At 38.7% G+C, this 144,179-nt stretch overlaps 1 protein-coding gene across 1 annotated transcript; it reads left to right on the forward strand.

The window, feature by feature from the left end:
- The first annotated feature begins 40,915 nt into the window (after nt 1–40,915).
- On the forward strand, nt 40,916–99,509 carry AEBP2 (AE binding protein 2). Its single transcript, XM_068561479.1, has 9 exons — nt 40,916–41,594; nt 63,198–63,405; nt 68,907–69,014; nt 84,769–84,955; nt 87,593–87,717; nt 92,874–92,941; nt 95,012–95,125; nt 97,467–97,493; nt 98,074–99,509. The coding sequence occupies exons 1-9, from the start codon at nt 40,927–40,929 to the stop codon at nt 98,117–98,119; spliced, it is 1,551 nt and encodes a 516-aa protein (XP_068417580.1). The 5' UTR covers nt 40,916–40,926; the 3' UTR covers nt 98,120–99,509.
- The last annotated feature ends 44,670 nt before the right edge of the window (nt 99,510–144,179 follow it).

Here is a 144,179-nt window from a genome sequence, read left to right on the forward strand (position 1 = left end):
AATGAAAAGAGAGGTGAAAATGGGAGAAGAACGTTTAGCTCCTTACATCCATACGAACATGTTTACACATATTACCTTTTTCTAAAGATGACACACAGAAGTCTTCTCAGGGGAAATAGTCGACAGATTATGATTTCCCTTTAAGTCATGGCACAATGATTGTTACCAATCATTGAGGGAAGAGGGAAGAGTTGATGTTGAGGGAAGAGTTGATGTTATTCTTTGGGATTTGTTTGGGGTTTTATGTGGGGCTTTTGTCTTTATGTTTGGGGCGTGTGTGTGTGTGTGGTGCGTTACTCTGGTTTTACTTGAAGCACACCTTTTTATAAATTTATTTATTTATTTTTATTTTTGGCTGCTTTGGGTCTTCGTGGCTGCACGCGGCTTTCTCTAGATGCAGCGAGCGGGGGCTACTCTTCATTGCAGTGTGCGGACTTACGGCGGTGGCTTTTTTTGTTGTGGAGCACGGGCTCTAGGCACGTGGGCTTCAGTAATTGTGGCACGCGGGCTCTAGAGCGCAGGCTCAGTAGTTGTGGCACACGGGCTTAGTTGCTCCACGACGTATGGGATCTTCCCGGACCAGGGCTCGAACCCGTGTCCCCTGCATTGGCAGGCGGATTCTTAACCACTGCACCACCAGGGAAGCCCTGCTGGGCCCCATTCTTAAAATTTCTGATTCTGTCAGTCCAGAGTGTGGCCCAGAAATTTGAATTCTAATTCTAACAGGTTTCCAGGTGATTCTAATGCCAATGCTCCAGGTACCACACCTTGAGAACCACTGGCACATAATAAGGCTCTGTGTTATTTTCTGAATGTTTGTTTTATTTACATGTGGTAGTAAAAAATTAGGATAAATTCAGTTTTTATTTACAAAGGTGTGCACAGAGTGTAGAAAAACTAAAAAAATAATGCAACAACTCAAGAGATGTTCTACCCCTAGGCCCAAAGGGGTAAGGGGAGAAGTAAGTGGAACCCATAGAAGAGAGTCACTTGAAAGAAGCCTTAATCTTTTTTCAAGAGACCAAGCCAGCCTCAGTGTATGGAACCCTGCAGGGACGGGGCCAGGGCAAGAAGTATTCCCATGGCACTGTCTTATTGCCAGGGCTCCCAATGGCTGAACCCAGTGGGATGCAGAGGTCACAGGAGTTGTGTTGAGTGTGGCTGGGAACTGACGGGGGTTTCCCAGACCTTCTCAGAAGATCCTTGAAGTCAAAACTATTTTCATTATAACACTAATCTGGTATTTGCCTGTTTCACTTTCATTCCTTCAGTAGTGAATAGTGGCGTTTCCCAAAGGCTATCTGACCTGTGATACATCAACAGACTGAGTGCAGAAGCAGATGTGAAAATCCAGCTGTCTTCTGTTAATCCCGATAGAAAAGAGCGTTACAACAATGGAAATCAATTTTTTTTTTTATTAAAAAGCATGTTATTTATGTTAACACATAGTGGGTTTATTACTGTTATTTTCGATGAATGAGAATATTTTAAATGTTTCTCAGCTTTAATTTCTATTGCCGTAAATGCCAATAGATATAACCCACAAAACAAGCTATTTAGAGTCCTCAATAGTTGTTAAGTTGTGAGAATCCTGAGACTCAAAAGTTTGAGAATCTCTCATATAGTCCTTAGAGGTTAGCCTCCCGTTGCAGGGCACAGTTGAAAACTTTGAGGGGCGAAGGAGATACCGGCCCACCTTCCTAAGGACAATGCTACTTGCAGTCACTACTTGCAGCTCACCACCAGTCTGCTCCTTGAACTGAAAGCCCCAGTGTCTGTGAGTGACATCCAGAGCCTGTGGGTCCCTCTTGGGTCCTGCAGGCTGCAAATCGTTCATGAAAAATGACTCAGAAAGGCGGCGTCCAGACATGCAGAAATGTAGAAAGGCTGAGGCTCCCTGGAATATCTGTTCTCTTTTTCTCTGTGCGCTTCAACACACACTTTTGGCCTTGCCTCGGTCCCCAGCTGTATTTGAATTTTTACTCTAGCCCTCGTACCCAATTCATACTTCCTTATTCATAGCCTTGGGTGATTACAAAAACATCAGTTCAAAATGGGTAAATGAAGACGTGTCATTCCACGTCAACATGAAGGAGCACCCCTGAAAAAATCCATTACGTTATTCACCCAAATGATGTTATTTGTTATACGGTACGTGATTTATACGGAGACATTCGTGTCACCTGTAAGAAACTGCTATTCTCTGACTTCCGGGCTGTCTGGTTCCACCCAACGTAAGAAAATGAATGATTGAACCCTTTGTATTTGAAGTAGCAACTTGTTCAGCATATACCTTAAAATAGCAGATGCTCAAAGATCCCTAGCTTTTTTTTTCCTTTGAGACATAACATATCTCACCAAGATCCTTCCCAAGTGTGTTGGGCTTGTGGAGACATCTGGAAACTGCCAAAGAGCAGGCCTGAAACAGAGCTCATGTCTGTAATATCCTACTGGAAAGTGACAGGGATGTAATGGAGTTGCTGGAATTTGAAACAAATTGGCCGCTAGCCATATCCCCCAACATTGCCCACAGCCAAAGACGAGGGAAGCAGCTGCTTCCAGTAAGTTCCCTGGTCTAACTCACAATTTACAAAAGAAGGAATAGAAGCATTCACTAAATGTATGAATTATCAGTGGTAATCAAGAGACAAATTAAAATGAGACAAATTACAATGAGAGATCTTTTTTACCCATCAGTTTGGAAATGGTGCAAAAAAAGTGATAATGCAGTCCACAGTCCATGTTGTGCACTTCAAAATTTGTTAATTAGTAAACTTATACGATGTTATATGTCAATTATAGCTCAATAAAGCTGGAAAACAATTTTAAGATGGCAGATCTCACGTTAACTGAGATTCTTACTTAGGCAGTTCTTACTGCGTGCACGCACACAAAAACACGATGGGACACAGGGACACCCTGGGAAGGGTTAGATGTGTATATTCCCTGGATTGTTGTGATAGTATTACAGGTCTTTGAATACGTCTGCGTTCATCAAATTGTGCAGTTCTTTGTATATCAATTATACCGCTATAAAGCTGTTTTGTTTTCTATAATATAAAAATAATAATGAGTGATAATATCCTGAGTTGGCAGCGTGTAGAGAAAGTTGTAAATTTATACAGAGATAGCCTGGGACCTGGGACCCACTACCAGAGCGCTTGCACCATGCAATAGCTTGGGACCTGGGACCCTTTACTGGAGTGCAGGGTGTAAACGCCTCCTCAAGCAACGGAATACAAAGAAACTATAAAGGACTAAAAATAACTGCATGCATGCTACAGTCCCAGCAGTTATGAACGACAAGCTACAAAAAGGCCACAAACCTACTGCCACGTCTGAGGTGCCGGGAGCAAAAGCAGGATACTGCGCGACCCCTGCGCACAGCACCACCGAGGGGGTGGGCAGACCACCTAAGCCGCGCCTCTGGTCCCACCCACCAATCCGCCTCACCCGCACGCCATTTGAGGAACCAGCCAGCCATCCGCGGAAAGCGAGCAAGGTCACCTGTTTCTTGTTTTCGTTCCCTGGTGCTGCAGCACGAGCACCAAGAAAGCCTTGCGTGAAGTTCTCGTCTGTCCTCTTATCAATTTCTATTGATTAAAGAGGCCAAGGACGCAGGTCAGTAATAATACAGCGCTGGTGGGAGTGTCAATTGATAAAACGTTTCAAAAGTGTTTAAAAACGCATACTCTGATCCAACAATTCTACTTCTGGGACTTTTTCTTGGAAATAACCTAGTGAGTACCCAGGGGCATTTTGTAGTTTTGTTTTGTTAGTGGTTTAAGTAAGGTGTCTATCTCATGCCATTAGAAGTCCAACAGAGGGGCATCCAGGGCTGTGGAGACTGAGGGCTGCAGTGAGGGAACCAGACTGCCCTATTCCTGCTCTGCTCTAGGCAGTGACTGCTGCACCTGGGGCCCCCAGGTGCAGGCCCCCTGGGGAGCAGGAAGCCCAGGAGGCAGTATTGGCTGCTTCCATTTCTGTCTCTTTGGCCAGACCCAGATGACATGGCCACCGGACCTGCAGGGGTATCTGAGAAAGCAAGTGTTTATCTTTCCAGCTTTTAGAATTGAACAGGGCAGTGAGAAGGGAGTTGAAGTGGGTGTTGAGTAGGCCAAGCTGCAAAAAGTACCCCACAACCTACATGTCCATCTTTGGGGAACTGTTCAAATAAATGAGAGAATACCCATCATAAACAGTCACTTCTTGTGGTGTGGTTAATCTATGAAAAGCGGTTCACTGCATATTTAGTGAAAAGAGTAGTTGATAAAATAGTATGTTTCATAGGACTCCATGTTGTTAAAAATATATGTGTATACTCTACATTTGCAGAAAAACCTGATATATATGATAATGTTAATTCTGGATCTTTAAAGATTTCTACATTCCCTGAATTTTTTTGGCAAGCAGTCATGTCTTAGTTTTAGAATAAGGAACAGAAAATAAATTTCCATTTTTAAGTTCTCACTGGACCTGAAACAGGAGGTAAACTAGTCAGTCAGTTAAAATCAACCTGATGAGGCCTTCTGCCCCCACTTGACCTCCAAATCTTAGCCCTACCATCCCAGCTTTCTGATTCACTAAGTCTGGAGTGTATCCAAGGAAGCCGCATTTTTTTTTCTTAACCATTTCATTTTTTAGATGAACTGTTAGTAAGCTGTAATTTACATAAAATATACCCATTTAAAGTGTACAGTTAGGTGATTTTTTTTTTTTTTTTGGCAAATATGTATGCCCCATTTAACCTCTACCACAATCAAGGTATAGATTATTTCCATCTGATGGGGCCTTCTTCCCCTAAGTGACCTCCAAATCTTAGCCATGAGACTTTCTAGAATGATTCAAAACCGAGTATAACGAGAAAACCATAACACCCAAAATGTTCCCTTGTACCTTGGCAAATCATATCCCCGACCCACCCCTGGCAACCTCCACCCCAGGCAACCACTGATGTACTTCCTGACCCTGTGGATTGGTTTTGCTTTATCTAGAGTTTTGTATAAATAGACTCATATAGTGTACCCTTTTCAGCCTGGCTTCTTTCACCCAGCATAATGTTTTTGAAATTCATTCATGTTGCATATGTAAATAGTTTATTCCATTGAATAAATATTCCATTGAATGGATATGCCAAAATTTGTATATCCATTCATCTGTTGATGGACATTTGGGTTATTTCTAGTTTTTTGCTATTATGAATAAATCTGCATGTACATTGATATATAAAAGAAGTCTTTGTGTGGACATACGTTTTCATTTTGTTGGACTAAATACATAGAAGTGGAATTGATAGGTCCTATGGTTAGGTGTAAGTCTAACTTTTTAAGAAACTGCCAAATAGTTTTCCATTGTGGTTGGACCACTTTACATTACTACCTGCAACCTATGAGAGTTGCATTTGCTCCATATCCTTGCCAACACCTGGTGTTATCAGTCATTAATTTTATCCATTCTAAATTTAGCCATTCTATTTAGGGGATTGCGGTATCTCACTACTTTTAAATTGCTTTTCCTGATAAATGTTGAGCGTGTTTTCATGTGCTATGGGCGAGTCCTATGTCTTTTTTCATGAGGCATCTATTCTAATTTTTTGCCAAGTTATTACTGGGTTGTTTTCTTATTTTTGTTTTAAGATACATATATTCTGGATATAAGATTAAATATGTGTGTTACAAATATTTTCTTTGATTTTGTGGCTTGTCTTTTAGTTTTCTTAACAATGTCAACAAAGAACAAGGTTTCAATGTTGATAAAGTACAATTTACCAAGTTTTTCTTCTATAATTGGTGATTAGATTATCTCATCTGAGAAATTTTTGCCTATACCAAGGTTGCAGTGATTTTCTCCAATACTTTTTCCCTAGAACTTACATATTATTAGCTTTTACTTTTATGTATATGGTCCATTTTGAGTTTAATATTTGTTTATATTGTGAGATAGAGATCAATGTTCACTTTTTTTCATGTAGATATCCGGTGGTTCACCATTTGTTGAAAAGACTTTCCTTTCCCCAGTGAATTGCCTTCACAGAGTCAAAAATCAATTGAAAAAAGAATTTTATATATATAAAACATATATTTTATATAATATATGTTACATATTATGTTATAAATTATATATAATAAATATGTAGTATATAATAAAAATTATGTACACATTTTATATATAATTATATATATGTAATATAATTATATATATATGTGTGTGTTTCTGGACTCTCCATTCTGTTCCGTTGGTCTATATGTCTGGTCTTTCCCCAATGTGACATTGTCTGGATTACTGTAATATGTCTTGAAATCGGATAGTGTAAGTTCTCCATCTTTGTTCTTCATTTTTAAGATTGTTTTGGCGAGTCTAGGTCCTTTGCATTTCTATTTCAGGACTCAATTTGCTAATGCTTTGTTGAGGATTTTTTGTGTTTATCCTTCACAAGCAATATTACTCTGCAGCTTTCGTTTCTTATAATGACATTGTCTGGTTTTGGTGTTGTCAGATAATGACCTCATACATAGAAGGGTTTCCTCTATTTTCTGAAAGAGTTTGTGTGTTATTTCTTCCTTAAATGTTTAATGGAATTCACCAGTGAAGCCATATGAGCATGGAGTTTTCTTTGTAGAAAGGTATTTAACTGTAAATTTTATTTAATTATTAGATATAGGACTGTACCAATTTTTTTATTTTTTCTTAAAATAGTTTTAAGTAATTTATGTCTCCAGTGAATTGGCCCATTTCATTGATTGGCATAAAGTTGTTCATGCTACTCCCTTATTAACGCTTAAATATCTTCAGAGATGTCCCCTCTTTTATTCCTGATATTGATAATTTGTATATTCCCTTTCTTTTTTCTTAATCACTCTAGCTAGAGTTTATCCATTTTATTGATTGTGTTTCCTTTCAAATATTTTCTAATTTCCTTTGCAACTTCTCTGACCAATGAGTTACAAGGAAATTTGTTGTTTAATTTCCAGATATCTGGGCAGCTTTCCAGATAGCTTCTGTAATTAATTTCCAATTTAATTCTATTGTACTAAAAAGGAACATTCTGTAGTTTTTCAATCATTTTACATTTATTGGGATTTAATTTATGTCTCCAAATGTTCTCTATCTCAGTAAATGTTTCATGTGTACTTGAAAAGGTAAAGTTGTTCACATCTTTTGTGTCCTTCGAGATATTCTATTTTCTTCTATCAGTTGCTGAGAGCAGTATTGGAAGCTTCAACTAAAATTGTGATTGTGGATTTGTCTATCTCTCCTTTTGGTTCTGTCAGGTTTCACCTAGCATGTCTTGAAATTTTGATATTAGGTACATGCATATTTAGGATTGCTATGTCTTCTGAATGAATTGACTTTTTTTGTCATTATGAAATGTATTGCTCTTTAACTCTGGTGAAATTCCTTGTCCTTATGTCTGTTACCCAAAAACTGGGTTAACCTCTTGGTGGGTATCAAGCCAAAAGACACAACCAAGCCAAAGATCTGCATAAGGAAGGAATAATTATTACTTGCAGCAAGTAGGGAGAACACCAGGGATCCTTCCCAAAGCAGTGTCTTCCTGGACAGCAAAATTGGGTAAGTTTTAAGCTAAGCGTTCATGCATGTTCATGAAGGGGCTTGGGTGGTCCAGTCCAAGCTTTAGTTGACTGAAGTCACTGAGGATCAGAAAAAGTCAACATCATCATCCCTTAGATTCCAGTTGATCTGGTGGTTGAGCAACGGAGGGGAATTTAAATTCTGCAAGACAGCACAAGACAATGCTTTAGGCTAGTCTTTACCATTGAAGTAGAACTGGGTGTCTTTACAAATGATTTGTTATCTTTGCATTTGTTACTTCACTTGCCTGATAACAGTCCTTTGTTTCTGCATTTTTAGTTCCCTTAAGGTCATTAATTACCTGTTCAAGGGCAAGCATTGTGGCCAGGCTTGGATCACAAAATGCCTTAGGACAAAAATGGCTTCTCTTATGTCAAGAAAACCCTGCCTGGTTCTCTATCTCCAGCGACCCCTTGCCTTCTCTGCTTGCATGTCTACTTTGTCTGGTATTAATATAGGAAAATCACCTTTTTTATGATTAGTGTTTGCATCATATATCTTTTTCTACTTTTTACTTTCACCCTATATGTGTCTTTATATTTAAAGTGCATTTCTTTTTTTAAAAAATTTATTTATTTATTTATTTATTTTTGGCTGCATTGGGTCTTCGTTGCTGCACGCGGACTTTCTCTAGTTGCGGCAAGTGGGGCTACTCTTCGTTGCAGTGCGTGGGTTTCTCATTGCGGTGGCTTCTCTTGTTGCAGAGCATGGGCTCTAGGCTCGCAGACTTCAGTAGCTGTGGCACGCGGGCTCAGTAGTTGTGGCTCGTGGGCTCTAGAGCGCAGGCTCAGTAGTTGTGGCGCACAGGCTTAGCTGGTCTGTGGCATGTGCGATCTTCCCCGACCAGGGCTTGAACCCGTGTCCCCTGCATTATCAGGCGGATTCTTAATCACTGCGCCACCAGGGAAGCCCAATGTGGTTGAGTTTTTTGTTTGTTTATTTGTTTTGTTTTGTCGCTGAGCCGTGAGGCTTGCAGGATGCTAGTTCCCCAACCAGGGATTGAAGCCGGGCCATGGCAGTGAAAGCTCCAAGTCCTAAACACTGGACCACCAGGGAATTCCCTCAGGATGGTTGAGTTTAAATCGACCATCTTGCTATTTGTTTGCTATTAGCTCATCTGTTCTTTAGTCTTTTTTTCTTTTTTTCTTCTTTTGAATTGAGTGCTATCTCTGCTTGGGATCTCCCTCCCTGCACCATTGTCCTCAAAATGCCTCTGGAGCAAAGTAGGGCTCATCTCATGGCTTCCCTTCTCTCAGCTTTGTTCACAGTCCCGCACTCTTGTTGTCCACTGTCTGAAAAGAGTAGTTTCATATATTTTGTCCAGTTTTCTAGTTGTTTACAGAGGGAGGGTGTATGCAGTCCCAGCCACCCAATCAGGGTTTGAAATTAAATTCTAGAATAAGTGGTATTAAAATATCTAAAATAGGCCCAGGATGGAGTTGCTCACGCTAAGCCCCACATCAGCAAACCAAAACTTAACTAACTTTCTCTCCTCAGCTCTCCCAGAAAAGGAAGACCTAGGTCAACCAGTCAGCACTTGCCAGCTCAGCACAAGTTACCTGACCCAGCTAGAGTTCCCCTTTGCCCCATATAAGGAAGGTAGTCCTGCTGTAACCAATCAGGGAATGCCTAGTATAATTCCTTGTTCCTTCTGACTTTTGTCTATAAAATCTCTAGCCTTGCACAGCTCTTTGGAGTGCCTTTCAATCTGCTAGATTGGATGCTACCTGATTCATGAATTGCTGAATAAAAGCTTACTGGATCAGTACATTGTCTGTGGGTTTAATAGTATTTAACAAGTTTAAATTAAGCAGAATTAATTAGAAGTATGTATCTACTAGGCAGGAAAATATTTCTAATACTTATTTCTGTTCTCGTTCATTCAGCCACGTTTTATTGAATGCCTACTAAGTGCCAAGCACTTGGTATGGCTCTTGGAGATGCAATGTGAGCAAAAATAGATATGGCCTCTGCAGACTTTTAGTTTGGGTAAGGAGGTACTAACAGGAATTCAACCATGTGGTTATTTGTTCTAGAAAATTCTTATGAAAGCATGTAAAGGAAGCAATCTAGCAGGTGTGGTAGAGATGGTGGGGAAAGCTTTCTCACGGAAGTAAATTTGAGCTGAGATCTGAAGAGTGAGTAGGAGTTAATTAGTAGAAGGGGAACAAGCCAGGGGCTTAGGACAGGCTTTGGTGATAGAAGGAGCCTGAAATCAAGCCAGACGTGATTGCAGTCCTCAGCAGAAAACCAGCAGTTTTCTACTGCTTGAGGTATCTTGAGCAGGAGATTGACATGATCGGATCTGCCTTTTGAATAGATAAGTGTTTCATTCTTGTATATGCATACAATGAAGAGATTCCACTGCATTGAAAATAAATGGACCAGCACAACATGTTTCAGCATGAACGCTTCACACTAACAGGAGCTTTAATTGAGGTGCGGGTGGAGAGCAGGGGCAGAACGACACATGCAATGTGACTTCATCTCTATGAGGCATTAAAATATTCAAGAAAATATACAAATACACGAAGGGACACATACTAATGTTGTAAAACTATACAGATATGTGAGGAAATGATAGAGGTACCTACCACGCTGATTTGGGTGTTTATCTGCAATATTTAAATACAGGTAGACTGAGGAGAGGAGAATATGATTGGAGAGGGTTACAAGAGGGACACAACCAGATGTATTTTTATTTTATTAATTTATTTACTTAGGCCACGCCACACGGCTTGTGGGTTCTTAGTTCCCTGACCAGGGATTGAACCCAGGCCCTCAGCAGTGAAAGCACAGAGTCCTAACCACTGGACCGCCAGGGAATTCCCTATTTTTATTTTCTTAACGTGTGAGTTGGATACATGAATATACATTATTCCTTATTCCTTTCTGTATGTCTGAAATACTTTATTAACATGACTTTGCAATACGGAGACGAGATTAGAAAAGATTGAGAATGGATATGGAATAAAAATAATAATTGAGATGGAAAAGCTCTAGGAGATCATTATCAGTCTACTTGAGAGATGAGGATAGCTTAGACAGGTGAAGCGAAAACAAGATGGAGAATCTAGCTGTATTTGAGTAACATTTATATTTAAGAGGTAAAATCAACAAGATCAGCATATGCTTACATCTGATCCATATACCTTTCTGTCCATTTTATTTTCTAAGGCTCTCTTGATTATATCTACTTAGATCTGATGCCGAAAGCTCTGTGTACCAGTGCCAAATTGAATCTCGGAGACAAGAGTTTGGGGTGAAGTAGAAAAGAATAGTTTTATTTCTTTGCCAGGCAAAGGGGGACACAGTGGGTTCCTGCCCCAAAAAACTATGTGTCCCAACCCAGGAGGATTTGATGAGGAGTTTTATAGCAGCGGTTCAAGGGTGGGGTTGCTGATAAGATTAGGGTGTGTGCAGGGCCTGCAATCCTCTGATCTGGTCTCAGGTAATCTTGATGAGCTTCTCTGGTTCCTGGCCTCAGGTGGTTTCTTGGCTACTCCTCCCTTGATTAGCAACTGTTTGAATCTGCCCTTTGGAACTCAGGAAAGGTCATGGAGGTTGGATTCTGTTTCCTACAAGCAAGAAAACAGGGGCCAGAAAGGCTTGTGTGCCCAGGAGCCTCACAGGATCCTGCTCAGTTTCAGTTCCACCCTCAGTGCCACTATGATTTCCACCTGGATTACTACACCAGCCTCTAAACCAAACGCAGAGTTACCTCTTACTTTCAATCTATTTTCTTCTTTTTTTGGCCACACCGCAGGGCCTGTGGGATTTTAGTTCCCTGACCAGGGATCAAACCTGTGCCCCCTTCAGTGGAAGCATGGAGTCCTAACCACTGGACTGCCAGAAAAGTCCCTCAATCTATTTTCTTTCCTTTTCTTAAAAAAAATATGTATTTATTTATCTGGCTGCGCCGGATCTTCGTTGCCACGTGTGGGGTATTCATTTGCAACGTGCAGGATCTTTACTTGTGGCATGCAGGATCTTTAGTTGCGGCATGCAGACTCTTAGTTGCCGTGTGTATGTGGGATGTGGCTCCCTGACCAGGGATGGAACCCAGGTCCCCTGCATTGGGAGCACAGAGACTTAACCACTGGACCACCAGTGAAGTCCCTGGGATTTCCATTTGGGGTGATGAAAAAGTTTTGTAACTAGATAGTGGTGACGTTTTTACACAAGATAGTTGTGAATGTACTTAATGCCACTGAATTGCACGCTTTAAAATGGTTAAAATGGTAAATTTTATCTTACGTGTATTTTACCATAATTGTTTGAAAAAGACAGAGGGCTTGAGAGTCTGTGCACTTAATCCTCTCGCTACCCTGTCCCCTCAAATCTGACTGCTGGCACATGCTTCACGGAATGTAGAGATGCAAACACTCACTCACGCACACTCTGCCCTTGTCTAAGAAATGCCTACTTACCCTTGAGTCAGCTTAGACCTCACTCTTCTAGAAGCCTTTCTGGACTGTGTCACCCCTCTCAGGATGAAACTCTCCTCTTTCGTGTCCCTCACAGCTTTAACTTCTCCCCTATCACAGCACTTAGTAACCACTGAGGCCAGCAACTACGTGTGTATCATCACTGTATCCCTGCCACTTAGCAGAGTGCTTTGCACATAGTAAATCTTCACTGAATGCATAAGTATGTCATAAATGTTTGTTGTTTTCTAATATGGGCAAACTTGTTCTATTGAGCTTCGCTTTATTGCGCTTCGCAGATTTGTGTTTTTTACGAATTGAAGGTTTGGGGCAACCCCACGTTGAGCAAGTCTATTGGCACCGTTTTTCCAACAGCATTTGCCCACTTTGCTTTTCTGTGTCACATTTTGGTAGTTCTTGGCAGTATTTCAAATGTTTTCATTATTATTATATCTGTGATGGTGATCTGTGATCAGTGACCTTTGATGTTACTGCTACGCAACTTGCTGAAGGTTCAGATGATGGTTAGTGTTTTTTAGAAAATGGACTCAAATGATGACCAAAATCTGTTCCCAGCAGTGATGACAACTGACATTAAACGTATGTTTTTTGTTTTGGGGTTTTTTTTTGCTTTTTTTTTGTTGTTGTTTTGGCTACACCGCGAGGCATGCGGAACTTCCCCAACCAGGGATCGAACCCATGCACCTTGCAGTGGAAGCGCAGAGTTTTAACCACTGGACCACCAGGGATGTCCTAAACATATGTTTTAAAGGATGATAATGGAATTAATTCTAAAAACCTCCTTTGGGCTTCCCTGGTGGCACAGTGGTTAAGAATCCGCCTGCCAATGCAGGGGACACGGGTTCGAGCCCTGGTCCGGGAAGATCCCACATGCCGCAGAGCAACTAAGCCCGTGCGCCGCAGCTGCTGAGCCTGCGCTCTAGAGCCCGCGTGCCACAACTGCTGAGCCCGTGTGCCACAACTACTGAAGCCCGCGCGCCTAGAGCCCGTGCTCTGCAACAAGAGAAGCCACTGCAATGAGAAGCCCGCGCACCTCAAAGAACCAAAGCCATAAATAAATAAATAAATAAAAATTAGTATAGGCTGTACAAGACATAGTTATGGCACAGAGGGACACTCTGTTAGCGCTGCCCAAACAAAGAGGACACCCACAACTTCATTGCGTTTCCATTCTACTTGCTCTAGTTGAATGACAGTGAACCCTGCCTTTCTCCCTTCCTACCAGGGATCACTTCTTCAGCAAGGTACTGGGGATGGTGGCATGAACCAGACTGTGGTCACTTCTTACGGTTTACCCAACCATCTGCCCATCCTCAGACATCATAACTTCCCCCAAAGTTTCCTCTTCTGTATGTAAAAGAAGTTGGGAAATTCCCCAGTCCTGTACTTGGCTCTAAGGAGAAGCTCAAAAAAATATTAGTTCCCTTTGCCCCCTCTCCATCCTCCCAAGGGCTGTGAAAGAAGGGCTGTGTGTTCTGGAAGCCCGGCTCCAAGTTCAACCATTTGATAGACTAAAATGTTTCTTAATAAAAGAGAAACTAGAAACTTACGAAAAGAATGCCTGCCTTTTTGTAGAAATATGGCTTTTAAGTTGTTTGTTAATGATATCTAGGTTCAATGGAACTATAATGATTAGAGAATCAAATCTCTGTCAGAGCAGAAGTCGATGGGATTTTTCTAGAGAGAAGGCCATCAAAAGACACTTTCTCTACCAAATTCTTATTTTACCTCCTAAGATTTCTTCCCAACTAAGATATCCTATCTTTGCTAGCTGTTTCTCCAGCCTGTTGCATCTTGCCTACAAAGATAACAAACAAATTAACATTAATAAAGCTCAGTCTTGCTGGCAGGTTGGATGAGAAGGCTTTCAATATGAGAAATTGCTCTGGAAGTATGGTGGAAGGTAACATGGGTTATAACGTGAACTGGTTTGCAGGGCAGAAATTGAGACACAGGTGTAGAGAACAAATGTATGGACACCAAGGGGGGGAAGTGGCGGGGTGGGGGCAGTGGTGGTGGGATGAACTGGGAGATTGGGATTGACATGTTTACACTAATATGTATAAAATGGGTAACTAATAACCTGGTGTATAAAAAAATAAAATCCAAAAATTCAAAAAAAAATTAAAAAAAAGAAAACTCTGTGAATGTTATATATATACGTATATGTTATATGTATATATCAAATCAATCAATCAGTCAGTCAATCACTGTGAATGTTCAGCAGTTCCTAGTGGTGACCTCTTGTTATAGCAAGGAAATAAACTCATTAATGTGTAGACAGATTCAGAAATGAGGGGAGAAACACAAGGGTTATTTTTCTATCCCTAGCATCTCACTTAAAACATTCAGGTACGAGGGACTTCCCCAGCGGTCCAGTGGTTATGACTCCGCCTTTCAATGCAGGAGGCGTGGGTTTGATCCCTGTTCGGGGAACTAAGATCCCACATGCCTTGAGGTGCAGCCAAAAAATTAAAAAATAAATAAATCAAAATAAATAAGTTGCACATATCTTAAAAAAATTTTCAGATGTGAAATAATTGTGTTTAAATGAAGAATCTAGGCCAACTCACTCAGCTTGTTGAACTCTGGTGCCAAGGAGACCAAAGGCTTCCCCCCAGGGGACCAAGGGATTCAAACACAGGCACATTTTCTTCCATCATCACCAACTCTAATCCTGCTTTGTCACCTCAAAAATAATGCTGTAAATTCCCAAGGGATTTAAGAAAGCAGTGTAGACAGAACATTTTCAACACTCCTGGGGAAAGTATGTCTTTATATTTTCTTTAATATATCAGTAGCATCCTCTTCTCATTCAAGGGCCTGCCTGATCTTAAAAAATAAACTTAAGAAACTTATATTAAGTGAATAATGTTGAAGTTCATGTTCAAGGGCAGCATGCCTCTTGACAAAGGAGACTTGGGCGTAAGAGCCTCACATTTGTAAGTGCTTTAGATCCTGATTTCCTTTTAGGTCACAGGTCTCTTTTCCCTTGCCAACCTCATACATAATGCAGTGGTATCCACTTTCAGTGAAAGCTTGATTGATTTCTTCTCTTTCAAAAGCAATCACGAGAATGAAGCAATTAAACTTAATAACACACAGTAGAAGGAAAACAGCTCTGTTTGTGTTTCAGTCTTACCTCAGGAAGATCATATGGCTTTTGCATAATTTTAAAGAATTTTATAACAATAGTTACATGGATTTTTTTGGGGGGGGTGGTATGCTCTTAATTGAATCAACCTGTCCAAACAGCTCACAATTTATGAAGTTGAAGTGTTCTTAAGTAATTGGATAGGAGGTTTCTTAGTAGGATATTAAAGGGCATTTCGAGTGAATAAGGACAGCATTGTAGATGTAACTTATGACTTGGGTTTATCTTACAAATAGGCAAATATTAACGACCTAATGTCCTATCTCTTCCAAAATGGTATAGAGCAACAAATTATTGTCATTTATTTTAATCAGCAAAGATTTTAAAACTTCCTGAAGTGTTTCTTTAAATTTTTAATTAACTTCTTCATTTAGATTTCCCTCCTAATCAACATGCAGGTACACTCGGTAACTACTTCTTTCTTTTTCTTATTTATCTGCCAATGTTATGCTTTTTATAAAAATATAGAGAATACTTTTTATAAACTAATTGGAACCAAATAAATTAAATCTACATTTTATTTCTTTTTTTTAAAAATAAATTTATTTATTTTATTTATTTATTTTTGGCTCTGTTGGGTCTTCGTTGCTGCAGGAGGGCTTTCTCTAGTTGCGTCGAGCAGGGGCTGCTCTTCGTTCCAGTGTGCGGGCTTCTCACTGCGGTGGCTTCTCTTGTTGTGGAGCACGGGCTCTAGGCGTGTGGGCTTCAGTAGTTGTGACTCACGGGCTCTGGAGCGCAGGCTCAGTAGTTGTGGCGCACGGGCTTAGTTGCTCCGCGGCACGTAGGATCTTCCTGGACCAGGGCTTGAACCCGTGTCCCCTGCATTGGCAGGCAGATTCTTAACCACTGCACCACCAGGGAAGCCCCTACATTTTAGTTCTAATCTAATTTTCACAAAGTTTTAGAAGTTTGCGTTTGGGGCTTTCCTAAAAGGGAAACCCCGGAGTAATTCTTAGCTCTGAGGTTTTTCACAGCACCTAACCAATAAATATAATCTATCCATTTAGGTAGAAAATTTAAAAACTTTTTAAAGATATTTTGGCTGTTCTAATAGGTGTGTAGTGGTGCTACAGCAACTCTCATTCATTTCTGATGGGAATGCAAAATTGTACAACCACTTTGGCAGTGGCTTGGCTTTGCCAGATAGCTTGGCAGTTTCTTAGAAAACTAAACATACTCTTAGTGTACAATCCAGCAATCACACTCTTTGGTATTTACCCAAATGAACTGAAAATTTGTGTTCACACAAAAAACATGAACACAAGTTTATCTCAGCTTTATTCATAATTGCCGAAACTTGGAAGCAACCAAGATGTCCTTCAGGAGGTGAATGGATAAATAAATTGTGGTACCTCCAGACAATGGAATATTATTCAGCACTAAAAAGTAATGAGCAATCAAGCCCTGAAAAGAGAAGGAAGAACCTTAAATGCATACTACTTCATGAAAGAAGCCATTTTGGAAAGCCTCCATACTGTATGATTTCAACTATATGACATTCTGGAAAAGGCAAGACTATGGAGACAGTAAAAAAAATTAGTGGTTTCCAGGGGTTAGAGGGCGGAAGGGAAGAATAGGCGGAGCACAGAGGATTTTTAGGGCAGGAAACTATTCTGTGTGATACTATAATGATGGATGTCATTATACATTTGGCCAAACCATAGAATGTACACCAAAAGTGAACCCTAACATGCACTATGGACTTTGGGTGATTCTGATGTGTCAGTATAGGTTCATCAATTGGAACAAATGTACCACTCTGGTGCTGATAGTGGGAGAAGGTATGTGTGTGTAGGGATAGAGGTATATGAGAACTCTGTACTCTCGGCTTCATTTTGCTGTGAGCCTAAAACAGCACTAAAAAGTAAAGTTTTGATTTTAAAAATGTATTGAGCACTTCCTACTTGGAGCTAAGCAATGTGCTAGAGATACAAAGATGGATTCTGACAACATATCTGCCTTGAAAGAGCTCACAGTCTTGCAGGGAGACAGAAACAAAGAAACACTTGATGCTCTAATGGAATGATGGGTGTTGCTACCGTGAAAGTATATCTTCCATATAGGGAGATCCAAAGACGGGATTTTCTTCTATGGGATGGGGAGCACGAGGAAAGGATGTCCAGAGGCAATGGCAGCGAGGTTTGGTGAGAGGGTGGTGGTTGGGGTTCTTTTCTACTGTGCTACAACCAGACACCAAAGAAATGATTCTTAGTGTTGTCTCCTTTCCACTCCCTAAAAAATGTGTAACTGAGAGGGAACTAGGGAGGGAGACATACCAACCGATGTTTCACTTGCTCTTATGAGCAGCCCAGGATGAGGTCCAAATAACCATTGAAAATATTAAAAGATTCTATTCTTCAAACATTTGTTCAGTACCTATTAGGAACCAAATGATGAGTGGAAGAGAATTTGGTCAAGTTCATGAACTACATAATCAAGCCATGCTTCAGCCTCCAGCTTTTCTCACTTTATATTCTGTACCCCGTGATCTCGGGACTAGCCCTAGACAGAAATATCTGGAAGCACATCATTGTCTCAGGTGAATATCTCCAGCTGCATGTTTGACATCTCCACTTGCATGTCTCAGAAGCACCTTTAATACAACGTGCCGAAAACGGAGTTCACACACTTTCGCTCTAAACCTAGCCCTCCTCCAGTTCTTAGCTCACGATTGGCATCACTCTCTGTCCAGCTGCACAGACGGACCCCAAGGAGCTTTCGCAGTCATGGCTCTTCCTGCCTTACCCCCGACATCTGCCTCCCGGTCCTGCTGCTGGATCCTCGTATTCCTCAAGTGTATGCTCTTCTCTTCATCTCTTCCTCCGTCTCCCAGATCAAACTACCATCAACACTCACTTTTTATCTCCCCCCAATCCATTTTCCCCCTGCGCAAAAATGGAAACTTGAGCACATCCTTCCACTTAAAATCTGTAGTATCATAAATAATAAAGATTTAGGGAATTCCCTCGTGGTCCAGTGGTTAGGACTCTGCGATTCCACTGCAGGGAACACAATCCCTGGTAGGGGAGCTAAGATCCCGCAAGCCGCATGGCCAAAAATAATAATAATAAATAAAGATTTAGTCTCTGTCCCTGGTTCCTGGCATATAGCTCCTAAAACCCTTGGAATCTCTGGAGTGATAAGAATGTCTTTTGTATGCTATTGAGATGACCGGTGGCTGGGGACACCTAGATAGCTCTAGGCTAGGGGCTGTTCACCAGGAAAGACCAAACCATGTGATTAGAGGGTTGGAACTTTCAGCCCCCATCCCTGACCTCTGGAGAGGGGAGAGGGGCTGGAGGTTGAGCCCAATCACCAAGTCCAATCAACAATGACCAATGACTTAACGATTTGTGCCTATATAATGAAACCTCCATAAAATCCTCTAAATAGTGGAGTTTGGAGAGCTCCTAGTTGGTGAACACATCAAGGTACTGGGAGGATGGCCCACCCACCCAGAAAGGTCATGGAAGCTTCGAGCCTCTTCCCCCATACCCTGCCCTACGCATCTTTTCCACTGGCTGTTCTTGAGTTCTATCTTTTATAATAAACCAGTAACAGCAAGTAAAGCAATTTCCTCAGCTCTGTGAGTCATTCTAGCCAATTCCTAAATCTGAGGAGATGGTTCTGGGAACCCCCAAATTATAGTCGGTCATTCAGAAGTAAGAGTGTTCTGGACATGCAGTTGGCATCTGAGGTGGGAGCAGTCTTGTGGGACTGAGCCCTTTAACCTGTGGGGTCTGACGCTAACTCCGGATAGGTAGTATCAGAATTGAGTTGAATTGTTGCACATCTAGTTGGCATCAAAGAGTTGGAGTCATGGTGTTGGAAAAGACAGAAGTGGTGTCAGAAGTGGTATAAGTAAAAACAGCCCAAAACCCTTCAAAGGGTTTCCATTGTTTATGGACCAAAGAGCAAAATCCCTTAAGGTCCCACAAAGTGCCGCACGCTCTCTGGCTCACGCCTGCTCCTCTTTCAGCCTAACTGTGAGCTGTTCTCCTCGGTCACCGGTGCTCCAGGCACCCCGGAGTCCTCTCAGTCGCTTGAATATGCCTTCTCTCTCACCCCTTTCTGCAGATCTTGGCTCAAATGTTACTTCCTGAGGGATTTTTTTTTTTTTTTTGATGTGGACCGTTTTTAAAGTCTTTATTGAACTTGTTATAATATTGCTTCTGTTTTATGTTTTGTTTTGTTTTGTTTTTCGGCCCTGAGGCATGTGGGATCTTAGCTCCCCAACCAGGGATCGAACCCTCTGCATCAGAAGGCGAAGTCTTAACCACTGGACCATCAGGGAAGTCCCGCTTCCTGAGGGATTTTTGTCTTCAACACCCTCCCCTCAACACACACCAAAACTAGACCCGCTGCCCTGTTATGTGCTTTCAGAGCAATGTACTTTCCCATCAGAGCAATTATCACAGTTCATCAATATAAATTTGGATGATTATTTATTGTCTGTCTCCCCATTAGAATGGAAGTTCCCCTAAGTGTAGGGACCATGGCTGTTTTGTTCATCATTGTAACCCAGCTCTTAGGATAGTGCCTGTTCTATAACAAACGATAATAAATATTAAATTAATCGTGTTTTATAGTAGAGTGAGGAGAAAGGGCTGCTAAGCACTTTTCATGAGAGGAGAGACCTTTAAGATGCTGGAATGAAAAAGGGCCACTAGGCCATTTTCTAAAAGTTCAAGGAAAATAATAAATTTCTCTGCAAAAGGGCTTCATGGGTTAACTATAAGGTCAAGTTATTTGCTTTGAGTGAAAGGAGATGTGTCAGTATGGTATCTCTGATGACCCAACCTCACCAGAAGCTCTGATTGCAAGATTTATTTACCTTTGACTAAAGATCAAATTAATGGATACATGTATGTATGTATGTAAATAAAGCAGTGCAGTTTTGTAGACAATATGAGATGCAGCAAAGGAGTAATAGAAAGCTGGTCAGCTTTGGAATACCAGTAACTCCAAGATGGTATATAACCTTGGGCATGTTACTTGATATCTTTTAGTCTACACTTCCCCATGTGTAAAATGGGTTTAATAGTTCTAAATCAGATAGGGCTGTAAGGATTAAAAATGAAACAATACATTTAAAATACAGTCTTTGGCAACTAGTAGTGAATATAGCCTCGTGGTTAAGAGGAAGGCCTCTGAAGCCAAATTGCTTATAATTTCTAGCTCCACTACTCTTGCTGTGTGACTTTGAGCAGGTTACTTAACTTCTCTGTGACTTAGTCTATACATCTGTGAAATAAAGATAATATAGGGACTTCTCTGACAGTCCAGTGGTTAAGACTCCGTGCTTCCAGTGCATGGGGCGTGGGTTCGATCCCTGGTCGGGGAAGTAAGATCCCACATGCCACGCAGTGAGGCCAAAAAAAAAAAAGATAATATAAGCTCCCTCACAGGATTGTTAGAAGGAATTAGAAGTATGTAAAACACTTAGAATAGTGGCTGACATATAGTTGTGCTAAATAAGTGTTAGATATTGTCAAGGGGCGTGTGAGTGCTGCTTCTAACGTGACAGGTTGTCACGTGGAAGCTATGGACTTCCTCAGTGGACACCTCTAGACCTGCCTTTCCCATCAATGCTGGGACCCATGGGACAGATAAAAGTCACATGCCCGACATATTCCCGTGGCAGATCCTCATTTTTGGACACCACCCCCTCCCTCAATTCTTACAGCAGGAAAGTAAAGAACTTACAATAACTTGTCATTGTCACAACAATCGAAGTCTGTTCGTTGTGGTGACTTGTCGGCCTCCAGCAGGAGTCTAGTGGTCAAGAAAATGTCTCAGCTTCTCTTCCTGCTTCCTTATTCCCCAGGAAAGAGTGTGTTCAACAGACCATCAGGTCTGAGGGTGCTGACGGGGGCATCCTACTAGGGGTAGAGCCTGATTGGGATGGAGAATAAATAAATCTGTGGTGTGCAAAACAAAAACAAAACAAAAAAAGCGTTAGGTATTGTTAGTAGCAGTGGGGATTTAGCAAACAGCAGTTCTCCTTGCCTAATAAATATTAGGTTTCATGACCTGTTCAAAACTTTGTGTCAATTCAGGAAAAATAATATGAATCATTTTGAAAGAGTCACCAGGTGTAAGATTAACCTCATTAAAAAAAAAAAAAAAAGTTTGTGTATCCGTTCACCTGCTGAAGAACATCTTGGTTGTTTCCAAGTTTTGGTAACTATGAAATAACCCTGCTATAAACATGTGTATGCAAGTTTTTGTGTAGACATAACTCTTCAGCACACTTGGGTAAATACCATGAAACACAATTGCTGGATTGCATGGTAAGAGTATGTTCAGTTTTGTAAGAAACTGCCAAACTGTCTTCCAAAGTGGCATTTTGCATTACGGCCAGCGAAGAGTGAGAGTTCCTGTGGTTTCTGTGGCTCCTCGCCAGCATTTGGTATTACCAGTGTTTTGGATTTTCACCATTCTAATAGGTGTGTAGTGATATCTTATTGTTTTAATTTGTAATTCCCTAATAATATATAATGTTGAGCATCTTTTCATATACTTACTTGCCATCTGTATATCTTCTCTGTTCAAGTCCAGTGCATTTAAAAAAACTTGTTTTGGGGGGGACCTTGCCACACGACTTGCAGGATCTTGTTTCCCCAACCAGGGATTGAACCCAGGCCCCGGCAGTGAAAGCGCTGAGTCCTAACCGCTGGACCACCAGGGAATTCCCGTCCAGTGCATTTTTAATCAGGTTGTTTGTTCATTTTCTTATTGCGAGGCTTTTCCCCCCCAGACACCAAATATATGGTGTCTTTTCCAACACCATCAATTCTCCAATTCTCTGACACCGGCGTGGTGCCCAACAATTCCATTCATCTGGCAATGTCTACCTGGAGTTAACATCAGATCCCACAAGTTAAAGGGCTCAGGCTCAAAAGAGTGTCCCACTTCAGATGCCACCTGCAAATGACGTACCCAGGCTACATACAATTTTGCCTGACCAACGACAAATTCAGGGGTTCTCATGAACCACTCTCATGTTCCATAATTTGCTACAATGGCTCACAAAACTCAGGAAAGCATTTTAATTATATTTAGGATAAAGGATACCACTCATGAAGAGTCAAATGGAAAGAGTCACAGGGCACAAAGTATGGGGGTAGGAGGAGTCAAGGAGCTTCCACACCCACTCTGTATATACCACCCTCCTAGTACTTGAATGGGTTCACCAACTCTCTTAGAGCTCAATGTCCAGCCTCCCTTTCCCTCCTGAGGTTGGTGGGTGGAGCTGAGAGCTCTGACACTCTAATCATTAGGTCTAGGTTATCTCAGGGCCCCACCATGAGCCACCTCATTAGCATAAACCCATTGTGGTGGAAAGGGCTGGTTATGAATAAAAAGATACTCCTATTACTCAGAAAATTCCTAGGGTTTTAGGAGTTCTGTGTTAGGAACTGGGGGCAAAGACCAAATATATTTTCACAATACCCAATTATTGTTGAGTTTTAAGAGATCTTTGTATATTTTGGATAACAGTCCATCATCAGATATGTCTTTTGCAAATATTTTCTCCCAGTCTGTGGCTTGTCTTTTCATTCTTTTGGCAACGTCCTTCATTGAGCAGAAGTTTTTAATTTTAATGAAAAATAGCTCATCAGTTATTTCTTTTATGGATCATGCTTCTGGTGTTGCCTTTTTTTTCCTTCCTTCCTTTCTTTTATTTTTTTGGCCCTGATGCACAGCTTGTGGGATCTTAGTTCCCTGACCACGGATTGAACCCGTGCCCTTGGCAGTGAAAGTGCAGAGTCCTAACCACTGGACCACCAGGGAATTCCTCTGGTGTTATATTTAAAGAGGCATCCACCATACTCATGGTTATCTAGGTTTTCTCCAAATCTATCTTCTAGGAGTTTTATACTTTTTACATTTTACATTTAGGTCTATGATCCATTTTGAGTTGACTTTTGTGAAGGATGTGTCTAGATTCATTTTTTTTTTTTTTTTTTTGGAGGTGGATATCCAGTTGTTACAGATTTTGCTCCTTTGTCAAATATGTATTTTGAGTTAAAAAAAGGTATGGCACAGATTAATATTTTGCTACGCTACCCTTTGTATAAAAATAAAGATTAGGACTTAGAGAATACGTATATGTAGTTACCTAAATATTCATAAAATGTCTCAGAAAGAGTTACACTCCTTACTGCAACAAAAACAAAATCAAAGCAAACTTAACAATATAAGTTGTTTTGGAAAGGAAAAATTGGGCAGCTAGGGGTTAGGGATAGAAAGACTTTTCCTGCATATCCTTTCTCAGCTTGGATTAACGTGAATGAATTACCTATACTAGTCAAAGGACAAAACTAGAACAATTTAGTAGCAAGTTTGATGTCCTTTGTATATTCATTTATTTATGGCCGTGTTGAGTCTTCGTTTCTGTGCCAGGGCTTTCTCCAGTTGCGGCAAGCGGGGGCCACTCCTCATCACGGTGCGCGGGCCTCTCACTGTCGCGGCCTCTCTTGTTGCGGAGCACAGGCTCCAGACGCGCAGGGCTCAGTAGTTGTGGCTCACGGGCCCAGTTGCTCCGCGGCATGTGGGATCTTCCCAGGCCAGGGCTCGAACCCGTGTCCCCTGCATTGGCCGGCAGATTCTCAAGCACTGCGCCACCAGGGAAGCCCTGATGTCCCTTATTTAAGGGAAATGGTCCATGGATTGGGGGAGTCCAGTGCCTCAGGAGCAGTGGAGCAAGACCATCCTATTTTTCTACGCTCAGGTAAGCTAGTGAAAGCTGAGTTAGAGGATTTTGATTGTTCAGCTTCAGTTTCTTGACAGGTGTTTCCCATAAACACAGGCTGATTTCGGTTGAAATTTGTGATGTGGGCCAGGCCACGGAGGCTGGCTTCATTTTGTGAGTCCCAGTGCACAAGTTGTCTTGGTCGATACAGAAAAAGAAATATAAAATATGCAAAAATTACAAAGTTCTTTGTGTGTGTGTGTTTCTCTTCTGGAAGATGTATTTTATGCATATATAAGCAAATATGTATTTACCTTTTCTACCTGGAATAGAGTTTGGCTTAGGATAGGTGATAAACTACACAAGGGAAGAATGACGCTCCAGAAAGAATCCAACTTGACTACAAAAGCTAGCAGTCTTCAACTGAAGATTTTTTTTTTTTAATTTTATTGAAGTATAGTTGATTTACAATGTTGTATTTAATTTCTGCTGTACTACAGCAAAATGACTCAGTTATACATACATATATTCTTTTTCATATTATTTTCCATTATGGTTTATCACAGGATATTGAATATAGTTCCCTGTGCTGTACAGTAGGACCTTGTTGTTTATCCATTCTGTATATAATAGTTTGCATCTGCTAATCCCGAACTCCCAATCCGTCCCTCCCCCACACTCCCTCCCCTTTGGCAACCACAAGTCTGTTCTCTATATTTGTGAGTCTGTTTTTGTTTCATAGATATGTTCATTTGTATCATATTTTAGATTCCACATATAAGTGATGTCATATGGCCATTGTCTCTCTTTCTGACTTACTTCGTTTAGTATAATTTCTAGGTCCATCCATGTTGCTGCAAATGGCATTATTTCATTCTTTTAAATGGCTAATATTCCATTGTATGTATGTACCACATCTTCTTTATCCATTCATCTGTCGAAGGACATTTAGGTTGCTTCCATGCCTTGGCTATTGTAAATAGTGCTGCAATGAACGTTGGGGTGCCTGTATCTTTTCGAATTATGGTTTTCTCTGGATATATGCCCAGGAGTGGGATTACAGGATCATATGGAAACTCTATTTTTAGTTTTTTGAGGAACCTGCATATTGTCTTCCATAATGGCTCCATCAACTGGTGTTTTTAATTAGCTTATTTAATTTTGTAATACCAAAGCAAAAAAAAAAAAGTTTTCTGTATCATTTGATCTACCTGCATTGGTATTTCCCTGGCAGGTGGCTGCAAATTCACATTAGTTCAGTTACAGAATTTTGCACTATATTAGGCACAACTATTTCCCTTGGGTCCTCATTAAATAAGGTTGAATCAACTTTCTGCCTATAGCATTTGTGCTAAAAAAAACCCAAAAAAACCCAAAAAAACCAACCAAACAAAAACTCCATTGCATTATTCTACATACCCTTAGAGAAATATAAAAAGCGAATGAATATCTTCTCTCAAAGGGTTAAATTCAGAATTTTTTTTTTTTTAAACCCACTGGAAAATGGCTTCCACATTCCAAAGGATAAGGAAGGAAAACTATGAAATCATTTTGAATGGATTTGTTCAGCAGGGGAAGAGCTGGCTCATTTTCCACGTGGGCTGCCAAGTTCACCAGGCATAGGGGGAAATGATTTTATTCTTTCTTACTTCACATACATTTTTAAACTGCAGTCTTATGGAAATGAAAATCCCATTTGGAGATCAAATTCTTCAGATGGATTTAATTTATATACCATTTGACCAAGTCAATCAGGCCAGGCTTAGTAGATGGCTTTTTTCATTACAATGTTGTGGGCTTTGCTGAGGAATCTTTTTTTTCTAGGTTAGAGAAAGTCGATTTAGCAAGTACTGCATCTTAATTTAGGTTTTGTAGCTAATTATCTGTGGGCTGCATGAAAATTTTCTTCTGAGCAATAATTAAGTTGCCTCTCCTTAAAAGCAAACTTTCTGAATTATTGTCTGATTTAACCTTCTAAAATCTAGAGTTTTCCACAGATTCACTGGTAGCTAAATATGATCAAGGGAACTGAGTTCAGCCTGTAGCTTGTTTGTGTAGTTGTCAGAAATGTGCAAGGATCGAGCAGACCAGGGCAAGAAAACAGTACAAGCAAAGCTTCTCCTCTAAGAGATCAGACTCTGTCTCATTCTAAGAAAGGGCCCAGTGTCCAAACTTCGCTGCTACGCCTCCTTTTTCTTATTGTTTGAAAATACCAGTGAGTTAATTTTCTGTACCTTACAGAGCTGAAGCCTGTTGGATTTAACAGATAATTGCATACCAGCAAGTGCACCCACACGAAAATGTGTGCCCTGGGATTAACGGAAGAAACTTTAGCCACTATTCTCCCTTCAAGGGAAGCTGGAGTAAAGCATGCCTCCTGCCACTTCATTATGTCAGAGGTTTGTGTCTCCCGTTAGTAAATCCACAGAGAGCAGGGACTTCCTGCCAGCCAAATGGTGTAGATGGAATAGATTCAAATATTTGAGACAGAACCTGCATTGTGTCTGGCCTTTTCACAGACGTTTTCTCTAGCTGAGGGAGTCTGTGCGAACGCCCCGCTCTCACCACAGCCTCCCTGTGCCTCTAGGAATTGCTTCTCTCCTTTTTCTAGGCTTTCTCCATCCCCTTCTCCAACCGGGAGAAGATTTCTGAATTCTCTGCCAGAGACTCTACAAATCCTGGCACATAGTAGGTGTTCAGTCAATATTTTCTGAATAAATAAAAATACCAAATTATGACATACGTGATCTGTTTGCCGGAAGGCTGGAAATGATCCGAACTGTTTCTGCCCATGTGGATCTTGATAGCCAAGAATTCAGGGGCTGGAAGCATTTTGAAGACCTTTCATTGCTGTGAGCTTGAAGAGATCTGTCATTGATATGCCAGCAACGTAAAGAGCTGCATGGGAGGCAGTGGAGAGACGACATGACATGCTTTACAAGTGCTAAAATGCATAATTTGTTTTGGGTAAACTAACTTTTGTTACTTAAGGTTAACTTCCATATCAATGGCCTGGAGAACCTGATGACAGAAGTGACTCGGTTCACTGAAAGTTCTCAGACATGCTAACAGACGTGAAACGCACACCATTCGTGAAACACACAACCATTTTTTTTGGCTTTTTTTTTTTTTTGGCTGCGTTGGGTCTTCGTTGCTGCACACGGGCTTTCTCTAGTTGCGGTGAGCGGGGGCTACTCTTCGTTGCGGTGCGTGGGCTTCTCATTGCGGTGGCTTCTCTTATTGCGGAGCACGGGCTCTAGGCGCGCGGGCTTCAGTAGTTGTGGCACGTGGGCTCTAGAGCGCAGGCTCAGTAGTTGTGGCGCACGAGCTTAGTTGCTCCGCGGCATGTGGGATCTTCCCAGACCAGGGCTCGAACCCGTGTCCCCTGCGTTGGCCAGCGGATTCTTAACCACTGCGCCACCAGCAAAGTCCCCACACAATCGTTTTGCTGACCGATAAACAAAAGGACTGGCAAAGCTTTTGGCAAATGATTGAAAGTCAGCATGTGGGAACTTGGACTACGATTTGGGAATGGATCTTCTGAAACCATTTAACTCCACCAAACAAACCAACAAACCTACTCTCATATTTTATAAAACACAAAGGAAATCATCTTAGGATCTAGTGTTCATCATTAGCTCTAGTGTTACACGAGCAGCACAGCTTATTTGATAGTTCGCAGTATTAGAAACTGGTCAGAGGAGAGGACGTTCCTCGTCTGAGCATGGTACCCCCCGGGCAGGCCGTGTGTGCCCTGACTGCTATGCCACAGGCCAGGTAGGGAGACGCAGCCTGGCCAGTTACCCACGTGGACTAGAGAGAAAAAGCGACGAGAAGTTCCTCTTCTGCCTTAGCTCACTGAGCCAGAGGAGCCTCAGGACTCTGGAGGGGGCCGTTTTGCATCTCTGCGCTGGGATTTTACAAATTACTACCTCATAGGGTTGGGACGATTAAATGAGTTAATCCACATATAATTCTTAGAACAATGTCTGGCAGAAGTAAAGGCAATAAATTCTCCTTCTCCTGGAACTTCCCTGGTGGCGCAGTGGTTAAGAATCCACCTGCCAGTGCAGGGGACACGGGTTCGAGCCCTGGTCCGGGAAGATCCCACATGCCGCGGAGCAACTAAGCCCGTGCGCCACAACTACTGAGCCTGCGCTCTAGAGCCCGCAAGCCACAACTACTGAAGCCCGCACACCTAGAGTCCGTGCTCCGCAAGAAGAGAAGCCACCGCCATGAGAAGCCCACGTACCGCAATGAAGAGTAGCCCCCGCTCACCGCAACTAGAGAAAGCCTGAGCACAGCAACGAAGACCCAACGCAGCCAAAAATAAATAAATAAAATTAAAAATAATAGTAATAAATAAATTCTCCTTCTCCTCTCCTTCTTCCTCTCCCTCACCCTTTCCCTCCTCTTCCCCTCCTCCTCCCTTTCACCATCCCTTCCCCCCTCCTCCTTATTATTATTTTTACCATCATCTCAGGTCTTGGCAGGTCCAAAACCTCCACCACTGCTGGAACATTTCCTGAAGGAAACAGATGTATTAAGTCTCTATTAAGCTCTTCTAGAGAAACTAGCACTTAAGGAGCACCAACTGTGTTACAGGCAGAAAAGCTTTACTTATGGCTCTTTCACTCCTCACAATAATGCTAAAAAAGTAATGATGATTACTCACATTTTAGAGATGAGGAAACAGGCACGACTCAGGTGAAGCCCAAAGTTTCCTGGCAAATGGTTGGCTTGGATTTGGAAAGGTCTATTCAGTACCCATTTCTCATCACCCACATATGAGGTAGAGATGATAGATCCCTGCCATTTGGGTGGAGCAGACTTTGCACTTTCCCAGGCCACTGCCTGCCCAGCGTGTACCCTCTGCAGGGCTGTCTTGTCCTGACAAAAGCACCTTTCAGAAGTCACATGTAGGCTTTGTCTGGATTCTCAGAGGCCCTAGGAATCTCAAATCTTCAGGTACCAAAATTCAGGTAACCTATGAACCGTTACCAAGAATGCGTGCTTTGATTTCCAAAGTTTTTGTAAGAGGAAATCCTAAACTCCGTGTGTGATGTGCTGAAATTGTTTGTGCAGGTGAGATGTCTGAGATCTCAGGGTGGGGACAGGGCAAGGTGAGGGAGGTGCCCAGGACACAAAATTTAAGACGCCTTCATGCAAGCACAGGCGTGGCGTTCTCCTGTCCCAGGTGTCTCTCCTCGCCCTAGTCCCTGCCTGACTAGTCAGCAAACATTGAATAGCTCCGGGTACCTATGTGGGGACAGAAGGCAGTAGAAAAGTGGTTTGAGGCCAAATCCTAGGGAGCCTTCAGAGCCATACCTGAGAGTCTGCATATTACCCCACTGGCCAGCGTTTCTCCAAGCGTGGTGTTGGAATCATCTGTTCTTTTAACTTCAGAATTCTCAAATTGACTAGAAAGGTCTTTTCTACAGAGAATACATGTCAGCTTGGCTGAATCCTTTGGAAACCTTCTTCCTTTCTGGGAAAGAGATAAATGAGATGATGTTGGTAAAAGTATCTAGTAAAGTCATTATGAGTTCTATAATTTTCTTTAACATATTTTAGCCTATATATTGGGATATTACATGTGTACCACTTAGATTAGGCTGTAATTCAGATGCTACCAGCATTCTAATCTGGAAGGTACAAGCCAGTAACAGCCAAATGAAAGGCAAGATCCTCATTGGGTCTGGTTTTTAAAAATCAACTGTAAAAGACCTTTTGGGGACAAATGTGAAAATCTGAGTACAGGCTGGGCATGAGAGGATATTAGGGATTACTGTTAATTTTATTCAGTGTGATGGTGGTATTGTGATCATGGGGAAATGTATTAGGTTGTTAGAAATGCATCATAAAGTATTTAAGGGTGAAATATCATGATTTCTATAATTAACTATGTAATACTTGAGCAAATATGATAAAATGTTAAGAATATTAGGACTAGGTGATGAGTATATGGGTGTTCATTACACTATTCTCTCCACTTTTCTGTATGTATAAAAAAATGTTTATAATGAAAAGCTAAAGAAAAAAAAATAACACGCAGTCCAGGGGTGATGGTTTTCTTGCTTTCAGAGGCAGCTTTTGCAAATGCTTCTGTTACCAGTAGCTTGACCAACCATGACACTTTATAATTTGCCAACCAAACATGAGAAATGGGATTTACTGGTAAAAACAATGGCCTATGGAACAACAGGATTAATGTTGGAAATTAGATTTTTTTCTTCTGGCCAAATGAAAGATATTCAAGATATGTGATTTTTTTTTTTTTTTTTTTCGCCTCACCGCGCAGCTTGAGGGATCTTAGTTCCCTGACCAGGGATTGAACCCAGACCCTCGAAAGTGAAAGCGTGAAGTCCTAACCATTGGACCACCAGGGAATGCCCAAGATATGTGATTTTTCTAAAAGTATTCCCTCCCATTGTGTGAGTAGGGTGTACATATCCCAAGAGGTCTGTAGCCTGTACCTTTAGCAATGATGCCCTAGGCTAAATCCTTCAAGGGGGTCTCTCACCAGGAACACTGGAGGATTCTGGGTGCCTGACCCAATTCTCCCTTTGGATTCTTGGCTTTTACTTGAAGTAAAATTTTTTGGCTGCTTGTGTCTAATAAAAAGGACCTAAAAGTTGCACATGCCCAAATTGACTCAGGTCAGTTTGCAAGAATACGACTTGCACATAATAGCTTTTCAATATTTGCTCATTACTTCCATTTCACAGTTTTGAACTTTTTGCTGTTATAAATAATCTGGGATACACGTTGTCTCTTTAGCTGTCTTTACAAAACAACAATGGTCCACGACTCTCTTTTACTTACCATACACTCCACCTATTCTGATTATTCAACTACTAGCTAGATCTTCTAAAAACGACTTTCCTTTCTTTGAAATGAAATGGACATAATGTAAACACCGATGAACACCATGGTGTCCTTGAAAATCCAATCTCCCCATATTCTTCAGAAGTTGATGTCAAGGACGCATTTCATTTACCCTGTTATTGGTTTGTTTTTTTCTTTTTTTCTTTGTGGCCACGCCATGCAGCTTGTGGGATCTTAGTTCCCCGACCAGGGATCAAACCTGTGACCCCTGCAGTGGACGTGTGGAGTCCTAACCACTGGACTGCCAGGGAATTCCACCCTGTTAAGTGTCTAAGAAAATCACACTGTGTTTTCCTTTACTCTCACACCCACAATACTTCTGACTCTATCTACCTGTAGGGTGTCCTACAATTTAGTTCAGTTCTGACACAATCACCTGGAGTTAGCTTACAAGTTAAGGACTCAATCCCACGAGACTGCCTCACTTCAGACTCCAATTGAAAGTCCCAAGTTGTCACCTGTGCTTCTGAGCCACTCGCTATAAATCAGGACTCCCATGACCCCCTCCTCAGGTTTAATAATTTGCTAGAATAGCTCACAGAAATCAAGAAGACGTTTACATTTACCAGTTTAATATATAATAAAGGATATAATAACAGATACAGAAGAACATCAGATGAAGAGATACACAGTGCAAACCAGAAGCGTCCCGATCCCAGGAGCTTCTCTCCTCACGGTTCACGAACCTGGAAGCTTCTGAACCCCATAATTCAGGGATTTTTATGGAGGCCTCATCACATATGCATGATAGATTATTAACTCAAGCTCTAGCCCCTCTCCCCTCCCTGGAAGAGGGGAATGGGGCTGAAAGTTCCAAGCTTCTAATCAGGGCTTGGTCTTTTGGTGACCAGCCCCCATCCTGAATTTATCCAGGGGTCCACCAAGAGTTGCCTCGTTGGAACAAAAGATGCTACTATTATCCAGGAAATTCCAAATGGTCTAGGAACTCTGAGTCAGGAACTGAGGTCAGAGACTATATATTAAAACAGAAGATGTTCCTAGCATGTATATTGCTTAGGAAATTACAAAGACTTCAGGAGCACTGGCCAGGAGCAGGGCACAGCGACCAAAATGTATATGTTTCTTGTTAAATCACAACATCACAATAAGATATGGAAAATATTATAGCTTCAAAGTAGCAGTTATTAACACTCTCAGGTCATCTGTGGAACTATATATATGTGTGTGTGTGTGTGTGTGTGTGTGTGTGTGTGTATATATATATATATATATTTTTTTTTTGGCTGCACCTAGTGACTTGTGGAATCTCGACCAGGGACTGAACCCTCACCCTCGACAGTGAAAGCTCAGACTCCTAACCACTGGAGTGCCAGGGAATTCCCTACATATATGTATTTATATACATGGACCAGAATCTATAGCATTTCGAGTGTACATTGATAGCTCTTTCTGATATAAATAAAATTCAATATTTTATTGATATAAAATTAAAATACTGTAAATGATCTAATAAAGTCCCGTTTTTATTTCCCTTTCTATCCACTTACATTCCATTATCCATTCTCCTGCTTACATCTTCAACTCTTTTGGATTTTTGCCCTTTTGACTTACCCTCCTGGCAGAGCCCTGACACTGGAGCAATCCAGTATACCTGTCTTGGATTCCTACACAAAATCTGCAAACAACCCCATCATCCCACCCAATGAGAGTGTAAAGGTCCTATGGTCTGGCCAATCTCAATCAGTTTGGGCGTGAATCCCAGGACCAACTGGGAAGATTATAATTCCTTCCCCAAGGTATTTGGGGTTGAGATTCAGAGAGTCTTGTCAGTTTCTTCATGGCTAAAGATTTGAGCAAGAGTGCTATTTAAGATATTCAGTGATTGGAATGATATGGGTACTCGCCATTCAGAATGGATAGAAACCATGTGACAGTAGGAGGGGCCTGGGGGGGTCCTGATGTCTTTTGTTGTCCCTGTAGTTTGCTGGATCTTGGGAAGGATCTGGGAGTCCTAGGGAGGTAGTGTGCGTCAGGATTTTAAAATCTCTATGTGGGGAATTCCCTGGCATTCCAGTGGTTAGGACTCTGTGCTTTCAGTGCCGTGGGCCCAGGTTCAATCCCTGGTCGGGGAACTAAGATCCTGCAACCCTTGCGGCACAGCCGAAAAAAACAATAAAGATCTCTATGTGAAACTTGGGAGTTCTGAGCAACCATACTTCCTGCCATGTTGTCATATTGCCTCTGTAATAATTTATTTTAAAATACTTCCTTATAAACAGTGTAATGTACTTGTGTGTAAATTAACTTTAATCTACACTCTAGGGGAGGTTAGTTATCATTAGAGTTACCCTATTAGGAATTCACGCTCCAGAGGTGGTGAGTTACCATCTGAAGTGCCCTAATCAGGAATCCATACTCCCCAGGTAGCTACTTAAGCATTTCAAGGATCTTTATTGAAATTTATACCAGAAGGTTCATTAATTAGCATAAGGGATGTTAGGAATACATTTTCATTGGTGAAATAAATGATGTCCCAGATATATGGCTGGCTAGAAAGACTTCACAGCCCTGTCGCTCTGTGAGAATGAGGTACAAGAACACCTAACCAGAGAGTAAGCTCTATGAAAGTAGGAATTTTTCTTGACTTTACCCACCATAGGTCTATATCCAGTGCTGAGAACAGCGCTTGACACATAGGAGACATTCAATAGATCCAATATATGGTGAATAAGTTGCTAGAAAGCCCAGCAACCTACTACCTTCTCAGTCTAAATTCTATATGGTTCTGTGTTATCTACCTCTCCCCAGTGTCTTCTATTCAATTTTTTAAAATAGTGTCTATTGTTTTCTTTATTCTTTTGTTTTTTATTTAATTTTGTTTTTTATTTATTTATAGTTGATTTACAGTGTTGTGTTAGTTTCTGGTGTACAGCAAAGTGATTCAGTTACATATATATGTATTTTATATATATATATATATATATATATATACACACACACACACACACACACACACACACACACACACACAGGTATATATATATATACATTCTTTTTCAGATTCTTTTCCATTATAGTTTATTACAAGATACTGAACACAGTTCCCTGTGCTGTACAGTAAACACTGTTGTTTATCTATTTTATATATAGTAGTTTATATCTGCTAATCCCAAACTTCTAACTTATCCCCCCCCCACCCCCCTTTCCTCTTTGGTAACCGTAAGTTTGTTTTTTATGTCTGTCAGTCTGTTTCTGTTTTATAAATCAGTTCATTTGTATCTTTTTTTTTTAAGATTCCACATATTAGTGATATCATATGATACTTGTCTTTCTCTGTCTGGCTTACTTCACTTAGTGTGATAATCTCTAGGTCCATCTTCTATTCAATTCTTGGAGGCATCTACTGACAGACCCGAATAGAAGGTGGAGTGATTCTGCTGTTTGGATATTGCTGCACCCACCTCAGAGTGAGCCTCTCCTACAAGATGCTTTCGGCATGCTTCAGGACAGAGAGTGAGGATTTCCTTAACCTTACATGAGCAGGTTATAACTTTTTTTGCCCACTTGCAGATAAAAATTTACACATTTGGAAGAATTTCGATGAAGGCTTGCTTTCCTTGTAAGCTACCACCTGACTTCAATGTTGGGTGGGAGAGGGAGCATGCTTAACTTCTGCCTAGTCCAATCAATGGACTTTGAGTAAATTGATATTTACTCAAAGTACCTGACAGTTGCTGAAGGACCCAAAAGGCTGAAGTCAATTGGCAATACATGGGAAAACTGGGGGACAGACACACATACAAGTTTTTACATTGGTTCTGTATAAATGAAGGATCCTCTATTGTAGGGAGGCATTGGTGCTCTCCAGCCATGCGGAGGATGAATCTGGGAGGCTCTCAAGATTCATCATCAAGGGGTCAGAATCGGGCGACTGGATGTTATTTACCAGGAAGACTCTGTAGAACAAGAAGAGAGTTGGCCAAGTATATAGACTTGGGAACCAACATTTAAAGAACAGGAGATCAAGAAGAAACGATGAAAGGTATTGGCAATCTATTATAGATAAGTGTGGCATCGTAGAAATCAAGAGAGAAGAGGAGAATATGCCACAAAGTGCACAATGCAGAATTTGACCTGAGACTTACTTTCATCGTAGTGTGATAGCAAAGTTGTAAGGTAAGAACTGAAGAGTATCCCCTAGGTTTGGCAATTAATGATTTTACTGAGAGTAGTTTTCAAAAATGTGGGGTTGGATATCATTTTGCAGTAGAGAGACAGTATATGGGAGGTAAGAGAGTGCAACAAGCAACTCTTGTTCATATTTTTAGAAGTTTAGATGAAAACGGAATCAATACTTACAAGGATGGAAAGACCTGATCGTGTTCATGAACTGAAAAGAAAGAGCCAGTAGAGAGGGTGGGATTGAAGACACAGAGAAGGAAATGGACACTGATGGGTCAAGATGTAAAGGTTCGTTCATCTGAGTGAAAACTAAGTTGTCATTAAAAAAAAAACAAACCATGGTATTTATGTTCTTCACTTCTCACATTTTGCTTATCCTTTCATTGCTAGTTTATAGAAAAAGCACTTTACTAAATTCAAAATGAGAAACTATTCAAAATACCAGACATACTTATGATCTCCTTGTTGTGGAAAGTTACCAGCCAAAGCAGTTATGTCTTAAAATGGTCCTACTGACTGACAGAAACTTTAACTCAGAAACTGTAATCATGAAGAAGATGATGCTGATAGTGATGATAATGATGGTAACTAACATGTGCTCTTCTGAGCCCCTTAGGGATACTCAGCTTTTGACCTTTACAACAACCCTGAGGGAGATACTATTATCAACCTCCTTTTACAGATCAGAGAACAGAAGTAAGTTGCCCAAGGTCACAAGGGTAAAGGGAAGAAACAGGACTTGAACCCAGGCAATTTGGCCCCAGAGCTCATGCTTTTTTTTTTTTTTTTTAAATAAATTTATTTTATTTTTATTTATTTTTGGCTGTTTTGGTTCTTTGTTGCCGTGCGTGGGCTTCTCATTGCGGTGGCTTCTCTTGCTGCAGAGCATGGGCTCTAGAGCGCAGGCTCAGTGGTTGTGGCCCACGGGATTAGTTGTCCCGCGGCATGTGAGATCTTCCCAGACCAGGGCTGGCACCCGTGTCCCCTGCATTGGCAGGCGGATTCTTAACCACTGCGCTACCAGGGAAGCCCCCAGAGCTCATGCTTTTAACACCGCACCACACAGCCTCTCTAGTTTGATGAGATGAGGCATGCTACAATGCTTTAGAAACCAGAAAGTGCTACAGTAAATGTAAGTTACTTCTTCTATTTAAAAAACAAACAAACTAACGTAATAATTAGTTGGTTGTATTTTTGTTGGATGACAATCTGCAGATTGGGGAAGCTTTCATCAGATTTCTAGTTCTTTTCCAGCTTTAAGATCCTATCATTCCATCTTTCAGTAAGACGTTCTCTCTTCTCACACGTACTTTCTTTAGATGTCAAGTCAATCAGAGAATGAGGTTATTACACTGCTGTTGACTCTGCTCGCTATGGCAGTGTCAACAAGCAGAATGAGGAACCTCAAATAAAGGTGCAAAACCTGCTACGGCTGCATATTTTAGAGAATTTTTCAGAAGTATCTTACATGTAGTATAGCAGGAATCTCAGCCTGAATCTAAGCTGGGTCTGATGCTGGGGTTCAAGCATGTCTCGGCATGTCTGGCAAACTGGTGAGGCAGGGCTGAAAGAAACCTGCTGACCTGGGGGCTGAGACTGCTCTCTTGAACAGGACTCATGTTCGTGGAAAAGAAAATTAGACAGAGAAGCCCTATGAGAAAGACTTAGTCATTGGATGGGGAGTAATAAATACAGCTTGGGGTAGCTGTTACTCAAATCCATCGCCAGTCTAGGCCCATGAAAGCATGTCTGGGTCCCTAGGAGAGACAGAGCTCTGAGTAAAACCATAAAGAGCTGTTTCATTGAAAACCATATATGATATTGAGCCAAGCAGTCTGCTCCGGGGTTCCCCTGAAAGAGGTCAACACAGTGACCTCCATTTCTTCAGGCTACACTATGGCTTTGGCTGTTTTGTCTGTATCACAGGTCCCGGTAGGAGGAGCCTGCAGTGTCTGGTAGGAGCAGAGCAGGGGAAGGGGCCACTGGGTGAGCAGGGTGTGAGCAGAGATCCCCCCCACCCCAGGGGCTCCCCGAAAACTGGCAATGACCTGCCTGTGTTAGCAGGCTTGGTAGGTAGAAGCGCCAGTAGAATTCCAGTTATTGTTGCTAATTTGACCCATTGGTACTGTGGTTGATGAGTTTGAATACTATTCCTAATCAAATAGCTCTTATGCAATGGTGTATTATTGGGTAACTTATAATTATGCATAGAATCACAGGCTCTCCAAGCAGGCAGGAGGGAAATAGAACAGTGATTCTCAACTGAAGGACCAGTTTTTTACTTTCCAGTGGACTGAGGCTTTTGAAAAATACGATAAAAGTGAATTACCAGATGGGACTTCCCTGGTGGTGCAGTGGTTAAGACTCCCGCTCCCAATGCAGGGGGCCTGGGTTTGATCCCTGGTCAGGGAACTAGATCCCACATGCATGCTGCAACTAAGGAGCCCGCCTGCCGCAACTAAGGAGCCCGTGAGCGGCAACTAAGACCCGGCACAACCAAATAAATAAATAAGATAATAAATTTAAAAAAAGAGTGAATTACCAGAATTATAAGATTAAAAAATAAACTGATGACATAAAAAAAATAAGCCTCCCTTTTTTATTATTAGGTTCAGCAGATGTAAAATTACTCTACCATGTTGTTATAAAAGTTTCCTGAAGCTAATTTCAGCATGTCTCTAGCTGCAGGCTGGTAACGAACAGGGGGTGGATGGGCACTGGTCTGCAGACCACACTGCTTGCATTTCATCCAACCTCTCACCTGATGCCACCTGAAAAAATTCTATCACCCAGAGGTCCTGCCTTTAGTCAGACACTTCACTGAATGCGATAATGACATTGTGACACTGTGGTTATGTACGAGAGTGGCCTTGTTCTAAGGAGATGCATGCAGAGTAATGATGTCTGCAACTAAACCAAGAGGGAGAGCGAGAAAGGGAGAGGGGGGAGGGAGAGGGAGGGGACATAGAGAAAGAAACAGAGACAGAGGGACACAGACTGTGCAAATGTGGCAAAATGTTAGTAATTGATGAATCTAGGCGGGTGTACAAGTGTTTATTATCCAATTCTTTCAAATTTTCAGAAAATTTGCAATTAAAAACAAAACAACAAGAAACCTCTCCATTGATGGGAAACACACTTTTCTCCAAAAAGCCAGTTCTAAGATAGCTCGTTTTCATCTTCAAGTATAAATACTGCAGTCGGAGCATTCATCTGTGGCTTTGATACCTGCCATTTCCACGTGTCTAATCTCCATTCACCTTTCAGTCTTTTCACACTTTTCTCCATGTCATCTATAACATTAGATACCCTTATAACTTTAATCATAGCACACCTTTAAAAAATATTTTTTCTAAATATATATACACACAGACACACACACACACACATACTGTGGTATATATACCTGTCATCTTTCAAAGTCAATCTTTTTATTCAAGATTTTCTGTAATCTCATCTTGAACTCTTTTTCAGCTTTTTAGCTTCGTTTTCTCATGGTTAATTAACAGTCACAAATTAAATTGTTATGCTTTTCCAGTGTTATTGCTTCTCAGTCCTAGAATTCCCCCTCACACAGAATTCTAGTCTATTCACTCTTCAAGATCCAGCTCAAATGACTTAAACTTAAATGTAGTATATCTTACATACACAACTGTTCAAATCCTACATTCTTCATTAAGTTTTCCTTAAATAACTCAGCCAAACTCAGCCAAAATCTCTAGGGCTTCATACAGTGCTTGGCACATACACTTAATATACACTTTTCAGCTAAACTCTCTCATAGTTCTTTTTTTTTTCTTTTTGGCCTCACTTCGCGGCATGTGGGATCTTGGTTCCCAGACCAGGGATCAAACCTGTGCCCCCTGCAGTGGAAGCGTGGAGTCCTAAACAGTGGACTGCCAGGGAAGTCCCTCTAATAGTTCTTAATTGACAACACAGAAAGATAATACCTTCCTAGTCTATCTCAAATAGTGGCTATGAGGTTAACATATTTGCGGTTAGCATTTTGCATTGTATGTGTGTGTGAAGGTATCTGTAAGCCATAATGCCCCATACTATTATTTCTTATTTTTATTTTTGCTTTCCCTTGAGGCAACATATGGAACGTATAACAGCTGTCCAAAGGCCTAAGGCAATAGACATAATACTGGGGTATTCATGGTGTATGAAGACTTTCTAAGATGTGTATGAGCGCCGAGCCTGTTTTAAGGCAATCCATCCGTTCTCTGATTCTCACTTCCCTTTTACCTAAAAGGATCTGCCTGAAAATGTGCCCTGGGGTCAGAGGGTAATGTGGGCTCCTTTCCAGCTTCCCTTATCCCAATTGCCCCTCCCCTATTTTACAAAAGAAAGGCATAATTCTGCCCCACCTCACATCTTCCTAAGGTGCTGTACCCCGGGTATGCAGAAACCTCCAGGACACCAAAAAAGGAACAATTGACTGGTGAATGAGAATGAGTAACACATCCTTTTACAAGTCAGGTGGTTTTCAGTTACTTGCTTTCAACAAAGTTGAAAGAGAGTCTAGTCTGTGTTGTCAGCAGATAGACCATTAAAAGTATTTTTTTCTTGTTAGATCTTTGTGTGACTTTTTGGGCATATAATTTGGAAAGAGTTCAAAGAATTGAGTTGCATTGCTGTAACAAAACTCCATTCATTCTCATGTACTTATTTATGTGAACAAGTTTTCTCAGTGCTTACATCCATGGAATTGAAAGCTTGGAATAGAATTGAAGCAGCTCGTTCTCATTCTAGAAATACTCATCCACTGATAATCTAGTTAAAAAAAGTATTCAATTCCATCTTTGTGAGGTGCATTGCCAACAAAATTTTACTTTTGTGTTTAATATTTATTTATAAATGTTTTGAAATATATTTGATCAGTTGAAATAATAAGACAAGAGTGTTATGATCACAGATTTAAAAACAACCGTTAAATTTCAATTTCTGTACACATTTTTGTTACAAGGAAATATAAGATGATCAATAAAACAGTTCGAATATAAAATATATTATTAAGATAAAATTCTGGACAGGATGTAAAATGTAAATGAGTCCCAGAAGATAAAGGATGGAAATTGCCCAAGCATAAAAGAGATCGGATTCTAAAAGGTGGATATTGGTGGGTGTTAAATCCCTATGGTGTTAAGGGTTCATTGGCTACGTTTAAAAAAGTGTGACAGTTATAAAATATAAGAAGCTGGAAAAAATGTGGATGTCACTTTAAACCGTATAAGGATGTACAAAATCGTTTTAGAGGGCTCAGGAGCTAAAAAGTTTGAAGATCTTGAACACACGTTTGCTCTGAGACTGTGATTTAACCATTCCTCGGGTTATTCGAACGCAGGTTAGATGATAACCTGTGGCTCTATGTCGCGCGTATGGACTCAGTACCTCGCACTGTATTATTCATTTTTACTCATTTTAATCGCCTCTCCTCGTAGACTGTCAGCTCTCAGAAGCCCAGGGACTTGTTCGATTCTTGGCTTAGCGCCTGTGCACCGGGGACGCTCCCCAAACACCCCCCGCAATGAATGACTTTATCTTGAGACCTCGGAGGGCTGTTAGAATCGCCGGCTAGCGCTCAGGTTTTCGTTCCGCGTGTCCCGCCCGCCGCGCGAGCAGGGAAGGCGTGGGAAGGCCCCGCGGAAACTCTGAGTCCTCGGCGGGTCGGAGCGGAGGCCGGGCGGGGACCAGCAGGGGCGCCGGCGGGGGTGCGGAATCCGCGGCCGGGGTGGGGGGTGGAGGCGCCACCGCGTGCCGCCGCGCAGGCGCGCAGCCGTCTCCGCGTGAGTGCGCGCAGTCGCGCCCCTGTCCCCGCGCGGGCTCCGTAGCGCGTGTGCAGGCTGACGCAGCTCGCGGGCCCTCCTCCTGCTCTGCAGCGGCGTCGGCGGAGTTTTGGGCGTTCGGGAGGGGGCACGGGAGCGAGAGTCCAGAGAGGGAGGCGGCGGCGGCGGCGGGGAGGAGGAGGAGGAGGAGGAGGAGGAGGAGCAGGCGCCGCCATGGCCGCCGCTATCACCGACATGGCCGACCTGGAGGAGCTCTCCCGCCTGAGCCCTCTGCCCCCCGGCAGCCCCGGCCCGGCGGCGCGGGGTCGGGCTGAGCCGCCGGAGGAGGAGGAGGAGGAAGAGGAGGAGGAAGAAGAGGCGGAGGCCGAGGCGGTGGCGGCGCTGCTGCTGAACGGCGGCGGCGGCGGTGGGGGCGGTGGAGGCGGCGGCGGAGTGGGGGGCGGCGAGGCGGAGACGATGTCGGAGCCGAGCCCCGAGAGCGCCAGCCAGGCCGGGGAGGATGAGGACGAGGAGGAGGACGAGGAGGAGGAGGACGAGAGCAGCAGCAGCGGCGGGGGCGAGGAGGAGAGCAGCGCCGAGAGCCTGGTGGGCAGCAGCGGCGGGAGCAGCAGCGACGAGACGCGCTCGCTGAGCCCCGGTGCCGCCAGCAGCAGCAGCGGGGATGGGGACGGCAAGGAGGGCCTGGAGGAGCCCAAGGGACCGCGGGGCAGCCAGGGCGGCGGCGGGGGCGGCAGCAGCAGCAGCAGCGTCGTTTCCAGCGGCGGAGATGAGGGCTACGGGACCGGGGGAGGCGGAAGCAGCGCGACCTCCGGGGGCCGGCGAGGCAGCTTGGAGATGTCGTCGGATGGGGAACCCCTGAGCCGCATGGACTCGGAGGACAGGTCAGTGCACTGAAGCGTTTCCCCTTCCCTTCCTCCTCTTGCGCTCCTGGGCCCCTCCGAGGGGCCCGAGGGGACTTTTTGCTGAGATCCCCCTGCTCCCCGAATCCTCGGCCCCTCCCCCCGGCTCTCAACTCGGAAACCTCTGCCGGCCGCCGCGCCCCTCTCGCTGCGGATAGCGGCTTCCAACTCTCAAACCCTTTTCCCCCCAACTCTCCTTTCCCCGCCCTCTTTCCCCTCGGCTCTGCACTCCGTACGGACCGAAGGACGGCTCCAACTCGGAAACAATCCCCAAAGTAGGCCCAGATCCTGTGGCGGAGCCGAAGAGGGCCTTGATGTACGCACCTCGGTACACAAGGTTAGCTTCATCCAGCCGTGTTCGCGAATACTTGTCAAAACCGTAATTGACAAGTGTTTTCCAACATGGCTGGTCTCGCCTGGATGTAACAGAACTTCCTTGTTCAGGGAGGAGACCCCCAACCATCACTTTCCTTTATTTAGAAAAGTAAAGACTATTCTTTTATATTTAATCCGCGCTTCCAGAATTCCTCATGTGTGGTCATTAACATGGTCTCCAAAGTGATTTTAGTAACTTCGATTTCGTTGGTGATCAAATTGGGGAGAAAGTTTTAAAAACGTATAAATCGTTGTGTAAAAGAATAATGAATTGGTGTCCTCTAAAATAACTTTGCGGAATCGAAGAGAGTAGGAATTGTAACAAAATGCAGTCATAAGGTACAGCATGTTAGTATGCGTCTTAAAATCTTTATACAGTAATGCTTCAACGTGAGAGTCGTGATTTTAGATGATAATATTTAAAGTCATGTTTTGGCGAGATCTCTGAAGGGATTAGTAGCATTTTTCTAAAGCTTCTTAGAAAGAATGTGGAGACTGACAAAAATGCGCTTCATTTTTTCGGGACATTAAGTTTATTGTTATGGTATGTTTCAGTTGTTACTATCATTACTTTTGATCTCTGGAAAACTTCGTATTTTAACTAATTGGTCTTTAATGTACTTTTTTAAACAGAGAGAACCGTGTCATGCGTATTATAATGCATCTAAAGTATATTAGTTATTTTGACCATCTGCTAATGTTTTGATGAGCAGTAGAATTTTTAACCATCTTTATTGACTTGGATTTAAAAGTTAAAGTATTCTAAAGTTCTAGGAATTCGATTGTTAACATAAAAATGAACACAATGGCTTATATTTAGTGTTATGAGGAATTCACAGCTCTAAATATTTTGAAAATATAGCATCAAATTCTGTTTGACATTTACTTTAATGTCTAGTTAAGGAAACATCTTGAGTGGGATAAAGTAGAGAGTGCAAACCTTGGAAAAATTGTCCTGAACTATTCAGGCATGGCAGGAATGAGAATGTCTTCAAGAAAATTAAAAATTGATGTGAACCGCACAATGAAGCATGTGTCATTTATCATTTTACTGTATACGCCTTCTTTGGTACCAGTAGATATTTGAAAGTTGGCATTAATTTATACAGTCAGCATCTACCACAGTTGTTCCATTTACCTAGTATACACATACACCCATAAAACACACTTCCCTAGCACTGCACGATTTAAATGCCTTAATCATTTCATTTTCACAACTCTGGCGCAAGATAGGTATTATTTTGACTTCCATTTAACAGATGAAGAAGCAAGTTGAGTGTCTTACTCAAAACAGTAAGTATAGAATGGAAGTGGTGGAGCTGGATCTGAACAAAGGTTCTCTGCTATTCCCACTTCACAGGAGTTAGAATAATTCACTTTAAATAGCTACAAGCAGTATGTGCCAGGTATTTGGGGGTTTTTTTCGTTTTTTTTTTTTTAGTTAATATCTGTCTACTAGTCCTTTTAGGAGATAGTAATTGACCAAGCAGTATTTCAGGAAGTGAAGTTTTGACTTCATTTTTATTAGATATTCACTTGAATATGTAATTTTTACATCATATTTCAGAGTAAGGAGTAAAATAAGGTTAAACCCTGATAACCAAATGTACTTGCTTTTCTTGTTGCTTAAACATTAGAGACTACAAAACACTGCAATCATTTTACCATTACTGGGTAATAAATTTATCACGTGTATGAAAAAACCTTATATTACTAGTGAAACTGGTTGTGGTCTTGATAATCTTAATTTTGAAACTCCCCTTTTTTTGCCTTTGAGTTTTTTTTAAGAGTTATTTTAAATTTGCAGAGGAGTCATAATTCTTATAAACTGTCCTACAGATTACATCAATCTACGGATTTTATAGATTTCACGGTAGGAAGTCTTTATATTTGTAACTGATGGGAGGATATCGTGGTTTTAAAGTGCTTTTTAGAAACATGAGGCATCCTGTTGCAAGGATTTTATTATCATTAGAATTTACTCTATTAGAATGCCAATTGAGTTTTTCTTTCACTTTGAAATTAGTTTATACTTTTCAGTTTATCTAACATACTTTATAAGTTGTTGAAATTATCTTAAATATTTTTAACTGTAAGTGCTCCGTTTTAAGAAAGAACTAACTTTAAAGATTTGGATATTAAAGCTTGTGATCCAAGGAGTCAGTTTAAAACATGTATTCGAAGTGTTGTGAAAGTGATTAATTTATAAAATGATTAAATCACACTTGGTACCAAAAACATTGTTTTTCCCAGGAGAAGGTTATTCAGAACCAGCCTAAGTGTATTGGTGTGTTTATTGTGGTAAATTTAGAAAACCTTAAAGTTAATATGTAGTTTACTTTTAGTTTGGTTATAAAGATAATGGAATTTTCTTTGAGGGGAATATTTAGCTGTGTGAGGCCACTAAAAACTAGCTTTTATTTTATTCTACTTTGAATCTAAGCTTCAGTACCTTTTAAAAAGTTACCACCTTTTAAGTTAATTTCAGAGGCTAAGTTGACTTTTAAATAGAATTTTAGAATGCCTCTGAAATAATTTTAGTGTAAAAATTAGTTCTAGCTGTTGAATCAGATTATACATGAAAATACTCTTCAGTTGCTTATCTGTATAAGCAAATTGATAATAACAGTCTCTGTTTTGTGGTTATTCGTCTCTATTACGGTTCCCCCCTCCCATCTAGAATATAAGATACGACTTATTTTGAAAATGCCACTTTTGGGCTTCCCTGGTGGCGCAGTGGTTGAGAATCTGCCTGCTAATGCAGGGGACACGGGTTCGAGCCCTGGTCTGGGAAGATCCCACATGCCGCGGAGCAGCTGGGCCCGTGAGCCACAACTACTGAGCCTGCGCGTCTGGAGCCTGTGCTCCGCAACAAGAGAGGCCGCGATAGTGAGAGGCCCGCGCACCGCGATGAAGAGTGGCCCCCGCTTGCCACAACTAGAGAAAGCCCTCGCACAGAAACGAAGACCCAACACAGCCAAAAATAAATAAATAAATAAATATTAAAAAAAAAAAAAAAAGGGTAGTTAACCACTTTAAAAAAAAAAAAGCCACTTTTATCAGCCTTTCTGGGTAAATCCAGGTGTCAGGTGAAGAGTGCATGCATAAGGTTGGGGTGATAGGGAAGGGCATTTAGTATGAAACTTAATGATCAGCAAACACTACAGGCCCTTACTGTTCTGTGGATTAAAATTTGGATTACCAACCTAATGGGTTGCAATCTTTGAGGTATAATTAAGATTGTTTTGACACCGGGAAAACAGGGTTATGTTGCTCACTTTCCCAGGAATATGATTAGGAAGATCTTTTTCTAGTATGGAGGCTAAATTTTTAAATCAGATTAATATTAGAAGGCTGCATGTTGAGGTTATCATCAGGATCTATTAAGGCTCTGTAGGGTTGAGGCAATAAAATACTTTTATAAGAGGTAAGATTTTGCTCATACTTCATGATGGAACTGCTTTTCACCATTCACTTTTCAACTCTGAAGCAGCTGTTCATAGTCTCTCCAGAATCCCTGTTTTAAGCTACCTTTTAATTATGACTAAAATTAGGGAAGAGCTTCTAACAGGTCTCAGTTTTCATTGATTACGGATTGTAATTCTCAGTTAAGGAAGGTATGGCTCTGCTAAAAAGTAAACAACAATAAAACTACAACTTTCAGGATTGAGTTTATATGGAGAGATTCTAAGGGGTCATTTTACTTTTAAGAAACATTGAGACTATTGCATTGGATCAGTTAGGAAATCTTGTGTGTAAGCTAGTTTGTTACCAAGCGTAGGTATTTACTGTGTGCAGGAAGGGCTCTACTGGATATTGTGGGATACAGGAAGACAAAATGCTTCCCACTTCATCCATCTTGCATATTGCTCTGAAACTTAATTCCAAAGTGTGGTTTTGCCATAATTCCTAGCACAAAACTTTATTGACTCTAGACAAAGTTAGAGACGTCACACCTTGCCTGTTGTATTAGCTATTTATTGCTGTGTAACAGATATCCCCCAAATTTAGCAACTTAAAACAAACATTTGGTATCACATGTGGTTTCTGAAAGTCAAGAATGGAGAGGCTTAGCTCGGTGGTTCTGGCTCAGAGTCTGCTGTTGCAGCGAAAGTGTTGGCCAGCCCTGCAGTCATCTGAAGGCTGGACTGGGGCTGGAAATCGGCTCACTTAATGTAGCTTTTGGCAGGAGGCCTCAGTTACTCACCAGGTCAGTATCTCCATAAGGCTGTTTTTGTGTTCTTATGACATAGCAACTAGTTTCCCCCAGAGCAAGTCATCTGAGAGAAAGAGAGCCAAGGATTTTATGACCTAAATATACCTGCTCACATATTCTTCATACATCTTCACTTAGCAGATACATTTTTCCTATTTTTCTTTTTATTCATACTGTGATACACAATAATTGCTTCAGATTTTTGTTGACTGAGACAACCTTTCAAAACCCATCAAAATGCCACAACAAATTCTTTCCTGGTCTTATTAAACTTGATTTTAATTTTTTTCTTTTTAATTACTGTATTTGTATTTCTTCTTTATTTTTTCATCTCAGTTTCTGGCTTTGTTATGTAAGGATGTAGAATATTGCAGTATAAAGAGCCTGTAATTAAGAGTCAAAGGACACAATTCAGATTTTAGCATTGCTACTTATATTATGATTTTAAGTAATATCTTTGACCCTTAGTTCAACTGCAAGACGACAGGGTTAGGTTTAACCATAACAGTGTTCTAAGGTCCACGTGAACTTCTGTTAAGGAGCCCTGTGGACCGTTTGGAAGAATCCATGCTGTTCAAAGCACTTGAATGCTTGCTTCATCCTTTTTGTTGTAGCATGGTAGTTTTGAGAGCAGGGATAGTTTAGCTCATTTAGATCTTTGTAGCATCTAGCACAGTACCCGCGTATGGTGAGTACTCAATTATTAGAATTAAATTGAAATACCTACAGTAGAATTTGTATAAAGAAGACTATAAAGTGAGGGCCAGGAATTGGTGCCTTTGGCTGGATCATTGTATTTAGTATAGTGAGTTTAAGGCCAGCTTTTCTCTGGGGGTGTACTCTAGTAAGGCCTTTGAGGTCATATGCAAAATTTTATGTGGGCGTTTCTCTGAGAAGATGTCAGCAGTTTTTCTCAGAGTCTTAAAAGGGTTTGGTCTAAGTTAAGAACTACCAATTTAGAGGCGATCCAGAGGTGCATAATAAATACTTTTTAAAAGATTGGACAACTTTGAAATTGTAAATTTCTGTAAAAAGCTTATTTTAAAAGTAAGTATAAGGATGGAAAATCTGAAGTGGATAGTCACCCGAGGGTTTTTTTTTTTAAACCACTGTTTAGAAGCATTTATTGTAGAAAAATGCCCAACATTTTATCAAAGGTACATGGAAAATTTGAAGTTAAGGAGAGAAGTATAGGGAGAAAAGTGGTTAAGAGTACAAGATGAGTCAGAATGTTTGGATTTGAATTCTGGCTCTCACTGAAGCTGGTTGACCATGGGACAGTCATTTAAGTTATTTAACGTCTTTCTACTACTTCAGGTTTCTTATCTGCAGAAGGGGGACAGTAATAGTTCCTATCCTGTAAGATAGCTATGGGGATTACATGCACAGTATTTGGCACACAATTTACTAAGCATGTATTATGTGATAGGTATTTATTCCACAGATGTACATAGAACCCCCATTATGTGCCAGGTACTATTCTAGGTGTTGGGTACACAGCAGTGACTAAAACAAAGCACCTGACCTCATGGGTGGGGGAGACAGACTGTGCACAAGAGCTGAGAATAGTAAAGCTAGCATTGGTCTTTTGTTGAAGAAGTTTAAGATCTGAAGTGCCAGAAGTACTGTACCAGCTGTTAAATGTGTGGCAAGTATCTGTAAATGAGTGCTGCAGAACCTTGCAAAAGGATACGCTATACCAAAATATTTCATCACAAAATCTACATTTTAATCATTTTCTTTAACATACATGGTTGACCTAAAAGGCCTCTTAATACCTTTTATTTTTAATAGTTTTTAATATGTAAGTAATGCTGCTGATCTATTACTAAAAGGTTTTGGGATATGTTTTCTAGTAATGGTAATGGAGTTGCAGTTATCTAACCGCATATTGAGTTCATTTTTATGACTGATAGTATACATTAGTGAAAGTAATAGTGATATTGACCTTAGAACTAAATGGACAATTTTGGGCATGGATAGGAGATCAAGTAGATGTTTAGATGTTTAAAAAATCATTTTTGGGCTTCCCTGGTGGCGCAGTAGTTAAGAATCCGCCTGCCAATGCAGGGCACACGGGTTCAATTCCTGTTCCGGGAAGATCCCACATGCCGCGGAGCAACTAAGCCCATGCGCCACAACTACTGAGCCTGCGAGCCACAACTATTGAGCCTGCGTGCCACAGCCCTGAATCCCGCGCGCCTAGAGCCCGTGCTCCGCGACAAGAGAGGCCACCGTGATGAAAAGCCCGCACACCACAACGAAGAGTAGCCCCTGCTCGCCGCAACTAGAGAAAACCTGTGCACAGCAACGAAGACCCAATGCAGCCAAAAATAAATAAATAAATAAATTTTTTTTTTAAAAAGTCATTTTTGAGGATTTACTGATGGTTAGCATTTAACCCTGTTTAGTGATAAGAAAGAAATGTGCATCCCCAGGTAGTTTTTAAAGAGAAGACTAAAAAGATGATTCCATTGTTCTCTAGTTTTCCTGTAAATTTGTTTGTGACACAGTACATTAAAATTAAAACTGTGGAGTATTATAGTCGATGACTAAAGTTTTGATGGGAGAGGGTTTTTATGGATTTTAGGGTTAGTTGAGTGATGAAAAGAAATTTCTAGGAAGCCTAAATGAAACATAGGAAGGAAAGAGCCTAGCATATTCAGAAAACTTTCTGCCTAGATTAGAGGATTCACATTGGAACTGGGAAATAAGAATTCATGACTAAAGTGTGACCTTTCATGCCAACACAAATGTGCCCATCTTTCTGTCTATAGGCTTGTGAATTGGATTCTTTGCCTCTCCCCAACTTCTGTCTTTGTAACTCAGAGTCGTGATCAGGTCTTACCTTGAACATTTTCTCAGGCAAACTATCCCTGATTCTTTGTCGGACACATTGCTAGCCCTTCAGGTTCTGCATTGCCTTTATCACAATTTGAGTAATTATTTACTGTTCGTCTCTCTTCCTAGAATGTGAGCTCCTTGAGAATAGGAACTGCGTCTGTTTTGAACATTACACTATCTGCAGTACCTGGCACAGTGCTTGACGATCATTTTAGGTATTTTAAAATACATTTTGAATGAATGATGAAACTTGTGTTACCGGAAAATTAATCACATGTGGCAAAGGTAGAGAAGGAAAGCTGGGGAGCTGGGAGACCAATTAGGAGGTAGTAGGAGTAGTACAGGTGTGAAATAAAGGGACTTGAGCTGGGATAGAAGTTGGGGAAAAAGTCATGCTTGGGAAACTGAATTAAAGGAAAGAAAAGCGAATTTCCTGAGTGATCAATAAGAGAAATAGTGTTAGTATTCCTGAGTAAAATGTTTTTTTCTTGAGGATATAACTGGAACAATACCTTACCATATTTTTCTAGACACATCTATCACTAAAACAGCTAAAGGAACATTGGGTAGTGAAAGAGCATGAACCTCTAAGTCAGAAAGACTTGGCGTTATAATTTAACTTATCAGAAGTTGTTTCCTTACCTTTAAAATAGAAGAAGTATCTGTCTGTCTATTTATGGCTGCATTGGGTCTTTGTTGCTGCACGTGGGCTTTCTTGAGTTGCGTCGAGTGGGGGCTGCTCTTCGTTGCGACGCGCGGGCTTCTCATTGTGGTGGCTTCTCTTGTGGAGCACGGGCTCTAGGCGTGCGGGCTTCAGTAGTTGTGGCACGTGGGCTCTAGAGCGCAGGCTCAGTAGTTGTGGCACACGGGCTTAGTTGCTCTGCAGCATGTGGGATCTTCCCGGACCAGGGCTCGAACCCGTGTCCCCTGCATTGGCAGACAGATTCTTACCCACTGTGCTACCAGGGAAGCCCTAGAAGAAGTATCTTAGTGTTATGATTAAATGAGACGGAATATGTAAAGGACCTAGGGCTGTAATTAATTCAGTGTCATTTATTTTCCCATTTCTCATGTGTAAAATGTGGAAAGAGTACTTTATTGAGAATAATCAGTATTGTAGTACTGGCATTACTAGAGACTGCCTGCAGGATATTTGGCAAATCGTTTCATTTCTCTGAACTGTAGATTGACTCTTTTTCTTTAAAGTGAGGGTTTTGGACTAAACAGTATAAAGAAACTTGGAGCTCAGATGTGATAAATCTGCTGTAGATTTGGCAAGTGCTCTAATGGAAGTCAGAAGATAAATATATGTATCATATTGTGAATCACATTCTTTTCCCTTCGCCAGCTTCTGTTTTTGTAACTACTAGTCACGATCAGGTCTTACCTTGAACATTTTCTCAGGCAGACTGTCCCCAATTCTTTGTTAGGCTCATTGCCGCACTCAAGTTCTGCATTGGCCCTATCACAATTTGAGCAAGTATTTACTGTTCATCTCTCTTGCTGGAATGTGTGCTCCCTGAGAATAGGAACCTATTCTGTATACATGCTGTGTGTGTGTGTGTTTCCTATCCTTTAGACAAACCCAGAATATTGCAGGTGTGTCTTTGCTCCATCCAGGACCTCAAAGATACTTCAGGTTCTTCTGAGTTCAAAAATCACCATAATTCTAATTCATACTTATGGCATTGCATTGAAATATCCATTTGTGTTTGTGTTTGTCTTCTCCAGGCTATAACATTTTTAAGATTAAAATCAGGTCCTATTTATCTTTATACTTCCAGCACGTACCTGTAGTGCACTCACCTGTTACACTCTGTATATTCAGTAACTCTATAATTGGTTGAATTCAGCTGAATGTGGATGTACCTGATACGTATTTCTTCTGGATGTACCTGATACGTACTTCTTTCTCACTGTTACTGGTGTGGCTGCATGAAACAAGGAGTTGAACCATTCTATGCCTTATTTCTTCCCCCAATTCTTTGAAGCAGCATATGTGAAAACAGTATTTGAAAAAAGTTGTGGTTATTTGAATAATTTAAAAAAAGCAGGATTCCCCAACTTATATTTTGTTTCCCAAGAAAAAAATATATTTACACACTGTTTTAGAAGAAAACCCACTATTGATTGTCTAGTTTGCTTAAGAATCTGAGACTTGAGCTTATTGAAAGGATTTGATGAAGTTCATCCACAGAACCAGTGAGGCGAGGAAGCACGCACAGACTATCTCGTCTACAGTCACACAGCTCCTGGAGAATGTTGGCAGTCCTGGCTCTAGACGTGGTCTTAGCTACTATACTTATACTGCCTGTAGGACTGTTGTAACAGGGAAGTCTTGACCAGGGAAGTTTAATTAAAATATCAGTAGTTTACATTAGCGGCTGTTTTAATTTTCATCCTGTCTCTTTTGCAAAGAATAACTTACGCGCTTGAGTTCATTTACATTTCTGGGCTTTATTCTCATTTGTAATTATATAGTTAGACTTTGTAACCTAGATTCCTCTTAAGACTATGAAATACAGAAGTTAATTTTTTTAAGTATTATAGGTATTCAGTCTTTAGGGGAATAGAGAGAGTCTTTATTGACATTTTATTTCTTTAATTTTAACACTTTTCAAAGCCCTTGACTTGTTTTCTGGTTTTCATTTATATTTTGAGTTTCTAGAAAGATAAAGTGTTACCAATTAGAGAAAACACAGATTTCAGAAGGGTATTAGTATTTCTTAGTAAATACACTTACTAGTTCATTTCTAAATTATAAAATTTTTGTCATTACAAAATTATGAATATATAAATACTTGTTAACAAGTACTGAGGGTGGGATGAATGAGCAGTAGCCTTTCTAGTGATTTACGTTCCTGTTGGCAGTCATTTGAACATGTCTTCTGAGGTGTTGAACTCTACTGTAGTTATTCTTGTCAGATATGGGCACACTGAAATGATCTGATAAAATCATTTTTATGATTTAACACTACCTTAAAAAAACACGAAATGAATATGTGATTGCTTCTGTATAAAATGGGTATGTTTTTCATAGCAGATTTTTTAATATACCATCATTGTGTATAGACATTTTTCTGGAAACCTTTTTAAGACTGTAAAAGATGACTCCTTATAGTGTAGTTTTATTGAAGTAGAATGTTTCTAGTATTAAAATCTTTTTGAAGATAATTGCTTGCTGATCTCTTAAGCTGGATGAAAAATGTGGGTGGAGTAATCTTAAAGGGCATAGACTAGAGGTGAGAAACAAATTGAAAATAATGTGCACAGCGCATAGTGGTGATGGAAGAATGTAACGTACTTGTTTTCCATGAACTATATTTCATCATTGTTGCATAAGGTCCCTTTTGGCCAATTTGGTGAATACTGCTGGGTCTTGGGGAAAAATCTTTTGTCTTTATTCAGTGAAATAATTGTAGGGATAGAGAGTAGTCTTTTTCTTGATTAGAAAAATCCATTTAGCTTTTTAAATTACAGTGATAATAGCTTATAATTACAGTAACAATAGTAATAATAATATCTTGGTGTTGGCTAATGATTTTTAGTGTGCCTCCAATTAATTTTAATGAATATCTCAGTGTGACAAAGCCATATATTTTACTTGCCTTAAAAAGCCTACTTAAATTTGTCACTGAAAACTATATGAGCAGTTACTGTGTGCAAGGCACTAGCTAGGTTTAGGAGTTTACTCTGAATAAGAGGTTTATAGGTGACTCATAGTGCAGATCAACCAGATCATAAAGAAGCAGAATTCCTTCCGCCTTAGGTGGGTAGGAAAGAGCTTAGGGAAGTTTGACCTGAGCATATATATAGCACATACAATAAACTAGGCACTTATCTTTCCTTTTTTTCCCCTGTTTCTGAGTTTAAAGCTCTGAAAGCCTATAAGCACCACAGCAGTTTGAAAGACCAAACCAGGCAGCCTTACAGAAATCAGATGTGGTCTAAATTCCTTAATCCCAGTTAAGACCAATCTCATAACTTACTCGTTGTTTTTGATAAATAAAAACTGAAGTGTCCCCTCGTTGTTCCTGGAGTATTTTGGAGTTGGACTTTACGCTGACATTGTTTGGCTCATAATCTGGTTCAGTGGCCTAAGTTCTAAATTTGGAGCAAGTTCTACCTGAGAATAGTGTTGCTTTGTCTGACTGACCTTGAATTAATTTTTTTCCTGGCGCTAATTGACTTGTAGAGATCAAATTTAATAGTTCATTCTTGTAAAACCATCTGTTCAAATGAGTCAGATTACATGTGATGCTAAGTATCTTTGTGTGTGTGTCTGTGTGCTGTAGATGTACAAAAGCAAAGGAACAGCTTCTTGTGTGTGCACACCAGATGAAACTGTCACGTTATCTTGATATGTAATATAGGTGGCATTTCGGTATTTCTTAAATCGGTAATTTACTCATTTTTCTTTTGTATAAATGTGGCAAATAGATTGTTTGGCATTAATGTTTTGTACTTGTGTGACTGGGCAAGTCACATAATTTTTGTGTTTTCGTCCCTTTTATCTGCTCAGTCTCTTTTATCTGTAAGATGAGGCTACTAATACTTGAGTATTAGTAAATAATGAGTAATTACCTCATTTGGTTGCTGTAAGCATTACATGAGTTAATACACATCAGGCATTGTTCCCGTTACTATGACTGCATGGCAATCAACTCGCAGCATTTAGTAGTTTAAAACATTATTTTGCTTACAAATCTACAGTCCGAGCAGGGCTTGGCATGGTTAGATCTTCCTGCTCCACTTGGTGTCAGCTTGGAGCAGTATAAAGTCTGGGGACTGCAGTCACCAGAAAGCTTGCTTGCTCACGAAGCTGTCACGTGTGTGGTGCCTGGGCTGAGAAGACTCAAACAGCTGGGAGCTAGAACAGCTGGGGCTCCTGGCATCTCTCTAGCTCTGTGTACTTTCTTCACAGGATCTTTTTAGCACAGTGGCTTCAGGGGAGCCAGATTTCTTTATAGGGTAAGTAAGTAGTTCAGGGCTCCCAAGCTGTATGTCCCAAGAGAGCCAGGCCGAGCTGTATTGCCTTTGATGACCCAGCTGTGGAATTTCTGGCAGTGTCGCTTCTGCAAGAGTTTTAGGACTGCTCAGATTCAAGGGGAGGTAGTATAGATCTCTCACTTTTTTTTTTTTTTTTAATTAATTTATGGCTGCGTTGGGTCTTCGTTGCTGCACGCGCGGGCTTTCTCTAGTGGCGAGGGGGGGGCTACTCTTCGTTGTGGTGTGCGGCCTTCTCACTGTCGTGGCTTCTCTTGTTGCAGAGCACGGGCTCTAGGCATGCGGGCTCAGTAGTTGTGGCTGGCGGGCTCTAGAGCACAGGCTCAGTAGTCGTGGCGCACGGGCTTAGTTGCTCCGCGGCATGTGGAATCTTCCCGGATCAGGGCTCGAACCTGTGTCCCCTGCATTGGCAGGCGGATGCTTAACCACCGCGCCACCAGGGAAGTCCGATCTCTCACTTCTTGATGCCAAGCTGTAAGAAGATGATGTGGGAAGGTATGTGTATGGGGGTGGCTGTCTTTGGAAAATACAGTCTGACACAAGCGCAAAGAACAATGCAGGGCATATAGCAAATAGTACTTGTTAGCTGTTGTGATAAAGAATGGGAAGTCAGATTTTAAAACAGCACCTTACTTTTGTGATACAAATTTTGATATAGTAAGTTACATAATCCCTTTTTTCCTTAGGATAAAGTCATAAGATGTAACAGGCAGGCAGTTCATAGTTTTCTTGAAGTGTCTGTTTCTTTTAACTGGTTCAGTTTTAGCTTTTAATTCCTTTGTTAATGCCTAGAATAAGGAGCAGGGCACAAAATCATGGTCTCTTCCAACAAAAGGAGGCGAGGACTGGTATGGATAATTGAAGTAGAGAGTTCACTCAAAGTTGTATCATATCAGGCATACAACTTCAGACTTCTCAAAAATATAGGATTGTCACTGGTTGACCAGCAACTGGCACAATTTGACATCAATAAGGACTTAACATCTCCTCCACAAAATGCCTTAGTCTGCCTATGATAGAATATGGTCTTTGTTTTAATTAATTGAATTGATTAGATTCAGTTTTTTGAATGAAAAAATATAGGATTGTCTGACATGTTTTGTACTGTTCTGAATTTTAATAATTTTGATTACAGGTATGGGAGAGACACAGACTAATCTTTGTAGTATTGAGTGGCTATTTTATTATAGATGAAAGGAACATCACCTTTTAACCAAATAATAGCTTACCTTGTTATATGATTAGATAAGGAATCCCCTGTGTGTGGTTATGTTTACCTACAATTTGGTAAGTACTTTGAAAACTATATAGTATACTTATTTCTATCCAAAGTTTATTACCAGTTACAAAATTAAGCTAAGTTTATAATGCTTGACCCTGTTAAGTGTTCCTTACTTAGACCAGTAGAATTTTTGTCTCCCTGTAGCTCGTTGCACTTTTCTTCAGTCCACATGGGGAACCATGTTCCATTCTTAAAAAGTTAGAATTAGAGAATGTTTATTTTATAATAATTCAGATACAGTCTATGAACTGAAGGCTTCCTAAAGATTATGTGTTTTTCACTGATAGAACAAAAATAAAACAGCCTTGGGGAATTCCCTGGCGGTCCAGTGGTTAGAGTTCCGTGCTTCCATTGCAGGGGGCACGGGTTCGATCCCTGGTTGGGGAACTAAGATCCCGCATGCCGCGCGGCGCAGCCAAAACAAAAGAAAACAAAACAGAAACAGCCTCGATCCTTTAGAGATTAAGGGGGTTCTTTTGTGGAACTTCAATCAGTAACTTCCAGATCCTGAAGAGAGTGGCTAGATGCCTTGATCATTCTGTTTTCCTACTGCATTTTTAAAGTTTATGGCACTTAATCTGTATATAATAGAGCTCAGTGGTTTCTAACCTTTTAATATAAAAGTTAGTAGTTTGACAATTTTGAGGTCTGTTGTTATGAATTTTTATGTGGAACCCCAATGCATAAGATATATTAAAATGATATTTTATGAGTATTTTTTTTGTAAGTTCAAAAATTTAACAATTTATCACGTCAATCAGAATAGGAAATTTTTTTGAGATGAACTTAAATTTGATGTGAGGTTTGTGGATGATACAAGTTTATGTCAGTATTAGCATACAGTTGTTTTCTTACTCTATTTTGGCTGCTTAATCTTGAAGATGTGACTTGTGGACACGGGCAGCTTGTCTTTAGTCTCCATATACACTTTAATTCTCCTGGCCGAGAACTATGAAAAGGGATTACCAGTATGGAAACCTTGTTTGGAAGACGCCATTACTTAATGGTTGGTCCTAATTGTCTTTACTTCATATCACAAATGCAACAGTGACCAGAATCTTTTTTTTTTTTTTTTTTTTATGCAGCAGGTTCTTATTAGTTATCTATTTTATAAATATTAGTGTGTGTATATATGTCAATCCCAAAGTGACTAGAATCTTAAAGTTACGCAATAAAACTCTTAATATTGTTTCACGCCAGCTCTTTGATTTGTTGCCAGCCACCTGGCTAGTCCCCTAGCAGAAGAGAGCATTCAGCAAGTAACTGTGAGTCTTTTTGGAAGGCATTTAATTGGATAAAGCATAAGATATGGGATTTGCAGACCTAATTTTTATATGAATGGGCAAGTGGAGGCCTAAGTTAGGGTTGGAGAAACACCAGTGCAGAGCTGCAGCTTTGCTAATTAATGACGTACTTATAGGAAATTCTGAAATTCTTATATTTTAGTTTTTTGATGACAAGAGTAAATTATATTTGATTTCACATTATACGCTTGTATCCCCTTCAGGTCCCTGTCCTCAACCCTCCTTTAAAGTTACACATTCAGTAGCCTAGAAAGAGAAGGACTCAAAGTTACCAAGGAAAATTCATACTCCAAATGAGTTTCCTCACAGATAACTGAAAAGTAGATTGCAGATAAGGCTGCCTCTACCCATTTGACCACAAACTGAATTTCAAATTCAGCAGTTAACCTTAGAATAAAATAAAAATATTCCAGGTCAGAAACATACTCTTCCCAATCTATTTCAGAGAGACCTTTAAGCCTTGCTTTAAATATAGTCTAGATCAGTGGTTCTCAAACATTTTGCTTGTAAGGACACCTTTGCTTTCTTTCTTTTTGTTTTTTTAAATTAATTAATTTATTTTTTATGGCTGTGTTGGGTCTTCGTTTCTGTGCGAGGGCTTTCTCCAGTTGCGGCGAGCGGGGGCCACTCCTCATCGCGGTGCGCGGGCCTCTCAGTGTCACGGCCTCTCTTGTTGCGGAGCACAGGCTCCAGACGCGCAAGCTCAGTAGCTGTGGCTCACGGGGCTAGTTGCTCCGCGGCATGTAGGATCCTCCCAGACCAGGGCTCGAACCCGTGTCCCCTGCATTGGCAGGCAGACTCTCAACCACTGCGCCACCAGGGAAGCCCCACCTTTGCTTTCTTAAGTATCGAGGAATATGAACTATATCTCAGTAAAGCTGTTAAAAAAGTTACTGAAGAAACCATAGAGCTTGTTTATGGACGTTACATTTATCACTATTACAGGACCAAAAATCAAAACTGAGAACATTAAAAACATTTATTTAATCTAAAAAATAAACCAATTATATGTAACAGGAAGTTTGGTTTTCTATTTTTTTTTTTTAGCTGCGTTGTGTCTTCGTTGCTGCACACTGGCTTTCTAGTTGCGGCAAGCGGGGGCTACTCTTCATTGTGGTGTGTGGGCTTCAGTAGTTATGGCATGCGGGCTCAGCAGTTGTGGCTCGTGAGCTTTAGAACTCAGGCTCAGTAGTTGTGGCACATGGGCTTAGTTGCTCCATGGCATGTGGGATCTTCCAGGACCAGGGATCAAACCCATGTCCCCTGCGTTGGCAGGCAGATTCTTTTTTTTTTTTTTTTTTTAACATCTTTATTGGAGTATAATTGCTTTACAATGGTGTGTTAGTTTCTGCTTTATAACAAAGTGAATCAGTTATACATATACATATGTTCCCATATCTCTTCCCTCTTGCATCTCCCTCTCTCTCACCCTCCCTATCCCACCCCTCTAGGTAGTCACAAAGCACCGAGCTGATCTCCCTGTGCTATGCGGCTGCTTCCCACTAGCTATCTATTTTACATTTGGTAGTGTATGTATGTCCATGCCACTCTCTCACTTTGTCACAGCTTACCCTTCCCCCTCCCCATATCCTCAAGTCCATTCTCTAGTAGGTCTGTGTCTTTATTCCCGTCTTGCCCCTAGGTTCTTCATGACCTTTTTTTTTTTTTTTTCCTTAGATTCCATATATATGTGTTAGCATACTGTATTTGTTTTTCTCTTTCTGACTTATTTCACTCTGTATGACAGACTCTAACTCCATCCACCTCACTACAAATAACTCAATTTCGTTTCTTTTTATGGCTGAGTAATATTCCATTGTATATATGTGCCACATCTTCTTTATCCATTCATCCGATGATGGACACTTAGGTTGCTTCCATGTCCTGGCTATTGTAAATAGAGCTGCAGTGAACATTGTGGTACATGACTTTTTTTTTTTAAACATCTTTATTGGAGTACAATTGCTTTACAATGGTGTGTTAGTTTCTGCTTTATAACAAAGTGAATCAGTTATACATATACATATGTTCACATATCTCTTCCCTCTTGCATCTCCCTCCCTCCCTCCCACCCTCCCCATCCCACCCCTCTAGGTGGTCACAAAGCACCGAGCTGATCTGATCTCCCTGTGCTATGTGGCTGCTTCCCACTAGCTATCTATTTTACATTTGGTAGTGTATATATGTCCATGACACTCTCTCACCCTGTCACATCTCACCCCTCCCCCTCCCCATATCCTCAAGTCCATTCTCTAGTAGGTTTGTGTCTTTATTCCCGTCTTGCCACTAGGTCCTTCATGACCTTTTTTTTTTTTTTTTCCTTAGATTCCATATGTATGTGTTAGCATACTGTATTTGTTTTTCTCTTTCTGACTTACTTCACTCTGTATGACAGACTCTAATTCCATCCACCTCATTACAAATACCTCCATTTCATTTCTTTTTATGGCTGAGTAATATTCCATTGTATATATGTGGCAGGCGGATTCTTAACCACTGTGCCACCAGGGAAGTCCCAGGAAGTTTTTTTAAATGCAAAATAACTTTTCCAGTTAAAAAGAATAGAAGAGTGACATTGTTTTATATTTAATGTTTGGCTTAACAACTGGTTTCTCATATCTGCTTCTGCATTCAGCCTGGTGCAATGAATTGATTTGGTTGAGCCATATGAAGAAAATCTGGCCTCGTGCAGATATTTAGTTGGAAAAGGAAAGAGTATTTTAATATACTTTTTAAGGTAATTGTGTGGCTATTTGATAATATACCAAAACTTGACAAGTGATAGTTTATTTGCAATGTGGAATCTGAAACCATGTCAACGAACTTTTCTTACTCTGTTACATTAGACCATGGTCTCTTCCTTCTCCATCATAACATAGCATCCATGTATTGCTTCCTCTGCTCCTGTATCTTGTCATTTAGCAAGCTGATCTTGTCAATGTTGATAGCCCTATTGACAGTGGTCACGTCCACCAAACATATGTTTTGCCTGGAAGTAATTTGAGTTATCAGAGAGGGGGCTATTCTTGCATGTATGCGTGAACTGGCCTTTGAATCCTCGAGGGAAACCATTTTCATAAAATCCATGTAGTCAGTTACTCTAGACGTTAGGGTCTGGTCTGCCAGATAGTTTCTTAACAAGGCCCATGGAAAAGAGGAAAAAGGGCATGTTGTTATGTTAAAAATGTCTTACATCCTTCCCTAAATATTGCATAGGAATCTCTAACAATGTATGTGTGGTGTTTTTTTTTTTTTTTAAACTTACTGATTTTCTGTCATCGTGTGTGTGTGTGTGTGTGTACGCGCACACACACGGTTGCTTTAGCTTACTATTCTACAATAGGAGACAGTTCCTTAGATAGTCTGCTCAGTTTCAGTTGGGCAATAATAATGAAAGAGATCTTTTAGAGTCTTGCTACTTAAGATGTTATGGCAGCATCATCAACAAGGCGGCTCTTGCTAAAAAAACACAGTATGTCAAGTCTTACCGCAAACCCACCGGATCAGAATCTGCAATTAATAAGATCACAGATGTTCATATACATATTAGTTTGAACAGCACTGCTTTAAATTATTGAAACTATCTGAATAGAGTGAGGGCTTTTTCTGGCTTAGGTTTTCTTAAAAATACCAGGCTGCTTTTGTTCAGATTTTACAGAATCAGTAAGTTCATTGGGAAGGAGAACTAACTGAATGAGAGATCTTAGTATATGCTTGAACCTAGACACAAGGTCAGGTGGAATGCCATCTTTTAGTTCTGAGCGTCTTGTTATCCTACTATTATAGGAAGAAGGACACTGCTTTCTGTGAAATCTTTATCTATCTCAGGGTCCTGTCAAAATCAGAAATTGCTTGTAACTCATCTCCTGGGCTCTCCTGCATCAGGACTGTTGTTGCCTTTATCAGTCTTAAGACTGGAGAGAACCACTGATTGCGGCATGGATCTGGGGCCAAGAGGTAGCCTGGAGGTTTAGGATTAGACACTTTCTAGAAGTTGGAGGAGCCAAGAAGGGATCGTGAGGCAGGACTCCAGTGTGCCCTGCTGGGCTCTGGGAGGCTCTGTGGGGATGCTGCCCAATTGTGGAGTACCTCTTGAGTCTTCCAGGGTAGGGTACCTGCCCTTTACCTCCTCTGCCATTGCATTTGCAGCTCGTTGCCAATGGTAGACAAAGTGCATGTCCTTTAACACCTGCATTATGTTCTCCTTTTATGAGGATCCATATCCACATGACGTACTGTTTTTCAAGTGAATAATACTGCATGTAGACAATATTGCACTTAAAATTGTTAATATTTTGTTTGCCTTCGGAGTTAATTAGTATGGTTTACCAAAGTATGAACTTGACAGTGAAAATGTTTTAGACTATATGAAGCAAGTGATCAGGAAAATAGGTAACCATTTGGCAGTTAAGGGCCTCATGAGACTTGAAATTTCTGATGCTCAAGTAAAAACTTGTATTTCAGTATATACCGTACTTACAGTTTATTCCTGCAAAAACAAACAGTATATAAGTAGATTTTCAGATATTTAAGAATTGATTCACATTGGAGAGTTTTCTTGAGATTCCAGAGTTTTAGAATGAAGTTTTAAAGTTGCAATTTAGAATCTATGTGTCGGCGGGTAGATAGTTAGCCAGATGGACTTAAATACGTGAATATCCTTCAAAGGGAAATCTGAGACGTTTTTCACCTCTGAAGCATCTTACAAAAACATTTTCGTTATCTTTGTAAAATGGGTGCATTTGATGTTAGACACAAGTCATTAGTAAGCTTATTTAAAAAGTTCAGTTTAATTCTTGGGTGTGAACAAATAAGGTTGTAGTGGTTACAGGTGAATGTTCTTATTTTTAGAAGGCATGTACTGAAATAATTGTGGTTGAAGTATTATGTTTACAACCTGCAGATGATTGAGAAAAACAAATTATAGCAATATAGCAAACAGGACAGGGACTTCCCTGGTGGTCCAGTGGTTAACACTCTGCACTTCCAATGCAGGGGGTGAGGGTTCGATCCCTGGTTGGGGAACTAAGATCTCGCATGCCACGCAGCATGGCCAAGAAAACCCCCAAAAACGAAAAAACAAAAAACAGGACAGAGTGTTAATTGTTAAGTTCAGATTTAATTATTTTTATTAAGATATAGTTGATGATACAGTATTATATACATTTTCAGGTGTACAGCATAGTGATTCACAACTTCTAAAGGTTATATTCCATTTACTAGCTATTATAAAATATTGGCAATATTCTCTGTGCTGTACAATATATCCTTGTTTATCCTAGCTTATTTATTTTATGTATAGTAGTTTGCACCTCTTAATCCCCTACCCCTGTCTTGCTCCTCTCCACTTCCTTCTCCCTACTGGTAACCACTAGTTTGTTGTCTATATCTGAGTTCAGATTTAGATATATTTTTCTGTGTTTTTGAAATTTTTTATAATAAAAGCTTGGGGGTAGGGAAGCATATCCCTTAAAAGTTAATATCAATTTTTATAATTTACTGCTACTTAAATTACAAGCAGTTATATAGCTTTTAATGGATTTAGTCTGAAGCATTCTTACTGTTGGTCCTTCTGTGATTGATGCCATGTCCATTTAATTTCTCTGTGGAGAAGATACTGAAAAAAGAGAATTAGAAAGTGAATTGCTTTTAAGATGAAGGCAAAGTATATTACATTTTATTATGATGTGAACATTCAAAATTACTCCATTACTTTTACTTATTACTTTTATTACTAATGTAATAATTTTTTAGTAAACAAGAATTACTAACACGTAATACTTTGTTTAGTAAATAAAAAGTAAAAGGGATTGATTGGCATTTTCAGTCTTTTTGGTGCATAGGAGTTTAAAAAAAAAATGAGGGCCAGGAAAGTACTTCTTATTTAGACTTTGGTAAAATCAGAGAAACTCTTATTGCACTCAGATTTCTCTCTTCTGCCTATTATTAAGAAGGGAAAATACAGCAAAATTTCCCAACTTCTTTGAGGTGGAAAGAGGTAGGATGTGATAGCAGTTGTATTCTCAGATTAGTGAATAGGAGAAAAGATTTCAGATCAACAAGTGATTTGCAGAACTGTAAAGATTAATCTTTTGATTCTGAATTATTTGCAGTTGGAATCTATATTACTTTATCATGCTTCTTAGAACTGTGGAAGGGATGAAATGCGATGAGCTGTGTGTGTGTGTGTGTGTGTGTGTGTGTGTGGGTGTGTGTGTGTGTGGTTTGGTTTGGTTTGGTTTATTTTCTGTAAGGTATGGTGTTGGGGACTTCATGTCTGCCAAAAGTTGCTCAGATTATCCCGTACCTGGTTTTGAGGAACTAGCTTTTCTTGCCTTGATTTGCACTTTATTGCAAATAATATTTATTTGAAATTTAGTTTCAGAGAATAATTATTTGAAACTAAATAATTTTAAAGCAATGTTGTTTTCTAATGGAAAATATGGTTAGTATGCTTTATGGGGCAGAATGTCAAGTGGTAATCTTAATTATTTATAAGATCATATTCATGTTAGTGAATTTCTAGGAATAACACAGCCTTTTTTCTTCTTTTGTAGCATAAGCAGTACTATAATGGATGTAGACAGCACAATTTCCAGTGGGCGTTCAACTCCAGCAATGATGAATGGACAAGGAAGCACTACTTCTTCAAGCAAAAATATTGCCTATAATTGTTGTTGGGACCAGTGCCAGGCTTCCTTCAACTCTAGTCCAGATCTGGCAGATCACATCCGTTCCATACATGTAGATGGTCAGCGAGGAGGGGTTGGTTTTGTCATTTCTTTTTTTCACTCCCTGTTTTCATTAGTTTTATTAATTTATAATTGCTAGTTAGGCTTTTTTTTTTTTTTTTCAAAGTAATTTGGGATTGCTTTTACACAGGCTTTATTTTTTTCAAATTTTTTTTCCCCTTTTATTTACTTCCCACATATTTGATGGAGTCAAATTAAATAGAACATATTATGTGTTGGATTTTAATTTGCTCTTAGGTGTATTACTTTGAAGAAATTAGACTTTCTACAATACAGTGGGAGTATTGTAAATGAATACTATGTATTTCAAGCTTCTGATGTTTTGAGTTGAGGACATTTAGGAATTGGCACTGTTTGGGATTTCTGTTGTTAGAGTGGTCTTAAGTTATCCCTGATGCTGAAATTAACTAGAGAAACTATTGGTACCAGGATTAGTATAAACAGTCCTGTTAAATGGCAGTCTGTACTCATTATTTGTGATCATTGATCATCTTTCCCAGGTCTTGTCGGAGCTGGCTGAGTTAGTATTGACCTGTATTCTTTCAGGAATCCATTTAGTTGTGTCAGTTCGTATACTTTTTATTGAATAGTAAATAAAGAGCTAAAGCACATTAGGTGAGTCACAGTGTAATGGACCAAAATATTTATAAAACTGATAATATTATAATTTTGTTTCAACTTTATCTAGGTTTATGTCTTGAATAGTTAACCATACTTAGTATGTTTTCCAGAAATTAATGTCACATTGTAAGTACAGATAATTTATTAGGCCACACATTGCCTGTCAGTGTGCCATCACTTTTGAGATATACTGATACTAAAATGGTTAAAATCTTCTTGGTTTAAGTAAGTGGGTAACTGTTTCCATGGTGGTATTGATATTTAGATTGTATTACTGATCTTTTTTTTTTTAAACACGCAACCGTAACAGGCACTCCTAATGTTTTTACCAGTGGTGTTGCATTTGAAATTTCTTTTAAGAAATATTTGCTGTTATCACAATATGTTATAATGTTTCATCAGTCTTTTAGTTACTTGATAAGTAAACATTTGTCATATTATTAGATTTAACGTATATGGGGTCTGGGTAGACACCAAAGCGTGTATTAATGAACTGTGCCCATCATATGGTATTTTCACTGCATAACCCAACTCAGTGGTTAAGCTCCGTTGGTAACAGTCTTTATTTCCCCTATATATATATATATATATATATATATATATATATATATATATATATATATATCAGATTTCTAGTGAAACTATCTTAGCCAAGTTGGTTTCTTGGTCATTACAGAGTTGCCTTTTGTGAGCCATTGCTTGTTGTCACTTGGTATATATCACTAAGGTAGTCTTTTGAACCATGGCATGATGCTTTTTAGTCACTTGACTTAGCAACTGCATATAGGATCCCAAGCTATGTAGGCGATCTCTTAGGAGGTATAGGAGAATTTCACATTTCTAAGTCTTGATCCTGCAAGTTGAGTTGGCACACAGCCTTTATGAGAATGTTTTCTGCCTTTTACAGATTTCAAGAAAAAATGGAGTTACAGTCTGAATGTATCATGTAATCACTGCACCTGCACGTATCTTACTGATATTACAGAGCTAGGCATGAAGTTTTGGTATTTCTGCAGTAACTATAAACTTGTTGAAATGGAAACCCCCTCCCCCATGTCATTTCTTGAATGCTTATTCATAAAATTACTTTATTACAAATAATAAGATTTTCTGGCTAATTTTAAGAGTAATGCTATTTTGACTTCAGAAAGGAGTCCTGATCTTTGAAGGACATTAGTTGCTAAACTACAAACGTAAAGGATCAGCTAAATGAAGAAAATAGATTCCAGTTATTTCTACGTATCAGTCTTTGATATCTAGACTTAAGCTTTCAGAATGAAAGTGTGAATGAGAATTTGAAAACTTGATACTGCTAGATAAGACAGGAAATCTTGATCTAGTTTGTGCTTTAAAATAGAATAGTTGTGTCTACGGCCGTACCGCCCTGAACGCGCCCGATCTCATCTACAATAAAGTAGTTGTTGGTTGGAACATTTTTTTTAAAAACGACCTCTTGGAAGGGAAATTAAAAAGAAATCATTTTAATTGTTTTTAAGTGTACAGTTCAGTGGCATTAAGTACATCACATTGTTGTGCAGTCTTCACTACTGTCATTCTCCGGAACTTTTTCATTTTCCCAAACTGAAATCTGTACCTGTTAGACAATAACTCCCTAATCCTCTCTTCCGCTAACCCCTGGTAACCACTATTCTACTTTCTGTCTCTATAAAATTGACTATTCTAGATACCTCATGTATAGTGGAAACCAGCTGATTTTGATGACATTTTTAAAGAATTTTTATTTCTCTTCTTTCTACTCCAAGTGTTAAACTGTCATAGTGGAACAGAAACAAATGAGGAAATTATTGGTAATTCTGCAGGATTTTATGTTTCTAATTACTGAAAGATGACAATTTTTCTGGAGCAGTAAGTTAGTAAGATCTAAATACTATATTAATTCCTGTTCTTTTTGTCATCCCACTCTGATCTTCGCCCTGGGAAAAACAAAACTGTCATATAACAGCTTAGAAACTTCTTTACCTTCCTGTAAGCTGTTTATGTTGCCATGTCATGTGGACTTTATATTTGAAGGATGAAATCAGGTGGAGTTTAGGTTTTCCTGACCCTTTCGAAGTGGGTAGACACTTAATTCTACATTAAAAGTTAAACTTACCATTTAAACACCTTTTATGAATATACCTTTTTTAAAAAGAATCATGAGAGTACTTTCTTGTATTTAAAAAATAAAAACAGGGACTTCCCTGGTGGCGCAGTGGTTAAGAATCCGGCTGCCAATGCAGGGGACACAGGTTCGAGCCCCGGTCCGGGAAGATCCCACATGCCAGCGAGCAACTAAGCCTGTGTGCCACAACTACTGAGCCCATGTGCCTAGAGCCCGTGCTCCGCAACAAGAGAAGCCACAGCAATGAGAAGCCTCCGCACCGCAACGAAGAGTAGCCCCCGCTCGCTGCAACTAGAGAAAGCCCGCACGCAGCAACGAAGACCCGACGCAGCCAAAGATAAATAAATTTATAAAAAAAAATAAAAAGGAAGAAAAATTTAACCTTTTTTGTTAAGTAAAATAGAATTGTGTTCTTCGGCTCATACCTCCGTGCATGACTGGATTTCAGAAACTAGGCTGAGCTGTTTTACTAATCAAATTTCAGACCCCTGTGTCCTCTTAACATAAGTCTTGGTAGGCAGGGAACTTCATCTTGTAGGATTTCAGTGGTTCTGTAAGATCCATTAGTGTTCTGTTTTCTTCTGTCTTAACTGCTTCTTACTTTAAAAACGGTTGCCAGAAAGAAATCTGTTTATGTTTCTTGATGCAGAGGTGCTTTTACATGTGTCACTTTATTAAGTTTACTTTTGTATATGTTCTTTGGTGTGTTGGCGGGAAGAGGGCCAGAGGGAGATTTTGAGGAGGGGGGAGAATAAGATTATTATTCAAAGACTGGAATGAGTTACTTCTATGTTATTTAAAATGATACTTTTAGACTCTCATGGTTAAATCTGAACGCTGCTAGGAAGTGGAATCAATCTTAGGAGGTTACTTTGTGTTTTGATTGCCAATCTGGTATCTCCTGAACACAACATGAAGTTGGTCATATCTTTTGCAAGAAATGAGAAATATTTTATTCTTGTATTTGGACAGTTTATTGAATATTTTGTCCTCTGTTTATTAAATACCTTTTAACAGAGGAAATTGAAAATGTTAGCACATTTACTGTGGCTAAAAATTATAGGATACAAAATTATAGCCTTCATTTTAGACAGATCTTGAAAGAGCAGACTGATTTGAGACAAAATAATTACAAAAGACATTTGCTTCTCTTTTACATGTTCACATTTTGTGAAAAACTGAGCTAGTTTTTTCCTAAGAGCTTAAAGGAACCATGAGATCATCCATTCAACCCCTTCCTGACTTTAGATTGTGTCTCTCTTATTTAATATAAAATCTTTTTTGTATCATTTTACTGCAGAAGGAATCTAATTAGTAAAAGTAGGCTTTTTTCCACTCCCTTTGAGCATGTAAATTATACTGCTTCCTGGCTCTGTATTTAGAGTATATTTGACTGGTTTTACTTTACTAATAGTAATGGAATTTTCCTTATGCATGCTAATTAGACTTTTACAGGTTGCATTGTATTATTTTGCAGTGGGTTTTACAGTTTACCTAAAGAAATTTTTGTCTACATTCATTTAAAAAGTAGCTTTTAATTCTGGGAACTCTAGGAATCATTTTATAAACATGTATTAGGGTCAGGAATTTTAAGTACCAAGGAGGAAATGTTACGACTTACAATATCTGCTTAACTAAAAGAAACCAGCAAATCTGTTGTAGAATCAAGATATGCGATAACATTCGTTAAGCATATCAAACAGCAGTAGCAGTGTTGTCTTGTTGTAAAATGATTTTGAGTAAAAATTGATCTCAGTTACTTTAGACTGTTTTTCTAGACTTCTAAAAAATTTTATTTTACACTTACTGTTTAATGATTGTTTCCTCAGTCCTGTGTGTATCTTTGTTCCGTTCTATAGGCAGTACATTATAATCTTCAGAGTGTGGCTCTATTTATAATTGTTCTAACCTTAGAAAAGAACAGAGCCTATATATGGTTTTTTGAAGGTAGTGGTTACAGTAGATTCATACTTCTTTTACTGATGATGGGGAGCAGTTTTCAGTGTTCAGTTTGATAAAAATAGAATCGGTCAAAAAATTGATATCTCCATGGTAGGAAAAAGATTATGTTGTTAGTTGTTAACCCAGTCATACTCAGTTGCCTGAACCCAAGAATGTGGATCTGTTATGATGATAGAGTATCTCATGACATTGCTTTTGCAACTATATTAATTTTAACATTCTGTATTAGATTTTGCTTCATAAGCAAGATAATTTGAAATCATTTTTAATAAGGAGAACAATATAAACGTAAGTAGTATTAGTATACATTTGAGAATAGGAAATCAAGAGCAGAAAGATTGTAATTGGATAACTTGTTTACTCATTCTTTGAATCAGTGTCCACCAGTTGACTGTTTTGATTTATTTTCATTGCTTCTTTATACCTTTATATATTCCTGATATTTACAATTGATACATGCTTGTTCCCTCATGCAGTAAATACAAAAAATGTAAATAATGGTCCATGGTTCTAGTTCCTAGGGCTATATTGTTAATATTTTGTATATTTCCTTCTGAATGGCACTTTGGGATTGGTGTATCAGTTCCTTATTGAGGGAATGGACAGAAGCCTTAACGGGGAAGGGTTAAAACTATGCCTCTCATTCTGGAAGTTCAGAAAGTTTATCTACAGTAAGCATTTTGATTGACTTGTACAACAAATGTCTCTTTGTCAGTTGAAGACTTCCAACATGTTTATTTGAATTTACAAGGAATAAAAGTCCTTGTTGAAATAAGTGATGAAAACAATTATGGCTCTTCTTTTAACAGGTATTTGTTTGCTTATGGAAAGGTTGTAAAGTATATAACACTCCGTCAACCAGTCAGAGTTGGTTACAGAGGCATATGCTGACACACAGTGGAGACAAACCTTTTAAGGTAAGTAAGTGTATGTTGAGTTTTTTTCTTCACTTCAGGTTAACATGTTTTTTAATGGGCATACTTTTGCCCTTCTAAAAGTTTTTTAAAGAACCATTTGTTTTAACATTCCCATAGATGCATGGAATTTATAAAATAGATGAAGGTAAAGATAATTTAATCCAATTTTTAAAATTTGAAGGCCAGAAAAAAGTCACTGTGAAGGTAGGGTCTTGAAAACAGTTAGTGTGCAGACCAGTGACTTGAATGTATGTCTTTAAAATTGCTTGGTTGTGGTTAATACCTCGTGCTCTAATTATATTTTCTCACTGTCATAGGTTTCAGCCTTTTTATTAGCAAACAGTACTGATTATTATATGAAAAAATAAAATTGTAGAACATTAAGGGATTTGATTCCTTTCACTCAGTTTTGAGGTCATGCTACTGAGCTTAGTCGTAAATTACCGTGTCAAATAGATGTATTTGGGGAAATCTGTACAAAGAGCAATTTTCTGTAAAAACCATTTTTCCTTTTATCCTCATTAAAAGTTAAAATATTTTGGTTTGTAGCTATGGAAAGCATATACCATAGAGATTAAAAGTTAGTATTTAAAGAAGTTTCATAAGTTAACAGTGTCTGCTGGTATATAAATACTGTGCCAGAAAGTTCCCTTGGGTTTCGTTAGAGAAAGAGGTAATTCTTGTAGAGTTGTTTTTTTTAAAAATTACTTAATTTTTTTGGAAAAGATAATCATTAACAATTTTTAAAAATTATAAAGAAAAAATTTATATTGAGAAATCTTGCTCCCTTTCTTGTTCCTTATTTTCGCTCCCCCAAATATATAACCATTGTTCTTAGTTAGTAGTGAATTCTTTATGAAAATACAAGCAGATACATATGTAGGATCATTCTCCTTCCTTTTACACAAAATCTAATAAACTATATACTGTCTGTATCTTATTTTTTATAAGCTTTTTATTTTAGAGCAGTTTTAGATTTACAGAAATATTACGAAGATTGCAGAGTTACTGTATGTCCTATACTGTTTCCCCTGTTATTAACATTTTTATTGTATGTATGTGTACATTTTGTAACATACTTTCTAGTAGAGATCTTTTCATATCTGTTCATAGAGAATATTCTCTTTTTTAACAGTTTCATAGTATTCCATTGTGTGGCTGTAGCAGTTTATTTAACCAAACTTGTATAGATACTTGGGTTGTTTTTAGTCTTTCGCTATTGCAAATAGGACTTCAGTGATAAATCTTTGAACATATGTCATTTTGTACATGTGTAATTGTATATGTAGGAGAAATTCCCAAAATGATGTGAGTGGTTAGATCAAAGGCTATATAAGCATTGGTAATTTTGATAAATATTGCCAAACTGCCCTCTCTAGGAGCTGTGCCCTCATCAGCAATGTTAGAGCGTCTGCCTTCTTCACAGCTTTGCTGAGAGGGTGTTGTCAAACTTTTGTGTTTTTGCCCATTGAATAGATGAGAAATAGCATCCTGATGTAGTTTTTTATTTTTATTTTTTGGCCGTGCCTCATAGCTTGCGGGATCTTAGTTCCCTGATCAGGGATCAAAACCCAGGCCCCTGCAGTGGAAGTGCCAGGCCCTAACCACTGGACTGTTAGGGAATTCCCTCCCCTGATGTAGTTTTGCTTTTCCTTTATTATTGATGAAGTAGGTCATCTTTTCATATGTTTAACCATTTGGATTTCTTTTTTTTTGTTCTTTTTAAAATAGTCTCATTGACCTTTCTGTTGGCATGTGGGTCCTGTAATGTTCACCCCCTAGTCTTCCCTGTAGTCATACTACAGATCCTGGCCCTGAACTATGTGACCTTTGAACTTCCCATCTAACATGTAACTGGTAATAATAGTTACCTCATAGAGTTGTACAGTATATAGCTAGTAAATGTAAGAGATTGTTGTTAAAGTAAAAGAATCATTTCCTTTCTCATTGTATTTCCATATATTTTTCTTTAAGGCAGCAATTCTGTTGCTGGTCGATTATGATGTTCAGGTTAATTTCACAGCCTGTACAAATGGGTTTCCCCCCCCCCCCCAGATCTCTTTTTAGAAACCAGAGAAGATTCCCATTGGAGAGGGGGAAAGAAAATGTCTTTAAAAGACAAAAGTTAAGGAGTGTGATTTAGTGAGGCATTGTTCTATAAGTCATAGGAATCATTTGAATCAAAAAAAACATTTATTGATGTCTGCAGTACATGGCAATGTGCTAGGCATTTGGGAAGCATGGTGAGTAAGAAAGGCAGGCCTCTGCCCTTCAGGGAACTTACATCTTTAGGTTTATACAGATGTAAGTAGATTTAAGTAGTGAAATGTCACTATATAGGTCACTATAGTGACCTTCAAAAGGTTCTCTGGAAACATGAATTAGTGACGAATGGGGCTGGAAAACAGTAGTAGGAGGTGAGTGGGAGTTGACTATAGAGAGGAGGTGATGCGGTGATGATGCTTGAGGCAAGTCCCTTTGAGAAAAATGTTTTTAGTTGTAACACGATATAATGTACAATAAAGTGTTTAAAGTACACTTAAGTGTTCGGCACTTTAAACTTCAGCACTTTCGTATGTTTGTATGCACCTGTGTAACTACCATTCTGATGAAGAATATTTTCAGTAAAACCAAGTTGCTTAATGTCCCTTCCCAGTCTGTCCCCCTCCATCCTTCTACTCCTTCCCCAGGCCATGTTACGATTTCTATCATCCTGGCTTAGTTGTATGAACTTTTGTGTCTGGCTTTTTTTCACTCAACAAAATAGCAGTGAGGTTTGTCCTTGTTGTAGGTATCAGTCATTAAAAAAAAACAACAGGGCTTCCCTGGTGGTGCAGTGGTTGAGAGTCTGCCTGCCAATGCAGGGGACGCGGGTTCGAGCCCTGGTCTGGGAAGATCCCTCATGCCGTGGAGCAACTGGGCCCGTGAGCCACAATTACTGAGCCTGCGCGTCTGGAGCCTGTGCTCCGCAACGGGAGAGGCCGCGATAGGGGGAGGCCCGCGCACCGCAATGAAGAGTGGCCCCCGCTTGCCGCAACTAGAGAAAGCCCTCGCACAGAAGCGAAGACCCAACACAGCCAAAAATAAATAAATTAAAACAAAACAAAAAAAAACAACTGCTGTGTAGTATTCCAGTGTCCAATAAACCATAGTTTATCCATTCTTCTGCCCATGGGTTTCTAGCCTTTGGCTGTGATTAATCAAGCTGTCCTAAACACACTCTTCTACATGTCTTCTGATGGCACACATGTACTCATTTCATTTCTCTTGGTTGTATAGTTAGGAGTGGAATTACTGAGTCATAGAATATGGCATATTTAGCTTTAGCAACTGCAAACTCTTTTTCAGATTGGTCCTATCACTTTACATTACCACCAGCAGTGAATGAGAGTTTTAGTTGCTGTGTATCTTGGTATTTGCCATCTTGTTAATTTTAGCCATTCTGGTGTCTGTGTAGGGGTATCCCATTGTGGCTTTAATTTTTATTTCCCTGGTGAGTAATGATATGTTGCACACATTTTCATGAGCTTTTGGCTCTTTGAATTTCCTCTTTTGGGTGAAGTGCCTATTTCAAGCCCTTTTCTGTTATCTTATTGAATGATTTGTCTTTTATAATTATATAAAATTTTGTATATATTTTAGATACAAGTCCTTTGTCAGATATGTATATTGTAAATGCCTTATTGCAGTCTGTCTTTGGTTATCCTTTTCACCTTTCCTAATGGGATCTTTTGAAGAACAGTTTTTAGTTTTAATGAAATCTAATTTATCAATTTTATGGTTAGTGCTTCTTGTATTCTATTTAAAAAATCTTTGCCAACCCCTCAGTATATGAAGATGAGGAGGATCTTAACAGAGCTAAGAGTTTTGTCTCATGGTAATAGGGAGATCATTTCAGAAGTGTGTGTGTGTGTGTGTATACAATAATATAATTTACATATCATGAAACTTACCAAGTGTATAATTAAGTAGTTTTTAGTGTATTCATAGGTTTGTGCAACTATCACCAGTAATTACAGAAATATGTACTTTTGAAAGAAAGAAAAGAAAGCATAAAAGAATGAGTGGACTATTTAGGGAATAACATGTAGTTTCATATATTTAGTGATACTTTATGGTGGCAATTTGAAAATATGTAAAAAAAATTTCTGACTAGTGAGCTTGGACTCTTTAGAAATTAAGTATAAAAGTAATTGGTTGCAAAATGTTTTCTTTGCATTACTGTTCTTATCTCTTATTATCTATTAGTCTGGAATCCGATTATTATAAGGAGTTTGCATTGTATTTTTTGTCTTTTATTTTTACCATAGGCTTCAAGCACTTGCCAGAGAGTTCAGTTGTGTTCATATATTAAACAACATCGGTGTGGCTGCTCTGTGGTTGGATGGTTTGTGTGGGGGATAATTGATAGAATCATCTTGATGAGAAATTTTTTAAAATGCGCACTGTCTTTTTTTTTTTTTTTAATAAATGCTCTTAGGCTGAAGAATTTTAATTAATTAATTTATTTTTGGCTGTGTTGGGTCTTCGTTTCTGTGCAAGGGCTTTCTCTAGTTGCGGCAAGCGGGGGCCACTCTTCATCGCGGTGCGCGGGCCTCTCACTATCGTGGCCTCTCTTGTTGAGGAGCACAGGCTCCAGACGTGCAGGCTCAGTAGTTGTGGCTCACGGGCCTAGTAGCTCCGCGGCATGTGGGATCTTCCCAGACCAGGGCTCGAACCCGTGTCCCCCGCACTGGCAGGCAGATTCTCAACCACTGCGCCACCAGGGAAGCCCCAATGCGCACTGTCCTTGGTGAAAACATTTAAAGTTGTTAATTCTTTAGAATGAAGCCTGAATAAATAAAAGGGATGGAGGATAGGGAAAGGAAGGGCTAGTATAGTGCCTAGTGTTGCCTGGCTATGACAGACCTGGAAGTTCACAGCCAGCAAAGCTTTTCCTTAGTTCCTAGTAGGCTCTCGCTCTTCTTCCTCCACTCTGTCACATGGAAATAAGTGTGTTATAAAAGTTATGCTTGGGCTTCCCTGGTGGCGCAGTGGTTGAGGGTCCGCCTGCCGATGCGGGGGACGCGGGTTCGAGCCCTGGTCCGGGAGGATCCCACATGCCTCGGAGCGGCTGGGCCCGTGCGCCACAGCTGCTGAGGCTGTGCTCCGGAGCCCCGCGAGGCACGGCTCCTGAGGCCCGGGCGCCTGGAGCCTGTGCTCTGCGACGGGAGAGGCCACCACAGTGAGAAGCCCGCGCACCACAACAGGGACCCAACGCAGCCAAAAATAAAATAAAATTAAAAAAAAAAAAAAAAGTTATGCTTGCTTCCTATTAAAAAATTTGACATTGAAAAGCTTAAATAAGAAGATAGTGTAACTATAATCTAACTATCTATTATATTTGACTTCTTAACATATATGTACAAAGTAAAGAAATAAACGGGATCATTTTGCACCTACGTGTATTGTACCTTTTTTTTTTTTTCTTTTTGGGCCATGTTGCTTGACTTGCTGTATTTTTAGTTTCTGGACCAGGAATTCCCTAGCCTACCAGTTTAGTTTTGTATTGGACATCATTTCATGTCAATAAATTAACTTTTTAGTGGTTGTGTGATCTTTCTATGTAATAGTTTACCATATTTTATTTAATCATTCCTTGATGGATTTTGTTGGTCCAATTTTCCACAATATAATCAGTTAACACATTTTTATAAACTACTTTTGTGAGCTAGTATAAATTCCTAGAAGCTATTTTGCTCAGTCAAAGGCTATATGTCTAGGCTTGCTTTTGAAAGGTATTATTCCCCCTACAGAAAAACATACCAATTTGTATTCTAACCAGCAGTGTATAATATAGTGCCTGTTTCTCAACAACCTTGAGGCTTGTTGTTCTATTTTATCTTTACCAATCTGCCGGTATATGGTAACATGTTTCTACTTATGTAAGTGCAGACACATACAGTGTAAATACAGTATAAATACTTTTCTATATATTCACATCATTTTTCCCCTGTATTAATTATTTTGTATTTTTAGAATGGAAATCCTTTTTGAGCTCATTATTCTTTTTTATAAAGTAGGAAAAAATTTCCCTCCTGTGATAGGAATTAAATATTTTCCCCATTTTGACCTTTTTCTTGACTTTTTATGGTGCTTTCTCTAAAACACAGATTTTTTAAACTTTTAATTTTGAAAAATTTCAACTTGCAGAAAACATACAAGAACTCCCATATATTTCTCTCACACATGTATGTGTAAAGAACTCCTGTATACCCTTCAGCCAGATTCACCAGTTAACATTTTGCCACATTTGCTTTCTCTGTATCTTTCCACCCATCAGTACATCATCCATCTCTCCATCTGTCTCCCTCCCCCCATCTCTCTCCTTTCCTCCCTTTTTTCCTACATACACACACACGCGCGCGCACACACGCACACACACTGTTTTGGGGGAACCATTTAAGAGAGGAGCCGTATCCCTAGATAACTTCAGTGTGTGTTATTTCCTAAGAGCAAGGATGTTCATTTACATAACCTTAGTACAGTTACCAAGTTCCAGAAATTTAATATTGATGCCATCAGCTATTCAGATTTCACTAATTGTCCCAATAATGTCCTTCATAGCCCTTTTTCTCCCCCCTTGGTTTAGAATCCAATTGAGGATCATGCATTACATTTAGTTTTCATGACTCCTTGAAACTTAGTTTCCTCAGCCTGTCTTTATCTTTTATAGCACTAAAACTTTTGAAAAGTATAAACATTTTTATTTTGTAGTATGTTCCCCATTTGGGGGTTGTTTGATGTGATCAGATTCAGTTTATGCGTTTTTGGTGAACATAGAATAAAATTGTCACTGTATCACTTCAGGGGACACTTGATGAGAGTTTGTTCCATCATGGATGAAATTACCTAGCATCACTTGGTTAAGGTGGAATTTGCCAGGTTCTCTACCGTAAACTTATTATTTGTCCCTTTACAATTAATGATTAATTTTTGGAGAGATACTTTGAACTATATGAATATATTGTTCCCCATTAGAACTAGTTTTAGTATCCATTAATGTTTCTTGCCTGAATCATTTATTACTATGAGGGTTACAAAATGAGTTTTTTTCTCTCTTCCCATCTAAATTTATAAGTTGATATTCTACTTTCAGCGCTTTCTGCTCTTTATTCTATCTGTCAGTCAGTCATCTATCTACAGAATGGCTCATGTATTATGTTATTCTTTTTTTTTAAATAAATTTATTTATTTAATTCTTGGCTGCGTTGGGTCTTTGTTGCTGCACGCGGGTTTTCTCTAGTTGCGGCGAGCAGGGGCTACTCTTCGTTGCAGTGCGCAGGCTTCTCGTTGCGGTGGCTTCTCTAGTTGCAGAGCATGGGATCTAGGCACATGGGCTTCAGTAGTTGTGGCACGAGGGCTCAGTAGTTGTGGCTTGCAGGCTCTAGAGCGCAAGCTTACTAGTTGTGGCGCACGGGCTTAGTTGCTCCGCAGCATGTGGGATCTTCCCGGACCAGGGCTCGAACATGTGTCCCCTGCATTGACAGGCGGATTCTTAACCACTGCGCCACCAAGGAAGCCCTATGTTATTCTTTGGCTTATAATACATGACTATCATTTTGATGCTCATCTAATACAGATTTTTATATTATCAATTTTTGCTCATGTGGCTTCTGGAGCAACTGTCTAAAGATTCAGATGGTAAAAGTCCATTGGAGTGTTGGTAATGGCAAAGGCTAGAAACTGGAAGTCTGTAAGACCTAATTGAGTTGACATGGGAAATAAATGAAAGTCATGGATGTGTCATTTAGGTTTAAGTTACATTTGATATTTCTTAAACTTGTTTGTTTTGTGCTTGAGAAGAAGTTAATGTCATATGAAAATAATTGATCATGTCAGCTCGTTATGAAATTTTAGTTTTGTAAAATCAAACATACTCCTAAAATGTAAATATAGTTTTTTCTTTTAATAATGTTTATCTTTTATAATTAAAGTACAAAGATTATTCCTAGATAAGCACCTTCCGCCCCAGCTTCTCCCCGTATTCACTTTGTCTTGTATATATACCCTTGCTTTGTGTGTGCATTTAGAGTTTGTGTGAAGGGGAGTTGCTGCTGCCATTTTGTTAAATGTAGTGAAACCTTTCATTATTAAAGGTTTGGAAAACATTACATGTGTTTATAGGACTAGGATTTTGGAATTCTTTCAACTATTCTCTGGTCCTTTTTTTTTTTTTTTTTTAAATGTGATTTTGATTCTTCTTAGTCATTTGGTATTAAGCATTATCATGGCTAATTGGCTTCAGCTCACCATGCTCAGAAATGCTTTACTTAACTGAAGAAAATAAAAATTAGTCATACACAGCATGTTTGGTGATTGTTCTGATTTCCTTTTTTGCCAGTGTGGCAGTGGCTTGTCTGGACAAATTTGTATAGTATGTTAGAAATTACATAGTTGTACTTTTCAGATAGGCTCCATAGTTTTTTTTTTTTCTTCCTACGTGTTTCTCCCCTACTCTAGTATTTCTGTTTACTTTGAACACGGTACTTGTAGTCACTTAGTTGTCATGGGTTAATGAATTTATTGTAAGTTTTCCTCAGCAACTAGTCTCCAGCAGCTCAGCATGATTGGCTTCGTTCATAATAGTGACACGTCTGAATGACTTCTTATCGTGTTAAGAGTATTGCTTGAAAAACTCAGATTTTCTTTCAGGCCTTATACATGAAATAGCCAATCTTTTTAGGTGTTTTGGAATCAAGAACCTAGCCTAAATTGTTGATGAAGAAAAAAGAAATTTCATCAAACCAGACTTAAGCTATTATATCTTTATCACTGTGAGTGGCTTACAGTTGTGCATACAGGCAAATTCTGGTAATTTTTACAGTACATAGTGATGCTAATAATACATCATTCACTGCGATGGGTGACAAAATAATTTCCTTCTTCAGTTCCTTTGTAACCTGTTTTATAATGTTAGTCGATACTGATAATTTAAAAAATCTTTTGCTTTTTCCCCCCAGCTTTGTTGAGGTATAATTGACAAAATTGTAAGATATTTAAAGTGTACATCGTGATGACTTGATATGCATTAGTCAATTGTGAAAGTATTCCCTCCATCTAGTTAATTAATACATCCATCACCTCACAGATATATGTATAAAATACATTTTAAAATTATATATATATTTATTATATATATATTTTAAATTATATATATATGTATATATATTTTTTTTTTGGTGAGAATCTTTTGCTTTTCAACAGACATTCTCTGTAATAATACAAAGCTTTAAGCACCCTGTTCTAGCTTTAATTCTCCTTTACCTTTTCGTATGTCTCTCTGTGTGTCTGTGTATTTGAAGCCCTCATGTTCCCTAGCCTTGGCAGACAGTTTTTAGGAGGCTCCCACTGACCAAAGATGGTACAGTTTGAGTAAAATAAGGAAAATAGCTGCAGTGAATGTGATGATACTGAAAAACAAAAGGTGATTCCTCTCCCCCCCCTCCCCAGAAATGAAAAACCGATTGGTCACCATTGGAGAATGGTAAGGATCTCATTATTTGGAAATCTGGTAAGAATCAAGAGGTAGTTCTTTCTTTACTATATGAGCTGTGCCACTCGATATTCAAATTCTGGTGCCCGAGTTGCACCCATGACCAATTAAATTAGAATCTCTGGGATGTGCTGCCAGTCATTGCTATATTCAAAGAAATCTTTCTGGTGATTTGGATGTGTACCCAGGCTTAAGAGCTTCTGTTTACAAGTATTTCTCTTATAGGGGGACCTTGTAAGAGAAATACCGCTTATTGTAACACTAGGTGAACTTTGTTAGTTATAAAAGCTGATAACTAAGCAATATTTCTCTGGTAAATGAGGTTACCAATTCAGTGCTCATTGAAAGGAGGAAAAAAGGCACAGGGGAAGAAAGATGTATGCTGTGTTTACTATGTGCATGTTGCATATGGGATCTTGTTTTTACTCTTTCTTCTCTGGGCCTCCTTGATATCACACTTGCCTGTTGTTCATCCCCACCCAAACTCAGTGGCTGCTCCTTGCCAGTCTGCTTTGCTGACCTCTGTTCTGCCTGACTTCTAAATGTTGGAGAGTGCTGTCAAAAATTCTCACCCTAGGGGTTCTTATTTTATCTAGTCCTTTGGTTTTAAATACTGTGTATATTCTGATTACTCCCAGATTACCTCTAGCCCTGACTTTCCCTCTTGGATTCCAGAATAGAATATTCAGCTTGGATGTCTAATAGGGCATTTTGAACCTAACATGTACAAAATCTTGGTTTTCCATTTCAAACATGGCTCTATTTTAGACTCAGTAAATAGTAAGATCTTCCATCCAGTTACCCTGACTTTAAGAGCCCTGAAATATTCTCGATTCTTCTCTTAACTTTTCCTATACCGCCCCACCCCCCCATGCATTAGCAAATCCTGTCGATTTGCTTGCCTCTCAGTGTATTTTGAATATTATTACTACCTCTCACTCTATTATTCCCAGTTATTCTAAGGTTCACTTAGTTATTACTATTTGAAATCCTTGATAACTCCTCTCTAAATTAAAATCTATTTCTTAGCATGATGCATAATATCATATCTGATATTTACCTGCTTCTCTACTCTCATTTATTCCCTTACTTTACCTTCATAGGAAATTGTGTTCCAGCCATACTATATTACTTGTAGCTCTCAAATGGGTCACATTTTGCCCTCATTGTGGTTTTGTATAGGCTGTGCTTTCTACCTGAGAATCTTTTTTTTTTATTTTTATTTTTTTAATTGTTTTTCCTGAGAATCTTAAAAGCTTTTTGTTTTGGAAAGATTTTAGAGTTACAGAAAAGTTGCAAAGATGGTACAGAGGGTACCCATGTACCTTCATCCAATTTTTTTCCCCTGATCTTACCATCTCACATTCTGTGGTACATTTGTCAAAACTAAGACACCAGCGTTTCTACCCGGAATTTTTGTTTTCCTTTAGATTACCTGCTAATAAATACTACCATATCTTCTGTGAAACTGGTGTTTTCTGCTCTCTGTTTCAGTTGCCCCTTGTAGATTTTCATAGTACTTAACGGGAATATGAGTATGAATAAGACAGTCTTTGTACTAGCAAAGACAGTCTTAGTGTTGCTTCATTCGAACAAATCTGTTTGAAAAAACTGTCATTCCATGTTTCAAATTTTATAACAGCTACTTGCCCACAGGAGTAGCTGACATATTGAATGTTTCAGTGGATTTGGGAGACAGAACATTTAAAACACTCAATGTCCAACAGCCAGTTTTTTTCCCTGATTGTTCAAACAGGCTTTTCTTTTTTTTTAAATCAGAGCACCATATGTGGTAGCTTGAGTTCAGTAGTCATTGTTGTATGTGTGGGTGAAACATTGAATATTTGAACAGTAAAATCACTCAGCACCATGAAATGCTTGTGTTAAGAGGAGTGAAGGCACTAAGGTACTAAGACCATTTGAGGCAGCAGATTTGTCTCTCAACTTGTTCTCTGGGATAAACACTAAATGAGTGGAATATTGATTAGATGATGCTTAAAATTACTTTCTCTATTAGGGTAAAAGAATTTGTATTTTAGTGAAAGGTGTGTGATTCTGTTGTATTTCTTTTCATTAAAAGTACTCTTTTTCTCTCATTCTAAATTCTCATTGTATTTTCTATATTTTCTTTTTTAGATTTGTTTTTGATTCTTGACTGATGAATAATCAAAATCAAAGATAAAACAATTTTCCATTAGAATTCTCATTGATTTTATGTCCTGAGCATTGATTGAATCATTGCTGATTAAAATAAACTTGCGATATTTACTCTCTCACTTCTAGAGACTACCAGGGCTTATTCTTTGCAGTTTTGAAGGAACCCAGGACAAAATGAATCTGTTAGCCTATTTGGGCCCTTGTAATTAAGGATAATCCTGGGTGGATTCATATCACAAAATCCCTTTCAATTTAAACCTGAGGACTTAGATCTGAACTGTTATTATCATTGCTGCTTTAACTGTAGTCATGTAGCAGTTCTAAAATTTGAAATGTGGAGTCTCTCAACAAATTTTTTTTGAATAACCAGTACTAAACTGGGAATCCAAGGGCAAAGACTGTTTTATTTATATTGTATTCCTTGAAATATCTGACACATGGGACACAAAATATGCTTATTTAAAGTATGTTTTTATTTTTTATTTAGTTTTTAAAAATTTATTTATTTTATTTATTTATTTTTGGCTGCGTTGGGTCTTCGTTGCTGCACGTGGGCTTCCTCTAGTTGCGGTGAGCGGGGGCTACTCTTCGTTGTGGTGTGTGGGCTTCTCATTGTGGTGGCTTCTCTTGTTGCAGAGCACGGGCTCTAGGCACACGGGTTTCAGTAGTTGTGGCTCGCGGGCTGTAGAGCGCAGGCTCAGTAGTTGTGGCGCACGGGCTTAGCTGCTCCGCGGCATGTGGGATCTTCCCGGACCAGGGCTCGAACCTGTGTCCCCCGCATTGGCAGGCAGATTCTTAACCACTGCACCACCAGGGAAGCCCTAAAGTGTGTTTTTAGGATAGGTGTTAGGAAATACAGGGATGACATCTAAAATTGAAAAGAAAAATAAGTACTGCGTGGCTTCGTCTAAGGCAGTACTGTAGAATAGAAATATGTGTGACCCAAATGTGTTGTTTAAAATTTTCCAGTGCTGTGTTAAAAATAATTGAAACAAGTAAAAATAATTTAAGTAATATCTTTGACTTAACCAATTATATCATTTCAGCACCTTATCAATATACAGTATAATTAATAAGATGTTCTGCTTTTTTGGTACTAAATCTTCCAAATTTGGTGTGTATTTTATACTTACAACACTTTTTAATTTGGACTAGACAATTTAAGTGCTAAGTAGCTGTATGTCTAATGACTAAAATGTATTGGACAGTGTAAAACTAACCCATTAGGGCAATTCTACTTCAGCACTCTTAATTCAGGTGCTAAACAATTCATCTTTATTTATTTATTTATTTATTTTAAATCGAAGTATTGCTAATTTACAGTGTTGTGTTAGCTCCAAGTGTACAGCAAAGTGATTCAGTTATACATACATATATATAAAATGTATATTATATTCCTTTTCAGATTATTTTCCATTATAGGTGATTACAAGATATTAAATATAGTTCCCTTGCTACACAGTAGGCTTTGTTGTTTATCTGCTTTATACATAGTAGTGTGTATATGTTAATCCCAAACTCTTAACACCGCCCCCCCCCCCCCCCATCTTCATCTGTATTTAGATTTCATAAAATTTGCAGTTGGAGAAGTAGATTCACACACTCAGGTTTTCCAAACATATTTAAAAGTTTTTCAGTAGTTAAACTGAATATCAGGTTTTAAATTAGAAATTAAAACAGTTATTAAGGAAATACACATAAAAACCACGATGAGATAACACTTCTTACTAGGATGGTTTTAATAAAATAAATGGAAAATAACAAGTCTGGGCAAGGATGTGGAGCTATCCTTGTATAACCTTGTATTTGTTTATGCATTGTGAATACACTGCATACCACTGAATTGTATACTTTAAAATGGTATGTTATGTGAAAGTCACCTCAAAACAATTAATCAAATTAAATAAGCATAAAAGTTCAGTTTCTTATAGTAGCCGTATTTACACTGTTAAGTAGCAGCATCTGGCTAGTGGCTTCTGTAGTAGACTGTGGTGTTCTATGGCAATGTGGTAATCTACAGAAGACAGAAACTTTAAAAAGCATTATTCTTTTCTGGTACTCAAAATACGTGTAGTAAGTTTTTACGTCCTAAAAATTCAGCATCCGTTAGATGCTAAACTTCTCATGGTCAGAATCTGTAGCTGAACGTTCTTGATGTAGGCTATCTGAGGACCACACTACTGATAGGATTGTAAGAATTAAATGAATTGGTAAGCGCTGAATATGGCTAATTGCTTCTTTTCAGGGTTCCCGTAACACTCTGTGCCTTACCCCTGACTCTAGGTCCTTTGAAGCTGTTGCTTTGTATGTATGTCCTGCTGATCACATGTAAGCACTTTCAGGGCAGGGACTGTATCTTAATCATCCTTATCCTTCTAGCATCTTACGTAGTACTGAATATAGAAAAGATAAGTATTTGAACTAAAATCTTGAGTCATTCCTCTGCCTCTTAACCTTTTGTTAGCAATGCTGAGTACAGTTAGAGCCCATAACATGTCTCTTGTATATTGAAATAAATAGAATAATTATTAATGGCACTATATAAGGATTTTGCTGTGAGGTGTCTTAGCTAGCATTGATTTTTATCAGAATCTATAAGCCAGTATATTTAGGAACACCTGTGATTTGCAAGATGCTTCTGGAAATATATATATATATATATTCATAAAAGTACGTTCCTGCCTTCAAAATGCATGGAAAAGATGAGTTGGGATAAATTACCTAATTATGCTCTGAAAGTGTGAGGATGTCCTCAAAAGAGGATGAGCTCCCTTTCACGTGGGCAGATTTAGAGAGATTTTGTGAATAAAGTTATAACCTCTACTAAGAGAGGGTTGTAGTGTGTTTTTAGAAGTTTAAAATGGTAGAGGTAGCTAGATTGAAAGAAAGAGCCTGGAAGCATGTGGATTTTTTTGCGGTATTATCTAGAAAAATGTAATTAAGTTGAACCACTTGGGAATAATGTGATGGATACATTTAGTGGCGTACGTGGCAAATTTGCACACTTGGAGTTTTGTTGTCAAGTCAGAAACTAAGCAACTTTAATAAATTACTAATAGAAACCCACCAGCAATCCAGCTGTGGATTTTGCTGTTTGGGGATGGAAAATGTTTGTTTTAGTTAGTAACATTCATTTGTTAGAAGACCTGCAATTACTATTTTCTAAGATCTAACTAGAAATCACACACTTGTACTGTAGCTAATTTGAGCATTGTAATTTTAGTGATATCCGAACATTCTGCATTCATTGTTGGAACAGCAGATCTGCCAGGTGACGGGTAGTTAAGTTGACCTCTTGTTTTCTCAGTCTTGCAAGTACAGAAGGCTGAGGAGGCAATATTTAATGCAACTTACAGAGGGTTGCATAAGACCAACCCTGAGCATACAAGATGTCTTCTCTGACTGACTAGATCCAGTAGTTTAAAAGTCAGTATTTCTTTCTTGTCTGTTACAACAGTGTAGAGCAGTTGGGAGCCTGATGAAGGTTTTGAAGTAGCATATATATATATATATATATATATATTTTTTTTTTTTTTTTTTTTTCCTTGCGGCTCCGCGGCTTGCGGGATCTCAGTTCCCTGACCAGGGATTGAACTCGGGTCACGACAGTGAAAGCCCGGAATCCTAACCACTAGGCCACTGGGGAACTCCCTGAAGTAGCATATATCTTAAAATAAAAATAACTTTGAAAATCCAGGAATCCCAGTAATTGTTCGATTATCTTATTCTTTGATGTGAAAACAACTTACTGTTCCTCTTACAAAAGTGATTAAACTCCGGATTTTTCTGGGAAGAAGATTCCACTATTTTTGTCTTGCACATGGTGGGAAGAGCAGTAAACTAAGGAGTCATGAAGTTTTCCAGGCTCTGTCACTGCTTAATCTGTATTATTTTGTGCAACCTATAAAGTGAAAGGGGGGTTGTACTAGTCCCTCATAGATCCTTTCTGGAATTAGTTCTGCAGTGTTACTGATTTACGTCTGAAAATATGAAATATTCACTCGTTCACGTTTTGCTTGTGTCCTATACAGCATCCCTGACATTTTTTTAATTTTTATTTAGTGTGTTGTTGGTGGCTGCAATGCCAGCTTCGCTTCTCAGGGAGGGCTAGCTCGCCATGTACCCACACACTTCAGTCAGCAGAACTCCTCAAAAGTTTCTAGCCAGCCAAAGGCCAAAGAAGAATCTCCTTCTAAAGCTGGAATGAACAAAAGGAGGAAATTAAAGAACAAAAGACGACGCTCATTACGTAAGTGTTTCACTGAAAATCAGTGTGTATTAGATGGTTTTGTTTTTGTCTTGGGCTTTCATGCAAATTCAGTTTTTACCATTCTTCAACTCGGCTTATCTATTTTTGTTAACAGTAATGAACAGATAGGATCTTGGTCTTTCACTGTGAGAATTCAGTGATGTATGTTTTACCTCTAGTAGCTAGGGGAATGTAAGTATATGTGGCCTTAGAATACAAGCTCTGTAATTAGATTTTGAGGGCTACTTTGATTCTCTTCTAAATTAAGACAAATTATGGCAGTGCTGGTATTTCTAACAATATTTTAGAAAATTTGAACATGTTAAAGATAAAAATCAAGTGAAAGTTAAGTAACCTGTCTGCCCCAAAGTGGTATGTGTGAATAGCGAAGCTACGTGTAGTCTGTCTCTCTACTTAACAGTCTTGCTGTGACACACATGTATACGATGGTTATGTGCTTACTCATCAAATTATGAGATGTATCCTTGATATTTAGGATAGAACATAATTAGATGATTGTATACTTTCGAACCACAGGCGAAGAGTCTCTATTTTTGTCGTCTTCAAAGGTATTTCATTATACAGCTCATTAAAAAAATGGTTGGGCACCCAATCTTAACTTGTGTATTTATACAGTATATGTAGGTAACACTGCTAGTGTGCGTTATAATTACCAAGAAGGAATACTGAAAAACAGAGATGAAAAAAATCCAGAAGTGGTATTATTTTCTTCCCCACTCTAATGGATCATGACACACACCTGCTTTGGAGACTGTTACTTTAGTTTAGTATTCTTGACACTTTAATAGTGGACGTAACATGGTTAAGGTCTGAATGCATAGAATCTGAAATTTGGGAGCTTTTATTATTCTGAATTTAATTCAAGTGATGACTTCTGTGTTTGAATCTTGAGTGAGGAGTGATATATTTGAATGATTTAGAGGGGTGAGTTATTGTTATTTTCTTTAAGTGCTTATCCTTCTCAGGAAAAAGCATATTTGGAGAGCATGGAGAAACTACACGTTTTTCCCCCAAGTAGCAGCAGATCAAATAGGAAGGGGATTTGTTTCTCAGCTTTAGGTAAAATCATGACTTTTTTCTCTCCCATAAATCTCTCTTTTTTAAATTTTTTAATTTTTTTTTAACTGATTTCCCATTGTCATTGCATTCTTAGTCTTGTGGGTTCTGTTAGTTTATCACTAGCTGGTGTTTTGTTTATTTCCTTTTGAGCAAAAAATCCAATGAGAAAAGAGCTATTCACGTTGTTTTATTGAGTATGCCAGCTGTTAGATTTGTGTAGATGTACAGTGAACTCCATGAATAGTAGAGATAATTTCACTCCACATAGTGGTAAGTCAGAATAGTGTGGTAAATCAGCATACATGTAATTCAGAATATGCTGTACCAAGAAATCAAGCCATTTCTTTTATTGTCAGTAAAATGTACTTTTTAATTACAGATGATCTTGAGATATTTTACATATATTAGAAAGCTTCACAACTGTAAAATAATAAATTCGTTTCCTTACTTTGAACAGTGTTTTTATTAGGAATAAAAACAACACATTTATAATAATATTAGTGGGATAAAAATAGAAATTTTAAAAATGTTTTTATCAAATCTTCAATGTTTAACTTTGTTGTGATCATACTAAAAGATTGCTTACTCTAAGTTTGTGAATTTATTTTTTAATAAATGGTGTAAGCGTACTCATCTAAACTGCGTTATGACTGAAGGCATTTTTCATATACATTTATTTTACTTATACATAATCTATAGCTGTTATATTTCCATTTCTCAAATAAGGAAGCAGTCTAAGGTAGATCAAGCAGTTTGTGCAAAGTCACGTTGCTAATAACTGGTGGCATTGAGAGTTAGAAAGAATTTTGGTGGACTCATTGGCATTAAAAATGTATTTATGGGACTTCCTTGGCGGTCCAGTGGTTAAGACTCTGTGCTTCCACTGTAGGGGGCACAGGTTCACTCCCTGGTCGGGGTACTAAGATCCCGCATGCCAGGCAGCAGGGCCAAAAAATTAAAAACAAAAACAAAAACAAAACAGCATTTATAATTTTCTTAGATTATTGTTAGAAGAGTTATTCTTAATCAAGAAAATGCTTGTCAGAAGTTCCAAAATAATGTGACCACTGTGTCAAATCTGGAAAATATTTTGATTACATATTAAAATATTCATGAAATGTATTTCATATGTTTGGCTGAGGTGAATGAGATCTGTGTGTAGTGCACAGATGGAGACGTTTATCAGATTGTTGAAAATGTAGGACTGGTGCTCAGGAGAGGTGCTGGAGTAAAATATAAAATTATATGAAAAAGATAGTAGCTGAAATATGCAATCATGAGGTCGGAGGCTAGAACCTCACACACCAAGGGGCAGAATTAACCCACACTTACTCATTGGTTGGAGTTCTGCTTTTGTACATCCTTACCTTGTTAGCTAGGTTCTGTGTTTTGAAAGCAAAGAAAATCTTGCATTTAAACACTAGACAGATACTTATTCGTTGTTTCAGTCTTTTTTACTTATTACATATTTTTGTGGAAAATGGACTACTAATATGGCTGCTTGGAGACTGTTATATTTTTCTAAATATTCTTTACCTCTTTTATATTGACTTTTAGCGCGACCACATGATTTCTTCGATGCACAAACACTGGATGCGATAAGACATCGAGCCATATGCTTTAACCTCTCAGCTCATATAGAAAGTTTAGGGAAGGGACACAGTGTTGTTTTTCATAGTACTGTAAGTATTTGATTTTTTTTTTTTTTTCCAAATATTTCCCACAATTTGACATTTTAATCATTACGTTGAATTTTGTAGCCTTTAATTTGAACTATTTAAGAATATTGGGGTTGGCATTTGGGCTACTAGGCACTTGAAGATCAGTCTCTGACCTTAAGTAAACTAGGTGTCTTTTCTGACCTCTGGTTTCCTTGCAGGTAAAGTGAGAGCATTAGACTTCTTTTAACTCACATCCCTATGTGCTGCATGCTCCTCCATCACCCATAAAATGCACATCTAAAGTTTGTGTTAAAGCTTTCCATCAAATGAAAGGTTCATGAAGGAGGGAATTTTAATCTGTTTTGTTCTGTGAATGTATTCCAAGTGTCTAGAATTGTGCCTGACACATAGTAGGAACTCAGTATATTTGTTGAATAACTATGTTGTCCTACTTGGAAAAAGAAAAGTATTGAATTTGAAAAGGCAATAATGAATTTATTTTTTTGGTTAACTAGGAGTTAATAGAGAGCTGTTCTTTCTTCTCATGCTCCCTGCCATTTTTATTATCCAGTCATCTTTATATTGCTATAGTTTTGGTGTCGGTCAGTTAGTAGAAATAAACTTTAGACCAGACTTCTGGTGATTTGAATCCCTGGAAAGAGAGATTATTTAATTTTGCCTGTTGAAATAGAAAATATACTAAATTTAGGTTTTATTTTATATATTCTAATCAAAATGCATGAGAATTCAAATATAAAAGATCAGTATTGATATCTCTACTGGTTTGAATCTCTTATTCTTCCCACCTCCTCTAATAATGAGGTTTTCTTATATTTTCATTTTTTCTTTTATGTATACTTCCAATTCAAAATGCCCAATTTTGATTTTGATTTCCAAAATTAAAGGCAAGAAGGTAGAAGATCAGACACAAAGGAAAGGGAATCTTTTCTGAGATTGGAGCACATAATGGTGTGAGTTTGGGTTTAAGGAAAGTTGTACCATACTTACGCTCTTTTAAAGAATGTTGGAAATATAGTTATCTAAATAAGAATGAAGACAAAGTAAAAATGTGCTGGGAATTTTGTTGGGATTCAGCGAGATCAGGAGCTTGCTCGACAGTGATGGTTGAAGTCCTTTGGAATTTTATAACATACGTTTATGATTTGGTAGGTCTATAATTGTTCTTTTATTTTTTTTTTAAGTTGAAATCTAATATTTATTATCCAAGTTTACATTTATGTATTGTTAATAGGAGATAGAAAATATTAATCATTTTATAAGTTGAAATAAGCGGAGGATTGACTGTAATCAAAAAGTATTTCATGATGATCTGATAAAGTAGACTTTTAATTATCTTACTGAATAAAAACATGTCAGATACAAAATAAGTTAATTTTTTAATCCGTGAGTTTTTTTTTTAATTTTTAATTAATTAATTTATTTTTATTATTTATTTATGGCTGTGTTGGGTCTTCATTTCTGTGCGAGGGCTTTCTCTAGTTGCGGCAAGCAGGGGCCACTCACTGTCGCGGCCTCTCTTGTTGCGGAGCACAGGCTCCAGATGCGCAGGCTCAGTAGTCGTGGCTCACGGGCCCAGCTGCTCCGCGGCATGTGGGATCCTCCTGGACCAGGGCTCGAACCCGTGTCCCCTGCATTGGCAGGCAGATTCTCAACCACTGCGCCACCAGGGAAGCCCCCATGAGTTTTTTTTTAATTGAAGTATAGTTGATTTACGATATTATGTTAGTTTCATGTGTACAGCAGTGATTCAGCCATATTATATACATACATACACACACACACGTATATTTTTTCAGATTATATTCCATTATAGGATATGACAAGATACTGAATATAATTCCCTGTGCTATACAGTAAATCCTAGTTTCTTATCTGTTTTACATATAGTATTTTGTATCTGTTAATCCCATACTTCTAATTTGTTCCCCCTTCCCTCCCTCTCCCCTTTGATAACCGTAAGTTTGATTTCTATTATTATTGTTCTTTTTTAGTAAGATGTGGTCGGTCACCAGACCCTGAGTGTGGCATTAGGGATAATTTGTTCATTTACTTAAATATTGAGCACCTACATATGCCAGGTACTAATGATACAGCAGTGAACAAAACAGACTAAAACAAAACAGGAAACCATGCCTACACTCTAGTGGAAGAGACATGATACACAAGATAAACTAGTAAAATTAAAAACTTAAAAGGAAGTGAGGGTGTGAGCCATTCAGTTATTAGGGGGATGAGCATCATAGCTAGAGGGAAAATCAAGCATAAGATCCTCAAGTGGGGACATGCAAGTATGTCTGAAAAGCCGTGAGGAGGCCAGTGTGGCTGGAGGAAACAAGTGAGGCAGAGAGAGCAGGAGCAGTCGGAGAGGCAATGGGGAGAGTCTTGTTGGGCTGAGACATTGGCTTTTGTTCTGCGTGTGTTGGGAAACCATTGGAGGAGTTTGAGTAGCCATACTCTGTTGTGATTTCTTTTAAATAAAATTTTTATTGAGATATAATAAATACAGACTCACCCATTTAAAGTATACACGGGAATTCCCTGGCGGTCCAGTGGCTCTCACTGCCGGGCCTGGGTTCTGTCCCTGGTCAGGGAACTAAGATCCCGCAAGCCACGCAGCACGGCCAAAAAAATACATATGCAATTCTGTGAGTTTTGACGGTTGTACTTAACCTGTGAAACCAGCACACCACCACAGTTGAGCTGTAGAACAGTCCTGTCACGCAGAACATTCCCGGTGTAGCTTTTTCATCTCGGCCTCTGCCCTCTGCCTTAAGAGAACTCACTGATCTCTTTCCTCTCATGTAGGTTTTAATGTACTCACTCTGGTTTCTGTATTGAGAACAGATTGTAGGTCAGGGTTGGGGAGAGAAGGGATCAGTCTTTTCAGTATCTCAGGTGAGAAAAGACCAGAATGGTTGCAGTGGAGATACTAAGAAGGGTTAGATTCTGGATATCTTTTGAAAGTGGTATTGACAAGAATTATGGATGGATCAGATGTCAGGTGTGATAACGAGAAGAAAGGATGACTCCCATGTCTTTGGCCTGGGCAGCTAGCCCAAAGGATGGAGCTGCCGTATAATAGAGGCTGTGAGGTGAGCAGGTTCGGGGAGAGGGGAGTATCAAGAGCCGTAATTCAGCACGTTCTATGGAACATCCAGTGCTTCTGTCATGTAGGCAGAAGGGTGTAAGAGTTTGAGCTTAGAGGAGAGGTGTGGCTACAAATAAGGATAGAACTTTCTAGCGTATTAGTGTTATTTAAAGGTATCAGACTGGATAAGATCACCTAGGAAGTATTAAATAGAAAAAAGAAATCAAAGGACTGAGGTTTGGGGCCTAGCAACATTTAATGATTTTTAAAGAGCAATAAATCTGATGAAATAATGGTCTAGTAATGAACAAGTATCTCTACATGTTAGGGAGTAGAGGTGATGATGATAAATAAGGTTGTGTTTTAAAAAATGAAGCATCAGCTTCATGCTTTCATTAGAGCAGCTCTTTGGGTGAAATCTTAGGCTCACCATGGGAGGAGTAAAGATGATCAAAAAAATGAAGGAACTAGAAATGTGGTATTAAGAGTCTGGAAGAAAACTTAAAATTTACTCAGAGTGAAAATAGTCTGAAGATGAAAATAAGTTTTCGAGCTGTAGAAAACATCTGAGAGGATTTAAGAACATGATTGATTACCTATGTTTATCATAAATTTTAAAAACCTAGGAATAAGAGTGATTCACACCCCCAAGCGACACTGGGGTGGCAGAGGTACCTTGACTGAGGAAAAGTCGCAAAGGTGTAGCATAATCTGAAGAATGCTTTTTCCTGGGGGAAGTGGAAGGAAGAAACATCCCTAATGGGAAAAGGTCTTCCTTGGAGCTAGGTGAGGAAGTTCTCTAAGGTTCCATGAGTAGGACTGGAAAGGTTGCTGGAGGCAGTTTGTGTTAAACAGTAGTCAGAGGTGTTCAGTACTAACTGCAAATGTAAGTTTCCTAGTTACCAAATTAACTTTTATAGGAAATAACCATATTTATAGTGAAAAGATTTGCATAAAAATGTTTATGTGGGGTGTACTATGCTGTGCAGTTCGCCTAATTTGTCTTCTTTAATTGAAACATTTTCTTTTGAGCCGTCTCCAGAAGAGGTCAGCAGAATCCTAGTTACCAGTCAGTTGGCTTGCTGTACTTGGTTGCATTGCATTATTTTTATATCTTACTTCTTTGTAGAGATATTTTGTTTTAGCATCTGCAGATCTGTCTTTGAGCTTTTTAATTGATTCCATTACCAAGTCTAGAATTACGGTACTTAACTATAGGTTTTTAAATAATGGGGCTAGAAACTGTTTTATATTTGTATGAACTGCTGTTTTTACTTCTAATATGTTTTGAGGATGACACATAACATTATTTTGTGAGGCTGTTTGGAACTTAAACTTGGTAAAAATATTGAGATTTAGATTATTAAAACACTAAAGAGCTAATTTGGTTAACATGGCAGTTCTAAGAGTTAATAAAATACCATTTTGATCGATTTTTAAAAATCATTACCTTAGTTTTCTGAATCTGGTTATGAGTGACAAGCATATTGTTTTTACTACACTTATATAGGTCTTTATGTTGTGGTTGATCCACACTTTAACTTAGGTAGATTCCTAACTGAACTGAACACTGATTGGTTAATGTTTCATTTCAATTAACAGAAATCAACCAACAAACAGAAAACTCCCAAGCAAACGACAAATACCTTAATCCTAAAAAGGAGACCTCTCCCTTTCTAGCATTATTTTTTCTTTACTGTTCATTTGCTCTTTAAAAGTATTGCAGCCAATATGGATTCTTGGTTGGCAGTCTGGCTCAGCTAAAGACTTTGTAGATAGTAAAATAAATAGCATTTTCAAAGATAATATGGTTTGGCTGTAATATTTTGGCTGGATAATATTTGGCTGTACAAAGCTACTTCAGTTCCTTTTTTCTTTTTCTTTTGTGAAAATATATGATCAAAGGTGGGAAATTGCTACAGACCAGGGCAGAACAAGATGTTGTGGTGGTAATATCTGGTCCAGGACATGAAAACTTAAGTTCTTGATTAGGACCAAAAGCGTTTTTTAAACATATTAAAATGATCTTTTATAAATAGTTTTATGATTTCTTTTATATCATTACTAGGTAATAGCTAAGAGAAAAGAGGATTCTGGAAAGATAAAACTTTTGCTTCATTGGATGCCTGAAGACATGTAAGTATTTGGAATACTATATATATAACTAATAAACTGATCAGTCTTATTTTTATTAAAATCTTATACTCAAAAATTACTTAAGCTGTTGGGTTCAAAATAAAAGACTTAACAGAAATGAAGCCACAAAACATTTTGAGGTCATCAGCATTAAAAAGATAATCTGTAAAAGCTCTTGAGAGTAACTGGCTCAAGGTATAAGCTTTAAAACTAGCTTTTAAAATTGTTTTTAATGTAAGCTGTTAAAGCAATTTTTAATCATTTTTAGGATGTGATTATTTTTAGAATTTTTAATGACCCTCAAGTAGGATAGGGTGCAAGCAACCTTAGTTGTGCCTTTGTTTGAATCATTTATTTTAAAAATTTCTAAACATTTTCCAGCACACAATTAATGATATTTTATAGAAAAAAACAATTGGTCAGTTTTCCAGGAGTGTTAAATTTTTCTTTTGAGTTTTAGTACCCTTTTATTAGAGCAATTCTGGCCCAAATGCTCCTTAATTTAATTGCATGCTCCATTTTCCTTTTATTCTCAAAAATAATTTTTTTTGTTGTTGCAAAAGGTAATGAAGATGTATCAGAGAAATCTTATCAGCATCAAGAATAGAATAAATTCAAATGAGTGGAATCTCATTAAAAATTAATAATATGTGGTTAACACTTGTTATTAAATATTTTTCTGTAATATTGTTTCCCAGACTCCAGTCTAAAGAGATGTTAATGAATCTGATGTGGATTAAGAGCTTTAAAAATAGATTTGGAAGATTACAATGCATGTTAGCATATTGAAGTAAAGAAATCTCTTCAGCTTTTTTTTTTTTTTTTTTAAATATTTATTTATTTATTTATTTGGCTGCACCAGGTCTTAGCTGCAGTAGGCGGGCTCCTTAGTTGTGGCATGTGAACTCTTAGTAGCAGCGTGCACGTGGGCTCCAGTTCCCCGACCAGGGATCAAACCCGGACCCCCTGCACTGGGAGCGTGGAGTCCTATCCACTGCGCCACCAGGGAAGTCCCATCTTTAGCTTTTTAAAAATCCTGTGATTGTCAAACTTCTATTAGTGTAGAACATGTTTTCCACTTCCTTTTACCCCCGCCCCTTACAGGTCTTAGGGAAATGCTACTCTAAAATATTTTGAAATAGCGCGTAAAATTTATTTAATGAACTCCTTCTTACTGAACATTAAAGTTACCCATTTTTCTCTACTGTTAAAAAAAAGAGACATTAAAATGGCTTTATTTACAAAGTATGCAAAATGTTATGGGTTTTGATAGGCATCGCCTTCCCGAAAGTTTGTACCAATTTCTGATCTCATCTACTGCATTAGAGAGCTTATTTCCCTGGCTTATTATCAGCACTGGCTATTGGCATTCTTCTACATTTCTCATTTCTTCGATTATGAGCAAGATAATTTAAAAACTGTATCGTTGGTGAATTAATGGTTTGTGACCTTTGTCTCTCTTGTTCCTTTTTACCTAATGAGTGTTCACTTGTTTCATACTGATTTGTAAGAGCCCTTTTTATATTAAGTTTATAAACAGTTCCTTTAAAAAATATCATATTCAAATATCTGTATTCTTAGTATTTTGGAAATCGATCAATCCAAATATCAGAATCATTTTATTTGAATTTTTCTATAGGATTAAATTTTTTTAAATTCAGGATTTTGGTTATATGTGCTTTTTTTTAAAGTGGAAATTAATCTGGTGGGGTTTTTATTTCTTATTTCTTCAGAAAGAAACTAGGTATCAGATTTTCATCAAGTTAAGCTCAGATATAGTTCCACTTAGCAAACTAAAAGACAGTGTGTTCTAATATTTGTTTCTAAGTTTGATGTGGCTTTGCCATCAAAAATTCATAATTCATTTCCAGATTTATGCCTAAAATTTCACCTTGCCATTTTTCAGCTGGGACTCTACATCCCACTACTTAGATCACTGAGTTTCCTCGGCATCTGAGAAGCTCGTTAACCTAGGTGCCTCAGTCAGACTAGCAGAAAAAGCTGGGTAATGTGAAGGGTAAATTTAAAATTAATGTTATTTTATATATGACTTGTTTTTTTCATTCGTAGTCTGCCTGACGTGTGGGTGAATGAAAGTGAACGACATCAGTTAAAAACTAAAGTAGTTCATTTATCAAAGCTACCCAAAGATACTGCCTTGCTTTTGGACCCAAACATATACAGGTAATTTAATTTTTGCTTTGATGTTTTATTTTTTTGAATTGTAATCTTAAATCTCCTTAAATTTTGGATATAAAGTTAGGACTTAATTTTTAAGTACTGAATTTCAGTATCAAGCATATCTTGCTTTCTGGAGTTTCGTGTATGGAAATTACATCACAACGATTTATAAATTGTAGACTAGAAGGGTAATATTTTGGTAAAGTTTATATGCCAGGTTAATTCCAAATTTACCTTAAGTAGCTTAAGTTGTGATATACATAGTATTTTGAAAATAAGTTCCTTTTGTTTAAGTAGGTAATTCTTTTTTATAATATCAGACGTGTTGACCTGGGAATATATCGCATGTGCCCTAAATACCATTAATGGTTGAAGTTCTTAAACTTGTACTCTCGCCAAACTTTTCAAAAGAGCATTTTAAATATTACTGTGTTTTTATTTAAGAGGTAGCTCGGAGTGTTCACGTTTCTAACAATTTTCTGATCTGACCTTTGTTTTAGTGTGCTGTGCATATGAAGGTATAGGGGGGGAAGGAGAAGAGACCAACATTTCTGGCTATGTGCTGAGTCACTGTGCTAGGTGCTTTACATATACTTCATCCTCACAGCAGTCCTGTGAAGTAGGTGTTCCTATGTCTGTTTTACAGATTGGAAATCTGAGGCAAGAGGTTAAGTAGCTTAAATCTGAGGCAAGAGGTTACACAACTAGGGTGTGGCTGAACTCCATACTGCCTCTATCCACATGACATATACTAGGGTGATTAAAAAAGTGGTGAAAATGTTTAAAAGGCACTCTTAATGAGTGAACTTTATATATTTTAAAAAGGAATTCTAGTTTAGTATATATTTTATATAGCAATAGGTTGGGTAAGAGTAAGATGACATAATAATTGATAATCTCAAATGTGAATTTCAGCTATTGTAAAGGTACTATGTCTTATGCCAAATTTTGAAACAATTAAATACTTTGAAGGTTTTGTTCATTCCATGACTCAACTTTTTGGAATGTGAAACATCTTCTGAGAATGAAATTCTCACATAATGGGCCTTGCTGTGTGTGGAAACATTGAGACTCTTCCAAACTTTTAAAGCATCTTTTGGTGAAGGTCCTTAATATAATGAAAACTTGTTTTTTTGTGGGATGAGCTAGGTTAGCAAGAAATTAACTAGCAGAGAGAATAGTGAAATGACCTTAAAGGAAAAGATTGAGGGACATTCACTACCAAAAATATGAGAGTTATGATTTACCTTTCTCTTTATAAAGAAAAATAATTGAATATTCTTTATTTATTAGCACCTAATTTAGGGTTTATTTCTGCTTATTCTTTGAAGGGAGTGATTAAAATTTGCATTCGAAAAGAGTGGTATTTGGGGAGAGCCAAGACTGGTAGTAAACATGCCTTAAGCAGTGAGTTGACAAAGGGGCATGAATCTTAATTATAAGATTGAGACTAACTTCTGTGTGTCTGCCCTGCATTCTACTTCCCACTCTCTAAGGGTCTTCCTTTTTCACAGAATCAGCTTATTTTTGCTGTTCTTATGCTATATAGGAAGCAATTAAGATATTTTGGTGAAAGTGACAAATAAAAATCATTCAAGCTCAGAACTGATGTCCAGAAGTACATAGGACTTGCATCACCTGTTTTCAGGGTATAATTCTGCAATTATTACTGATTTCTGGAGTAATGAAGATGTTCTTAAGATATATTTGGTGCTTCTGTGGTGTTAATTTTCTTTAGCTGTAATCCACCCTCCACCCCATCTTAACATTTAATCTTGAGTCTGAACTTTCATGCTTCTACTATTGTGGAAATTAGAATCAAGTCTACTCTCAAGTGGTACAGAGTCCTAGAACCCACTACATTTGCCATGGTGTAACATCTTAGCAATGCCTGGATTTTGACTGGGAAAACTTGTGAAATTAAGAGGGGAAAAAGCAATTATTCTAATTTGTTTCAGGAGAAATAACTTACAGCTTATGCACCTCTCAAAATGAAAGCATGACAAACCTTCCAAAAATATATTAACTTCAAAATGAGAGTAAAAAGGACATATTTATTTGAGGTTTAAACATTAGTTTTAAAGTATGGTTAAAATGTATGTGTTAAACATGAGATTCTTTTTTAGAAACACATTATCAGGCTACATAAAAAGGATTTCTTAACAAGCTATATATATTATGTAACTAAATTTATATCCATCATGTGAATGCTTTGGAAATAAATTTTCATGGTGATCAGTGATCATCACATTGCCTATTTCTTATACATATTTGTATTTTTGAAGCGCTTAATGTGTTTTTCATTCAATTGAATAAAAGAATACTCCTTTTTCTCTTTTTCTAGAACAATGCCGCAGAAGAGGTTGAAGAGGTAAAAAATAAATAAATACATAAAAAGCAAACAAGCGGGGACACCTGCAGTCTTAGTCACTGACAATGGGTTTAGTAAAAGTTGCACATTAGAGTCAACCCCCTTCCTTCTTTTTTCCTTGAATCCAGTATTTAGAATAATATTTATGCTTAGTGTAAACATTCTGTGAATGAAGTAGGCTCTTCTGTGGAATATATTAATATATTACTGTATATCCACATTTTCATGGAATGGTACTGTGGGAGACTGAGCAAACACTCTTCTGGCAACTTAGTAGAACAGCTTCTTAAAGGCTTTGCATGCTTGCTGCTTTAAGCTGCCTTTTTTTTTTTTTTTTTCTTTTTTTTTTTTTTTTTTAAAAACCCTTTAGTGATTACAGTAGTTTATATTGAAAAGAAAACCAATTACAACATGTGCCCTTAAAAATACCAAAAGCACTGTAAGGATATTTGTCTTGACAGTGTCTATTGATTTGAAGTCATGTAAGGAAATATTTAGACAATGAAAATTATCAAAAGATAATTTACCTTTCAACTATGATAAATAGATGTGATTGGTTGCCATTTGTGTTCTTTTGCAGAACTCTGATAAGAAAAGTGTTCAATTTGTATTTAAGCAAACAGTGAACGACATTTGCAATCAACTAAAAATTCGTCTATCGAATTAGGGCTGAAAATTTCTGTTAAAGAGTGTTGCAGTATGTCTGGTGGCTCCCCTTTCAGGACTAGGGTTTTCTCATGGAGTACAGTATGTTAATATTTACCTATATAACTAATCTGTTAACGGTTTTTGAAAAACCTTTATTTCAAATTATTTGAATAATCCTCATATTTTCATTTTAACCTATATAAGCCTCTAATTTTTTTTTTTTCTGAGGAAAGCATTTGGTTTATGAGTTGTTTTTTCTTAACATAAGAAAAACTGTATTTTTTTTTTTAAAGTATCTTCAAACTGAATCCTTTATGCACCAAAGTTGGTTTTGAAAAGGAAAATAAAATCACTTTCTTGCTTGGTAAGCAAGAAGCCATATGGATTTTTTTTTTAACTTACAGAAATGGAAATATGTGTAACTTGTTAGTATTGTATCAAACAAATGTTGCATAGAGATAATAGAACATTGCTTGTAAATAATTCAGCAGATTTGTAATATATTTTTATATTATGAAATGTACTGTAGATGTTTTTCTAGAGGCATGAAAAGTTAAATGTATATATTATGGGTAGAGATAATATTGAAGGATATTGTAATTCACTAGTGCTGCCAGAGGAATTGTTAATAAAGCACCTTCTTTAACAATAAATGTCTTTTGCAGACTTAAGGGACTATGTACTACTGTTAATATCTGTAAGAACAAAACACGTTGAACATCCTTCCAGAAAGTCTTTGGGGGAGGACCTATACCCATAATAGAATTATGGCACTCATTTCTGACAGTGACCGTGAAATCAATTATTTCCTTACTGTTGGAAGGACATATTGTAAAGTATGTGGTTATATGCAGTCAAACTGCAGAAAATACTCCTGATTAAGGAGTTTTCACTTTACTACAGTGATATAAAAACCAGCAGTTTTTACACTAAAATTTTTTAAAGAAAGAATAGACAAAAATATAGAATTAATAAGCCTTTTGGTTCCAAAATGGGAAAGGTTCCATGATACATAAGTCATTTCTCATTTACTTTAAAAAATTTTAAAAAAATAATAAAAATTATGGGAGACTTTATTCGTTAACAATGGGGTAAAGAGCTATATACATGAAGTGAGTCATATAAAATTAAATGAAGTGCAAATAAAAGCACTGCTTCTATAAGACATTCTGGAATGGTTGTTTAATAAGGGTATTATTCATATGACTTGTAGCAAATGTGATTTTATTTTTAAAAAGAAGAAAAGCAGTGTGTTTTCTTACTATTTTTTTGTTTTCTTTTGCTTAAGCACTTCATCAGTTGCTTTATTCTGTATCTACGAAGTAATCTGCAATCTCCTTTGTTCTTTTTAAATTTTGATTTGTTACAAAATTGCCAAATAGAAGTGTTTCAGATATATAGTTTGTACCTGTACTTTTATTTTATTGCCTCGTGTTCTTGTAAGTCATTCTTAATTGACCGATGATTGTAGACCTTGCCTGAGTATTTTTTCTAATAAAACAAAGCAAATCACATTTAGTTTCAAAATTGTAACAATTCAATTAAATTTTAAAACATCTAAAATATACATCTATTTTCTTCAGGGGCACAGCGAATAGATTAGTTTTCCCATTGTGTAGAAATACTAAGATATCCAAACCAAATTTCATTGTTATTGATTAGCCTCTGAGTACTCAGTCACTCAAGATACTCTGCTGCTTATCTGACTTTGTTCTGATACTACTTACACACCAAAAAGAATATTGAATCAAAATGAAATAGTTTTATAACTTGTATGTATACATATATACACACATGCAATTATGATTGGGAAACAAGTGTGGAAATTTTTATTTTATAGTGTTCATTTAGTGATAGCTATCCATCTATGTTATTCTTCCTACCCCTGTGGCCCCCCCTGCCCCCCAATATATGACATATTTGTAATATGGCACCTGAAATAATTAGTCTCTTATTCAAAATCCACTGTCTTTTCAGCAGCAGGCAAAACTGCAGCTCACAGGCATACCCATTCATTTACTTGTGACTGCTTTCTCCCTGTTGTGGCAGAGCTGAGTAGTGACACTTTATTGCCTGCAAACTTAAAATACTTACTGTCTCACCTTTTAAGGAAAAATTTGCCAATCCCTGGTTATAGTTGATAAGTTATTCTGAAAAATAAAGCTAGACCGCACAACTTATATTTTAATATGATAGTATTATCTTGGTAATAAGCACATTAAATTTCAGTGAGCTGTTTAATATACATCAGAGTAAATATTGCCATATTAGGTACATGCAACAAATGATGGGTTTTTTTTTTTAACTTTTACATTGGAGTTCTTAATAGTTACTAACATTTCGCCGTTTGTTTTTGTATTTTGTTTTGTTTTACTAAATAGGACTAAATGAGATTTTGTAAATCAGATCATGTTTAAATCATAACGGCCCATCTGCTCTATCTGAAAGAATCTTGGAAGTGGAAAATACTGTAAAATTTAAAGTTGTTTATTTTTCTAATAAACTTACTTTTTCATATATAAATCTTCCCTAAAGTGGACACACATTACCTCTGAATTTCAGATGAAAGGAAATTAAGATGGACAGTAATTGACTCTCAATGCGCATTTTAAGATTTGTTTTACTCTCACTTGAAAGCATTGATAATCACGTCAGTAAACCTTTGTGAAACTTTTTTCCCTTTCACACCTTAATAAAGTGTTTTAAATATGCAAGTACTCTTAAAAGGATAGAATTTGCCACAGTTATTTAAGACCTCTTTTATTGTTGGATGTTTGAATTCTTTTTTTAATACTGTATGGTTAATAAAAGTGTTAGCTATTTGAATAAAATATAAAAATGGGAAAATATGGTTGAAGTCTTTAAAATAGTTGATGGGGGGGCTTTTTATATGGTTACAACTATTTCTTTCTTTTTAAGTCTTTAATACCTCTGCATAAGTTCTCTAAAAGACAAAGAGAAATTCTTAGTTTAGGTAGATTCTCAATTTGAAAAACTGATATCTGTATAACAAGGCCTAGGGTTGCAGACCTACAAGGAGATGCTTATATATATAGTCTTTATTAAAAAGGGAGTTGAATCATATATGTCATTTGAATGTCTTGGGGGTTTGTTTTTTTTTTTTTTTTGAGAGAAGTGGCACTTTTTTGGGTTTCAATGAAAAATATTTTTCTATTCTAAAAATGTATAAAGTATTTCTTAAAAGGTAAGATTTTTAAAGAAAACGTCTTACATATTTTTCTTTTTTAATTATTAAAGAATCTGACCTAGTGGAGAATGTTTTGCAATTCCAACACTATAGCTTTAATATAAATAAGGTCTAAGGATTTTTATTTTTTAAGGGTTAGAGTATTTTGTCGTTTCTAATGGTATGAGCTTCAGTAGCCTTAAAGAATGTGACAAAATGATGTATTATTTTAAATTAAAATTTTTAAAAAAATGTTTACGTAGTCCAGTTCATTCTCTGAATCAGATTTGCCTGGTATGTAACACATGGTTCTATTACTCTGAAAATTAAAAAGGACTTGTAACCAGAGCAGGAATTGCAACCCATATATTTTTCTAGGTCAGTAATCTTTCTGCTATACCAAACAGCTTTTCACAGCGTGAGAGAGGAAATAAATGTGCGTTGTAATACCACTACAAATTTGTTTTCAGTGTTTCTGCCATAGCTAGTCCCTAGCATGATGCATGGTACAAAATTAGTCTCTGAAATATTTGTTGAATGAGTATTGTAGGTGAATACTTGTTACAGAAAGGTATTTTGGAGAGTACTGGTTGAAACAACCTGGCTTAAACCACACTCTGTGATAATATTTAACTTTATATATGAACCTATAAAGGGAACTATATTTCAGTTTGTCTAAACATTCTCAATGGAAAGAATTATTGATGTTATATTTTTACATAACTCACTTGTCATGTAAGTAGTTTTAGTTTGTTTAATTTTGTTAAAAATGTCCTCAATCATGTTTTTGTAGAGGCCCCTCTCCCTTTTTAATTGAAGTATAGTTGATTTACAATGTTGTGTTAGTTTCTGGTGTACAGCAAAGTGATTCATATACACACACACACACATATTTGTAGAGCCCATTTTTAAAATAATTAAGACCTCAGTTATATTTATGATATGAATGACATGTTTTGAAGTAATAACACTATTTTAAAGGAGTTACCCAGTATTTGATTACTTTATCTTATTGTTTTCATCTCACAGCATTGTCACCCAAAGGACCTTTTTCCCTCTTCAGTATTTATAAGATTCTGCTAACGGAAAAGTTAAATTTTATAAATCTTACAAATTTATTATGAAATTGCCAAGGATTTATATGTTCCTGTTAAAACCATTTCAGAAATTCATTTATATTTGGATGACTAATAAGTCTCATATAAGATTATTACATGTTTGAGGGATTTTTTTCTTTTAGAAAAGTAAAGTTTTTTGGGGTGAGTGTGTAGCTAGGGAAGAATAATAGATTGTAAAAGGTGAGCATTGTGAGCATTTATTTACTCTTGACAGCTGGGCCCAGTTCAAGTAGTTTAGCATAAACATCATTGAGCGTTGCGTAAGAGTAGGTCAGAAGGTTCCCAGCTTATGTCTTCTTTTTTAAAACTTGAGGTAACGTTGGTTTATAACATTATATGTTGACTTCTGTATACACTGCAGTGTTCTTACCATCAAAAGTTTAGTTTCCATCTGTCCATCACCATACCAGTTGACTCTCTTGGCCCATTTTATTCTCCCACACACTCCCCCTTCCCTTCTAGTAACCACTGCTGTCTCTCTGTATCTGTGTGTTTGTTTTTGTTTGGTTTTCTTCATTTATTTTTATGTTCCACGTATGAGTGAAATCATACAGTATTTGCTTTTCTCCATCTGACTTATCTTCACATAATACCCTCAAGTTCCTTACAGATTGTTGCAAATGGCAAGATTTCATCTTTTTTTTTTTAAATGACTGAGGAGTATTCCATTTCGTGTGTGTGTGTGTGTATGTATGTGTGCATATATATATATACACACATGCACACACACCACATCTTCTTTATCCATTCATCTGTCAGTGGGCACTTAGGTTGGTTCCACGTCTAGGATATTGTAAATGATGCTGCTATGAATATAGGGGTGCATATATCTTTCTGAATGAGTGTTTTCATGTTCTTTGGATAAATACCCACAAGTGGGATAGCTGGATTATATGGTAATTTAATTTATTAAATTTTTGAGGAATCTGCATAGTTTTCCCTAGTGGCTGCACCATTTTGCATTCCCACCAACAGTGTCCCTTTTCTCCATATGCTCTCCAACACTTGTTATTTCTTGTCTTTCTGATAACAGCCATTCTAACCAGAGTGATGGGATACCTCATTGTGGTTTTGATTTGCCTTTCCTTAATAATTAATGATGCTGAGCGTCTTTTCATGTACCTGCTGGTATCTGTATGTATTTTTAGGAAAATGTATATTCAGCTGTTCTGCCTGTTTTTAAATCATGTTGTTTGCTTTTTGTTGTTGTATGAGTTCCTTATATGTTTTGGATATTAATCCCTTATTGGATATATGATTTGCAATTTCTTTTCTCCTATTGGTAGGTTGTCTTTTCATTTTGTTGATGGTTTCCTTTGCTGTGCAGAAGCCCTTTAGTTTGACGTAGTCCCATTTGTTTATTTTTGCTTTTGTTCCCTTGCCTGAGTAGCCAGATCCAAAAAAAATATTGCTAAGACCTGCGTCAAAGAGTGTACTGTCTGTGTTCTTCTATGTGTTTTTTATGGTTTCAGGTCTTATATTTAAGTCCAATTCATTTTGTGTATGGTGTAAGATAGTGGTCTAGTTTCATTCTTTTGTATGTGGCTCTCCAGTTTTCCCAGCGCCATTTATTGAAGAGACTATCATTTCTCTGTTGCATGTGCTTTGCTCCTTTTTCATACATTAATTGTTCATGTACATGTGGATTTATTTCTGGGCTCTGAATTCTGTTTCATTGGTCTGTGTGTCTGTTTTTCTGTCAATACCATGTTCTTTTGATTACCATAGCTTTGCGGTATAACTTGAAATCAGGGAGTGTGATACCTCCAGCTTCTGATTTGTATTTTATTTCAGGGTTGCTTTGGTTATTTGGGGTTTTGTGGTTCTGTATAAGCTTTAGGAGTTTTTGTTTCATTTCTGTGAAAACTCATATGATTTTGATAGGGATTGCGTTGAATCTGTAGGTTGCTTTAGGTATAAGAACATTTTATCAATGTTAATTCCAGTTCATGAGCACAGAATGTCTTTCCATTTCTTTGTGTGTTCTTCAGTTTCATTCAACAATGTCTTAGAGTTTTCAGTACACAGATCTTTCACCTCCTTGGTTCAATACATTCCTAGGTATTTTATTCTTTTTGTTGTAATTGTAAATGGGATTGTTTTCTTAATTTCTCTCTCTGCTAGTTTGTTGTTAGCATATGGAAACACAACAGTTTTTTGTATATTGATTTTGCATGCTGCAACTTTACTGTATTTTAAAAAGTTTCTTTTAATTAATTTATTTTTGGCTGCGCTGGGTCTTCGTTGCTGCACGTGGACTTTCTCTAGTTGTGGTTAGCGGGGGCTACTCTTCGTTGTGGTTCGTGGGCTTCTCATTACGGTGGCTTCTCTTCTTGCGGAGCACAGGCTCCAGACGCGCAGGCTCAGTAGTTGTGGCGCACAGGCCTAGTTGCTCCGCGGCATGTGGGATCTTCCCGGACCAGGGCTCGAACCCGTGTCCCCTGCGCTGGCAGGCGGATTCCCAACCACTGTGCCACCAGGGAAGTCCCTGTATTTATTATTTTTAATAGTTTTTTGGTGGGGTCTTTAGAGCTTTCTATGTATATACATCATGTCATCTACAAAGCGGCAGTTTTACTTCTTCCTTTCCAATTTGGATGCCTTTTTTTTCTTTTTCTTCCCTAATCGCTCTAGCTAGGACTTCCAGTACTATGTTGAGTAAGAGTGGCTAGAGTAAGCATCCTTGTCTTGTTCCTGATCTTAGAGGGATAGCTTTCAGCGTTTCACTGTTGAGTATGATGTTAGCCATGGGTTTGTCATAAATGGCCCTTGTTATGATGAGGTATGTTCCTGCTATACCCATTTTATTGAAAGTTTTTATTATACATCAGTATTGAATCTTGTCAAACACCAATATTTTTCTACATCTATTGAGATGATCATATGATTTTTATCTTTCATTTGGTTGCTATGGTGTATCATATTGATTTGCAGATGTGGAACCACCCTGCATCCCTGGAATAAATCCTGCTTGATCATGGTGTTTGATCATTTTAATTATTGTTGTATTTGGTTTGCTAATATTTGTTGAGTACTTTTGCATCTATGTTCATCAGGATATTGCCTGTAATTTTCTTTTTTTGTTTTGTCCTTGTGTTGGCTTTGTAAAATGAGTTTAGAAGCATTCCCTCCTCTTCAGTTTTTTGGAAGAGTTTGAGAAGGATAGGTATTAGCTTTTCTTTGAATGTTTGGTGGAATTCACCTGTGAAGCCATCTGGTCCTAGACTTTTGTTTTTTGGGAGGTATTTGATTACTGTTTCAATCTCTCTCCTAGTGATTGGTCTATTCAGGTTTTCTGTTTCTTCATGATTCAGTCTTAGAAGGTTACATGATTCTAAGTATTTATGTTATTTCTTCTAGATTGCCCAATTTGTTGGCATATAATTTTCGTAGTATTATAATCTGTTGTATTTCTATGGTATCCGTTGTAATTTCTCCTTTTTGTTTCGTATTTTATTTATCAGAGACTTCTTAGCCAGTCTAGCTAAAGGTTTGTCAATTTTGTTTATTTTTTTAAAAAACTTAGTTTTATTGATATTTCCTATTTTTTAGTCTCTTTCATTTATTTCTGCTCTGATCTTTATTATTTCCTTCCTTGTGCTGACTTTGGATTTTGCTCTTTTTCTAGTTTCTTTAGGTGTAAGGTTTGAATATTTATTTGAGATTTGTCTTGTTTCTTGAGGTAGGCCTGTGTTGCTGTGAACTTCCCTCTTAATACCACTTTTGCTGCATCCCATAGATTTGGTATGTTGTATTTGCATTTTCATTCGTCTTCAGGTGTAAAAAGATTTCTTTATTTGTTGACCCAATAATTGTTCAGTAGCATGTTGTCAAGTCTCCACATATTTGTGAATTTTCCAGCTTTTTTCTTGTTTTTCATTTCTAGTTTCATACCATTGTGGTTGGAAAAGATGCTTGATCTGAGTTGAGTTTTATTTAAGTTATTGAGACTTGTTTTGTGTTCCACAATTTGGTCTATGCTTGAGAATGTTCCACGTGCTCTTGAGAAGAATGTGTATCCTGCTGCATTTGGATGGAGTGTTCTTTATTAAGTCCATCTGATGTAATGTTTCACTTAAGGCCACTGTTCCCTTGTTGACATCGTGTCTGGATGATCTGTCCATTGATGTAAGTGGGGTGTTAAAGTCCCTTACTGTTATTGTGTTGCTGTCAATTTCTCCCTTTAGGTATGTTAATAATTGCCTTATGTATTTTGGTGCTCCTATGTTATGTGCATATATATTATTAACTTTTATACCTTCTTGATGAATTTTCCCCTTTATCATTATAGAGTGTCCATCTTTGTCTCTCATTACCTTTTTCTATTTTGGCATGAAGTCTATTTTGTCTGATATGAGTATGGCTACACCTACTTTTCTTTTGTCTGCCGTTTGCTTGGAGTGTCATTTTTCATTCTTTTACTTTGAGCCTATGTTTGTCTTTAGAGCTTCGTCTCCTGGAGGCAACATATAGTTGGGTCTTGTTTTTCTAATCTGTCCAACTGCCCTGTGTCTTTTTTTGTTTTTTGTTTGTTTGTTTGGCCCAGCCGTATAGCTTGTGGGATCTTAGTTCCCCAACCAGGGATTGAACCTGGGCCATGGCAATGAAAGCACCGAGTCCTAACCACTGGACCGCCAGGGAATTCCCACACCCTGTGTCTTTTTGATTGATGAATTCAGTCCATTTATATTTAGGGTGATAGTTTATAAATAAGGACGTAGTACTGCCATTTTATCTTTTATTTTCTAGTTGCTCTGTATCTCCATTGTTTCTTTTATTTTGTGTCTATTTCTGTCTGCCATTTTAGTTTGGTGGTTTTCTATGATGTTTTTCTTAGTTTCCTCTTTTGTTATTTTTCGTGTCTCTGATCTGGAATTATATTGTATGGTTACCATGAGGTTTGTATAAATTTCTCATAAAGTGGTTCTTTTCCTGCTGATAGCCTCTTCATTTGCCTATATGACTTCTGTCCTTTTCCTCTTCAGCAATGTTTTTGTGGTCCCCAATTATCCCTTTTTATGTTGTAAGTTGGTTACCAAATTGAAGTCGCTTTAGTTATTTTTGCTGCTTTTTCCCCTTTAACCTTTATGTTGTAATTAGTGTTTAACAACCTGTTCTAATACAGAGTTACAGTTTTCTAATTCTGTAGATCACCTTACTCAAAAAGTTTTGTGTACTTTTGCCTTTTCATTTCAGAAGGAAGTTGTCCTTTCACTATTTCTGGTAAGGCAGGCCTAGGGTCATGAACTCCCTCAGCTTTTGTTTGTCTGGAAAAGCCTTTATTTCTCCTTCGTATTTAAGGATAACTTTGCTGAGCAGGGTATTCTTGGCTCACAGTTTTTATCTTTCAATATTTTGAGTATGTCATTCCACTCACTCCTGTCCTGTAGTGTTTCTACTGAGAAATCTGCTGGTAGTCTAATGGGGGTTCCTTTGTAGGTTGCTCTTTTTTTTCCCTTGGCTGTCTTTAAAATTCTTCCTTTGCCACTGACTTTTGACAGTTTTAATATGATGTATCTGAGAGAAGGTCTTTTTGTATTGAGGTAATTAGGTGTTCTCTTAGCTTCATGGACTTGTACATCCAGTTCATTCTCCAGGTTTGGGAAGTTCTCAGCTATTGTTTCTTTAAATAAACTCTCTTTTCCCTTCTCCCTCTCTTCTGGGCTACCCATTATTCTTATGTTGCTCTTCCTAGTAGAGCCTGATAGTTCTTGTAGAATTTCTTCTTCTTGTTTTAGATCTTATTCTTTCCTTTTCTACCTGTGTCATTTCTAGATTTCTGTCTTCAAGCTCACTTGAAGAGAATTCTCTCTTCCATACCACCTGCTTTATTTCCAGTGCTTTCTACAGTTCCAGAAGTTTGTTTCTTTTTTTACAGTTTCAATTTGTTTGATAAAGTATTCTTTCTGTTCATTAATTTTATTCCTGAGCTCTTTGAAATGCCTTTCTGAATTTTCTTGTAGCTCATTGTGTTTCTTCACGACAGCCAGTCTGAATTCTGTCAGTTAGATTGCAATATTCTGTGATTTTAAGTTTGGTATTTGGAGAATTGTCGTTTTCTTTTTGTGATACCATGTTACCATGGTTTTTTCATGGTGCTTGATGAATTTTTCCTCTGCTGGTGCATTTGAAGTAGTGAATACTTTTCTTTAGGTAAAGCTTTTTTTACTTGATTCTAACAATTCAACAGGTTAGTAGTTAGAGGCCTTTTCTTTTGTTTTCCAATAGGTGGTGCTGTAGCACAAGTTTTTGGTTTCTCTTACCTGAACCACCTCTGGTTATGTTTGAGAATCAACACTTTCCACCCTGCACTGCCTCTGCTGGGGGTGTCGCCTGGTGCCCTCCTTGTTGCTGCTTGTGCCTCCTGAGTCACTGGTGCCTTTGCTGCTGCCGCTGCCACTACTGTTGCTGGTGTTGCTGCCTGAGGCACTGGGAGAGCAGGCACCTCTGCCACGCCCAGGGTTGCCTGGGTCGTGGGCTATGCCACCACAGGGGCAGGTGGGGGAAAGCCAGGATCCTGGGTGCCTCTGCTTCATCATCATGGAGTTATTGGGTGACACTGCTGTGGGCGATGGGGGGGTAGGGGGCAGACTCACAGGTGCCTCTGTAGCCGTAGGTTTGGGGTCACAGGCCCCTGTGCCACTGCTGCCAGTTTCACCCTGACCGCAGGCACTGCTGTAGGTAGGACGCTGGAGTCTCGTGCACTGCCTCCCCTCCTGCTACTTGTGTTCTCCTGGGCTCAGCTGCTGCAGCCAGGGGTGCTAAAATCATAGGCACCTCCTCTGGGGGATGTAGTCCACTCACCTTTAGATGTACAGACGTATGGAATTCTCTGGTGTTCTTGTTTAATGAGCAGAGGAACCTCTGTTGTTATGGATGTTTTACTGGATGTAGATTGAAAGGGAGTGTCTCATGCCGCCATGATGCTGACGTCACTCCCAGCTTATGTCTTCTTGAATTTCATAAGAGGGCTTAATTGGTTATCTTTGTGTATTTTTAGTACTGGTATAATACCTTTAAAAGATTGTAGTAAGTATCATAACTGTCATTCTTTGTAGAAGTTGAGGGCTTATTTAAGTTTCGTTGTATTTCTTCCTTTTCTCTATATGTTATCCCCTAAATCACCCAAAATATCTAATTCCCTTTTTAAATGTAACTCAGAATTGTCAGCAGTTCATTCAAAATTTATCTTAAACATCAATAGTATTTTAAAAATACTTAGTTTCTTTGTTATTAAAATTAAGAAATGTTGGAATTCCCTGGCGGTCCAGTGGTTACGACTTGGCGCTTTCACTGCTGTGGCCCAGGTTCAGTCCCTGGTTGGGGAATGAAGATCCTGCAAGCTACACGGTGCAGCCAAAAAAAAAAAAAAAGAAGAAATTAACAATACAGAAAATAGGGATCATAGGGTTACTTTCAACTGACCATACTTTCCTAGTCTCCAGATTAATATTTTGTTGAATTCTTACAAAATGTTTATTTTGTGCTATTTAAATTGCTATTATATGCCCAGGTCTACTGTTTGGCTTTTACTCAAGACATTCATATAGCTATTTCTTATTCTTTTTTATGGCCAGGTGTGATGTACTGTAAATCGTTTAACCATCCCTGCTTGTTGACACTGAGATTGTTTACAGGTTTTGTGTCATGTAATTAATACAGTAGCATCCTTGAAAATATACTTGTAGAGAGATTTCTATACTGCAGTTTCCTGTGAGGGACTACTAGCTGACTTAAAGAGTTTGTGAGTTGTGTCTATTACAAGTTTTGGTATTGCCAAAATATTTTCCTAAAAACGTGGTGCCAACATAAACTCCTATCGACTGGTTGTGAATGCTCTTTTCCACGTACTGTACCAATACTTAAATACTATCAATCTTTAAAATTTTAGTCAATCTAAAGTGGAAAAGTGGGTTAAGAGTATGAATTGCCTGGATTTAATTCTCAGTTCAGCTGAAAATTGACTTGGTGGTTTTGGGGAAGTTAAACTCTCTGTACCTGCTTTTTCATTTATAAAATGGCATGCTATTCTCACTTTCCTGATAGGATTTGTTGTGAGGTGAAAATGAGATGACGTGTAGTCGTTGTTTTGCATGTGTGTGGTTTGAAGAGTGCAATCTTCCCCCCACCCCCTGCCTCTTCCTGGCTTGCGGGATCTTAGTTCCCTGACCAGGGATTGAACCCGGGGCCACGGCAGTGAAGGCACCGATTCCTAACCACTGGGCCACCAGGGAAGTCCTTGAAGAGTACAATCTTAATCTTTCTATCTTCTTATGATCCCTTCAGAGCCACTGTGGATGTGGTCTTTTCTTGTCATTGGAAGAAATCTCATGCAGGTTCCCTTCGTTTTTCTGATTATGCTTGGGTAATAAAAAGCTCCCCAATCTCATGTAGTCATAAAAATAATCTCAGTTTAACATTTTATTAATTTCATTAAGTATTTATCTCTTAATCAATTTTACTTATACTGTTAGATGAGTTTTGACAGATGCTCATAACCATGAAATCGCCAACACAGTCAAGATACAGAATACTCCCACCCACCTCCCATAAGTTTCCTCCTGCGGGGTTGCAGGTCGTCCTTTCCTCCAGCCCCAGACACTGGCAGCCGCTGTTCTGTATTCTCTCTTAATGTATTGATAGATTGGTTCGCATTTTCTAAGATTTTATATAAATGGAATCATACATACATGTTCTCTTTTGTGTCTCATTTCTTTCAGAATAATGATTTTGAAATGGATCAATATATACTGTAAATATTTACATTTTCTGCTTCTATAGTGGTATTAAACACTTTCTTTTCTGTATTTTTTGTCTGTTTGTATTCTAAGTAGGCATTGGGAACACTAAAAATTATCTAAATTCTTCTGACTTCAGTTATTATTAAAGATTTACTAAGTAATATAATAGACTTCTGGTTCTGGGATATGATTGGGCAACATTAAAGACATGATTTAAGGCAGTTGTTTTTTTAAAAACAAATTGTTTAATCATAATTTCATAATTTATATCTGTTTTTAAGGTAGTTGTGTGGCTTAAGATGGAAGTTTTTAGGTATTTCTTTATCCTGGAGATGTGAGAACAAATATTTCTAGCAAAGAAATATAGCTGTCATACTTAGAATGTCATGAAGTTAGCTGTTAGCCTACAAAATTAATAAAATAGTAATAGAAAGCAAAATCTTAAGAGCATCTGCAAAGTGCAAGGCGCTGCAAACATTCTTGGTCTCATGGGACTGAAAAGTGTGTGGATGGGAGATGAAAGGCAATCTGCAAATGAATAAAATTATACAGTGGGTTGTGTGGTATAAATGCTGTGAAGAAAAACAAAATGAGGATGGGGAGAGAATTTGTGATGCAGTGTAAGTAGGGTAGTTGGTAAGGCGACACTTGAGCAAAGCCCTGAAGGAGCTGAGTGAGGAGTCATGCAGGTATCTGAGTGAAGAGTGTTTCTGGCAGAGAACAGCAAGTAGAAAAACCCTTGAGGCAAGAGCAATTATTCAAATATGTTATCAGGTTCTTAACATTATCCCAGCATGATCCCAGGTATTGGTGGTGCTGCGTTGAACAGAACATTACAAGAATAATTCCAGCTTCTTGGAGCCGACGTTTTATCAAGCTTGGTGTGTTGTTGGGCTGGCGTTGATGCGAAAGGACTCTGGGGAGGCGGGAAGGTCCGATGACTCTTTGAAGACGTGACTGTAAAGAACAAGGGCAGAGGCAGGAACCAGAATGGATGGTGGTAAAAAGTTGGAATTCGGGTATTCATTTGCAGGTAGATTTGCTGAGGGTTTGGATGGGGTATGAGAGTCAAGAATGACTTCAGCTTTTGGACTGAAGCTGCCATCCCGATAGTGATGGGAAAGACTGCGGTGTGGAGACGGTTTGGGGAGGGGTGAATTAAGCTTCGAGTGGTTTATATTTGGGATGCTTATTAGACATCCATGCAGGGGTGTCAAGAGTCAGAAAGGAATATATAGTGGAAATGATTTAAAGTTGAAGACTGTGAATGCAATTTACATACTTTCTTTGAAATCTAGGTTAAGTTAAATGTTTATAAAGACGAGTTTATCATTTCACCTCCAGTGAAGAGTTCATAGACTTCCTTTGGAGTCTGGGCTTGAGCAAAAGCAGGACGCTGGGCCATTTTTGAACAAGCTATGAGCAGCAGGAATTCAAGCAAAGACCTAGAAGAAACAGATAGTTTTTGATTGGTTTATCAACTGCCAAGTGGTGGTAAAGAATGGTCAGTGGTTTGAGAGTTGCTTGTGATAAAAAAAAAAATTTAGGAACAGAAAGACAACTGTTTATCCCTTATATCCTGTGTACCAAATACTGATTTAAGTGAATCATCTTAAATCCCTTCTACAATAGTGTGGGATAAGAGGGCATTAACATTATCACTTGGAATAATAGGAATAGTGAACATTTCTCAGACCACAAGTGCCGGACTCTGTTCTGAGTGTCTTAGGCATATTAATTCATTTAATCCTCAAGATATCTCTGTGAAGCTGGGATCATTCCATTTTATGGTGGAGAAAACAGGTGCAGAGATTAGGTGATGGTTAAGTGAGAGGTTAAGTGATGTTTCCAAGATCACACGGTAAGTATTTGGGAAATCTCTTGGAGAATTTGTGAATAATATCCCGGAGGAAGTGACTTTCAAACTTGACATAGAAGGATGTGGTGAAATTTGCCAGAGGAAATAGCATGTGCAAACAAGATAGAAAATTTAGTACAACTGTGAAAATGTTCAGTGCCCAGCATGTATTTAGTACTTTGAATAAAAATGAATCAGGTGTTCTGTTCATACTTTCCAGACTTGGGAGGAGGAAGGTTATAGTGCGTTAACATAATTTCTGTGCAGTGTGAAGGGCCACGTTGGAGGTTTGCCTGGACGATCGTGGCAGCGCCGAGAGCATCTGGCCGGCCTGGAGCACTGGGGCAGGTTACCTCGGAGGAGAGCTCAGAGTTACCTTTTAAAGATTACCTGGGACTTAGTGCTGGAGAGTGGAGGACAGGACGGAGTAGGTTAGGACAGCGGGAGCTCCATGTGCCGGATGCAGGAACAGCCTGTGTGAGGTGATGCTGGAGGTGGTCCTGCAGAGGTAAGGAGGGACCTCTGTTGACGGCCTTATTTCCATGCATCACAGTTTGGGTTTCATGTGGAAGATTCGTGGGGAACTATTTAAGGTTTCAGGAAGGGGACGAATGGTCAGATTTGTTCTGGCCACTGTGCCCAGTAGTACATGAGAACCTGGGCCCGGTGGAGGGGTGATGGGGAGACTACTCAAAGTGTGTTCTGCCTCGCTCTCCAGAAAGGGGAAAATAAGAAAAGGAAGGTAAGAAAATCATAATTTTCAAAAGTGTGTAAGTTTTACTGAAAAGTAGTTCCCCAAGAATTGAAAATAATAGAATTCGTTACTGGGGAAGTTAATATATTTTCTTTTCTTACAGTTCTTAATCAAATATATTAGCTATTAAATTCAGACTTGCTTTGGGTGAAGTTGAGGGCTAGACTAAGTGACGTTTTTAGCTCTGTGTTGTGTGTTGCTCTAATTGTACCATCATGTTTTCTTTTAAAGTGGGGTGTGAAGTACAGATTTTATCTTTGTGAGAGGTAAAACATCAAAAATGTCCTTAAAGCACTTAAAGACGTCTTCCCTTTATGGTATATCATACTCAAACTGGCAGACAAGTCCTGCCTAGATGTATTTCCAAATAGGGGAAAACACAGCCTCATTAACATGGGACTGAGCCAAGAATTATTTGTTTTTTGCTTCTAGCATTTTGATTTAGTTTGTGACAGTGAGCACATCACTGAGGAACTTACCAACATAGGGAATATTCCCTGAAATAGAGAATGATATTTAGTACAGAGAGATTTGTTGATGTTTATAGTTTACAAGGAAATTTGAACATGAGGCAGGTATTCAAAGCAGATTTGGTAAACATCAAATAATTGAAACTTAATCCTTGCCAGGAAAAAAAAAAAAAAAGCAAAATACAGAAATGAATCATAGTGACCCATAAATATGTGTGTGATAGGCATTTCCTGTGGTTGGGAACATGGACCAGCGGGTCTGCCTTGGATGCCGTATTATGAAGATTGGCAGTTGAGGTACTTCTAGAAGATACTTCTGAAGATCGTTTCATCCATTCCTTGGAGAAAATACAAAACTGTTGGTTTGGTCTCTACCTTTTTATTTCTCTCCTTGTTTCAAAAGGGTTCATACTATTATGAAGTATGAAGCAAGATAATATTTTTTAAAACTAAGAAATTTAATACATAGGAAAAATTTCAATGTAAAGTACAGCTGGGGTGATGTCCGCAAAATGCATGCTCTGAAATTTTATACATTTGCTAGAGATTGATCATCAACTTGCTACCTCTAAGCTTATTGTGAAGCTAATGTAAAGAGGAAGTTGCCAGGTTCATACTGTTTACAACTCAGTCATTAAGCACTTAGAATTAGCGGGACAGAGGGCTAGGTGAATTTGCATATCCTTCACGTTTGATCCTTACACTTAACATATGAAATGTGGGTTTCATTATTTTTGTTTTACAGATGAGTTACTCAGGCAACTTACCCAAGACTATACAGTCAGCAAGTTGCCGAGCCGGGAGTTTGAACCACTTTTGCCTGATTCTAAACCTAGAGGTCTTACCACGATGCCTTTTGGATAAGTGGTTTATTATTTGAATGTATTTTGCAAGCCTGTGTTAAAAGCATAAGCATCTCTGAAAGAAAGCATCTTAGTTACTGTCAAGGAAATCTTAACCAAGTCTTGCTCATCTTTCTCCTTGTCTCCTTCCAAGCGATTTTCACTTATTAATGCAACTCTGCCTAAGGATTGAAATTGCTTTTAATTTATGACAAACAGCAAGGTAAGTGTTGTACAAAACCATTGGAAGTATTTTATCTTCATTTATTCCTTCCTTAATGCTCTTTATTTTTTCAGATCTGAGTTTCTGATATATATCATTTCCTTCTCTCTGAAGAACTTCTCTTAATATTTTTTGCAAGGCAGGTCTACTGGCAAGAAATTCCCCCAATTTCTGTTTGTCTGAGAAAGTATTTCTCCTTCACTTTTGAAGGATAATTTCACATGATACAGAATTCTTGGTTGCTGGGTTTTTTGCTCTCAACACTTTTTTTTTAGTTAATTTTTTTTTATTGGAGTATAGTTGATTTCCAATGTTGTGTTACTTTCTGCTGTACAGCAAAGGGAATCAGCCATACATATACATATATCCACTCTCCTCTAGACTTCATTCTCATATAGGTCATTACAGAGCACCGAATAGAGTTCCCTGTGCTATACAGTAGGTTCTTATTATCTTTTAAATACAGTAGTTTGTATATGTCAATCCCAATCTCCCAGTTTATCCTCCCACCCACCCTTACCCTCTTGGTAACCATAAGTTTGTTTTCTACATCTGTGACTCGATTTCTGTTTGGTAAATATGTTCATTTGTACTGTTTTTTTTTTTTAGATTCCACATATAAGCAATATCATATGATATTCGTCTTTCTCTGACTTACTTCACTCAGTATGACAATCTCTAAGTCCATCCATGTTGCTGCAAATGGCATTATTTAGTTCTTTTTTATGGCTGAGTAGTATTCTTTTTATATATGTACCACATCTTCTTTATCCATTCCTCCGTTGATGGACATTTAGGTTGCTTCCATGTCCTGGCTGTTGTAAATAGTGCTGCAGTGAACACTGAGGTGCATGTATCCTTTCGAATTATGGTTTTCTCCGGATATATGCCCAGGAATGGGATTGCTGGATCATATGGTAGCTCTGTTCTCTCAACACTTAAATATTTCATTCCTCTTTCCTTGATTGCATGGTTTCTGAGGAGATGTCTGATGTTATTCTTATCCTTGATCCTTAAAGATAAGGTATTTTTCGCCCCCTCTGGCTTCTTCCAAGATTTTTATCTTTGATTTTCTGCAGTTTGAATATGATATGCCTACATGTAGATTTTTTTGGCATTTATCCTGCTTATTGTTGTCTGAGTTTCCTGTATCTGTGGTTTGCTGTCTGACATTAATTTTGGGAAATTCTCAGTCTTTATCATTTCAAATATTTCTTCTGGCCCTTTCTCTCTCTCTTCTTCTAGAGGTATTCCCATTACACATATGTTATACCTTTGTAGTTGTCCCACAGTTCTTGAATATTCTGTTTTTTTCTTTCTTTTTTTTTTTTTTTAAGTCTTTTTTTTCTCTTTGCTTTTCAGCTTTGGAAGTCTCTGTTGATATATCCCCAAGCCTCATAGGTGCTTTCCTGAGCTCATCAGTCTTTTTTCATTTCTGTTACAGTGCTTTCTATTTCTAGCATTTCTTTTTGATTCTTTTAGCTTTCATCTCTGCTTACATTACTCATCTGTTCTTGAATATTGTCTACTTTTTTCATAGCCTATTAATACTTATTCTCTTAGCATATTAATTTTAATTATTTTAAATTCCCAGACTGATGTACACACTGCTATATTTAAAATGGATAACCAACAAGGACCTACTGTATAGCACAGGGAACTCTGCTCAATGTTATGTGGCAGCCTGGATGGGAGGGGAGTTTGGGGAAGAATGGACCCATGTACATGTATGGCTGAGTCGCTTTGCTGTGCACCTGAAACTATCACAGTGTTGTTAACCGGCTCTGCTCCAATATAAAATAAAAAGTTAAAAATAAATAAATAACTAAAATAAATTCCCAGTCTGATAATTCCAAAATGCCTGCTGTATCTGAGTCTGGTTCTGATGCTTGCTCTGTCTCTTTAAAAATGTGTTTTTTATCTTTTAGTACCCATGTAATTTGTTGAAAGCTGGATGGGATGTACCTAGTAAAAAGAACTCTGGGTTTTAGCGGTGTGAAGCGTTCTTTAGTCCTCTGCATGTTCAGTATTTTCACTGTAAACATCTTTACTGCAAGCAGCTTCACCACAAGCAGTTTCACCACATCGCTAATTGGCCATAAGGCAATTATGCCGTTAAAGATAAAATAATGAAAATAAAAGGGGAACATTAAAAAAAAGGACATAATGAAACATGAAAAATCAATGACAAATTTTAAAAGATTTTATTGTGAAAAATAAATCCAAAAAACATTTGAATGCATTTAAAATATGTGTAGATTCATGCTGATAGTTGTATTTGAGTATATCTTAGAGGAAGAAATGATACCATCTTTCTCAAAGACAGTCACTAAAGATTCAGGATCTAACGTCAGACATAAATTCTTTACGATGTAAAGAGATCTACGTCTCTTCAGATTTCCCTAGGAGTAAAATGAACAGACAGGGATGCTGCTATTTCTTTTCTATACGTGTAACGTATGGAAGTGGTAGTACATATCTGGACTACCTTTTTTAAAGTTACATCACACGCTCAGTTCCTTATATTTCAGTGAATCATCTTAGCCAGATTCTGTGCCAATACCGAAATTCCATCCACATAATGTTCGTCACTATCAAATAGCAAAAAGCTTTCACCATTTTCAAGAAACTTTTACTTGTCAGGAATCACATAACCATTTCTTTTTTGGGGGATCGGAGGAGTGTGATTCCACTTTTGCCTCCAACTTGTAATATTTCATGAAACATTTGGTAAAGATGGTTGTTAGAGAACAAGCTGTTGGATCTAAATTAGCTAAAAAATCGAGACTGAGTGCTTTCGAAGACTGCTGTGAATTATTAGCCATAGCTTGGTAAGCTTCTGGTTTTGTTGAGCGTGAGGATGGTGGTGCTCACCAAAGGCTCTGCAAACCGATTTGTTATTTTCTAGTAGAGTATGCAATCTGGCTTTACACTCTCTTATCTCACACTTCCAGTAAGTCTTCTATCACCGTATTTTCTGTCAAGTTGATATACATTTGTTATTCTCCACATCTTAAGACCTCCACACATACTCATCACTGTATAGACCATTGAGGCCCAAGATTTCTATGATATAAAGATGGGAGTACTGCATCAATGGAGAAACGAAACCGAACTGTTAACCAGCTGAAACCAAACTGTGAAACGAAACCATCAACCGGTTATTTTATCTTTTACAGCATTGAAGCCAAACTGTCAAACCAAACCATTGGCCATTTATTTTGTCTTTTACTGCGAAATTGCCTTATGGCCAATCAGTTGTCTGGCGAAACTGCTTGCATGAAGCTTCTTATGACAAAATACCTAGAGTCAGTCCTATGATTAGGTGAGCCTGTGCCTAGGCTGTGACCTTCAGGAGTGCTTCTCAGTTTTTCCTTCCTTAGGTGGGGCAGGGTGGCTGGAGGAGGCTGCAGTTGGGACTTTCCCTCTCCCACCTGGAAGATTCTCCCAGGTCAGTTAGGCTCTGGTAAAACTCCAGTAGGGTTAGGCTCCGGTGAAGCAAGTTTCTTCTTTTGAGGGTGGGCCTTGTTAAGAATGGCAGAATGCTTTGGGTGTACAGTTGACCCTCTGTATCTGCTGTTCCGCATCCTTGGATTCAACCAACCGTGGATTGAAAATATTTTGGAAGCAGAAGATTCCAGAGAGTTCCAAAAAGCAAAACTTGAACTTGCCATACTTGGGCCACTATTTACCCAGCATTTGCCTTGCATTTGCAACTATTTACATAGCCTTTACATTGTGTTAGGTATTATAGGTAATCTAAAGATGATTTAACGTATACAGGAGGATATGTGTAGTTGCATGCAAATTTATATGAGTCTTGAGCATCCGTGGATTTTGGTATCTTCGGGGGTCCTGGAAGCAATCCCCTGCGAGTACTGAGGGACGACTGTATTTCAAAATGACTGCTTTTCCCTCCTCCTGCCATGAGCAGGAGGGGACTTTCCTCTCTTTTCACTGTGAGAATCTGGTAGAGCTCCCGGAGGTAAAACTCACAGAAGTGTGATGGGGCCCCCAACACTGGGTCTCAGAGTTTTCAGCTCTCAAAGTTGTCCACACCGTGCCTCCAGCAAATTGCCAATTACAGTTTAGGTTCTCCTATCCCATTACTGGTCCATGGAGGTTTCTGCTCTGGTAAGTTGTCATTCTCTGTATCTGCCTGTCTCTCCAGTTTTGGGGGCAGTGGTTTGCCCTGTGACCTCAATCCTCTGATGGGTCTAAGAAGAGTTGTTGATTGACAATTCAGCTTTTTACTTGTTAGGGCAGAATGATGACTTTCAAGCTCCTTACATGCCAGACCAGAAATCAGAAGTTTAATCCATTAGAAATAAATAGTAATCTGCTATTGATTGATCCATTGCTGTGGCTTCATTACTGTGAGGGTTAAGCATATGCAAGGGTCAGGATTGTGTTTTCAGACTGTGTGTTATGTGGTTTGTGTCATCGTATGTTAAGCATTCTCAAACAGAATTACGGTATTTTTATGATTCGTGTCAAAGTTTTGTTTTCCTCTACATGACTCCAAAATGGAGGAACTTCAAGGAAAAGGAGGGATCAAATGAGCAAAAAGGAGGGAGGGATCAAATGAGGATTGAGAAAATTCATTAATTCAGTACTTACCGAATTTCTACTGTGTGCCGTGTTCTGGGGATACAGAAATAAAACGAAAGGCCCAGTCCTCTTGGAACCCACATCCTAATGGGGAAGGAAGGGCTGAGATAATAAACAGATGCATGAAGTCAGTGATGAGGCCGTGAAGGAAAACAAAGCAGAGTGCGGCGCTGGAGAAAGGGAGGGTGTGATTCTAGTCAGCACAGCCACGGAAGTGCCCTCCGAGGTGGTAACGTTTGAGCAGAGAGAGACCTGACTAACATGGGGCGCAAGGCGTGCGTGTGTTTGTGTGTGGGAGAGAATGTTCTGGGAGGAGGCCCGGCCTGCTGATGAATAGAAAGCCCGTCGGCGTGGCTGGAACCCAGCGGGTGAGGGGAGACGCCAGGCACATCATGAAGGACAGGGATAAGCAACCTTTTTTTCTGTAAGAACAGTGATTTTTTAAAATTTTTATTTTGGGGGCTTTAAGATCCCTGCCGTTGTAGTGAGAAAGCAGCCATAGATGTTACATAGACAGATGGGCAGCTGTGTTCCAGAAGAACTTTTTACAGGAGCAGGCAGTGGGCCAGATTTTGCACGTGGGCCATAGTTTGCTGATTTCTAACATAGGGTCTCATAGGCCATTGGAAAGCGCTTTGGGTTTTAGTTTAAATATGATCATAGTTGCTGGAGGGTTATGAGCAGGTCAGTGAAGTGATAGGATTAATTTTAAAAGGATTACTGGTGGCTTCACAGGGAACAGAACGTTTTCTCCACACAGGAATGGAAGCAGGGAAAGCTATTGGGGGTTTTGTATGAGTTGTGAGAAGGTGCCTCGAACTGAGGTCGTAGCAGCAGTGGTGTTGGCAAGAAGGGGTGTTAGATGAAGAGTGTGTGTGTGTGTGTGTGTGTGTGTGTGTGTGTGTGTGTGTGTGTAGAAGCGGCCAAGGATGACTGACTCTAAGACTATTTGAGCAACTGAGTAAAAGGCAGTTTAGGGAAGACTTCACAAGGATGAGATTTGGTGGAGGAGTCAAGTGTGGTTAAATCCTCTGGGAGAGTGAATGGAATAAGGAAACGTAAGAGACATACTGGACAGCCCTGAAATAGCACAAGGTCTGTCCTCATCAGTTTAAAGTGAAAGTAGATGCCATTACTGTGTACATGCTCCCGCAGCCATGAGGAGCTGTGTGGTGCAGGTGTGGAGTTGGTGGAGGGTTGCATTGAACTAGAACTTGGATTTTATTAAGCAGGTAGCATGGAGGAAGAGAGTCCTGGGAAAGTATGTGGTCTGTGGAATCCAATTCGGGTTGGGAGTGAAAAATGAATAGATCGTAGGTCCTGGTGGGGCTGAAGAATTGTTGGACTCATTGTTACTGGAGGAAGTGAAATAGAAAGCCAAGAGTTTGGTCAGATTTTGCTATTGATACATTAATTGCTACCAGAAAGATGCAACACAGGACCAGGAGAACGGGTGATGGATGTGAATGAAGGTGTGATCGTTGGATGTAAGGAAGTCCAGTAACTGAGAGGCTAGAGTGGGCCCTTATCCTTCACGTGCATTTTGGAATCACAGGGATCATCGGAGTAGTACTGGAGACCAAGGCAGTAAGCTTGGAAGCAAGTGAAACTCTTCAGTGAGTGTGAATGATGGCAAGTGAGCCAGAAGATAGTTGTAACTGCTGATTTTAATCAGCTCTGTGGCTTCAGGTCAATCAGTTAACCACTCAGGTGTCAGTTCCCTTCTGTTTGTGGTAGTGAAACACAGTGAGTGAGGGGAGACTAGAGACACATTACGAAGGACAAGAATTGGCAAACTTTTTTTTACATAAAAATAGTAAATATTTTTTTAAGTGTTGGGGGCTTTATGGTCTCTGTCACAACAACTAACCTCTGCTGGTGTAGCAGCATTTTTATAAACGTGAAAACCTGGACTATCATAGAAATTGGAAGAAGCAAGAAAGGGCTGGGAAGGGAAAGAATGGAAGTTTCCTTCTAGGGCAGTGATATCTTGGAGCATTATTTACTTCAGGCATCAGTTTAATGAATCCATTGATCCGGAGTGTTCAACGGTGATACAATCACAAAGCTGTCACCAAAGTCAAAAGCCAAAATACTTTTCAATGATTATAACTGACTTTTGTATCTCATGTTACCTTTGTCTGTATTTTTCACTCTCTACCATAGTGTTTCATATGTTAAAAGAGTTTTAATAAATTGTTGTCGAATAAAGATAAAAGACTTCCTAAAGTTAACTGTTTTTAAGAGGCAATTTTCACCCTTTATGCAAATACAGCATGATGAAAGATTAGGAAATAGTGGTTATACTTCTGCATAGTTTGCTTAAACTATGAGGCATTTACTAGCTTTTTGTATGTATATTATTTTAATGGGTATAAAGTCTTTCTATTAATAAGGATTTTGTAATGTGTAATATTGAACAACCAGTGTGTGTTGTAGCTAAAGTATATTTATAATAAGATCAGAGTGATTTAAAACTTAATTAGGTCATGAGGAAGCAGGAAAATTAATCCATTTCCGATAAGGTTTGCAATTTGATTTTCACTTTCTCAAGGACTCCATAGTCTCAGATACGGGTATTTCTTTTTTCCTTTAAGCAGTTCCTAAAAAGTCATCTGTAAAGGAGTAGTCTCTAAATTGAGGTGCTCACTTTTCATTGTGGACGTATAGCTGTCCATTCCCATAGAACAAAATCAGTCCAAGACCAGGGCAAGGCATAGAATGTACGCAGAGGTATAGTGAGTTTACAGAACATTTAGAAGGCAGCAGGAAAAAAATCTTTTATCTACAAATAATCTTCCTCCTGGCTGATGGTATGGGGCCCACAGCAAATGCTTAAGAAGTTGTTAGTGAGTGAATGGTGATGCCAGGATAATGTTAGACTTTGTCTCTGGAATTCTTTTTTTTTTTTTAATGTAAATTTATTATTATTTTTTTAAAATTAATTAATCAGTTAATTAATTTTTGGCTGCATTGGGTCTTCGTTGCTGCGTGCGGGCTTTCTCTAGCTGCGGCAAGGAGGGGCTACCTGTTGTTGCGGTGCGTGGGCTTCTCATTGCAGTGGGTTCTGTTGTTGCGGAGCACGGCCTCTAGGCACGCGGGCTTCAGTAGTTGTGGCACACGGGCTCAGTAGTCGTGACTCGCAGGCTCTAGAGCTCAGGCTCAGTAGTTGAGGCACACGGGCTTAGTTGCTCCGCGGCATGTGGGATCTTCCCGGCCCAGGGCTCGAACCCATGTCCCCTGCATTGGCAGGCAGGTTCTTAACCACTGCACCACCAGGGAAGTCCCTCTGGAATTCTTTTAAAATTTACAAATCTCCTAAGAACCGTTATGTGCATTAGTGATACAGAATGGAGATAATTTACCTGTGCAAACAGTACTGGACTGCAGCTGGCTTTGGAAAGGCTAATGTTTTTGACAAAATTTATTTGCCTACTTGGCCAAAACAGCAATAACTTTCATATCCAGCTGTAGTTTGTGCAGACTGCTTTGGTTTTATAGTTGTAGCTTTTTACTCTTTGTCTAATGAGAAATAGCTGAATTATTTTTTGCTAGGTGCCATACAACTGGCTGAGAAAAGTTGCTTTGGTCATAACCAGGAGCAGGAATTTGGGATAGCTTTTGTTTTTCACCCAGGTATAGCCAGATAGAAGTAAGGAGAAAACTTAGGATACTATTTGGAAAATTAGTAAAGAAAACTTAAGTTGTTTCCAGTCTTATATGTATAGAGTATTGAACAGGATGATTGCAGTCCTAAATCAATTATTGTTTCAGTGACAAGACCCAGCCAGACTGATTGATCCCAAAGGAAATTGTATAGCACGTCTGAAGGAAGCTTTCCTTTTTGGTTTACAAGATTATCTAATCCATAAAGAGGATATAGGTATAGAATATGAATTTAAGTTGTGTAGGCTTTTCTTTGGGGGAGAAAACAGGTCCAGATTTCGGAAGACACTATAGTGCTCCAAATAGTTAAATTTTTATTTAAAATAGCAACCGGATAGCATAAAAGGAAAAATAGCCCCTTGGTAAAAGAACAAAAAAATTAGAGAAATTCTTAGTCAATAAAGTACATTTTCCAAAAGTATTCCAAAAGAAATCAAATTAATTTCCTTGGAAATTTTCCAAATACAGTATGACAGTAACATATATTCAATATAGAGAATTTAGGAAATACTGACAAAAATAATGAAAATAAAAATTTATCATCTAATCATGTTTTAAAAATCACTGTTAATATATTAGATATCAACGTGTGAGGATTTTTTTTTTTTTGGCCGCGCAGCTTGCAGGATCTCAGTTCCCTGGCCACAACAGTGAGAGCTCGGAATCCTAACCCCTAGGCCACCAGGGAACTCCCCAAGGATGTTTTCTTCTATCTACACAGACAGATCTTTTTCCATGTTGGGTTAATAAAGTATCATGTATACGCTGCGCATCTTCCCATCATTGGACTACTCCTAGCGCTGATGTTATATTCCACTGTATGTATGTGTCATACTTCAGTCAGCTGGGCACCTATTGAGTATTTTACTTTCCAGTGTCTCCCCAGTATGAATAATGCTTTCACAAACATCCTTGAACTGAAAACTTTGTGTACTTGGTTACTTCCCTAGATGGAATTCCTACAATGGGAATTATTTTCTCAAAGAGTAGAAACATTTTTTAGTTCCTGGTATCTTTTGTTGTTTGCATTCTAGAAAATGTATGTGGCATTGGTTTTAAGTGCCCTTCCAGCCCTTAATATTATCATTAAAATTTTTAAAAAAGTAAGTATAAAGGATAGCTCATTGTTTTAATTTACATTTATTTTATTACAATAAAGCCTGGGCGTATTTTTATGCTTATTGACCAGGTCGTATTTCTTACTTTAATATTCATATGTAAGAATATTCATCCTTTTCTCTAGTATGTTGCAAAAAATGTTTGTCTAACTTTGTTATTTTTATATAGATTTTGAATCAAAACTCAATCTTTTTCATTATGGATCTTTTCTTTGTTAATGTGTAGAAAGTCCTTTCCGATGAAATATCAGAGTAAGCTATTTTCTTCAGGTTATTTCTTTTTTTTTTTTTTTTTAATTTATTTATTTATTTTTGCCTGCGTTGGGTCTTCGTTTCTGTGCGAGGGCTTTCTCTAGTTGCGGCGAGCGGGGGCCACTCTTCATCGCGGTGCGCGGGCCTCTCACTATCGCAGCCTCTCTTGTTGCGGAGCACAGGCTCCAGACGCGCAGGCTCAGTAGTTGTGGCTCACGGGCCTAGTTGCTCCGCGGCATGTGGGATCTTCCCAGACCAGGGCTCGAACCCGTGTGCCCTGCATTGGCAGGCAGATTCTCAACCACTGCACCACCAGGGAAGCCCTTCAGGTTACTTCTTGATTTCATTTTTTAGAAAACAATTACGTAAAATTTCAAGCATATTTAAGAGTTACAGAGAGGAGCATAATGAATCTGTGGTCATCACCCATCTTTAACAAATATCAGTACATGGCCAGTCTTGTTCCATCTATATCTGCCCCCAAATACTCTTGGGGTATTTAGAAGCAAATCTCAGGCATTTGAGTATCATTTAATCTGTTGATATTTAGAGTTGTGTCTCTAAAAGATGAGGATTTCACTTTTTCAAACATAACCACAGTACCATTATCGCACATAATTTAACAGTAATCCCTAATATCAATCATTCAGTGTCATTTTCCTGATTGCCTTATAATTGTTTTCAAAAGTTTGAAGTTAGGAATCAAAAAAGATTTGTACATTGCCTTTGGTTAATACGCATTGAAGTTTCTTTTAATCTGTAGGCACCCCCTTTATATTTTTCCCTTTCCTTCTTCCTTTTTTCCCCCCTTCTTTCCCTCATTTTTTGTTGTAGAAATGGCTTAAAAAATCAGGTGATACAAGTCCTCCAACTTTGTTCTCCTTTTTCAAGATTTTTTTGGCTATTCTTGGTTTTTTGCACTTCCATATACATTTTAGAATCAGTTTGTTCGTTTCTACAAATAGACTTGCTAAGGTTTTGATTGGAATTGTCTTGAGTCTTTAAGTCAATTTGGGGAAAATGACGAGTTAACAATATTGGCTTCCAATCCATGCATATATCCATCGATTTTTTAGGTGTTTTAAAATTTCTCTCAGTTATATTTTTAGTTTTCTTTGGCTAGGTTATGTAGATGTTTAAATTTTCCCTAAATATTTTGTGTTTTTTGATGCTATTGTAAATTTTTTTTTTTTTTATATTACCACTTCTAGTTGTTTGGGGTTTTTTTCTACTTTTGTTTAATTTTACTATTTTGAATATATAAAATTTAACATCATTCAAAAGTCAAAACTATATATTAAAAAAAAGTGTACTTAGCAGTCCCATTTCATCTCCTATACTTTCTGCCTCTTTCCTACCCACTGCCTGTATAGAATAATTTTATTAGTTTCTGTTTTTAATCTTTGAGGGTAGAATTACTTTGAAAGTCTAAACACTCTAGAAACTCTGATCTGTCATGTCTCACTTGGTGTTGGAGGGCAGTCAGTTTGGACTCAACATAGAGCGTTTTAAAAAACAGGGAGCGTTTCTGACACATTTCGTGTCTCCCTGCGGGTAGAGGTGATGACCCACGTGACAGGTTCGAAGTGTAGACTTTTTCTAAAATATATAACGTGTAGTAGGCAGACGTAGTTTGTGGACAGAGAGATGTCTTACAGAACTTTCGCAAGCTTTTTTGTTCTCATCCTTGTTGCAAAATGTATATATAGTGTAAATACAATTCATCCCTTAGGAAAACATTAGTAAAAATTGGATAAGGACAGCAGTGGCAGTTCCCTAGTCCTGTTTGTTAGCCATAAGGAGATGTAGTAGACAGAAGGACTGTCCTCATGGTTTCTGGCTCTGTGCGTGATGGATTATACTTCACCTCCTTGAATTTAGGTATAGCCATCTAACTTGCTTTGGCCAGTGAAATAAGAGTGGAAATGGCATATACTTCCAGGTGGAAACATTTAAGAACCGGAGCAAAATTTCCCGTTCACTCTCTCTATCTCCTTCCCACTGCTGCTATCAGTAGCATGTTTCAGATGGTGAAGCCTCTCTGTCAGCCTGGGTCCCTAACTGAGGAAACTTGGAACAGAGGCCCCACTGGTGTGCAGTGGGTGTATGATTTGAATAAGGAATAAACCTTTCTTGTTTTAAGCCACTGACAATAGGGGTTATTTCTTGCTGTAGCATAACCTGATTTTTCCCCTCTACTATAGGAGAAGTTTATTAATTTCGTGGTAAATGGTGGAGGTTTGGGACTTCAGACCTAGAGAGAAATTGAACCAAGGGTCTCCGAGAACAGAGAGATGTGGAGATCATGAGTTCAGTTTTCGACCATTACTAGTAAGCAGCAACAGTCTGTCTAAAAAGTGACAAAGATATTATCATGTGGACTTCTTCTTTTTTTGAAAAATTAATTAATTTATTTAGACTGCACCGTGTGGCTTGCAGGATCTTAGTTCCCCGACCAGGGATCGAACCTGTGCCCCCTGCAGTGGAAGCTCGGAGTCCTAGCCACTGGACCACCAGGGAAATTCCCATAAAGTGGCCTTCTTGTTGTGGAGACGTAATGAGTCTAAAGTTTACTGTCTCATGATGGAGAGGAGCCTATGGAGAAGATAAGCTTGAAGATACAGAACTGAGGGAACATGATAATAACCACGTCCTGTAGAGGCTGGGACAGAGGGGATCTCCAGAGCACAGGAGGCGGGGCATTACTCTTTTTGGAGCAGGAGGAGGAAAGGAAAATTGGTGGGTGCAGATGTAGGTAGGTTTATAGATTTGCTTGGGGGGGGGGAGTTGAGGGATAATAATTACAATAGCTGATGTTTAATGCTTCCTAACCCATTGCTGATCTGAGTGCTTTGTGTAAATTATAGCTCATTTAATCCTCATAACATATGTCATACTGTTATTCACCCGTATGTCATAGATACTGTTATTCCTATTTTATAGATGAGGAAATTGAAGAGGTTCTTGATTTTTTTTTTTGGCCATGCCACGCAGCTTGTGGGAGGATCTTAGTTTCCGACCAGGGATCGAGCCCAGGCCCTCAGCAGTGAAAGCGCAGAGTCTTAACCACTCTGACCACCAGGGAAGTCCCAAGAGGTTCTTGTGAATTTGTTTTTGTCTTAGATGTTGGAGGTGAGGCCATCTGATGGGATTGAAGATGGAGGTGAAGTGGGAATAGCTTCTTCAAAGTCCATGCATCCTCACCCCCAAAATAACTTCAGATTAAAAAATATATATTTAACAAGGGCAATGGATATTTTTTGTGAGAGCCTGTGTGAAAGGAACACTGGTCTTCCCTAGTTAGCTCTCACACCAGTAGCAGCTCAGGAAGTTGTTATAAGAGGGGGAGGAGCAGCAATGTGATTGGTGGAGAGGCTAAAAGAATTTTCTTGAGCTGAGTTTGCATAGCAGTCACACAATTTGTACTTAGATGGTCTGTTACATATCAACTAAAATAACAAAACCATTGAAAGGTGTTTTCACTTAGAAGTTTCCAAAAATATCCAGTCCCTTTCTTTAAAGCTGTCCATCCCTAGAAGTTATTGTAAAATTGCCCATCTTTGTAAGAAAAGCCACTCTCTTCTCAGAAATCTTTTTAATCCTGGTTGATCAAAACTCCTGTCTCGGCATCAAAGTTTCTGGGCTTTAAGTGCCTATGTTTTCTTCTTTTATTTCTTCTCCTTTCACGGTTGTAAGTATTTCATCTTATAGAATTTTGATTTTTGATCACCTCCCTCAGTTGTTATTTCCTTAGAGAAATGGGAGGTCCTACCTCCCCCAGCTGCATGGGTCTAGTGTATCAGTTAAGGAAGAAAACAGAAAAAGTGACTTTTCGTTTTAGCAGTACGACAATTTAGTCTGACCCGAATATCCTTCTTAGCATAAGTTGAGGTTGCCCTGGAGAGGGATAGTGGTGGTTTCTGTTGTGTGTATGTGTGGGGATGGGGGACCGTGGAATAGGACGGGATGGGATGGTAAGTCCCTCTTGATGATCTAGACAAGAGACTTGGTTTCTACCATCCATGGAGGATGTAGGAGATAAAGACTTAGCCTAGGTGAATTAGGGAGTTAGAAATGAGATCCCTGCAATCAAAATAGGATTCAGGAAAGGAGTTGGAGAGAAATGTCAAAGGATTAATTAAATCTGCCCAAATGTGGTGTGAATGGGAAGAATGAATATGAATAACCACAGAGAGCTGAGATGGAGAGGGAATGAAAGATGAGTAAATGTTCACGTTGAACTAACATGTGACTGGATGTTTGTGGAAATAGATTTTGGTTTGTAGAGACTTTTTTTTTTTGGGTAGAGAGATTTCTGTAAATTCTTCTGTCAGAGATGTGAATTAATAAGAAAAAAAAGAATTGATATTTTGGGTTTTAATTTTGCTGCTGTGGGGAATTCCCTGGTGGTCCAGTAGTTAGGACTCGGCGCTTTCACCGCCGTGACCCGGGTTCAATCCCTGGTCGAGGAACTAAGATCCCACCAGCCTCGCAGCTCGGCCAAAAACAAACAAACAAACCAGCAAACAAAATACTGTTACTGCTGTGTATTTAACCTGGAAGCCTAAATTATCCCTGTTACCACTCCTACCCCAGAAGATGAGCCCAGCATTGTTTCTTAAAGGTCTGAGTGGTTCTACAACCTGCTTGCACCTCCCAGCCCCAGTGGGGAAAGTGTTGGGTTTTGTATTTCAGATCCACTGATGCGGATCAAGCTGGATGACTCAGAGAATAAGAGGATGGAGGCAGGGTTGGTTGAAAGCTGATTCTGGGAAGAAACTCCCTTGACGTTGGGAAGAGTGGTGAAGGCCATTGGCCTATAACACCCATGACTGCATGTATGAGGGTGACGGCAGGAAGCCTGTGCAGACTGGACTTTAAGGGCCTTGGTTTTGGGAACATTACCGAGTATCTGTCTAGCTGAGCCTGAGGTAAGAGGAAAGGACAGCTGGGATTGCATCTCAGAGCCGCCCTGAAGTGATGGTGACCAGTGCTTGTCCGCATCTTCAGGTGAAGAAGGAAGAGTGGTAACCATGACACCCACCACAGACTAAAGCTCCTCCCCTCATTTTCCAAGCACTATCTATCAGCCCCCAGAATTTTTATGCGATCTTGAGGAAACAGATGGGAAGATCTTCCCTCAAATAAAAGGAGGGAGAACCCTCTTCCTTCTAAAATATGTTACACTGAATTTTCCACTAATTCTACTAGGTGAAGGTAGGCAGGGACCAAAACCAAATTAATCTGATTTATAAAAGTTAAAAAAAAATAGAAACCTTAAATCTTATTATTATGAAGCAAATTCATACCTACTCACATTTTTATAATTAAAACCTATGGGAGTCAAATGAAAAACTGCTTTGCAAACAATACTTTGCAAAGCACTTTGCTTTTGAAGTATTATTTTTCAATGATTAATTACTTTCACTTCCTCTATAATTGTCACATACTCCCAAATATGTTGTCTTCCCTTTTTTCCTCTGTCTTTGGATAGAGAGGCTCTCTGTTATGCTCATTTGCTGGGTGGTTTTACGAGACCTGGCAGAGTGAAGCCAACCAGCAATGCATTTACGGATTTAGCTACTTATTTATTTACTTATTTGCACTTTCATAGCACTTATGTTCATAGCACTTACTATGTGCCATATAAAGCTAATAAGCACTTACAACTAAAAGCTCAGTAAAAATCTTGACAGATCTTGGCATATGGGTTACTTGGGGATTCTTGCCTCTGCCCTTTTGTCCTCTGTATGTGAGCATCTGGCTGGTGGAGAGAAGCCCTATTGGACTTATTTCTGTTCTTCCAGCACTTCCTGCCCTCTTCTGCTTCCGTGTCTGTAAACATGCTGTTCCTTCTGCCTGGAACATTCTCTGTACCTTTCCTCCCGGATACCTGGCTTTAATCATCTATCCATCCTTCTGATCTTGGCTTGAGCATCACTCCCTCAGAGCAGCCTTCTTTGGTGCCTTTCTCTCGATGAGGCTCCCTTGTGTTAGGTTAGGGTCCTGTGGCACCAAATACTGATCATATTTGTGTCCATCTTTGTGTCAGTATGTCTTCTTCACTGGAGTGTAAGTTCCCTGGAGCCAAAAGCTTTATTTCTCTTGTCCTCCCCATTCCCCCTTTTGGTGCTTACGTTGTCTGACACCTAATGGACACAAAACAAACTGAAGTGGAGTTGCAAATAAATGTTATTGTCGCGTGTATTCTTGACTTTTGTTATGGAGACATTCAAAACTCAGTTTCTAGTTACCATGAATAACAGCAGACATTTCCTGACTTGTAAGACAAAGCTGGAGACAGGTATGATGCAGCTCTTGATAGGAAGCATGGGCTGCGATTTGACTCTTAGCTCATGGCACATAAGTTCATTGATGAGGTAATTGGTGCTGAACTCCTTGATCACTTCAGCAAAGATGACAATACTGCTGGGAATCCTGTATTAGTTGCTCTGGTGGGAAAACCAGCTGTGTCCAACTGATGTTCAGATTTTATTTGGATAGTATATTTTGGTGTCATGTGAGTATCTAAAGAACTGGTCTAGTCCTCAATAAGGGAATTATCTAGGACTTAGTCAGCATGGCCTGGGAGCTTGTGAGAAATGCAGAATCTCAGACTCCACCTGAGGCTTCCTGACCCAGAATATGCATTTTAACAAGATTGCCAGTTGACTGGTAGGTCCTTTGAGGTTAGAGAGGCACTGCTTTAGCATAGTAATTACATCACAGGCAGTTGAGGGGATCAAAGGAGAACCATTAGTACATGTTCATTCATTCATTCATTCATCCACAGAACAATGATCTTTTAAGCATGTAATTTTTATTAGGCATTGGTAGTTTTGGCAATAATAACAATAGCATGAACCGGGCACTTTATATCATGCCTTATTTCTAAATAATTTCTCACAACAACCTTGAAAGAAAGGTGGTATTAGGTCCATTTTACAGAGAGGTCTGACAAGTCCCCTATCTTTATACCACTTTTGTCCTAAAAACAGAGGGGGTAAAATCTTCTTGTACTTTGAAATCCTTAATAATCCTACAGCTCATTTTTGGTGTACATGAAAAAAGCGAAACATGATCTAGTGATTTATGTTCAGTGCTAAGCTTCACACTGAAGAAAGATGCAGAGAGGAGAAAGCAGAAATTGCTAAATAAAAACGTTACACTTCTCTGTCCACACCAGATATAATATTGGGAATAATTCCACAATAAGTGGAATGATACTCCCATTTGCCTCACAATCTTTTTGTGGAGGAGCAAAATTAATTTCAAAACATGGAATCTGAAAAATCTCTGGAGAGCTGCATTCCTCAGTGTTTTGCATCAAATCTTTTGTTTGACCTCAAAAGCCCAACAATGACTTCAGGTGAAAAGCAGAAAAGAGGGTGATGCACTTGCCTGGCTACAGCTGGCCACTGGCTTCTGCGGGTCTCAGGGCTTTATCATTAACTAGGTGACTAGAAAGGGCACACTGCCTTGCATGCTTCTCTGTGCGGTGGGGCAAGATAACAGTTTTTATTACCAATCACAAATCAGCTTGCTTCGCTCACCTCGCTCACCAGAAAGCTGCACGAGGTCCTGCTCTGTGTCTCCACCTTCTTGTTTGCCTGGGAAGAGAGATTCCAGCTGCAGGCAATTGATGCAATGAAATGCCTTTGCTTTCTACTCCAGAGCATGGGGCCAGAGTGTTTGCTGGGCAGTAAACAGTTTTCAGTGTCATATTCCTATTTTCCAATGCTGCGAGAAAGACCATTGATGATTTTAGCACCAGGAAGCAAAGATTGTTTCCTTAATAGCCAAAAAAAAAAAAAAAAAAGCACCTTACAAAATATGAACCAATTCAGGCAAAGCCATGATGTTTGAGGTAAATATAATTCAAGCTTTTCTAAAGCTAAGGGATTTGGGATACCCACCCGTAGCTTTGCTTAGGATCATTATAGGTTCTGTGAGCTTGCTTTCTGTTTGAGAGGAAAACTTGCCTTTTGAAGAAATGTGGCACACACGCTCTTAATATAACATGAAAGAAAAGGTTCTTCATGCCAAGAAATCCCTCACGTGAGATGGAATCCCTTTAAACAAATCTGGTGGCAAGCTTTTTCTGAAAGCTTGAAGGAAGGATGAAATAATCTTAAACTGTGTTCATGGCACTCCCCCCTCGGCCTTTCATACGGAGTTTGCAAAGCCTGCCTGAAAACTCAGACTCAGCCCCGGCGGCCTCTTTTGTACAGCCAAATGGTGTGCAAAGCCTGCTTCTCTGGCTAATTGGTACAGCTTCCAGGTGGCGGTGATGATGTTTAGATCTACGGCAAGGTCTAGATCTGCCTGGAGACACAGCATGTTTGAAAAAACAAGGTGTCAGTGTTTCTGGGGTGAGGGTAACCAACCAGGGCTTCTCAGGGTCACGTTCAAGTTCATAACCGCGATTCAGCGATTCAACACCGAGGGAAACAAGCACCTTTGCAGGTTTTTGGGTTTTTTCTTTTCCCCTTCAGCCAAGGACTGAACTTATTTTCCTTTATCACACTGGGCTCCGTTCAGTACCGTTTTGCATCAGGTACCATCTTGATGCTGCTGGGAGTTCAGGGACTTTCAGCCTTCAATCGCCGAGTCTCAGTAAAACTCCACCCACCTTCATATTTGCGAGTTTTTCCCATGCTGCTAACATTCCTCTTTAAAATGGAAACACACTGTTTCCATCTCAGCCCTGCTTTCTTGACCCTCCATATCACTGATGATTTGTTGAAATCAAATGGGCATCGCTGCCTCTGCATTCTTTTCCCAATTTGAGTCTTTCCTCTGTTTGGAGAGATGGCGGCCTGCTGTTAGTGAGGCCCCTTGGACCTCAGCCTTTGGAGAGAATTCAACAAAGGCAAGAACTCAGCCAAGAAATTAAACTGGATCAAACTTCTGAACAGCATCCAAAACACAGTATTGGGGCTTCTATCATCCCGAATAAGACCCAAATAACCCCGGAAAGTTACTTCTTTCAGCGACACAAGCGTAATAAAAAACATGGAGATGTTACTACTTTTTTTTTTCTTTCTTTTTGATCAGTAATATCCTAGGGTGAAAAAAAGTATTTTGTTCATATTGGAAGTGGTAGCCTTCATGAATCCCCCTTTCTTTTTTTCTTCTTTTTCCCCCGACTCAATAGATGCAATCTTGTTTTAAGTTTGCTTTTGTTGTCATAAAAGTTGGAATTTAGCTCTCTACCCAAAGACGTGAGAATTATTTTTAAATTTATGACAAATCTCAGACGGGTCTAGGGTAAAGAATGTACACTTGTCGACATATGAAAGGCAATCCCTTGAGAGGATTGTGTGGGAAGCATGCTATTTAAATATTTCTATGCTTTCCCAAATCATCCTTGGCTTCCTGCCCTGGAGAGTGAAGCCTCATTCCAAAGGGGTGGGAGAGAAATTCTGGATTAGAAATCAAGAGATGCAAAAGCCCGAGCACCATACCTACTGCGAATGTGTTTTGTCATCTTGGGCAAGTCATTTCCTTTCCCTCTACACCTTGGTGAACTGATCAGTAAGATGATGTGGTGAAACTGAGGCAGTGAATTTAAACTTGATTTTGTTTTTTTCTTACTGCAGTGTCCTCTTATCAAACATAATCTTACATAAACTCCAGTACATCATTTAGATAAAAGACAATTTATGAGATCTAAATTAATCTTTATTAAAAAGTTAAGCCATAAGAACAGAGGCCATTTGGGCGTTCATAAACAACTGAAATGGGAGTTGTATTAATTTCCTAAGACTGCCGTAACAAACTACCACAAACCGGTGGTTTTAGACAATAGAAATTTATTCTCTCACGGTTCTGGAGGTCAGAAGTCCAAAATCAAGGTGTGGGTAGGGCCATGCTCCCAGTGAAGTCTCTGGGGAGGATTCTCCTCCCCTGCCTCTTCCAACTTCTGGCAGCCCCAGGCGTTCCTCGGCTCCCAGCAACATAATTCCAATCTCTGCTCATCTTCCCATGGCCGTCTTCCCTCTGTGTTTGTGTCTCTGTGTCGTCACATGGCGATCTCTTCTCTGTGTCTGTTTTCTCTTCTTATAGGAGCATCAGTCATTGCGTTAAGGGCCCACCCTAATCAAGCCTGACCTCAGCTTAACTTGATTACATCTGCAAAGACCCTATTTTTTTTTTTTTTAACATAAATACCCTATTTTCTTTTTCTTTTTTTTAAAGACCCTATTTTCAAATAAGGTCACATTCACAGGGACTGTGGATTAGGATTTCAACATATTGTGTGAGGGGATGCAATTCAACGATAATAAGAGTGACAGATGACAATTGCAGGGTTATATTAACACCAGTAACCAATTCACTTCTGTATTTTGTTTGGTAGCACCATATGGAGAAAAATCGTGGTCCACACTAATAAGTAAATGTAAATGGTGGTCCTTTTTTTTTTTTTTAATGTAAACATGTCATTTTGCAACCTCAATCTTAATCCCTTCATTTAAACTGATCCCGAGGTCTGAAAGAGCCACATTGGGAAATTTATGTATCAACATTAAATTACTGACAATTTCCTGAACCATACTCACCTTCCTTACTGGAGAGGGTTCACTTTTTAAAAGGACTTGATAACTAGACTCCGGAGGAAGCTTAGATCATCATTATATTTGGCTGACACTGTGTTTTCATATGTCATCATACCCTGGGTTTAATGGCACCATTTGAAAACATCTTGCTAGTGGCGTGTCCTGTCTGACATTCCCTCAAAATTTCAAAACAGTAGGAAGTAGTGTTATTTTGTATTTTAAGTCTCAACTTGGTTTCAGTTTTGTTGCTGAAACTTTCTCTGCAATTGTAAGCTGTAACGTGGGGACCGTGAACTCCCCCAAGGAGCCCATTCAGCTGGTTGAAAACAGTATCTAGATACTCCAGCTGGTCCAACTAAGTTACATTCGAGAGATGTTTAATTGAGGTTTTTTTCTAACACAAAAGTTATTTATATTTTTATTTGAAATATCTGCTCCAGAACCTTGTCTTGAAACTACTAAAAGCTTCAATGTAAAAACATACATTCTGGACCTTACCACCCTTATCACGAAAATAACTCTGAAATGTCCCCAGTTTAAAGACTGTGCCTTAAATTTGACAGTTTTATGGCTTTATCCAACTTCTTGCAAAATGCTGCACAGACAGCCATTTAGCGCAAGTGCAGTGACCACCAGCATGTTTCAACAACTTCTTTCATCTGAGCAACTCTTTCCATAGCCTCAGAATAGACATGCTACATTTTTGACAAGTTGTTCAATGGTATATTATAATCTAATCTGAAAACAATTTTTTTTTCTCCAGTTGTGTTTTATCTAATACATCTTCCTTGAGTTCGTTTGGATGACTGTATAAAAAACAAGCAAAACACAGAGATCGGCAAATCCATATTTTAATTCAGTTGAATCATAAAAGCTAAGCTTTAAGGGAATTCACCAGATGTGTTTTGATGTGTATTTTGGGGGTAAGAACAGTGGGTGCTACCCAGCGTGATATGGGTCCTCAAGGATATTTGCAAATCTGTGGGAGCCTTTTGCTTGTCTCAATACCCAAGGGCACACCTGGCACTAAGTTTCTTTGAGCCAAGGTTGCTAAGTGACTTGTACTTGTCTCACGTGAAATGTCAGCAGAAAATGAGGGTAATTATGTTTCTGTAAATGTCTGCTTATTTAACATAGCCCAGGCTTTAACAAGAATTTGTCTTTTCCTCACTTGCAGCTTTGGATGCTCCTGTTAAGGAGTTTTCACTGACAGATTTAAATTTAGTTCACATAAAATTTGTGCCGATGACACTGAGAAGGAACATCTGAGTTCCTTGCTTTTGGAACTTTTGTGTTTTGTTTCCAAACCCTCTAACTTATTTATTTATTTATTTTTGGCTGTGTTGGTCTTCGTTTCTGTGCGAGGGCTTTCTCTAGTTGTGGCAAGCGGGGGCCACTCTTCATCGCGGTGCGCGGGCCTCTCACTATCGTGGCCTCTCTTGTTGCAGAGCACAGGCTCCAGACGCGCAGGCTCAGTAGTTGTGGCTCACGGGCCCAGCCGCTCCGCGGCATGTGGGATCTTCCCAGGCCAGGGCTCGAACCCGTGTCCCCTGCATTGGCAGGCAGATTCTCAACCACTGCGCCACCAGGGAAGCCCCAAACCCTCTAATTTAGCAGGATTAAAGATGGTATGGGGACTTCCCTGGTGGCGCAGTGGTTGAGAATCCGCCTGCCAATGCAGGGGACACGGGTTCGAGCCCTGGTCTGGGAAGATCCCACATGCCGCGGAGCAACTAAGCCCGTGTGCCACAACTACTGAGCCTGCGCTCTAGAGCCCCCGTGCCACAACTACTGAAGCCCGCGCACCTACAGCCCGTGCTCCACAACAAGAGAAGCCACCACAATGAGAAGCCTGCGCACCGCAACCAAGAGTAGCCCCCGCTCGCCGCAACTGGAGAAAGCCCCCAGGCATCAACGAAGACCCAACGCAGCCAAAAATAAATAAATAAATAAATAAATTTATTAAAAAAAAAAAAGATGGTATGATTTCACTGCATGAAATAGAAGAAGTTGAGCAGTTTTAGATACACTGAAACGACTCTGGGTGACAGATAGTTCTCATTGTACTTCCTTGACTTCAGATTTCCTGTGAAACTCATAGGCATTTGCTTTCACTTCATATACTGTTGTTACAGTGGCGTGGTTGACCATTGCTTGACTATCACTTTGGGCCAAATAGGCATTCTTTGTCTTGAGACAATCTTATTTTACTCATCATCTTATTTTCTTGTTAAATTTAATTCCTTAACCAACGATTCCTTTCTACTTTTAAAGGTAATTACTTTGTCTCATGAGAAAAAATATTTTAATTTAGACAAAAAGTATCCAAAACTTACCATAACACTTAAGTCTAAATAATTATCATGACATATGTTACTTTTTTGCCGTACAGCTTTCTGTGGCTTTCTGACAGGAGCAAGCACTGAGCAGAAGCATGTGAGCCTTGTCTGGCATTTGATGAATCTGATTAATGCATGTTAGGGTAAGTCGACTCGCCAGTATAATTTTACGGGAGAGGCCACATGCAAGTTTGACTTGAAAAAAAAAAAAAGGACCGGTGCCGAGTTACTACTTACTCGGTTCAGTGTATTATACATATGCTAGAGATGGCTGAAAAAGCTATAATTTAAGGTCTGTATAAAAATGAAGAAAACTGAATGGGAGGTAACAGAATGGTGATCTCCAATGTGTTCAAAATTGGTGTTTTTAATGACATTTTAAAAGTAGTTAAAATCTAATGGCTGATGTCTGACCAGCCTGAGCTCTCGGCCCCCTAGTGGAGTTCAGCTTGGTCTAGTCCTTTTCATCCTTGTCTTTCCCTCAGTCCAGTCTCGTCATTTCCATGTCAGCTTCATAAATAATTCCAGTGTAGGCATGACCCTGTCTCAAGGTTTTTCTCCTTTTCCCTTGCCCAGCTCCCAATTCTAACCCCCAAGGGCTGCCTCAGATCGCTGTGGAGGGGACACTTCACTTGTTGGTCTTCCCTTGGCTTGTTTCCCCTGTGGAGTAAATGGCAAGGCTGTCTCCGTTTATTTAATTCATACCAAAGAACCTGGCAAAAATTATGGCTCTGAAATTGAGCTGCGGAGTCCTCTTTTACTTATGTCAGGAGGTTCAAGTAATGTACATACCTTTGCCCTGAAGATGGTCTCCTGGCAGGTGGACACCATGCCTACCCATGTGGGGCCCACGGAAACTTCTGGATCTTCACCATCCCCTTAGGAGCTGCAGGGAAACCCAGGGGAATGCTTCTAGCTCCTCTTTGGTATTGATACACCTTGTTGCTTCCTCCACAGTCTTGTCCCCTTACAATGCAGAGCGATTCTGTATGGCTGGGGCTTTCAAAATATCCCAAAGTTGGAGCTGAACACGTGTCTCTTTATTTTGGGATTTCCCAATGAAAGGTTTTCCATATTGCCTTTTCTCCCCTGGTGACTGGCCACTTATGCCACCATCATGCTGTTTCATTCCCTGAAGCTCTCCTTTTTCCTTCTCCTACCGGGATCTATTTGGGGCGAGGAATAAGGGAGCAGAAGGAAATTCTGTCCCCCCTGTTTGTATCTACTTTTTGTAATATTTTTTTGTCTTATCAGAGCAGGAGTCGGGGAGGCAATTTCCTTTGATTTAGAGATTAAGAATGTGACATCTTTTTTTCTCCCTGTTTTACAGTCAAAGATATGTTGACAACTTGTAGGAAGATCAGTCATTTTACTGGGCATGTGGGAAAGAGCACATCATTAATACTTTGAAATATCATCATGCCACATAAATTAAGCAAACAAATGAAACAAAAAATTAACACCTTACAATCAACCATTTCTTCTTCTTTGAAATTCACTTGAAACTGGTTTGGCTAGAAGATGTCTGAAGTTCCTTCAAAGAAACTCTCTAGTTTTCCATTTGCTGAGCGATGACGACAATTACACTTTGATTTCTCAAGGATTAACACAGCAGGACAGAATCACTAGTCATCCCCTTAACCACTGGCCATATCAAGGAGATTTTCTTTGTAGAGAAAATGCCAGTTGGTGTTCTGAAGGAAGAAAGGAGAAGAGAATTATAGAATCCCTAGAATAAGGGAAGCAGAAACCCTGTTAAAAGGAAAAAACTTTTTTCCCTACCCCATGGACCACTTCTGACGCCAACTGTGTGGAGGTTTTTTTTCCCAAACCAAACAATTCTCCAACTCTCTCAACACCATTTGGGTGCTACAGTCCGACTCTGACGCTACCAACTCAGAATTAGCAGAGACCCCACAGGTTGAGGGCTCAATCCCTCAAGACTGCCCCCCACTTCGGTAAGTCCCAGGATGTCACCTGTACTTCTGATCAACTGGGTATAAATCAGGCGTTCCCACAACTCCCTTCTCCAGTTCAATAATTTGCTGGATGGCTCACATAAGTCAGAAAAACATTACTTACATTTACGGATTTATTATGAAGGATATAATAAAGGATGCAGGTGAACAGCCAGATGAAGGGGTACAGAGGGCAAAGTCTGGAAGGGTCTGGAGCACAGGAGCTTCTTTTCCCTTGGAGGTGGGGTGTACCATCTTCCCAGGATGTGGATGTGTTCACCAACCCAGAAGCTCTCCGAACCCCATAGTTTTGGGATTTTTATGGAGGCTTTATCACGTAGGCATGAACAATTATTAATTCCATCTCCAGCCCCTCTCCGCTCCCTGGAGAATGGGGGATAGGGCTAGGAAAAAAAAAAAAAAAATCCCAAGCTAATCTAATCATGGCCTGGTCTTTCTGGTGATCAGTTGCCATTCTGAAGCTATCCAGGAGCCCACCAAGAGTCACCTCATTAGAACAAAAGACAGTCCTATGACTCGGGAAATTCCAAGGAATTTAGGAGTTCTGTGTCAGGAACCAGAAGTAGAGATCAAACGTATATTTCTAGTTATGTCACTCCTGTGTTAGGTGAGATGAACTTGACCTGATAGGTGTAACATTCAGAGGGAAAAGGCAATGACTAGTGGGGCCTAGGGAGATTTTAGGTAGCATCTATCTAGCCCTTTTCTTAAGCAGGCACCAAAGAAAAGCTAGTTTGGACTGGAAAACTCGAGATATTTCTGTAATTGTGAAGGGTCAAATAAAGGAGATCCAAACAGAGTATATAAAGATAGAAGTGAGGAAAGATGAATGATTATGTATATATATATAATTTTCAAATAAAAAATTAAAAGATAATTTATCAACAAAGATTGTTTCTGTAAAAATATTTACATTTTGAAAAGATCATAAAAATGTAAACAGTAAGGATTATGTAAGTTGGTTATCAGTATACTTTCTTTGAAAAATTTTAATAAAACTATCATTGAAAAGATCTGTTACTTTGATATTAATGCATGTTTTTAAAAAGATAAACTGAAGGAGATATTTTCTTCTTGAGAAGAACCAATAGATATTACAATAGATATGATAGTGTCTTAAAGAGCTATCTAAGTAGTTAACAAAACCTAAAATGCTTTCATTTAATTATTTTCCCTTTTGTTTAATCCATACACATTTCAGAGAAAAGTTCATCCAAATATCAGATTAATCTTTTAATTCATAAGAATGCTTATTTGGAAGATTTAGTGTTCTGTTCCCAAGTATCTTGTTTATTAGATATTCAGTGTTCATGTGTTTTGCGGAGAAAAATCATAATTAAACTTCCCATGATTATAGTTGGGAAACCATGCCTCCTTTCATGGTGATAAAATGTTGGGACACATTGTAAAGGCACAATGTCCTTGTTACAAGTTTATTGAATTTTTATGAGGAGAAAAAGGACAGAGAGGGTTATATAAGATCTTATGTGAAAAGCGATTCTAAACCCAGAATCCAAGAAAAATTAAAATTCTAAAACACAATTCATGGAGGAAGGCCTGTGAAGAAAGAAAGAGGAGGTCTTTCAAGACCATTTAAATTGGTGAATTGAGACTTAATTTTGGCTTAGTTATCAATTAACAACAATTACTTACTTCTTTCCCAAGGCAAGGGGCCAAGGCAAAACATGCAATTTGTTTGAAGCCTATAATCCTCTTACTCTGGTGAAAACAAGTATAATATAATTACTAAAAATAAATATATCATCCTTTTAAATATTTATATTTTTCCCCTAAATTTTGATACTTTGGCTGGCAACACTGAGCAAGTCAGTTGGATACTTATATATCAATAATATGTCACATGGTGTCATTTGAACTGACAACATTGAATTTTGTCAAGTTTGTTTAAGTACTTGCAACGGTATGACAGTGAAAATGTCACATTTCTCCTTTTAGGTCTCATTTGTTCAACATGTAAAATAAAACCAAACTTTTGTTGCCAAATGTTTTTCCTACAAAGCTTTCATGTGTATTCATTTAAAAAGACAGCAATTCAGTTGAAAAGACTACAAATCCAATGGTTGATGCTTCCAAAAAATAGGATAGTTGTCAGAGAAATCAAAGATGAGCAGGTGGAGTCATGTTTGTAAACCTGCTTGAGAGTTAATCATCAAAAAGTTTGAGAAAAAGAGTTTTCATGGTCCTTCAAAGGGTAAGAATGATTTCCTAGAGACTAAGGTAGCTTTAGTTTGGATTGCCATCCACAGGATAGCTAAGACTTCACTTTCCATGAGTGTTTTCCTAACCTTGAATAGCAACATATGGTCTGCAGATCTCCTTGCCACCTGAAAAATGACTCTGAACAACAGCCAGATTTTTTCTGTTCTTTATAGAAATTTTTTTAGATGAACATATTTTCTTCTTTATCAGCTTTTTCTCTTCTGAAGTTTTATGCGAAGAGAGACATTCTCTAAATCATTTGTCTGAATAAACTAATCAAATGTTGCTTCATACATGCCACATAGTCATAGAAATATCTTCTCAGAAACTCTAGGTTGACCTCTAAGAAATTGCTGCTCCTGCTTTTTTTTCAAAAGAATAAAACAGGATTTTACATCATGTTCAAGAGTAACTCCGAAATGTATCTCTGTGGTTTAGAGAACACAGGTCTGTTCAATGATTTTTTGCTTTAAGGACTCTAGAGATTGGTAAAGTAGGAGAGATGGATTCTAGAATTTTGTCTCCTTATGAACTCACTGTGTGGCCTACATTTTTTCTCCTGGAGTGAACACATTGATCTAAAATAGATGATCTTTACAGTCGTATGACTTGACTTCCTTTTCTACATTATCATCAAGTACTATGCTCATATTTTTTGTCAGTTATTTATTCCTGTATAACAAGCCACCTCAAAACTTAGTGGCTTAAAAAAACATTTAATCACTCATGAGTCTTTGGCCTGACTAGAATTATCTAGGGTGACTCTTTTGCTCCATGTGATGTTGGTTGGAGCTGAGGGCATCTAAAGGCTCAATTGGGCTACAATATCTAAGATGTCTTCTCTATTGGGCTAACTGTTGGCCCAGAGCTCAGCTGGTTTCACTGACCTTGATTATCCTCAATTGTCCTAATTCTTCTTACAGCATGGTTCCTGTGTTTCAAGTGAAGAGAGTATGAGTAGTCAGTTCGTTTAAGGTTTGGGCTTGGAAGTCCCCAAACATCACCTATGCCAGATAAGCACAGGATTAGCTCAGATTCAAGGAGAGGGGAGACTAACTTCATCTCTTTTATTTATTTATGTATTTATTTATTTATTTATTTATTTATTTAATTTGGTTGTGCTGGGTCTTAGTTGCAGCAGGTGGGCTCCTTAGTTGTGGCAGGTGGGCTCCTTATTTGCAGCCAGTGGGCTCCTTTAGTTGTGGCATGTGTGCTCCTTAGTTGTGGGTTGCAGGCTCCTTAGTTATGGCATGCAAACTCTTAGTTGCAGCACGCATGTGGGATCTAGTTCCCTGACCAGGAATCAAACCCTGGCCCCCTGTATTGCGAGTGTGGAGTCTTTTTTTTTGTTTTGTTTTACTTCAGGCGTTTCAGTATAACACTGCAGAATTCTAGAATGCCATCTTCTTCTGTATTCTATGGATGGGGGCATGGATGGGATTTCTGCTACATAAGTTCAGTTCCAAGAATCATCCTCCTTCCAATTCCAGAGTAACCAAGGTCTTACTGGTTATCTGTGAAGCTGCCCTATATTTAGAGGGATTTTAAGACCTGGAGTGGGGGGTGATTGATCCTCTCCTTTGAGTCTGGTGCATTCTCTGAGTGAGGGCAACAAACGGTCTAAACATGGTCTTTGAGTTACTAAACTTGCTGGAATTACTGGATTTTGGATTATACAGTGTGTAGAAAGAAACTTCTTGATGCAAGTAGTTTGCAAGCCTAGAATATTTTGTTTTCCTCTGCTACAAGCTTTATTGTTTCCATCTGGTCCATGGCTTGGGCAAGGACTCCAAGATGGTTAAAAAGCTGCCTAGTAGCTGCAGGGAGAGGCTCAGGCAGAAGCCCTGACACCAGGGGGCGATTCCAGAGAGGCCCTCCCAAGAGGCTGCTAGGCTCCTCAGGTTCCTGGTTATGTTTGAGGGTGAATGGTACTTGCCCAGCCCGGCCTGGGGGCCGCCAGCCTGCGGAGGGCTGTCAGCTGGGTGCTGACTTTGGGATGAGTTTCACCTGCTTGGCTCTTTAAGGAAGCGGCTTCCAGGAAGTCAGACTGAGTCTGCGCGAGCAGAGCGCAGGGCACGCAGATCCCGAGCCGCTCGGTTCA

This window comes from Eschrichtius robustus, chromosome 13 (assembly GCF_028021215.1).
Source record: "Eschrichtius robustus isolate mEscRob2 chromosome 13, mEscRob2.pri, whole genome shotgun sequence".
NCBI classification, from domain to species: domain Eukaryota; kingdom Metazoa; phylum Chordata; class Mammalia; order Artiodactyla; family Eschrichtiidae; genus Eschrichtius; species Eschrichtius robustus.

Excerpts from the sequence above, each read along its gene's own strand:
- AEBP2 (XM_068561479.1), top strand. The coding sequence starts at position 40,927 with ATGGCCGCCGCTATCACCGACATGGCCGACCTGGAGGAGCTCTCCCGC. Across the intron at positions 84,956-87,592 it reads CAAAAGACGACGCTCATTAC|CGCGACCACATGATTTCTTC; the intron begins GTAAGTGTTTCA and ends ATTGACTTTTAG. Across the intron at positions 97,494-98,073 it reads CCGCAGAAGAGGTTGAAGAG|AACTCTGATAAGAAAAGTGT; the intron begins GTAAAAAATAAA and ends GTTCTTTTGCAG.